Source organism: Brachyhypopomus gauderio, chromosome 5, assembly GCF_052324685.1.
Source record: "Brachyhypopomus gauderio isolate BG-103 chromosome 5, BGAUD_0.2, whole genome shotgun sequence".
Taxonomy (NCBI): Eukaryota; Metazoa; Chordata; class Actinopteri; order Gymnotiformes; family Hypopomidae; genus Brachyhypopomus; species Brachyhypopomus gauderio.
Window position 1 is genome coordinate 4,245,384 of NC_135215.1, and position 119,481 is coordinate 4,364,864.

General features: G+C 41.5%; 5 protein-coding genes and 14 long non-coding RNA genes across 21 annotated transcripts in view; 13 read left to right on the forward strand and 6 right to left on the reverse strand.

The window, feature by feature from the left end:
• LOC143514157 (beta-2-microglobulin-like) overlaps positions 1–2,335 on the forward strand; it is a 2,555-nt gene extending 220 nt beyond the window's left edge. The window contains exons 2-3 of the mRNA XM_077005033.1: positions 887–1,159; positions 1,283–2,335. Coding sequence (XP_076861148.1) covers positions 887–1,159; positions 1,283–1,296 — 287 coding nt within the window. The 3' untranslated portion in view covers positions 1,297–2,335. The remainder of the gene's footprint in view (positions 1–886; positions 1,160–1,282) is intronic.
• A 2,042-nt stretch (positions 2,336–4,377) lies between these two features.
• On the forward strand, positions 4,378–5,988 carry LOC143513776 (uncharacterized). The gene is made up of 4 exons (XR_013130651.1): positions 4,378–4,803; positions 4,884–4,961; positions 5,305–5,401; positions 5,527–5,988. It is a non-coding gene; the product is annotated as an uncharacterized LOC143513776 (long non-coding RNA).
• A 5,425-nt stretch (positions 5,989–11,413) lies between these two features.
• LOC143513777 (uncharacterized) lies at positions 11,414–12,311 on the forward strand. Its single transcript, XR_013130652.1, has 4 exons — positions 11,414–11,573; positions 11,654–11,731; positions 11,906–12,002; positions 12,116–12,311. It is a non-coding gene; the product is annotated as an uncharacterized LOC143513777 (long non-coding RNA).
• A 5,874-nt stretch (positions 12,312–18,185) lies between these two features.
• On the forward strand, positions 18,186–24,109 carry LOC143513778 (uncharacterized). The gene is made up of 4 exons (XR_013130653.1): positions 18,186–18,319; positions 23,445–23,522; positions 23,694–23,790; positions 23,914–24,109. It is a non-coding gene; the product is annotated as an uncharacterized LOC143513778 (long non-coding RNA).
• LOC143514158 (uncharacterized) lies at positions 20,658–22,731 on the reverse strand. The gene is made up of 2 exons (XR_013130773.1): positions 21,669–22,731; positions 20,658–21,584 (listed from the first exon to the last, which is right to left on the reverse strand). It is a non-coding gene; the product is annotated as an uncharacterized LOC143514158 (long non-coding RNA).
• A 5,143-nt stretch (positions 24,110–29,252) lies between the features above and the next one.
• Positions 29,253–30,263, forward strand: LOC143514159 (cartilage intermediate layer protein 1-like). 2 transcript variants are annotated; one of them, XM_077005034.1, is made up of 5 exons: positions 29,253–29,367; positions 29,548–29,581; positions 29,652–29,681; positions 29,830–30,001; positions 30,121–30,263. In XM_077005034.1, the coding sequence occupies exons 1-5, from the start codon at positions 29,356–29,358 to the stop codon at positions 30,245–30,247; spliced, it is 375 nt and encodes a 124-aa protein (XP_076861149.1). In that variant the 5' UTR covers positions 29,253–29,355; the 3' UTR covers positions 30,248–30,263. The 2 variants fall into 2 exon arrangements, with proteins under 2 accessions (XP_076861149.1, XP_076861150.1); XM_077005035.1 differs by having other exon boundaries at positions 29,278–29,367; positions 29,655–29,681.
• Positions 30,264–35,043: 4,780 nt separating this feature from the next.
• Positions 35,044–35,555, forward strand: LOC143514163 (uncharacterized). Its single transcript, XR_013130776.1, has 3 exons — positions 35,044–35,120; positions 35,201–35,278; positions 35,455–35,555. It is a non-coding gene; the product is annotated as an uncharacterized LOC143514163 (long non-coding RNA).
• Positions 35,556–36,706: 1,151 nt separating this feature from the next.
• On the forward strand, positions 36,707–37,580 carry LOC143514161 (uncharacterized). The gene is made up of 4 exons (XR_013130774.1): positions 36,707–36,848; positions 36,929–37,006; positions 37,179–37,275; positions 37,389–37,580. It is a non-coding gene; the product is annotated as an uncharacterized LOC143514161 (long non-coding RNA).
• Positions 37,581–43,863: 6,283 nt separating this feature from the next.
• On the forward strand, positions 43,864–44,753 carry LOC143514162 (uncharacterized). The gene is made up of 4 exons (XR_013130775.1): positions 43,864–44,021; positions 44,102–44,179; positions 44,352–44,448; positions 44,558–44,753. It is a non-coding gene; the product is annotated as an uncharacterized LOC143514162 (long non-coding RNA).
• A 6,856-nt stretch (positions 44,754–51,609) lies between these two features.
• On the forward strand, positions 51,610–52,620 carry LOC143514160 (cartilage intermediate layer protein 1-like). 2 transcript variants are annotated; one of them, XM_077005036.1, is made up of 5 exons: positions 51,610–51,724; positions 51,905–51,938; positions 52,009–52,038; positions 52,187–52,358; positions 52,478–52,620. In XM_077005036.1, exons 1-5 carry the CDS (start codon positions 51,713–51,715, stop codon positions 52,602–52,604), a joined length of 375 nt encoding a protein of 124 aa, XP_076861151.1. In that variant the 5' UTR covers positions 51,610–51,712; the 3' UTR covers positions 52,605–52,620. The 2 variants fall into 2 exon arrangements, with proteins under 2 accessions (XP_076861151.1, XP_076861152.1); XM_077005037.1 differs by having other exon boundaries at positions 51,635–51,724; positions 52,012–52,038.
• A 4,722-nt stretch (positions 52,621–57,342) lies between these two features.
• LOC143513779 (uncharacterized) lies at positions 57,343–58,175 on the forward strand. The gene is made up of 4 exons (XR_013130654.1): positions 57,343–57,439; positions 57,520–57,597; positions 57,775–57,871; positions 57,985–58,175. It is a non-coding gene; the product is annotated as an uncharacterized LOC143513779 (long non-coding RNA).
• Positions 58,176–59,885: 1,710 nt separating this feature from the next.
• Positions 59,886–60,772, forward strand: LOC143513780 (uncharacterized). The gene is made up of 4 exons (XR_013130655.1): positions 59,886–60,040; positions 60,121–60,198; positions 60,371–60,467; positions 60,577–60,772. It is a non-coding gene; the product is annotated as an uncharacterized LOC143513780 (long non-coding RNA).
• Positions 60,773–69,118: 8,346 nt separating this feature from the next.
• On the reverse strand, positions 69,119–69,992 carry LOC143513781 (uncharacterized). Its single transcript, XR_013130656.1, has 4 exons — positions 69,847–69,992; positions 69,689–69,766; positions 69,418–69,514; positions 69,119–69,304 (listed from the first exon to the last, which is right to left on the reverse strand). It is a non-coding gene; the product is annotated as an uncharacterized LOC143513781 (long non-coding RNA).
• A 1,745-nt stretch (positions 69,993–71,737) lies between these two features.
• On the reverse strand, positions 71,738–72,631 carry LOC143513782 (uncharacterized). Its single transcript, XR_013130657.1, has 4 exons — positions 72,478–72,631; positions 72,323–72,400; positions 72,047–72,143; positions 71,738–71,933 (listed from the first exon to the last, which is right to left on the reverse strand). It is a non-coding gene; the product is annotated as an uncharacterized LOC143513782 (long non-coding RNA).
• Positions 72,632–73,028: 397 nt separating this feature from the next.
• LOC143513784 (uncharacterized) lies at positions 73,029–75,488 on the forward strand. The gene is made up of 3 exons (XR_013130658.1): positions 73,029–73,349; positions 74,866–74,945; positions 75,030–75,488. It is a non-coding gene; the product is annotated as an uncharacterized LOC143513784 (long non-coding RNA).
• A 137-nt stretch (positions 75,489–75,625) lies between these two features.
• Positions 75,626–76,419, forward strand: LOC143513785 (uncharacterized). Its single transcript, XR_013130659.1, has 3 exons — positions 75,626–75,739; positions 76,093–76,185; positions 76,331–76,419. It is a non-coding gene; the product is annotated as an uncharacterized LOC143513785 (long non-coding RNA).
• A 223-nt stretch (positions 76,420–76,642) lies between these two features.
• Positions 76,643–83,585, reverse strand: LOC143514164 (uncharacterized). Its single transcript, XM_077005038.1, has 6 exons — positions 83,376–83,585; positions 82,752–82,892; positions 82,422–82,514; positions 81,397–81,468; positions 81,235–81,297; positions 76,643–80,977 (listed from the first exon to the last, which is right to left on the reverse strand). Exons 1-6 carry the CDS (start codon positions 83,461–83,463, stop codon positions 80,424–80,426), a joined length of 1,011 nt encoding a protein of 336 aa, XP_076861153.1. The 5' UTR covers positions 83,464–83,585; the 3' UTR covers positions 76,643–80,423.
• Positions 83,586–94,727: 11,142 nt separating this feature from the next.
• LOC143513786 (uncharacterized) lies at positions 94,728–95,623 on the reverse strand. The gene is made up of 4 exons (XR_013130660.1): positions 95,465–95,623; positions 95,307–95,384; positions 95,037–95,133; positions 94,728–94,923 (listed from the first exon to the last, which is right to left on the reverse strand). It is a non-coding gene; the product is annotated as an uncharacterized LOC143513786 (long non-coding RNA).
• A 4,724-nt stretch (positions 95,624–100,347) lies between these two features.
• On the reverse strand, positions 100,348–107,761 carry LOC143514165 (uncharacterized). The gene is made up of 6 exons (XM_077005039.1): positions 107,552–107,761; positions 106,928–107,068; positions 106,598–106,690; positions 105,597–105,668; positions 105,435–105,497; positions 100,348–105,177 (listed from the first exon to the last, which is right to left on the reverse strand). Exons 1-6 carry the CDS (start codon positions 107,637–107,639, stop codon positions 104,624–104,626), a joined length of 1,011 nt encoding a protein of 336 aa, XP_076861154.1. The 5' UTR covers positions 107,640–107,761; the 3' UTR covers positions 100,348–104,623.
• Positions 107,762–119,481: the final 11,720 nt, after the last annotated feature.

Sequence of the window (119,481 nt, forward strand, 5' to 3'; positions counted from 1 at the left end):
TCCTATACTTAAGGGCCAACCTGTAATGACTGATGGTTCGTAGTTGAATTCGAATTTAATTATTAATTTGTCAACAAAACATATCAAGTTAAACCGAATTATAATACTATGAACTACTACTATGAATATTTATATGATATAATTATATTGCTATAATTACAAGAAGTATGTTAAGTAGATTCTGATTTTGTTGTTTTGAACAATTACGTTTTTTTAATGGCTTGGCCTTTAAATATCCTGATCCTGATGACCTGCTCACAATTTATAGAAGACTGCATATAGGCCAAACAATCACATCACTAATTAACTACAAATATACATTTAAAAAATGTCACTTAAAAACATAACAGATAGTCTAGCAAAACATGCTAGGATAAATGAACTTGTCCAGGAGGCGTCAGTGTGCCAGTGTTTTTGTTTACAAACGAGACAGGAGAATGTTAACAGTACATTCATGTTCATGTCTGAAGCAGTTAATGTCTGAGATGTTGATAATGTTAAAACAGTAACTGTGAAACTAGACATGAATACAAACTCATATTTTCTTTAAAATAGAAATCTAAGAATCTATCTTTTCCACCACTCTCCCAGTGAGATTCAGCAGAGCACTTAGGTTTCACATTTGCAACACGGATATCACTTATCACTATTGTTTTTAAGAAGATGATCTGGCTAAATAATATAAATAGTTTCTGCTCACACACATGCACAGCATGTGTTTTTCATCTGCACTTAGATTCTGTTTTCTGTTCAGTCATATAAGACCACCTAATTAAATGCTATATACAGTAGGTCTAATGCCAAAATGCCAGTTCTAGAATTAGAGCAGAATCTTACCATGATGTACCATAACACAAGTTTATATTCTTCTTTGGGCTTTCTGTAGCTGAGCCCAAAGTCCAGGTGTACAGCTACAGCCCTGGTGAGTTCGAAAAAGACAACGTCCTGATCTGCCATGTCAGTGACTTCCACCCGCCAGACATCACCATTGAGCTTCTAAAGGATGGAATTCAGATCCCTGATGCCAAACAGACAGATCTGGCCTTCGAGCAGGGCTGGAAGTTTCACCTTACCAAGAGTGTGGCCTTTAAACCAAGGAAGGGCGATGAGTACACATGCAGAGTCAAACACATGAATAAGATCAAGCTCTTCTCATGGGGTAAGAACAGTGTGCATGTGCATTTTGTTTGATGCAGCTGTTGATAAATAAATAAATGAAGTTTATTTAATCATATCCCTCTTCAAGCATATCTAACATGACACTCCCTATTTTTTTTTACAGAACCAGACATGTAAACCATGAAGACACCTGGTTACATTATGTACACACACACACATACACACACATTATGATAATAAATGTTAAATTATTATTATTATAATAAATGATAATAATAATACATAAACGGGTTGCAAGATCATATATAGGACTCTTTTAAAGCCAATTCTTTTAGCTTTTGGTTGAATCATTCTAAAAACATGAAATAATTAAGGAGGAATGATGGAGGTTCATACCATTTGTCATGCATAAATAAAAAATGCTTCAGATTTAAACAGATACCAAATAATCTGACTAATGCCTTGAAAAAATCAGTTTGGACTTAAGTGAAAGTGATTTGGTCACACCGCAAAGTCTACAGTTAGTCTTTAGTAATTACGCTGAAGTGGAGCTTAAGCCCACGGAATGTCAGTAAATTAGTTTAGTTAGTTTCATACTTTCATGCATTCCTAACTGAATCCTGAAATATGTCCAAGGTCATTTAATAGATGGTGTAACCTTGATATATTAAGTAATTTTTATGAATGCACCAGGTATAATACCAGGTAATAGTACTTGGATATGTAAAAGTGCTTTTATGCACAATCAGCTAAAACACCATGATGACCTCTTCAGGTGTAAAATCTGAAGATGACATTTAAATCAGAGGATATTTATTATCATTGAAAATATATTTCAATATTATTTCAACCTTACTGATTTGCCAGATGTTTGAAATATGTTGCATGTTTCTTTTTGTGGTAACATTAACTACTGGATTTTATAAGTTCCTTTTAGTGTGTCTAGTTCCATCCAGTTCTGTTAAATGGTTTGTATCAGTTTGGAGTGGAATTCTTGGTTTTGATTGCTGAAATGGAGTTATGGGTCTTACTTGATGGCTTAAGCACTTTATAAAAGACACATCAAGTTTATCTGCTGCACTTCAAAAATAGAGTAGGGATTGTAATAAGGATCCATGTCATGTTCTCTTTCAAATATATTAATCTGCACTAAATATGTCATAACTCGTAATAGTGTATAAAAGTAATAGTGAATAAAAGTACCAAAACTGTTGAAGATGTGTGCGCTTTCTCATTCCAGTATACTCTACTTTTAATCATTTTAGGGGTGTTCTGTAGTAAAACATGTATGGAGGAGTTGGTATTAAAGACATCTGCATTTTAAGACTGTTGGGCATTGTAGCCCTGTAACTCTGCTGTTACAATTTAATGGTTTACATTGTAACAGCAGGGTTGGGAGGGTAACTAAAAATGTATTCGGTTAAAGATTACTGATTACCTGTGTGGGCATTAGCCATAGGCACAACTACAAGAGTAGAGGAAGAGACCAAACTGAAAGGATGACTGACTTCCACAAAGTGCTCCCACCAACCCAAAAAGCTCACCACTCCCTACTACGCCTACCATTGCTGGCTCTAGGGAGGCACTGCCTACCCCCCAGACTTCCTCTCTGACACAAACCCCCCCTCAAAATATGATGTGACCCCCCTCCCCGTAAACGCAGTCAAATACGATGGACCCACTACAGTGTGTCCACCAACATCCCAAATGTGAAATTTGAAAAAAGTTCCAAATGTTAACAATAAATCTGCACATCATGTACCAAAATATATTGAAGAAAGACATGGACCTTATTTTAACCACATACTAATAATATGTTAGGTCAATTGGATGCTCTAACAGTCCCTAAAGTGACTCCAGCTTGTCCAGAACGCTGCAGCTAGAGTCCTTTACATATGCAGCTTTAAGCCTGTCGGAGCCACATGCTAATCACGTGTGCTATATATGTCCTTGTTTAAATTGATGTTGACATACTTAACCTGTATTATACCCATGCTTCTACCAAAGACAATTTCGTACAAGCGCTTAGAAAATTGTATTAAACTTGCCAGTGGATGTGCCGATACCAACTCCTACCTGAGGCTCAACATCTACATTGGAGGGACCGTGACTGCTCGATCTGTAATTAGAACTATAACTGTAACTCTATAACTATATTAGAACTATAAATATGGACTTTTACTTGAGGGCTTCCCAATGGAGGATGGGTTTCCTTTTGAGTTTTAATCCTTCCAAGGTTTCTTCCTAAACCCTGCTGCTCATTGGTGGATCTGGACCCATGCGATTGTAAAGCTACTTTGCGACATGTGTTGTAAAAAGCGGTATATAAAGTCATGTGAATTTGACCTATAGTTCACATGACTAAACACGGTCGTGCATTTAGAGTACACGGGGGACATGGGTAAAAAAAAAATTAAACGAGGGAACGTTTTACCATTCGAGTGCACGTTTTCTGTAATTCGTGCTCACAGTTTATTAATTCGTTCACACGATTAACAATTCGTGCGCACGTTTTTATTAAACTTGTGGTAACGATTTATTAATTCGTTCACACGATTAACAATTCCATCTCATGTTTTCATTCATTCCTGTGCAAACACTACTGGCTTAAGTGTATACATTGCAGATACCGACGACGATATGCTAGAGGAAGTTATTGACTTTGTTGACCAGCTTCAAGGTTCTGGAAGACTTGATGGCATATCGTCGTTGGTAGAGATCACTGACTCTTAGAATTCACTTCAGATGCCGTTTACTGATTGTGATTCCCCGCTGTGCAAGGGAAGCTACAATGTCCTCATGACGCATAAGCAAATAAGACCTAATAAATGTATCTCTGTTCATTGTGGCATAAATCTAAACAATCAAAGTATATACAGTTTCAGGGAACTGTTACTGCCTCTCTCCTTGTATCTGCAATGTATGCGCTTAGGCCATAGGGTTTGCAAATGAATGCATGAAAACGTGAGAACGAATTGTAAATCATGTGAACGAATGAATAAATCGTGACCACGGGTTTAATAAAAACGTGCGCACAAATTGTTAATCGTGTGAACGAATTACTAAATCGTGACCACGAGTTTAATTAAAACGTGCGCACGATTAAAACAAAACGTGCGCACGAATTGTTAATCGTGTGAACGAATTAATATTCGCGAGCACGAATTACAGAAAACGTGCGCTCGAATGGTAAAACGTTCCCTCGTTTAATTTTTTTTTTACCCATGTCCCCTCCCGGGCTCCGTAAGTTTCTTACATCTGTGCATCACTACATAAGCAAATTATGTCGCGTCAAAGTGACAACTGACTGAATAAAGACGCGTCTCATTTAGTCGTTTCATCAGTTTGGCGTTAATTCTTCTTCCTCCTCTCCTCAGATAGGAGGAACTACGACGCAAGGAAAGCAAACTAGACCTATAACGATTAACCATGTAATATCTACGCATCGTCCTCTTGTTAGACCGCGTTTATTCGTCACTTCAAACGAGCTAAAGATAAATGAACGGTAATTGTTAATGAAGGCCAGGCGAGATGGACACCTGATCACGATTTGTACTCGGCTATTTAATGTCCGATCCAAGCAGCAAAGATGTGTTTCAATACGAGTTTGATATTTTAGTGTGTAGCCGTAATGGGTCTTCAGCGAGTCTTCATTTTTATGACTGATCGCTGTCGTTAGTCTCGGTAAGTTTATCTGTGTGGCTGTTGTATTTGTATTGTTTCAGTTATGGGGTTTCTGAGTTTGTCGTCCTCTCGTGTTGCAGCGTTCGGTTCGACGGGAGAGCGAGAACAACGACGTGAAACTGGCCTGCTGCTATCGCGAGTGATCAGAGACTACAAAGGTTTGAGTGTTGTCTGTATTGCGCTGTCTCCATGGACATAATTTGGGGGGGGGGGGGGAACCCCACTTTTTCAAAAGCCAGGTTTGGTCCCCCCCCCCCCCCCCCAGTTTTTATGGTTAAAACCAAATATTTAAATAGCGACGAATCCATGTCCCCCCCCCCCCACTTTTTATTACAAAATTACGTCCATGGCTGTCTCCCACCAGTTACTGGGACACAACTATCAGGTCTTGGATGCACTGTATTCATGGCTGCTAGTTTAATTTGATTAGTGTGGTGTTTTTTCTGTGGCTTGACCAAAACTTAGAGCTATCTGCATTATGGGTGCAATCTCTGTTTATAGATGCTCGTGGTGAACCAGGCCAGCTCAAGAAACTGCTGCTTGTAGAAGGGTCAGGGACTGAGTTGGACCTTGAGCAAGTGAAAGAATGACCTGGAAGGTAAAGTCTTACTACTTTTACTTTACTACTTGTGCTTTCCACATTTTGGAGACCTTGCATGGTTCCTGGCCTTCACCTTGTTTAGCTAACTTCCTTTTCATTGACTTCCCCCATGTTCCTCCCAGGCATTAATAAAGCAGCTGTAGTGGGACCATCTCTATGGGGTTGGGACCTCTGGCATTCTTTGCTGTGCCCTGAACGTCCTGCAGCACTCCAGACCACAACCTTCTGTGTACTTGTATACAGACGTGTGCATGATCAAAGGCTCCAGCAACTTCAAATCTGCTCTGCCTGTGGTTTGTGAATAAATGTTTTTGAGAACTTGCTGCTCAACCTGCCTTCTTTCAAAGACAAAGCTAGTCCACTAATGGTTCTGTAAGATAGTCCCTAGCTATTTCCTTATTCTGCTCTGGAGTAGAATTCAAGGTGGATTTTGAAATGATTTCTAGATGTGAACCCTGCTAACCATGATGCATGCCAATGTTAATTTGTTGAGCCCTCAGTCTATGTACCATAATGTACCAAACTCGTGCACCTTATTTCAACCATGTACTAATAACTAGTGAGGTCACCCTTGTCGCTGAAGCTTCGAAGCATGTCTTTAAAAAAATAAAAAATAAAAAAATCAATGCCTCGAACCACCAAGTCAGAGCTTGACTCATTCTGAAGCGATCATGTGACTGACATCCGAAGCTTCATTTTGGCTCACGTGACCATTTCAGAGGCTGGTTCAAAAGGTGTATATCTGCGCTTGCGCATTGATTGTGTGAGGAGGAGTGAAAGTCAGTGAGACATGGACAGCTATAAAGTGGGTTAGATGGACAGATGGCGATACAGAGAGAAATACAAATAGACTGCTTGCGGTTGTCCATCTGATCCAATGATATCCACTTCTGTATTCTAGTGGTGAAATTTCTGATTGCTGAACAGGCCAATCCTAGATCCACAAGTATTAGTGTGAGTGGCAACCATGGGTATGTCCCCGAGTCTTGTCTCCTGGCTGTCCTTTCCTCCTCCGGTGTTTGAGTCCCAACCAAGCACAGCTGCCTCCAGGTGTTTTCGTTCAGCAGCCATACTTTCCAAGTCTTCAGGTTTAATTTTGCACCTTTTTTAAGCGCTGTTCTCAGCTGGTCTTTAAATCTCCTTCTGTAATCCAGCAAGGCGCTGGCCATACAATACCCTGCACGGTAGCCGGGTGTAAGGCATCCTTATGTGTCCTAGCCACCGTAATTGGTGCTGAGTGATTGTAGTCTCAATGCTACTGCAGCCTGTTCTCCTCTGTATCTCAATGTGTGGCACTCGTTCACACCAAGTGATTCCTAGGATTCGCTGAAGGCAGCAGATGTGAATGTTCCAGGGTTTTAATGTGGCAGCTGTAAGTGACCCAGGCCTCACGGCTGTAGAGGAGGGTGGAAATGCAGACTGCTTGGTAGACGGATATTTTTGTGCTCAGGTGAAGATTCTTGTTCAGGAAAACCCAGCGACAAAGTCTCCCAAAAGAAGCTGATGCTTGGCTGACTATTCTGGACTTCATTGTCTGGTTATTGTCATCAGACAGAACACTCCCAAGGTATCTGAAAGATGAGACAACTGGCAATGGTTCTCCTGCAGCAGTAAATGTGGGTGGGATTTTGTCACTCCACTGGCAGACTATCTCTGTCTTTATGGTGTTAGTCAGTCCCATCCTGCTGTACGCCCTAACTGCTGCATTGAGGACAGATTGGAGATCTTGTGGAGTGTTAGACACGAGAGCACAGTCATCAGCGTACTGTAGCTCCAGTATCCTCACTCTGTACATCTTGGTGGTTGCTTGCAGTCTCCTGATGTTAGAAGTTGCCATCTAGCCTGTATGCCACTGTTACTCCACTATTGTCTTCAATCTCCTTATGGAGGAGCTTAGTGACACATGAAGATGTTACATAATACTGGTGCCAATACACACCCCTGCCTTACCCCAGTACGCACAGTGAAGAAATCTGACACTTGGCCTCCTATAGTTACCCTGGCCCTCATTTCATCAACTGTCGCAGGATCTTTACAGACTTGGTAGGACATCCAAACTGGAGGAGAATGCCCCACAAGAGTTCTCTCTGCACGGTGTCAAAGGCTTTGGAGAGGTCAACAAAAGCCATAAACAGGTCTTGATGATCCCTGCACTTTTCTTGGAGTTGTACGGCTGTGAAGATTATGTCGACGGTGCTCCTGTTCTTTCTAAATCCACGCTGTGATTCAGGTAGCATTGACTGCGATGTTGGTAATTACCCTCTTCGACATCACTTTGGCCAATACCTTCCCTGCAACAGTAAGGAGTGATATGCCCCTATGGTTGCCACAGATGGCCCTATCACCCTTGTTTTTATATATGGTGACAATTCTAGCATCTCTCCATTGCTGTGGGACATTTTCATTTGTCCAGACCTTGGTGATAAATCTATGTAATGTTCTTATACATAGATAACCGTCGACATAAAGTCCTCTGCACTTCCCGTCGAGCCTTCTGCCACTGCTGTCTAGCAGTGCAGGATGAGGGATTTCTCAAACTTTCCTGGTGTGCTTTATGCATGGTGCTTAACAAGTTTTTAATGGAGTTGGAGTTATCATCAAACCAGTCTTGATGATTTTTGCTCTTATAGCCAATTGTTTGAGCTGCTGCTTCATGGATGGCTGTACTAATAGAGGTCCACTGCTGTTCTGCAGCAATTTCACTACTCAAAAATGGTTCTAGCTCCCTTAGTTTACCAGCCAGGGAGCAATGAAACTCATTTCTTGATGTGATGTCTTTGAGACGGTCCCAGTTTAAGCGCCTTCCATTGGAACCCCGTTTTTGCATGGGGGGTGCACCTTCATAAGGACCTTGGTCATGATCAGACAATGGTCTGTCCAGCATTCTGCACCTCTCATGGCACCAGTTATGAGAACATCCCTAATGTCACAGCGTTTCATAATGACATAATCAAGTAAGTGCCAGTGTTTGGAACGTGGGTGCACCCATGATTTATACTTTGTCTTTTGCTGGAAGATGATGTTGGTTATTGTCAGGTCATGCTCAGAGCAGAGGGTAAGTAGCCTCATGCCATTTGAATTGATCTGACCAATCCCATGTCTCCCAAGCACTCCTTTCCATATGTCGGCATTTTGTCCCACGTGCGCATTAAAGTCCCCAAGAAGTAGGATCTTGTCAGTCTTGGGGATCTGACGGAGAGCCTCATCCAATAATTGATAAAAGGAGTCCTTTGCCTCAATATCTGATAGCATAGTAGGTGCAGTAAGAATTGTAGCAAAGCGGTTCTTCACCAGGGGAATACGAAGGGTCATCAATCTTTCACTAATGCCCACAGGAGCTTCAGTGAGTCTTGGCAGTAGCATATTCTTAATGGCCAACCCCACACCATGCAGATGATTTTGCCCACCTGTTTGGTAACCTTTCCAGTAAAAGATGTAGCCCATGCCCTCTTCTGTAAGAGAGATCAAGGAGCCTGGTATCACTCAGAGCAGCAATATCAGCGTTATAGCGACCTAACTCGGCCGCAATCAGGGCTGTTCTTCTATGAGGTCTCTCAGATCCACCACAAGAGTCCAGGAGGGGTCTTATATTCCATGTTGCCAGCTTAAAGTTAAAAGACTTATTTTTCCAGGTTTGACCGCAGATATGGAATAACCCGACAGGTGCGGTAGCCTGTCCAGGTATAAGTTAAGTGGGCATATTTTAGACCACCTTTTCCAGGCCCCGCCTCAAACTGAGGTGAGCAGAGCGGTCCCTAAATAGGGCTGCTCAGTCACACAGGGGTCTGCCGAGAAGAGCTGCCACTCAGCCCCAGCTGTTAGCTACCAATACCCTATGACGCTGACATGTAGGGCTCTGACTAGGAGTTCCCAGCCAATTCAAACCTGCCCCCGTCGCCAGACACCCCATCGCTGTCAGACTTCAACCAGATGTGGATTGGTAATATCACCATTGGTCAGAGGTGGATACCTGCGACAGGAGATTTTTAAGTGCTGTAGGGGCTGCGCTATCCCCATTTGCACTATCTTCACCATGATGAGGTAAGCCTGGTGGCAAGGATGGGCCCAAGATGACAAGTCTCCTTAATTCAGGTGAAGTGTCTAGTATGCTCACAGCAGTTTGCTTACAACAATACATCATCAATGCTAAGACATTTTTGGGCAAAACTTGACTCCATACATCCTAGAAGCCAGGCAACATTGTCATGTAGATATGACCAGCCTATATTGTTTTGTATTTAAAATTCAACCTTTATAATTTTTTTTGTTAATGCTGTTACTAACACTAATACATTAAATGTGTAAGTTTACCATTCGGTATTCATGTGCATAGGAAATGTTTTTTTTATGAATAGTATCATTAGATACAAAATGTGTCACATTAATTCTCAGGAACAAGACAACAAATGATTGACAAGGCATTGATGCAGGATTTAGGGAATTTGTAAGAATTTTATATCCTACTTAGAACATCCCATCTCAAAAGTCTTTAAAGGTGTGGTGGAATCTAAGTATAAAGAGCAAAAAGAAAAGGCCAAAGAAGTGCAGAAATCAACAGTTGTGAGCCTTACATCTGACACGTGGACAGATTGTCTACACAGGTTCACATGTCCACGTGAACCTAAAGCAATTACAAACAAAGGATGAAACATCATTAAAACATTGTTGCAACCTCCAAAAACTGTTAACAGAAAGGGTTTTGTCCTATGAGACAATGAGCATTACGACCCTCGCCACTCTCTTAGATCCACACTATAAAACTGGGATTCTGTAGCCACTCTAATGTACAGGCTGCAGTAAAAACAGCTCACAGCAGAATGTGCAACACTGATAAAACATCTAGAAGCACAAAACACTAGCAGCAGCCATCAACAGACAGAAGCAGCAGGAACCTCATCTGGACCAGCATCATCCTCAGGTACACTTAAGATTTGTGTGATTACTTCGTTTCCAATCTAATGAGAAGTAAAAGTTAATATGCTTTACAAAACCCCTTAACCCCTGTTTTTTTTTTTTTTACCGTCGTGTATGTGTTTTTTTTTTCAGCTGAGGGTCTGTGGGATTTATTGGACAGCCACATCGAACAAACAAGGCTAGACAGAAATGCCACTGCAGATGCTACTGCTGAGGTTCAAAGATACCTGACTGACCCAATTGTTCCACGATAAGACTGTTTATCCCCACCTCTATCAGCTTGTATGGGAATTTCTATGTACACCAGCCTCCTCAGTGCCATGTGAGTGTTTTCAAAGGCTGGAGAAATTGTGAATTAAAAAAGGAATCAATTAAGCCCCAGCACAGTGGAACAAATCCTCTTTTAAAATAAACACTAAAAACACAGATGCTAATGTCCACAATCACTAATATCACTAATAATTCAAACGTGTTCTTCCAGAAGCACTTTTGTTATATTTACATCAATACACATTCACATGATATACGTATACATATGTAAGGACATTCATACAGAAGCCGATATGAGCCTTGCCAATGAAAAACAGGCAATGGACTACGACTATGAAAAATGTCAAATTCTCATCTAACGTAATTTTGGGAAGATAAAGCATAATTAATCAAAAGAAATAATTAATTAAAGTGTGAAAATAAGAACCCAAACCAGCTAGAAAAATAAGAAACATCAAATCACAATTAACCAAACAGATTTTCTTTATTGACGTATTGACAAAATAGGAAAAAAACTTTAATGAAATGATATGGAGTTAAACGCTAAAAATGAATTAATAAAAGACGCTGCTTTCTCTGTCCACCAGATGGCGGTAATGTCCACTGATTCGTGAGGCTTCATGAAGTGAACCTATTTTCGGTACAATTGGATGGAAAGCTTCGAATTCCCATCACTAGACCTATAACGATTAACCATGTAATATCTACGCATCGTCCTCGTTAGACCGCGTTTATTCGTCACTTCAAACGAGCTCATAACAAACTGCGCGGATTAACTGTTTAGTTCCCAAAGATAAATGAACGGTAATTGTTAATGAAGGCCAGGCGAGATGGACACCTGATCACGATTTGTACTCGGCTATTTAATGTTCGATCCAAGCAGCAAAGATGTGGTTCAATACGAGTTTGATATTTTAGTGTGCCGCCGTAATGGGTCTTCAGCGAGTCTTTGTTTTTATGACTCTGATCGCTGTCGTTAGTCTCGGTAAGTTTATCTGCGTGGCTGTTGTATTTGTATTGTTTCAGTTATGGGGTTTCTGAGTTTGTCGTCCTCTCGTGTTGCAGCGTTCGGTTCGACGGGAGAGCGAGAACAACGACGTGAAACTGGCCTCCTGCTATCGCGAGTGATCAGAGACTACAAAGGTTTGAGTGTTGTCTGTATTGCGCTGTCTCCCAACAGTTACTGGGACACAACTATCAGGTCTTGGATGCACTGTATTCATGGCTGCTAGTTTAATTTGATTAGTGTGGCGTTTTTTCTGTGGCTTGACCAAAACTTACAGCTATCTGCATTATGAGTGCAATCTCTGTTTATAGATGCTCGTGGTGAACCAGGCCAGCTCAAGAAACTGCTGCTTGTAGAAGGGTCAGGGACTGAGTTGGACCTTGAGCAAGTGAAAGAATGACCTGGAAGGTAAAGTCTTACTACTGTTGTGCTTTCCCCATTTTGGAGACCTTGCATGGTTCCTGGCCTTCACCTTGTTTAGCTAACTTCCTTTTCACCGACTTCCCCCGTGTTCCTCCCAGGCATTAATAAAGCAGCTGTAGTGGGACCATCTCTATGGGGTTGGGACCTCTGGCATTCTTTGCTGTTCCCTGAACGTCCTGCAGCACTCCAGACCACAACCTTCTGTGTACTTGGATACAGACCTGTGCATGATCAAAGGCTCCAGCAACTTCAAATCTGCTCTGCCTGTGGTTTGTGAATAAATGTTTTTGAGAACTTGCTGCTCAACCTGCCTTCTTTCAAAGACAAAGCTAGTCCACTAATGGTTCTGTAAGATGGTCCCTAGCTATTTCCTTATTCTGCTCTGGAGTAGAATTCAAGGTGGATTTTGAAATGATTTCTAGATGTGAACCCTGCTAACCATGATGCATGCCAATGTTAATTTGTTGAGCCCTCAGTCTATGTACCATAATGTACCAAATCCGTGCACCTTATTTTAACCACGTACTAATAACTAGTGAGGTCACCCTTGTCGCTGAAGCTTCGAAGCATGTCTTAAAAAAAAAAAAAAAACATAATCAATGCCTCAAACCACCAAGTCAGAGCTTGACTCATTCTGAAGCGATCATGTGACTGACATCCGAAGCTTCATTTTGGCTCACGTGACCGTTTCAGAGGCTGGTTCAAAAGGTGTATATCTGCGCTTGCGCATTGATGGTTGTGTGAGGAGGAGTGAAAGTCAGTGAGACATGGACAGCTATAAAGTGGGTTAGATGGACAGATGGTGATACAGAGAGAAATACAAATAGACTGCTTGCGGTTGTCCATCTGATCCAATGATATCCACTTCTGTATTCTAGTGGTGAAATTTCTGATTGCTGAACAGGCCAATCCTAGATCCACAAGTATTAGTGTGACTGGCAACCATGGGTATGTCCCCGAGTCTTGTCTCCTGGCTGTCCTTTCCTCCTCCGGTGTTTGAGTCCCAACCAAGCACAGCTGCCTCCAGGTGTTTTCGTTCAGCAGCCATACTTTCCAAGTCTTCAGGTTTAATTTTGCACCTTTTTTAAGCGCTGTTTTCAGCTGGTCTTTAAATCTCCTTCTGTAATCCAGCAAGGCGCTGGCCATACAATACCCTGCACGGTAGCCGGGTGTAAGGCATCCTTATGTGCCCTAGCCACCGTAATTGGTGCTGAGTGATTGTAGTCTCAATGCTACTGCAGCCTGTTCTCCTCTGTATCTCAATGTGTGGCACTCATTCACACCAAGTGATTCCTAGGATTCGCTGAAGGCAGCAGATGTGACTGTTCCAGGGTTTTAATGTGGCAGCTGTAAGTGACCCAGGCCTCACGGCTGTAGAGGAGGGTGGAAATGCAGACTGCTTGGTAGACGGATATTTTTGTGCTCAGGTGAAGATTCTTGTTCAGGAAAACCCAGCGACAAAGTCTCCCAAAAGAAGCTGATGATTGGCTGACTCTATTCTGGACTTCATTGTCTGGTGATTGTCATCAGACAGAAAACTCCCAAGGTATCTGAAAGATGAGACAACTGGCAATGGTTCTCCTGCAGCAGTAAATGTGGGTGGGATTTTGTCACTCCACTGGCAGACTATCTCTGTCTTTATGGTGTTAGTCAGTCCCATCCTGCTGTACGCCCTGACTGCTGCATTGAGGACAGATTGGAGATCTTGTGGAGTGTTAGACACGAGAGCACAGTCATAAGCGTACTGTAGCTCCAGTATCCTCACTCTGTACATCTTGGTGGTTGCTTGCAGTCTCCTGATGTTAGAGGTTGCCATCTAGCCTGTATGCCACTGTTACTCCACTATTGTCTTCAATCTCCTTATGGAGGAGCTGGGTGAAGCATGAAGATGTTACATAATACTGGTGCCAATACACACCCCTGCCTTACCCCAGTACGCACAGTGAAGAAATCTGACACTTGGCCTCCTATAGTTACCCTGGCACTCATTTCATCAACTGTCGCAGGATCTTTACAAACTTGGTAGGACATCCAAACTGGAGGAGAATGCCCCACAACAGTTCTCTCTGCACGGTGTCAAAGGCTTTGGAGAGGTCAACAAAAGCCATAAACAGGTCTTGATGATGATCCCTGCACTTTTCTTGGAGTTGTCCGGCTGTGAAGATTATGTCGACGGTGCTCCTGTTCTTTCTAAACCCACGCTGTGATTCAGGTAGCATTGACTGCGATGTTGGTAATTACCCTCTGGAGCATCACTTTGGCTAATACCTTCCCTGCAACAGTAAGGAGTGATATGCCCCTATGGTTACCACAGATGGCCTTATCACCCTTGTTGTTTTTATATATGGTGACAATTCTAGCATTTCTCCATTGCTGTGGGACATTTTCATTTGTCCAGACCTTGGTGATAAATCTATGTAATGTTCTTATACATAGATAACCGTCGACATAAAGTCCTCTGCACTTCCCATCAAGCCTTCTGCCACTGCTGTCTAGCAGTGCTGGATGAGGGATTTCTCAAACTTTCCTGGTGTGCTTTATGCATGGTGCTTAACAAGTTTTTAATGGAGTTGGAGTTATCATCAAACCAGTCTTGATTTTTGCACTTATAGCCAATTGTTTGAGCCGCTGCTTCATGGATGGCTGTACTAATAGAGGTCCACTGCTGTTCTGCAGCAATTTCAAAAATGGTTCTAGCTCCCTTAGTTTACCAGCCAGGGAGCAATGAAACTCATTTCTTGATGTGATGTCTTTGAGACGGTCACAGTTTAAGCGCCTTCCATTGGAACCCCGTTTTTGCATGGGGGGTGCACCTTCATAAGGACCTTGGTCATGATCAGACAATGGTCTGTCCAGCATTCCGCACCTCTCATGGCACCAGTTATGAGAGCATCCCTAATGTCACAGCGTTTCATAATGACATAATCAAGTAAGTGCCAGTGTTTGGAACGTGGGTGCACCCATGATGTTTTATACTTTTGTCTTTTGCTGGAAGATGATGTTGGTTATTGTCAGGTCATGCTCAGAGCAGAGGGTAAGTAGCCTCATGCCATTTGAATTGATCTGACCAATCCCATGTCTCCCAAGCACTCCTTTCCATATGTCGGCATTTTGTCCCACGTGCGCATTAAAGTCCCCAAGAAGTAGGATCTTGTCAGTCTTGGGGATCTGACGGAGAGCCTCATCCAATAATTGATAAAAGGAATCCTTTGCCTCAATATCTGATAGCATAGTAGGTGCAGTAAGAATTGTAGCAAAGCGATTCTTCACCAGGGGAATACGAAGGGTCATCAATCTTTCACTAATGCCCACAGGAGCTTCAGTGAGTCTTGGCAGTAGCATATTCTTAATGGCCAACCCCACACCATGCAGATGATTTTGCCCACCTGTTTGGTAACCTTTCCAGTAAAAGGTGTAGCCCATGCCCTCTTCTGTAAGAGAGATCAAGGAGCCTGGTATCACTCAGAGCAGCAATATCAGTGTTATAGCAACCTAACTCAGCCGCAATCAGGGCTGTTCTTCTATGAGGTCTCTCAGATCCACCACAAGAGTCCAGGAGGGTTCTTATATTCCATGTTGCCAGCTTAAAGTTAAAAGACTTATTTTTCCCGGTTTGACCGCAGATATGGAATAACATGACAGGTGCGGTAGCCTCCAGGTATAAGTTAAGTGGGCATATTTTAGACCACCTTTTCCAGGCCCCGCCTCAAACTGAGGTGAGCAGTGCGGTCCCTAAATAGGGCTGCTCAGTCACACGGGGGTCTGCCGAGAAGAGCTGCCACTCAGCCCCAGCTGTTAGCTACCAATACCCTATGACGCTGACATGTAGGGCTCTGACTAGGAGCTCCCAGCCAATTCAAACCTGCCCCCGTCGCCAGACACCCCATCGCTGTCAGACTTCAACCAGATGTGGATCGGTAATATCACCATTGGTCAGAGGTGGATACCTGCGCCAGGAGATTTTTAAGTGCTGTAGGGGCTGCGCTATCCCCATTTGCACTATCTTCACCATGATGAGGTAAGCCTGGTGGCAAGGGTGGGCCCAAGATGACCAGTCCTCCATTCAGGTTGCAGGAGGCTGCCGGATCCTGTTTCTGTTCAGGTCCGTCTATTGCGCGCCACCAGCGCCTTACTTTTCTGTCAGGGTGTGCTCCCTTAGCCCTTGCCTGAAAAAAAGGCTACCCACAAGGCAGTGGGGCTATTTGCCCATAGTTGGGCAAATGGACACCTATGAACACGCATACAAGCACCATCATATCAAATGGCAAGGATGGAACCTGCCAGAAAAATAGGGCGTTCTGAAATTTGGGATCACTGAGCTTTTGCCATCTAATAAGGTTGAGAACTGTTTAAACCAATAACAATCCCTACATTTATTTTACATTTAAAATACTGCTGGAATACTTTAATTCAGGTGAAGTGTCTAGTATGCTCACAGCAGTTTGCTTACAACAATACGTCATCAATGCTAAGACATTTTTGGGCAAAACTTGACTCCATACAAAATGTGTCATTAATTCTCAGGAACAAGACAACAAATGATTGACAAGGCATTGATGCAGGATTTAGGGAATTTGTAAGAATTTTATATCCTACTTAGAACATCCCATCTCAAAAGTCTTTAAAGGTGTGGTGGAATCTAAGTATAAAGAGCAAAAAGAAAAGGCCAAAGAAGTGCAGAAATCAACAGTTGTGAGCCTTACATCTGACACGTGGACAGATTGTCTACACAGGTTCACATGTCCACGTGAACCTAAAGCAATTACAAACAAAGGATGAAACATCATTAAAACATTGTTGCAACCTCCAAAAACTGTTAACAGAAAGGGTTTTGTCCTATGAGACAATGAGCATTACGACCCTCGCCACTCTCTTAGATCCACACTATAAAACTGGGATTCTGTAGCCACTCTAATGTACAGGCTGCAGTAAAAACAGCTCACAGCAGAATGTGCAACACTGATAAAACATCTAGAAGCACAAAACACTAGCAGCAGCCATCAACAGACAGAAGCAGCAGGAACCTCATCTGGACCAGCATCATCCTCAGGTACACTTAAGATTTGTGTGATTACTTCGTTTCCAATCTAATGAGAAGTAAAAGTTAATATGCTTTACAAAACCCCTTAACCCCTGTTTTTTTTTTTTTTTACCGTCGTGTATGTGTTTTTTTTTTCAGCTGAGGGTCTGTGGGATTTATTGGACAGCCACATCGAACAAACAAGGCTAGACAGAAATGCCACTGCAGATGCTACTGCTGAGGTTCAAAGATACCTGACTGACCCAATTGTTCCACGATAAGACTGTTTATCCCCACCTCTATCAGCTTGTATGGGAATTTCTATGTACACCAGCCTCCTCAGTGCCATGTGAGTGTTTTCAAAGGCTGGAGAAATTGTGAATTAAAAAAGGAATCAATTAAGCCCCAGCACAGTGGAACAAATCCTCTTTTAAAATAAACACTAAAAACACAGATGCTAATGTCCACAATCACTAATATCACTAATAATTCAAACGTGTTCTTCCAGAAGCACTTTTGTTATATTTACATCAATACACATTCACATGATATACGTATACATATGTAAGGACATTCATACAGAAGCCGATATGAGCCTTGCCAATGAAAAACAGGCAATGGACTACGACTATGAAAAATGTCAAATTCTCATCTAACGTAATTTTGGGAAGATAAAGCATAATTAATCAAAAGAAATAATTAATTAAAGTGTGAAAATAAGAACCCAAACCAGCTAGAAAAATAAGAAACATCAAATCACAATTAACCAAACAGATTTTCTTTATTGACGTATTGACAAAATAGGAAAAAAACTTTAATGAAATGATATGGAGTTAAACGCTAAAAATGAATTAATAAAAGACGCTGCTTTCTCTGTCCACCAGATGGCGGTAATGTCCACTGATTCGTGAGGCTTCATGAAGTGAACCTATTTTCGGTACAATTGGATGGAAAGCTTCGAATTCCCATCACTAGACCTATAACGATTAACCATGTAATATCTACGCATCGTCCTCGTTAGACCGCGTTTATTCGTCACTTCAAACGAGCTCATAACAAACTGCGCGGATTAACTGTTTAGTTCCCAAAGATAAATGAACGGTAATTGTTAATGAAGGCCAGGCGAGATGGACACCTGATCACGATTTGTACTCGGCTATTTAATGTCCGATCCAAGCAGCAAAGATGTGGTTCAATACGAGTTTGATATTTTAGTGTGCCGCCGTAATGGGTCTTCAGCGAGTCTTTGTTTTTATGACTCTGATCGCTGTCGTTAGTCTCGGTAAGTTTATCTGCGTGGCTGTTGTATTTGTATTGTTTCTATGGAGCTATTATAGTGTCACCAGAACCTGAACCTGAAATCATTATTACTTGAAAAAACAGTCTGTAAAATCCTCGCAGGTATGCAAAAATTCGAGTTAAAATTCAGGTTCAGGTCGAAATTCAGGTTCGGGTCGCAATTCAGGTTCGGGTCGCAATTCAGGTTCGGGTCAAAATTCAGGTTCGGGTCGTAATTCAGGTTCGGGTCGAAATTCAGGTTCGGGTTGTAATTCAGGTTCAGGTCGAAATTCAGGTTCGGGTTGAAATTCAGGTTCAGGTTGAAATGCGGTTCATCCGGGATACGTAGGATGAGCAAACAAACTCAGAGCTAATCGAACTGCATCTGGCCAATCACAAAACATATCAGAGGTCATTAAGAGGCGCGTCTTTCTGCTAAATTTCCTGTAAGAGTGCGGTCCCTGTTTGGCGTGTAAGTAGCATGTAAGCAGCACGAAAGTGACCACTGTGCCACCCAGAAATGGCACCTTGTGGCAGCTGCCACATAATCGTGGCACTTAGTGTGACCAGTGCTGCGTGACTGTGGTCTCCGTTGTCCAGAAACGCAGCCTGCCTCTGCTGACAGACATCTAAAGACTCTTGGGTGACTCTGCGTATCGGCCACTCGCTTAAAATCATCCCGACGAGCTCCGAATCGCCATTTGTTGAAATGAAGATGGTTCATAACTTTTGTTTAAAAATTATGTTGAGTGAAATACTAGCCGACATCCAGCTAGACAGCTCTATATTACTAGTTCAGAATACTGTTTAGCGATAACGTCGAATTAAGATTATAGGAGGGTACGTGAATCTACAGTGGTAGACCGTTAACGACAGCACTAAATTTAAAGGGTTTATTATTATAGATGTATGGTTATCAGTGAATGTTCCTACACGCCATCAGCGTCATTTAAACCTCTGCGAGCGAATGGCATCGCATTTAGTATTTGTGCAATTTGTAGTATATTTTGTATATGCTTTGTATTGGTTTATATTGTTAGTCTAGATTACGTCTGTTACGACCCCACGATGTCATGGGTCTAGGTTTGGGGTGTGGGGTAGTAGCATGTGCGTAGTGGACAAGATGAAATTAAAGAAGAACGCGAAAACCAGACGGATACGTAAGAAAACGCTTTACTGCAGAGTGGTAATGGGTAGAAGAGCCTTTTCTACGCAGCAAAACACTGAACAGACACGTACGTACAAAAATACACGATTGACCATAAACCAACCAAGGAAAGGAGCAGTAGACGGCACCAAAGAAAAGAAACAAACTAAATATACTACACTAAGTTAACAAAGCAAGACTCACACCTTACTAACATAAATAAAGAAAATATATCTACGACGATAATCTCAAACAAATATACATACACGGTGCCTGCCTCTATACTGGTGTTTCTTATAAAATATCCCTGCATGGGTGTCTATATAATTGTGCACATGCTACTACGTTCTTACTCCATGGTGGCGATTTTTACAACGCTATTCATGACAAAAGCTATCGCACAAACCCTCACCTCTCACATGAGAATCATGAGCTACAGTTTCTCAAAAGTCACACACAACCGTAAAGGCAATAAATGCTCGCGTCGCCTCCCGGCAACTTCCAGCAACTCCGTCATGCAGATTATGAAGCCGAATATCCTCCCCCTCATCCAAATCACGATCTTCGATTGGCCGACATAATCCACCCGTACCGAGGCAATCCACCTGTTAAACCAAAATTAACCGAAAGAGAAAACAACCTCCCCAAAATCCACAGTTCACGTAACACCGCAGCATCAGCCATCAACCACCGAGCGGCTACTGCCACTCATTGTCTACCACTAATCTAAATTCGACATTATCGTTAAAGAGTATGTGTTCTGTATGAGAGTATGTGGTGTGTGCATGGGCAGTGGCGTGCACAGACATTTTGGGGGGCAAGTGCTGGGGGGAAGGGGGGGGGGGGCACTTTTTAGCGCACGTGGAACAATTCATTATAAAAAAATTACAAGCGCATGTTGAATGAAATTTGACTTTTATTAGTAACATTCTCTAAACGTGAGTTTTCAATGGAAAAAGTCACACCGCCAACTGATAAAATCCATATCCAATATTAACTATAGTCATTGTCCTTCAGTTAACTTCTGTTTACCCTCCACTGTCTGCAGGCATTGTTGCATATATTTTGCAATTAGTAAATCAATATAGGCTTACAATTAAGACAGTAAAAAGACCAAAAAGTACGAGAATGAGTTATAGGCTACTGACTGTTGTCATTACACGAATGCAGATGGACATTTTTCACAGGTAATGGGGAACTTCCCGTTTCTTCTTTCACAAACGAATGTGTTAATTTATGTTGCCTAACAAAACGTATACAACAGAAAACGTTCAGCTTAACACATAGATTTGCAAACTCTACCTTAATTATTTGTATGTGGTCGTCCTCACGTTATCTATCACTGATTTGGGCTAGTGCGACTAGTTTATCAGGTGACCATCGGCTAAAAATGCTTAGTAGTTTGGTGCTGTATGAGACATTTTACTGCACAACAAAATGATTTCACGTTGGGCTTAGAGGACAAACGGTACGATTTGACTTGATGTGTATGTGACCTGGCTGGTGGGGACGGGAGAAGAAGTCTATCTGTGAGCGTGTGTGCTGTGCTGAAGACGCTTCCTTCCACTCGCTGAACTGAACTGCTGCTGCAGCGCATCTGGTGTGACAAAGGAATAGAGAGGTCGGGTGTGTGCGAGGTGGTGGCGCATTTCAGGGCATTGTTTTTAATCGCTCAGGTTTTCAAAAGATCATTTCAAACCGACCTCAGTAAAATGATAATAATAAAAAACGAAGTTTCAAAAGGGCACTTTCGTTGATAAAGGGCAGAGTTGGGGTCTAATTGTGCACGCCACTGTGCATGGGTAAGTTTGAGTGTTTTCGTGTTTATCTGTACTCGTTCTCTGGTATGTTCGCTTTAGTCATCCGTGTAGCGGACCACTTGGATTAATCACACAAACAATGCTCGGAGCTTCGACTGGTGTATCTTTATTCTCTCCTTCTTTCGCCACCGACATTTGACACCGTGAAAACTACAAAATGTGGCAAAAAATAAAAAATAAACACAAATGCCCTAGCACCATACCTCATAGATAATGTGTAGAACAGGGTCCAAACTTTAAATGCGTCACTCCTAGCAAACTTGCACATGAACTCAACTTTATGTTATGAGCCGCAGCTCTTACTGAAAACAAAACAACAATCACATCTCCCTTCGTTTTAAATTAAATAAATCACTCTTTTGGATTAATACAATTTTTCTTCCTACCTCCTTCTGCTTCCAAGGGCGCTAAGTTTGAACTTTGTTTTACATTTGACATACAACAACACAAAAAAAACGAAGCCAACTACAGTAAAATATCTTCCACAAGTGTCAACAAGGAATATAACAAGTAATTCGTTTGTTCTTGTGTTTTTTCAAACTCTGGAGCAACGTACATCGAACGCGCACAGAAGAACTCGCGCTGAAGAGCTCGCGCTGAAAGTCTCGTGCCGAAAGTTTAGTTCAGCGATAACAGGAGGTAGCAGAATAATCAAATATTCAATAATAAACAAATAAATAAATATAAGGCTGTCATTTACAATCCGTGTTGTGTCGCTGTAGTGGTTTGTGGTGTCGTCTAGTTTAGTCATGCTTCATCATGATCGTGCTGTCCGTGTGTCTTCTATTATATTAACGTAGTTAATTTAATGTTAAATGTGAAACCCCTTATATAAAATGCTCTTCTCATCAAGTGTCCTCCCACTGATAACACTTCACCCCCACGTCACAACATAAAACAGATTTATTACAGATTGTTCATCAGTGAACGTTCATCACGCCATCAGCGTCATTTAAACCACTGCGAGCGAGTGGCATCGCATTTGTAGGATTCGTGGAAATGAAGATGGTTTATATTTTTTGTTTGTTAAATTATGTTGGGTGAACGATTCGGAGCTGACCGACAGCTCCAAACTACGAGTTCAGGATGCTGTTTAACGATTATGTCGGGAGCCGCTCGGCTGACAATCTAGACTAACAATATAAACCAATACAAAGCGAAATATACTACAAATTGCACAAATACTAAATGCGATGCCATTCGCTCGCAGAGGTTTAAATGACGCTGATGGCCATTCACTGATAACCATACATCTATAATAATAAACCCTTTAAATTTAGTGCTGTCGTTAACGGTCTACCACTGTAGATTCACGTACCCTCCTATAATCTTAATTCGACGTTATCGCTAAACAGTATTCTGAACTAGTAATATAGAGCTGTCTAGCTGGATGTCGGCTAGTATTTCACTCAACATAATTTTTAAACAAAAGTTATGAACCATCTTCATTTCAACAAATGGCGATTCGGAGCTCGTCGGGATGATTTTAAGCGAGTGGCCGATACGCAGAGTCACCCAAGAGTCTTTAGATGTCTGTCAGCAGAGGCAGGCGGCGTTTCTGGACAACGGAGACCACAGTCACGCAGCACTGGTCACACTAAGTGCCACGATTATGTGGCAGCTGCCACAAGGTGCCATTTCTGGGTGGCACAGTGGTCACTTTCGTGCTGCTTACATGCTACTTACACGCCAAACAGGGACCGCACTCTTACAGGAAATTTAGCAGAAAGACGCGCCTCTTAATGACCTCTGATATGTTTTGTGATTGGCCAGATGCAGTTCGATTAGCTCTGAGTTTGTTTGCTCATCCTACGTATCCCGGATGAACCGCATTTCAACCTGAACCTGAATTTCAACCCGAACCTGAATTTCGACCTGAACCTGAATTACAACCCGAACCTGAATTTCGACCCGAACCTGAATTTTGACCCGAACCTGAATTTTGACCCGAACCTGAATTGCGACCCGAACCTGAATTGCGACCCGAACCTGAATTTCGACCTGAACCTGAATTTTAACTCGAATTTTTGCATACCTGCGAGGATTTTACAGACTGTTTTTTCAAGTAATAATGATTTCAGGTTCAGGTTCTGGTGACACTATAATAGCTCCATATGTTTCAGTTATGGGGTTTCTGAGTTTGTCGTCCTCTCGTGTTGCAGCGTTCGGTTCGACGGGAGAGCGAGAACAACGACGTGAAACTGGCCTGCTGCTATCACGAGTGATCAGAGACTACAAAGGTTTGAGTGTTTTCTGTATTGCGCTGTCTCCCAACAGTTACTGGGACACAATCAGGTCTTGGATGCACTGCATTCATGGTTGCTAGTTTAATTTGGTTAGTGTGACGTTTTTTCTGTGGCTTAACCTAAACTTACAGCTATCTGCATTATGGGTGCAATCTCTGTTTATAGATGCTCGTGGTGAACCAGGCCAGCTCAAGAAACTGCTGCTTGTGGAAGGGTCAGGGACTGAGTTGGACCTTGAGCAAGTGAAAGAATGACCTGGAAGGTAGTCTTACTACTTTTACTTTACTACTTGTGCTTTCCCCATTTTGGAGACCTTGCATGGTTCCTGGCCTTCACCTTGTTTAGCTAACTTCCTTTTCATCGACTTCCCCCATGTTCCTCCCAGGCATTAATAAAGCAGATGTATTGGGACCATCTCTATGGGGTTGGGACCTCTGGCATTCTTTGCTGTGCCCTGAACGTCCTGCAGCACTCCAGACCACAACCTTCTGTGTACTTGGATACAGACCTGTGCATGATCAAAGGCTCCAGCAACTTCAAATCTGCTCTGCCTGTGGTTTGTGAATAAATGTTTTTGAGAACTTGCTGCTCAACCTGCCTTCTTTCAAATACAAAGCTAGTCCACTAATGGTTCTGTAAGATGGTCCCTAGCCATTTCCTTATTCTGCTCTGGAGTATAATTTAATGTGGTACTTTAATCTAAAATCTTGTGTAGGTCATAGCCATCAGGGTTCACATGGCAGTGTACATTTATTGAGCCGTCAGCGTTCATAACTGGCACCAGGAAAATGTAATCACGACACATGGGTGATGGGAAGAGTTCTGAAGTTCAGTAAGGAAGACTGCTAGTTGTATACAGAAGAAATGGGCTGTATCTTAAGCATGACTGAACTGTCCAGCTTCTATGGGATCCATCCTCCTCCTTGCATGGGTGCCCCTGCATTAATGGGCTGGTAAACTAGCATGGTGTATGTAGCCATTTATCAAGCCCTCTTATCAGTTCTGTTTCTCATGTTCATGTGAGAAACCCCAAGGCTCATAAACCAGGTTTGTTAAACCTTGTTTTTGCTTTTCATGCATTTTGAAGTGTGTTAAGACTGGGTCTGTGTACCTTCAGTAAGGAAAGGAATATGATGCACAGAACCACGTTCAAAAGTGGTGAAGTGCCTGTTTGCAAAATGGTCCTGTGGAAAGATTTTTCCATTACATTGGTTCTTGTTGACCTAGTAGTCATATTTGCCCATTAGACTAGTGTGAACAATTTCTTGATTTAAACAAATCGGTTTCCTTCATGTCCCAAGTATCTAAAAACCGCTTAATCTGATCCTGAATATTGGATACATTATACACTTGTTACTTGCAAGTACTTGCTTCAGAAATCCAGTTGATGGCACACTAGTATAATGGGCTCTTTGAATTTGCTAGATATTTTGGACATGTAAGTGTAAAACTATAGGCCTAGCATTTTTAGTGTATGGTTAAAGTAAGGTGTACCTCTTGAATAGTTTGGTTTATTGTTGCAGTTTTTCAGTCGATTTGGTATATTTCACGTGATTTACATTGGCATCACAAGTGCATTTCTTAAAGCCGTTGCACAGTACAGAATGCTGTTCATTCTATGGTATATCAAATGAAACATGTTACTCACAAACTTAGTTACACATGACTATGTGGGAGACTGATAAGAAATTGGACTGGCAAATTTGTACAACAATATTGTTTGGCTGAATTGTTTGCACTGCAAGTTGTTTACAAAAACATGTGATTGAAATTCAGAAAAGAGACAACTGAGTAGAAAAACTGCAAAATTAGAAACTTACTCTACACATTCAAAACAACCTGAGCACATACAGCCTCCTCTTTGTTGAGGTGTGAAAATGTAATCTCTGCCACCCCTATGAGCTAGTCTTGATATATGGTATAAAAATGCAAAACAAAAAATGTAATACAGTAACATGTCAGAATTTGTCAATGTGCAGTATTACAGCAAACAGCACATTTCTGAATTATATACATGTTTTCTCTATGAAATGTTTGAATGATTGAAGACACAGTTGTTCTTTCAATATTCGGCTGCACCCAGTGACCAGCTTCAGCCATTGTAAGACCATGACTTGTAAAACGTGGTCCACAATTGTTGCCCTTATTTCACTGTGTTGTCCCCGCCAGCTTTACACCACACAGTCTTATTCCTCCTCTTGGCTGTTCACCCTGTACATAGCCTTGTCTTTCCATTATGAGACTTTGTGATACTGATAATTACAGTAAAGGTTCATGAGACGCACCTCTGATCTATGGTTGAGACCAACTACAGTGTCTGAAGCTTACCTCGAAAGTCATGAATTTGCCTCAGCAGTATCCATTGTAAATGGCCTGACCTACGCATTCAGACGCACTTTTGAGGAGGATTTGTTTTTAACTTTAACTCATCCTTTCACTGCCACAGAACTGTACACATCTGAAGTGCAGCTGGTGTCAGAATGGCTCCTGAGGTCCACCCAGGGGAAACTTAAGGAAGCTTTTGTGACAAACCTCCTCGTGAGGGCTGATGCAGCTATGGCAGACCAATACAGTGCCAATCGGAGCTAAAACTACTGTTGAGCTCAAAAATCATCAAAGACCATTACTGGGGGTAGAGAAGAAATCTCGCCGACGGTTCAGGTTTCCAAGGTTTCTGAAGCTCAGATATCCATTTTATTCTTTAAAACGTCTTCCGTTTATTCCCAGTCATTCAGCTATTTTGAATAATCTTCAACTGTACATTTATACAGTATTGTCCGAATCATATTTTGAATTATTTTAATCACATCGTCTCCTCTTTGTAAAGAAACGGACAAACAAAGAGCGTGTTCACACAGAGGACCAGATGGGAGACAAACATGTTCCATATGGTATGTGTTCTAGTATTTCTATGGTGAATGTTCATTCATGACAGTATTGCGAATAAAGAAATGAGTGGTTCATGGTTTAGTTCTCATTGTTCTTTATGTCCTATTTCAGTTGTGCAGCGTGAAAAATAAAACCTTTATTTCATTACACACAACATCCCTCTTATACCGTCTGTGGCCTTTGACCTTTTCTTCTGCACATCTTTCCTCTTCTGCAGGTTTCCAGTCTCCCAGTGCTGTTCCACCATCCACCTCTGACGGCACCATCCCTAAGCCCAGGAGGAAGTCGTTGTGTACCAGAATGGCAACAGCTTTCGCAAAGATCTGCAAGAAATGATGGAAAATGTCTAATTAGATGATATTGCTGGAATGAGAAAATGTGTTATTCAATTAAAAACAAAAAAAGAAACACACTGCTTCTTTGTAACGCCGAGTGTGTTGTAGAGCGATTAGGATGCGGACGCAGGTGCTGAGATGAGCAAGGTGCAAAAGAAGAAGCGTTAAGACGGTCCAAGGTCATGTCAGTAGTGATGTTACCCTTGAACCTGAAGCTTCGAAGCTTGTGTCATAAAAGCGACACTCACTACTTCGAACCACTGTATCGATGCTTGATTTGTTCTACAATGATCATGTGACCGCTGACGTCTGAAGCTTCGGTTTCGGCACACAACCACGTGACTGCTTCAGGGACTGATTCAAAAGAGCAAATCTTCGCGGGCACTTCGAGGGTCATTCGAGGATTGGTAGAGAGCGTAGCAACAGCGATAGAGAAAGAGAGAGAGAGACAGAGAGAGAGATGCTTTCTCGTAATGCTTTGGCAATATTGTTGTAACTACAGTCATGCCAATAAAGCTTCTTTGAATCTTGAATCTTGAGAGAGAGATTAGCGGGTAGAATGGAACCATTACCAAAAAGGCCGTTCTGAAGTCTGGAAACACTTCGAACTTTTGCCATCAAATAAGGTTATTAAAAAAAATTATAAGAATAAAGACAATTACCTTATTAATAGCAATTAATGACACTTTGTAAGTCTCTTAGATAATAGGCTGTGCACCAATTATGAATTATATTTTACATGTATAAAATCCATCATATTTCTGTGTGTAGTGTTTCATCATAGCAGTCATCAAATCACTAAAACATTTTTAATTGTTTTGGATACTAAGATGTGCACCATTATAAAGTTTTTCTCTTTCATAATATTAAAATCACTGTGTGAATTTTAGGTTGTAAAATAAAAAAAAATGTTCTGTTTCAGGTGAAGTGCCTGGTCTGCTCTCAGCAGTTGGCTTATAACAACAACACCTCATCAATGCTAAGACCATGTTGATAAAAAAAATAAACCAACTTAGGCCCAGCACAGTAGAAAAACAGTAGAGTTATGCACAATCATTACCCATGTTCACAATCATGACCCAAGTTCACAATCATGACCATCCACCATAAAAATAAAATGCCCCACTGAAAAAGCACTGACTACTTCCACATCCATGATCATAAAATTGTTAACAACCTCATACAGCAAACCCACATGAGTGATAAATATAAATAAGTTATCAAAAGGCCTGCTCAAAAGTTTACAGTGATACATTGTGATGAAATGCATTTTATTATTCAGCCATCACTCCTTTTTCTCAGCATTCTGCTCAACCCAGCAGTGAGATTTGGAAAACATGTGCAACAAACAATGTAGTTTTATCAGTTGCCTTTATTGAAACAACAAATGTCAAAATTTTAATGCATTTAAACAGTTTATGCTGTAAAAAAAGAGTTCCCTTGTCTTCAAACCACAAGATACATGAATCACTTCATGGTTTTGGCCACCAGATGCCGGTACTGTGCACTGTGTCATGAAGCTTCGAGTAATGAACCTTTTTTCAACTCATTTCGGAGGAAAGCTTCGGTTTGCCATCACTACATGTCAGAAAATCCAGACAGTGAAACAAACCCAAAACAAACATTTCTTAGACATAAAACATAGACTAAACCAGAATACAGCCACAAACACCAACAACAGGGATGTATAACAAAGACCAGCAACATGAATGACAAAATATGGTGTATAAATACTCTAAAACCAACAAGGAACACATGAGACTAATAACGCATTGCAAATTGACAGGGGAGTGGCGGTGCGAGGCTAGGTGTGACATTAAGGGGCTTGACATCTTGCTCATGAATTCCATGAGTCATAATTTTGTCACTGGTGACTTGTTCAAAAACATATCAATGTACACATGCATGCATATTTGGAAGACAGACTCATTCACATTACATATATAACTCATCTGCAATTAAGCATGCAAACCAAAAAAAAAAAGATTTGATCTGAGCAATATATCAGAATTAAACCATATGTAGTATAATGCAAATATTGCACCAATTTCTTATAAACAGTAACAGACTTAACATTAATCAAAATTACCAGGTGCAAACCACACAAATCTTTCTTTTTTCCCCCATTTTTCTCATTTGTCTAAACTACTCGGTTTTTGAACCTTTAGCCACTCCCTCATTCTAAAAGGGATAAACCATTTATTCAAGATCGTCAGGTATACAGAGTTACCAATATGCAGCATCCTAAATACGTGTCACAATCACTGTTATATTCACATCTATTTATATCTATTTTAATCTCACTGCTAAGTATAGTTTTTTATCCTAACCTTATTTAATGAATGCCCTTCTACAAACAGGTACATTCAGCATGCTCCCCTGATCCCAGCCCCCAAAGGATTCCTCCAGTCCATACAAAAGAGCAGAATGAACCACACCATCATGACAGTTGACTTTGGGTAAGTGTAGGAGTTTTTCTTTATAGTCTAATATGAGTGATGGTTTGTTGTTGTTGATTCTTTGACTTTGGCCTACTGATATCATGTTTTGTTTGTGTAGCTGTGTATTGTGCCAATTGTGTGTGTGGATTTAAACCTGCCACAATGAAGGTGTTGGTGAGTAGGGTTTTTTGCTTATACTGATGCTGATTCTTGAACCTGTATCAGCATTTTTGTTCCACATTGCATTTGCAACAAGCTTTTTGGTTTATTCTTCTTGAGTGATCTTTGCTGGTGTAGAATGTGATCTGTACCTGTTCGGCTATAAAAACAATTTTTTTCTGGGTTTCTATTTAGATTCTCTGTATGATGCTGACCATTCCTAGTGCTGGTAAGTAACATCTCTTTTTTACAGAACTCATTGAAATACTTGCACTGAAATACTTTGCTTTATCTTTCAGCAGCTTTGCTGGACCGCATTGGTGTCAAGGGTAAGCTCCAATCTGATGTCTTGATTTGGGCTACATGTAGCTGGGCAGTCAAGTTGACTTGCATACTATGCAGTTTAAAGCTTTAAATTTAAAAGCTTGATGTGATCCTTGTGTCCTGTATCAGTTCTGCTCATCTTCCTCCATCTAGTGTGTTACACTCAGTGGTTTGACTGTGATGACCCTAGTGGGACTGGAGACTGGGAAACGGTAGAAAACCTTGAGATGAAATACCCGGGAAAGATTTGCAAAAATCCTTTGGCCATCGAGGCTCAAACCCTCTCTGGTGTACCTGCTCAACAGACAGGACAATTGTTTATACAGTGGGTGTACCTTTTTGAAGAAACTGAGTAATTGCCATTGTACAAATGCAAAGCATGTGGAGTAGATTCTAAATGCTGGCAAGGATATAATACCGTGTTTGTGTGTTGTGCTTTTTCAGCCAAGACCTGCTTGTGGGCTTTATTTGCTTGAATTCTCAGCAGAAGAAGGATAGACTCTGTCGCGATTATAAGGTGCGCTTTCGATGCCCATGTCCTTGGCCCTGGTATGAAATCCCTGCAAATTAAATCCCATTATCTCCAATTGAGTTGTCTTGGTTTTTCATCCATTAAGAAAATGGCATGTTTTCTGGGTTTGCTGTGCCCGTCACACAAGGACTCTCCCACCCAAAGTCTTGTTTCACTAACCTAGCACTTGGGAGGGTGTGTTCTCTGCCGTATGGTGTAACACATTTGTGAAATGTAAACTCTTGAAACCCAGTGGTCTGCAGCACAGCTGGTACCCACTCTGCTTACTTTAGATGTATGAGCAAACTTGCCTACCAACAGGAGTTGCTACTGAATTGAAGATGGGGAGGGTTTGTCAAAAAGGCCTTTCCGCAAAGGATGCTAAAGAGAAACTGTGTACATTCAAGTCCGTTGATGCTTGAATATGTTCATGTAGATGTTGAGATTGTGCTATCAAGATTTGTGCATCTAAATCATACCCTCAAGATTAGTGATGACACAAAAGAGCTAGATACTACCCTGCTCAAATTACACTTAAATCAGCACAGAATAAGTCAAACTTCAGGGATAAAATCCGAAGCATGAGCGTTCCATATCTGCTCTGACAGGGACAACTGCTTCAGCCTTTCCAGAGCAACACAACTGGTGGCCACAGATGACTACTCCACAGTGCTGTGGTTTCTCTTCACTGTTGGTATCGTGAGGCAGTACCTCCTACAGGTTTTCCAGGTCCTCTAGGGTGGTTCATCCACACGTGCTGTCTCAAGGGGGTTTGCTCGTCTCCCAGCACAATCTTGAGGAGAAATATCAGGATACAGGCCATTACGTGAGTGCTGGAGAAGGAAATGACCCTGAAAGCAGGAGCATTGCCAGGGCCCTACCAAACATCCTCCAGTGGACGTTGGACAAATTCCATACAGAATTTATGGGTCTGTTCTGGATTCTGTGAGGTCGGGATCGCTGTAAAAAGCACTCCTGTAACAGGCATCCCAAGTTGCAAAAGTTGATTTCAGGGAGGTTACCCCCCCCCCCCCCCCTCCCGGAGGTTAAGTTGTTGGGCGAGGGGAGTGGCGGCGAATGTAAGTTGTTGAGCGGAAAACAGGCCAATCAGAACCCCCTCTCTCTCCTTCCCACTCGCGATTAGAGAAAAAAAAGTCTGTCGCCTGTGTGTGCGTTTGTGTGGGGCACTCATTCTGAATTCCGGGAGATTATATGTGACTCTTGGGTATCAGGGAGACACTACCGAAATGCGGGAGACTCCCGCAGCTACCGGGGGACTTGGGATGTCTGCTGTAACGTGTACAAAATGTTCAGTTCTTCTTTGCATTAGAAAGTTACTATCTTCCAGTCATAAATTGGGATACTTATGACGACAGGGCAGGCTAATAACCCGGAAGTACTCCTCACCTTTAATGTTTCACCAGCAAGCTACAGACAAAATAATGACCATTCATAAAGACCAGAGGTGGAAAGAGTATGGAAAAATTGTAATTGAGTAAAAGTATCTTTACTTTGCCTAAAATCTACTCAGTAAAAGTAAAATTACCCATCTCAAAATTTACTCGAGTAAAAGTACAAAATTACTTCATTTAAAATGTAATTTGAGTTAAAGTTACTTAGTTACTTTCAGTTATTTAATGCATGGATGAATCATGAACCAAATTCAGCACAAGTTGTTTTAATCGATTTCAAAGTGTATTTAAGTGCACACCCATACTTGCAAAATCAGCTGGGCTCAGGAACATACTTCCTCACAGTACAAGGATAGTCACAACCTTTACCATAAAGTGCAAACAATTTTCAGTCCTATCGTCCAACGGACAACACCATGATGAGAATAAAGAAGTTTAAATTACAAAGTATTCAAAAAACAAAATGCACACAAAATTAAGTGCCCACAAGATACCACAAATCTAACTAAAATGCAACAGGATTCCACTACTCACAATAAAATGCCCACAGGATCCCACATAAAAAAAAAATGCTCATAGGATCCCACAATTTAAAAGTAAGTGCTCACAGGATCCAACTATTCAAAATACAGTGCACACCGGATCCCACTATTCACAATAAAATGCACACAGGATGCCACAGAACCTGATAGATAGAAGATAAATTTTTTAAAAAGTGCACCAGATTACGACCTGATTATGAGACAATGGACAGGGCGCGCGCAAGGCAAGGCCACGCAATTGGGCTTCAGTTCTGGGACTCTGGGAAGTTTAAATTTCCGCCCGCATTTAATTTTTCACCATCAATATTTTTTACTCAGTAACGTGAGGGCGTTCAAATGTAGTGAAGTAAAACTACTTAGGTCAAAATTTACTCAAGTAAAAGTGAAAATTACATATTTCAAAAACTACTCAGAAACTTACAAATTACTCATAAAAAGTACTCAAGTACAGTAATGTGAGTAAATGTAATTAGTTACTTTCCACCTCTGATAAAGACAGACCTATTTTGTTAAAGCTCAAGTCAAGAACGACTGAATTTATTTAAATTTGTCATTATGTACATTATTTCCAAGGGACAACTCTGTGATAAGCAATAAATAATTATTTCCAAACATGGAATAAAACTTAATTCACATCTTTTGAAGGCCATGGTATTTCCGTGTGAACACATTTCCATCACCAGCAGTGGTCAGTATAGCTGTCATTTTAATATGTTAATTTTCAAAGACTGACCAAAATATAATCAACTAGTGTCATGACTGGTTCAATTTCGTTACAATATTTAATATTACATGCCACTAGGAAAGCATATGATCTCCTCTAATAGCAAATGGCATCATTATATACTAAGCCAGGCTCAAAGTAATCAGAGCAAAATGAAGACATAAAGCCATGATGTCAAGATGCAAGTTCATATTGACATAGTACATGTGGTTTACTGTCTGTGACGCCCAGACAGTACACTCTGACATTTAGTTCACTCCCTTACCTGTGTGTCTGCTCCTCAGTTAGAACCTCTCTCTCTCTCTCTCTCTCTCTCTCTCTCTCTCTCTCTCTCTCTCTCTCTCTGTGTGTGTCTCCCTATACTTTTCCAATACTCATAGATCCAGTCTTCTGTGCCTCCTGTCCTGATAAGGAGAACACCAATCCTACATATGTTTTATTATTCTTACCCAATTGTGTTAAGACATATCTTCGTTCGGTATTTAACTACATGTATTACTATTAAACTTTGGAACTCTTTCCTGACACCCGTGTGTTATCAATCTGTTCTCCAGGGCCCGGCTATGGAACTCTGAGGGCTGTACAAATTATGAACCCTGATGGTTTTGGTCTATGTCTGAGATGACTCCAAAAGAAATAATCTTAACAATTTTGGGGCTCGCCTCTGGGATCTTTCTAGCTAAGCTGCACGTGGTCACTAAATTGGTTGAAGGTGTAGTGAATAGACTCATGGACCAATGTCTCAGAATGCTCCAAGGTTCCTCTCAAGGTTTCTTCCTAATGCTCTTGGGGAGTTTTTCCTTGCCACTGTCACCGTTGGCTTGCTCACTGGGGGCTTGGACTTGAACACTTGTAAAGCTGCTTTGTGACAACAACTGTTGTAAAAAGCGCTATATAAATAAATTTTTATTGATTTAACAAACCATTAGAACAGCTCTGATATCCATCTTTGTGTGAGATTCTCCCCAAGCGTAACAGGGAAAGAAAGGGAAAATCTGTGGATGAGTCTTTTTTCTTGTGAAAACACAGTTTGTAACTTCCATTGATGAGAAATCTTGCTAACTTCACATAAATGCACATGAAGTCTCTGTTAAAGTCCATTTCACAAATTCTAGTTCAATACCCACAATGGGGAGCAGAATGTTTCATGAACTGAATCAATCAAGTATAACCTAATATCAGTGTTGCGAATAACGGCGTTAGGTAACAGCGTCATTTTGTCAGTAACGGGATAATATAATGAATTACTTTTCCTGTCGTTACAACGCCGTTGACGTTACTGGTCATTAAAAGTGGTGCGTTACTATATATTGATATACTAACAGTAATGCGAGCGGACCGCTGCCCAGGCTAGTGAGGAGTAACAGATCTCGATAGGTCACAGTTCTCGGTGTAACACCTGTTGAACTTAACAGATTAACTTAAGCGATTGGCTAAGGCAGCGTTATGGTAGCCAATCAGAGCCAGTGTTGTTACATGCGTGCCGAAGCACACCAGTGACACATGACACAAACAGAGAAGAGGCAGAAATGGCGAGTCAGGAGCAAGTCGAAGAAAAATTTGCATTTTCAAGGTGGCGATATTAACATTATTTAAGAAAATACTTGAAGTTCCTGAATGTCTACCAGACTGGGTATTTGATTTATGTAATTAAGAATAAAGGTTTTATTGTTAAGCTTACTTCTGTTGTGAACAAACCAGTTGTCTCAGGTTGAGAGAATTTTATTTGATAGATGTAAATGCACTTTATATAGTGTAACTGTTTACTTTTTTTTTTTTTTTTACAAAGATTTGGGATTTAAAAGGATTTTATCCTGCACTGGTCTGTTGATGTGCAATAAATATCAAAAGTTAGACACCTTTCTGATCTACTTATTTCAACTGACTGTGAAAACTGCTTTTTCAAAAAATCCTTATTCATTGGCATAGGCCTATAGCTTTTTTTTACTGTAATGCAAATAGTTACTTTCCCTGGTTACAAGTTACTTTTATTATAGAGTAATTCAGTTACTAACACAGTTACTTTTTTGAACAAGTAGTGAGTAACTATAACTAATTACTTTTTTAAAGTAACGTTCCCAACACTGCCTAATACACAAGTGTAATGTAAAACAAGTTCTGCGGTCACAATTCTCCTTGCACAATTCTCCAATTGAAAATGTGTTTCAATACGAGTTTGATATTTTAGTGTGTATCCGTAATGGGTCTTCAGCGAGTCTTCATTTTTATGACTCTGATCGCTGTCGTTAGTCTCGGTAAGTTTATCTGTGTGGCTGTTGTATTTGTATTGTTTCAGTTATGGGGTTTCTGAGTTTGTCGTCCTCTCGTGTTGCAGCGTTCAGTTCGATGGGAGAGCGAGAACAACGACGTGAAACTGGCCTGCTGCTATCACGAGTGATCAGAGACTACAAAGGTTTGAGTGTTGTCTGTATTGCGCTGTCTCCCAACAGTTACTGGGACACAACTATCAGGTCTTGGATGCACTGTATTCATGGCTGCTAGTTTAATTTGGTTAGTGTGGCGTTTTTTTCCTGTGGCTTGACCTAAACTTACAGCTATCTGCATTATGGGTGCAATGTCTGTTTATAGATGCTCGTGGTGAACCAGTCCAGCTCAAGAAACTGCTGCTTGTGGAAGGGTCGGGGATTGGTCCAAATCCTGAGCCAGTGAAAGAATGACCTGGAAGGTAAAGTCTTACTACTGTTGTGCTTTCCCCATTCTGGAGACCTTTCATGGTTCCTGGCCTTCACCTTGTTTAGCTAACTTCCTTTTCACCGACTTCCCCCATGTTCCTCCCAGGCAGATGATGTGGGACCATCTCTATGGGGTTGGGACCTCTGGCATTCTTTGCTGTGCCATGAACATCCTGCAGCACTCCAGACCACAACCTTCTGTGTACTTTGATACAGACCTGTGCATGATCAAAGGCTCCAGCCTACAAGCACTGTCATATCTAATAGCAAAGATGGAACCTGCCAGAAAAAGAGGACGTTCTGAAGTTTGGGATCACTGAGCTTATGCCACCTAATAAGGTTGAGAACTGTTTAATAAGCTTTAGTATATTTAACCGGTAACAATCCCTACATTTATTTTACATTTAAAATACTGCAGGAATACTGTTTTAGTTCAGGTGAAGTGTCTAGTATGCTCACAGCAGTTGGCTTACAACAACAATACATCATCAGTGCTAAGACATTTTTGGGCAAAACATGAAACCATACATCCTCAAAGCCACATTGTCATGTAGGTATGAAGAGCCTATATTGTTTTACATTAACATATTCAAGCTTTATTCATACATTTTTTTGTTAATGCTGTTAACACTAATACATTTAAATGTGTAAGTTTTCCAATCGGTATTCATGTGCATAGGAAATGTTATACATTTTTATGAATAGTATATTAGATACAAAATGAGTCACATTAATTCTTAGGAACAAGACAAATTATTGACAAGGCATTGCTAAATATGATTTTGAAAGACTCACAGCCCTTTAGTATTGTTGACGACGCAGAATTTAGGGAATTTGTAAGAAGTTTATATCCTGCTTACAACATCCCATCTCAAAAGTCTTTAAACGCTAAAAATGAATTAATAAAAGACGCAGCTTTCTCTGTCCACCAGGCTTCATGAAGTGAACCTATTTTCAGTACAATTGGATAGAAAGCTTAGAATTCCCATCACTAGACCTAACGATATCTACGCATCGTCCTCTTGCTAGACCGCGTTTATTCGTCACTTCAAACGAGCTCATAACAAACTGCGCTGATTAACAGTTTAGTTCCCAAAGATAAATGAACGGTAATTGTTAATGAAGGCCAGGCGAGATGGACACCTGATCACGATTTGTACTCGGCTATTTAATGTCCGATCCAAGCAGCAAAGATGTGTTTCAATACGAGTTTGATATTTTAGTGTGTAGTCGTAATGGGTCTTCAGCGAGTCTTCATTTTTATGACTCTGATCGCTGTCGTTAGTCTCGGTAAGTTTATCTGTGTGGCTGTTGTATTTGTATTGTTTCCGTTATGGGGTTTCTGAGTTTGTCGTCCTCTCGTGTTGCAGCGTTCGGTTCGACGAGAGAGCGAGAACAACGACGTGAAACTGGCCTGCTGCTATCGCGAGTGATCAGAGACTACAAAGGTTTGAGTGTTGTCTGTATTGCGCTGTCTCCCAACAGTTACTGGGACACAACTATCAGGTCTTGGATGCACTGTATTTATGGCTGCTAGTTTAATTTGGTTAGTGTGGTGTTTTTTGTGGCTTGACCTAAACTTACAGCTACCTGCATTATGGGTGCAATGTCTGTTTATAGATGCTCGTGGTGAACCAGGCCAGCTCAAGAAACTGCTGCTTGTGGAAGGGTCAGGGATTGGTCCAAATCCTGAGCCAATGAAAGAATGACCTGCAAGGTAAAGTTTTACTACTGTTGTGCTTTCCCCATCCTGGAGAACTTTCGTGGTTCCTGGCCTTCACCTTGTTTAGCTAACTTCCTTTTCATCGACTTCCCCCGTGTTCCTCCCAGGCATTAATAAAGCAGATGTAGTGGGACAATATCTATGGGGTTGGGACCTCTGGCTTTGCTGTGCCCTGAACGTCCTGCAGCACTCCAGACCACAACCTTCTGTGTACTTGAATACAGACCTGTGCATGATCAAAGGCTCCAGCAACTTCAAATCTGCTCTGCCTGTGGTTTGTGAATAAATGTTTTTGAGAACTTGCTGCTCACCTTGCCTTCTTTCAAAGACAAAGCTAGTCCACTAATGGTTCTGTAAGATGGTCCCTAGCTACTTCCTTATTCTGCTCTGGAGTAGAATTCAAGGTGGATTTTGAAATGATCTCTAGATGTGAACCCTGCTAACCATGATGCATGCCAATGTTAATTTGTTGAGCCCTCAGTCTATGTACCATAATGTACCAAATCCGTGCACCTTATTTTAACCACGTACTAATAACTAGTGAGGTCACCCTTGTCGGTGAAGCTTCGAAGCATGTCTAAAAAAAAAAAAACATAATCAATGCCTCGAACCACCAAGTCAGAGCTTTACTCATTCTGAAGCGATCATCCTAGATCCAATCCTAGATCCACAAGTATTAGTGTGACTGGCAACCATGGGTATGTCCCTGAGTCTTGTCTCCTGGCTGTCCTTTCCTCCTCCGGTGTTTGAGTCCCAATCAAGCACAGCTGCCTCCAGGTGTTTTCGTTCAGCAGCCATACTTTCCAAGTCTTCATGTTTAATTTTGCTCCTTTTTTAAGCACTGTTTTCAGCTGGTCTTTAAATCTCCTCCTGTAATCCAGCAAGGCGCTGGCCATACAATACCCTGCACGGTTGCCGGGTGTAAGGCATCCTTATGTGCCCTAGCCACCGTAATTGGTGCTGAGTGATTGTAGTCTCAATGCTACTGCAGCCTGTTCTCCTCTGTATCTCAATGTGTGGCACTCGTTCACACCAAGTGATTCCTAGGATTCGCTGAAGGCAGCAGATGTGAGTGTTCCAGGGTTTTAATGTGGCAGCTGTAACTGTGCGTTCACACCGAGAGCGACACGTCGACCGGAAGTCATTCATTTTCAATGAGTGAGCGACACCCAGCGACACGAATTGAGCGATTCGAGCGACGCGAACAAGTTGAGCTTGGCTCAACTTTATGCAAATGAGCAGTGACGCGGGGCGGCGACTACCAATCAAAGTATGTTTGCACCCTCCTCCGAAACCGCACCTCTGACTTTGGTTCCTACTGATTATTTGTTCCGATTGCAAAATGGAGGAGAGGTTAATAGTGGCTGTCTCTGGATGTCCCGCACTTTAAGATGTGTCCCTGTTTATTTACAGTACAAAATGTTTATTTTTGGAGGGAATACTGTTCATTTATTAAAAAACATCTGCAATAAATTAGCGTATACCCTATTATTGGTTATGATTTTTTAAATTCCTGTTTGATCTTCAGGTCTGGGGTAAAAAGTAAAAAAAAATACATAAACATTTTAGGTTTATATACTATGTGTTTTATACACACACTATGTTTTATACACGCACTCATTTATAATCGTGTGTCCTGTAATCAATAGATTAAAATAAATACTGCGTCCTGCTTTAAAAACGTGATTTGCATATCTGTCACGTGCTGCATGCCGGCGTGATGTTGGACACGCCCCCACGCGACGTGATGCTGGCGACTCGGCGACGGAGAGCGATTTTATCGCTTTCGGTGTGAACGCACAGTAAGTGACCCAGGCCTCACGGCTGTAGAGGAGGGTGGAAATGCAGACTGCTTGGTAGATGGATATTTTTGTGCTCAGGTGAAGATTCTTGTTCAGGAAAACCCAGCGACAAAGTCTCCCAAAAGAAGCTGATGCTTGGCTGACTCTATTCTGGACTTCATTGTCTGGTGATTGTCATCAGACAGAACACTCCCAAGGTATCTGAAAGATGAGACACTGGCAATGGTTCTCCTGCAGCAGTAAATGTGGGTGGGATTTTGTCACTCCACTGGCAGACTATCTCTGTCTTTATGGTGTTAGTCAGTCCCATCCTGCTGTACGCCCTGACTGCTGGATTGAGGACAGATTGGAGATCTTGTGGAGTGTTAGACACGAGAGCACAGTCATCAGCGTACTGTAGCTCCAGTATCCTCACTCTGTACATCTTGGTGGTTGCTTGCAGTCTCCTGATGTTAGAAGTTGCCATCTAGCCTGTATGCAACTGTTACTCCACTCTTGTCTTCAATCTCCTTATGGAGGAGCTTAGTGACACATGAAGATGTTACATAATACTGGTGCCAATACACACCCCTGCCTTACCCCAGTACGCACAGTGAAGAAATCTGACACTTGGCCTCCTATAGTTACCCTGGCCCTCATTTCATCAACTGTCGCAGGATCTTTACAAACTTGGTAGGACATCCAAACTGGAGGAGAATGCCCCACAAGAGTTCTCTCTGCATGGTGTCAAAGGCTTTGGAGAGGTCAACAAAAGCCATAAACAGGTCTTGATGATGATCCCTGCACTTTCCTTGGAGTTGTACGGCTGTGAAGATTATGTCGACGGTGCTCCTGTTCTTTCTAAATCCACGCTGTGATTCAGGTAGCATTGACTGCGATGTTGGTAATTACCCTCTGGAGCATCACTTTGGCTAATACCTTCCCTGCAACAGTAAGGAGTGATATGCCCCTATGGTTGCCACAGATGGCCCTATCACCCTTGTTTTATATATGGTGACAATTCTAGCATCTCTCCATTGCTGTGGGACATTTTCATTTGTCCAGACCTTGGTGATAAATCTATGTAATGTTCTTATACATAAATAACCGTCGACATAAAGTCCTCTGCACTTCCCGTCGAGCCTTCTGCCACTGCTGTCTAGCAGTGCTGGATGAGGGATTTTTCACTACTCAAAAATGGTTCTAGCTCCCTTAGTTTACCAGCCAGGGAGCAATGAAACTCATTTCTTGATGTGATGTCTTTGAGACGGTCACAGTTTAAGCGCCTTCCATTGGAACCCCGTTTTTGCATGGGGGGTGCACCTTCATAAGGACCTTGGTCATGATCAGACAATGGTCTGTCCAGCATTCCGCACCTCTCATGGCACCAGTTATGAGAAAATCCCTAATGTCACAGCGTTTCATAATGACATAATCAAGTAAGTGCCAGTGTTTGGAACGTGGGTGCACCCATGATGTTTTATACTTTGTCTTTTGCTGGAAGATGATGTTGGTTATTGTCAGGTCATGCTCAGAGCAGAGGGTAAGTAGCCTCATGCCATTTGAATTGATCTGACCAATCCCATGTCTCCCAAGCACTCCTTTCCATATGTCGGCATTTTGTCCCACGTGCGCATTAAAGTCCCCAAGAAGTAGGATCTTGTCAGTCTTGGGGATCTGACGGAGAGCCTCATCCAATGATTGATAAAAGGAGTCCTTTGCCTCAATATCTGATAGCATAGTAGGTGCAGTAAGAATTGTAGCAAAGCGGTTCTTCACCAGGGGAATACGAAGGGTCATCAATCTTTCACTAATGCCCACAGGAGCTTCAGTGAGTCTTGGCAGTAGCATATTCTTAATGGCCAACCCCACACCATGCAGATGATTTTGCCCACCTGTTTGGTAACCTTTCCAGTAAAAGGTGTAGCCCATGCCCTCTTCTGTAAGAGAGATCAAGGAGCCTGGTATCACTCAGAGCAGCAATATCAGTGTTATAGCAACCTAACTCAGCCGCAATCAGGTTCTTATATTCTTATATTCCATGTTGCCAGCTTAAAGTTAAAAGACTTATTTTTCCAGGTTTGACCGCAGATATGGAATAACACGACAGGTGCGGTAGCCTCCAGGTATAAGTTAAGTGGGCATATTTTAGACCAACCACCTTTTCCAGGCCCGCCTCACACTGAGGTGAGCAGTGCGGTCCCTAAATAGGGCTGCTCAGTCACACAGGGGTCTGCCGAGAAGAGCTGCCACTCAGCCCCAGCTGTTAGCTACCAATACCCTATGACGCTGACATGTAGGCCTCTGACTAGGAGCTCCCAGCCAATTCAAACCTGCCCCCGTCGCCAGACACCCCATCGCTGTCAGACTTCAACCAGATGTGGATCGGTAATATCACCATTGGTCAGAGGTGGATACCTGCGCCAGGAGATTTTTAAGTGCTGTAGGGGCTGCGCTATCCCCATTTGCACTATCTTCACCATGATGAGGTAAGCCTGGTGGCAAGGGTGGGCCCAAGATGACCAGTCCTCCATTCAGGTTGCAGGAGGCTGCCGGATCCTGTTTCTGTTCAGGTCCGTCTATTGCGCGCCACCAGCGCCTTACTTTTCTGTCAGGGTGTGCTCCCTTAGTCCTTGACTGAAAAAAAGGCTACCCACAAGGCAGTGGGGCTATTTGCCCATAGTTGGGCAAATGGACACCTACGAACACGCATACAAGCACCATCATATCAAATGGCAAGGATGGAACCTGCCAGAAAAAGAGGGCGTTCTGAAATTTGGGATCACTGAGCTTATGCCATCTAATAAGGTTGAGAACTGTTTAAACCAATAACAATCCCTACATTTATTTTACATTTAAAATACTGCTGGAATACTGTAATTCAGGTGAAGTGTCTAGTATGCTCACAGCAGTTTGCTTACAACAATACGTCATCAATGCTAAGACATTTTTGGGCAAAACTTGACCCCATACATCCTAGAAGCCAGGCAACATTGTCATGTAGATATGACCAGCCTATATTGTTTTATATTTAAAATTCAACCTTTATAATTTTATTTGTTAATGCTGTTACTAACACTAATACATTAAATGTGTAAGTTTACCATTCGGTATTCATGTGCATAGGAAATGTTTTTTTATGAATAGTATCATTAGATACAAAATGTGTCACATTAATTCTCAGGAACAAGACAACAAATGATTGACAAGGCATTGATGCAGGATTTAGGGAATTTGTAAGAATTTTATATCCTACTTAGAACATCCCATCTCAAAAGTCTTTAAAGGTGTGGTGGAATCTAAGTATAAAGAGCAAAAAGAAAAGGCCAAAGAAGTGCAGAAATCAACAGTTGTGAGCCTTACATCTGACACGTGGACAGATTGTCTACACAGGTTCACATGCCCACGTGAACCTAAAGCAATTACAAACAAAGGATGAAACATCATTAAAACTTTGTTGCAACCTCCAAAAACTGTTAACAGAAAGGCTTTTGTCCTATGAGACAATGAGCATTACGACCCTCGCCACTCTCTTAGATCCACACTATAAAACTGGGATTCTGTAGCCACTCTAATGTACAGGCTGCAGTAAAAACAGATCACAGCAGAATGTGCAACACTGATAAAACATCTAGAAGCACAAAACACTAGCAGCAGCCATCAACAGACAGAAGCAGCAGGAACCTCATCTGGACCAGCATCATCCTCAGGTACACTTAAGATTTGTGTGATTATTTCATTTCCAATCTAATGAGAAGTAAAAGTTAATATGCTTTACAAAACCCCTTAACCTGTTTTTTTTTTTTACCATCGTGTATGTTTTTTTTTTTCAGCTGAGGGTCTGTGGGATTTATTGGACAGCCACATCGAACAAACAAGGCTAGACAGAAATGCCACTGCAGATGCTACTGCTGAGGTTCAAAGATACCTGACTGACCGAATTGTTCCACGATAAGACTGTTTATCCCCACCTCTATCAGCTTGTATGGGAATTTCTATGTACACCAGCCTCCTCAGTGCCATGTGAGTGTTTTCAAAGGCTGGAGAAATTGTGAATAAAAAAAGGAATCAACTAAGCCCCAGCACAGTGGAACAAATCCTCTTTTAAAATAAAAACTAAAAACACAGATGCTAATGTCCACAATCACTAATATCACTAATAATTCAAACGTGTTCTTCCAGAAGCACTTTTGTTATATTTACATCAATACACATTCACATGATATACGTATACATATGTAAGGACATTCATACAGAAGCCGATATGAGCCTTGCCAATGAAAAACAGGCAATGGACTACGACTATGAAAAATGTCAAATTCTCATCAAACGTAATTTTGGGAAGATAAAGCACAATTAATCAAAAGAAATAATTAATTAAAATGTGAAAATAAGAACCCAAACCAGCTAGATAAATAAGAAACATCAAATCACAATTAACCAAACAGATTTTCTTTATTGACGTATTGACAAAATAGGAAAAAAACTTTAATGAAATGATATGGAGTTAAACGCTAAAAATGAATTAATAAAAGACGCTGCTTTCTCTGTTCTCTGTCAGATGGCGGTAATGTCCACTGGTTCGTGAGGTTTCATGAAGTGAACCTATTTTCGGTACAATTGGATGGAAAGCTTCGAATTCCCATCACTAGACCTATAACGATTAACCATGTAATATCTACGCATCGTCCTCGTTAGACCGCGTTTATTCGTCACTTCAAACGAGCTCATAACAAACTGCGCGGATTAACTGTTTAGTTCCCAAAGATAAATGAACGGTAATTGTTAATGTAGGCCAGGCGAGATGGACACCTGATCACGATTTGTACTCGGCTATTTAATGTCCGATCCAAGCAGCAAAGATGTGGTTCAATACGAGTTTGATATTTTAGTGTGCCGCCGTAATGGGTCTTCAGCGAGTCTTCGTTTTTATGACTCTGATCGCTGTCGTTAGTCTCGGTAAGTTTATCTGCGTGGCTGTTGTATTTGTATTGTTTCAGTTATGGGGTTTCTGAGTTTGTCGTCCTCTCGTGTTGCAGCGTTCGGTTCGACGGGAGAGCGAGAACAACGACGTGAAACTGGCCTGCTGCTATCACGAGTGATCAGAGACTACAAAGGTTTGTGTTTTCTGTATAGCGCTGTCTCCCAACAGTTACTGGGACACAACTATCAGGTCTTGGATGCACTGCATTCATGGTTGCTAGTTTAATTTGGTTAGTGTGACGTTTTTTCTGTGGCTTAACCTAAACTTACAGCTATCTGCATTATGGGTGCAATCTCTGTTTATAGATGCTCGTGGTGAACCAGGCCAGCTCAAGAAACTGCTGCTTGTGGAAGGGTCAGGGACTGAGTTGGACCTTGAGCAAGTGAAAGAATGACCTGGAAGGTAGTCTTACTACTTGTGCTTTCCCCATTTTGGAGACCTTGCATGGTTCCTGGCCTTCACCTTGTTTAGCTGACTTCCTTTTCATTGACTTCCCCCATGTTCCTCCCAGGCATTAATAAAGCAGATGTAGTGGGACCATCTCTATGGGGTTGGGACCTCTGGCATTCTTTGCTGTGCCCTGAACATCCTGCAGCACTCCAGACCACAACCTTCTGTGTACTTGGATACAGACCTGTGCATGATCAAAGGCTCCAGCAACTTCAAATCTGCTCTGCCTGTGGTTTGTGAATAAATGTTTTTGAGAACTTGCTGCTCAACCTGCCTTCTTTCAAATACAAAGCTAGTCCACTAATGGCTCTGTAAGATGGTCCCTAGCCATTTCCTTATTCTGCTCTGGAGTATAATTTAATGTGGTACTTTAATCTAAAATCTTGTGTAGGTCATAGCCATCAGGGTTCACATGGCAGTGTACATTTATTGAGCCGTCAGCGTTCATAACTGGCACCAGGAAAATGTAATCACGACACATGGGTGATGGGAAGAGTTCTGAAGTTCAGTAAGGAAGACTGCTAGTTGTATACAGAAGAAATGGGCTGTATATTAAGCATGACTGAACTGTCCAGCTTCTATGGGATCCATCCTCCTCCTTGCATGGGTGCCCCTGCATTAATGGGCTGGTAAACTAGCATGGCGTATGTAGCCCTTTATCAAGCCCTCTTATCAGTTCCGTTTCTCATGTTCATGTGAGAAACCCCAAGGCTCATAAACCAGGTTTGTTAAACCATTTGTTTTTGCTTTTCATGCATTTTGAAGTGTGTTAAGACTGGGTCTGTGTACCTTCAGTAAGGAAAGGAATATGATGCACAGAACCACGTTCAAAAGTGGTGAAGTGCCTGTTTGCAAAATGGTCCTGTGGAAAGGTTTTTTTCCATTACATTGGTTCTTGTTGACCTAGTAGTCATATTTGCCCATTAGACTAGTGTGAACAATTTCTTGATTTAAACAAATCTGGGGTGGGTTTCCCGAAACGTTATTAGTGCTAAGTACTTCGTAACCTCGTATGAAACGTACGAGGTTAAGAAGTACTTAGCGCTAAGAACGTTTCGGGAAACTCACCCCTGTTTCCTTCATGTCCCAAGTATCTCAAAACCGCTTAATCTGATCCTGAATATTGGATACATTATACACTTGTTACTTGCAAGTACTTGCTTCAGAAATCCAGTTGATGGCACACTAGCATAATTTGAATTTGCTAGATATTTTGGACATGTAAGTGTAAAACTATAGGCCTAGCATTTTTTAGTGTATGGTTAAAGTAAGGTGTACCTCTTGAATAGTTTGGTTTATTGTTGCAGTTTTTCAGTCAATTTGGTATATTTCACGTGATTTACATTGGCATCACAAGTGCATTTCTTAAAGCCGTTGCACAGTACAGACTGTAAGTATATTCTGAGGCAACCTAGCTAAGCTTTTGATTTCAAGAATGCTGTTCATTCTATGGTATATCAAATGAAACATGTTACTCACAAACTTAGTTACACATGACTATGTGGGAGACTGATAAGAAATTGGACTGGCAAATTTGTACAACAATATTGTTTGGCTGAATTGTTTGCACTGCAATTTGTTTACAAAAACATGTGATTGAAATTCAGAAAAGAGACAACTGAGTAGAAAAACTGCAAAATTAGAAACTTACTCTACACATTCAAAACAACCTGAGCACATACAGCCTCCTCTTTGTTGAGGTGTGAAAATGTAATCTCTGCCACCCCTATGAGCTAGTCTTGATATCCTATATGGTATAAAAATGCAAAACAAAAAATGTAATACAGTAACATGTCAGAATTTGTCAATGTGCAGTATTACAGCAAACAGCACATTTCTGAATTATATACATGTTTTCTCTATGAAATGTTTGAATGATTGAAGACACAGTTGTTCTTTCAATATTCGGCTGCACCCAGTGACCAGCTTCAGCCATTGTAAGACCATGACTTGTAAAACGTGGTCCACAATTGTTGCCCTTATTTCACTTTGTTGTCCCCGCCAGCCTTACACCACACAGTCTTATTCCTCTTCTTGGCTGTTCACCTTGTACATAGCCTTGTCTTTCCATTATGAGACTTTGTGATACTGATAATTACAGTAAAGGTTCATGAGACGCACCTCTGATCTATGGTTGAGACCAACTACAGTGTCTGAAGCTTACCTCGAAAGTCATGAATTTGCCTCAGCAGTATCCGTTGTAAATGGCCTGACCTACGCATTCAGACGCACTTTTGAGGAGGATTTGTTTTTAACTTTAACTCATCCTTTCACTGCCACAGAACTGTACACATCTGAAGTGCAGCTGGTGTCAGAATGGCTCCTGAGGTCCACCCAGGGGAAACTTAAGGAAGCTTTTGTGACAAACCTCCTCGTGAGGGCTGATGCAGCTATGGCAGACCAATACAGTGCCAATCGGAGCTAAAACTACTGTTGAGCTCAAAAATCATCAAAGACCATTACTGGGGGTAGAGAAGAAATCTCGCCGACGGTTCAGGTTTCCAAGGTTTCTGAAGCTCAGATATCCATTTTATTCTTTAAAACGTCTTCCGTTTATTCCCAGTCATTCAGCTATTTTGAATAATCTTCAACTGTACATTTATACAGTATTGTCCGAATCATATTTTGAATTATTTTAATCAAATCGTCTCCTCTTTGTAAAGAAACGGACAAACAAAGAGCGTGTTCACACAGAGGACCAGATGGGAGACAAACATGTTCCATATGGTATGTGTTCTAGTATTTCTATGGTGAATGTTCATTCATGACAGTATTGCGAATAAAGAAATGAGTGGTTCATGGTTTAGTTCTCATTGTTCTTTATGTCCTATTTCAGTTGTGCAGCGTGAAAAATAAAACCTTTATTTCATTACACACAACATCCCTCTTATACCGTCTGTGGCCTTTGACCTTTTCTTCTGCACATCTTTCCTCTTCTGCAGGTTTCCAGTCTCCCAGTGCTGTTCCACCATCCACCTCTGACGGCACCATCCCTAAGCCCAGGAGGAAGTCGTTGTGTACCAGAATGGCAACAGCTTTCTCAAAGATCTGCAAGAAATGATGGAAAATGTCTAATTAGATGATATTGCTGGAATGAGAAAATGTGTTATTCAATTAAAAACAAAAAAAGAAACACACTGCTTCTTTGTAACGCAGAGTGTGTTGTAGAGCGATTAGGATGCGGACACAGGTGCTGAGATGAGCAAGGTGCAAAAGAAGAAGCGTTAAGACGGTCCAAGGTCATGTCAGTAGTGATGTTACCCTTGAACCTGAAGCTTCGAAGCTTGTGTCATAAAAGCGACCAGGCCCGTCGCGATGGGGCAGGCAAACCAGGCAATTGCTTGGGGCCCCAAGCTGGCCTGGGGCCCCCAGACAACAACAGGTTAAGAATTAAATGCAGCGACAAACTGTGTGAGCCCCCCTTTACATTCTCAAAGTCATGAGCAATGACACTGTTCTCAGAATCCTCCTCAAGGGGGCCCCTCCCACCAGCTGCTGAAGGCAGGCAGACACTGTCCTGGCAGACAGCCAAGTTTTAGACGCCGGCAAATATGAAACTTAACCATGAAGTGAATTTATCCATCAGGAAGCCAAAAGAGAAAACAAAAGAAGGAAGAGGAACACAAAAAAACTAGTGGTGGGCCGTTAACGGCGTTCGTTAATTTGATACTCTTATCGGGCGATATAAAAATTATCGCCGTTAATCTATCTACCAAATGGGTAAGCAAACTATGATGACTTTCAACTTGACAGTTTAGCTCGGCTGTAATCCTAACCAAATTGCACAGTAGGGGCAAGAACGAGTTTTCAAACCTGTGAATTAAAAATCGTACGTGTGTTTACATGGATGCAGCCACGAAGTCGCCAGGTTTGCTTCATGGAAAATTCATTTTTAGGAACGTAAAATATTACCGGAGCGGAGCTCGGAGCGGTCGTTTTCTGCATGGTCCTAGCGCTAGATTCGTCGCTATTTAAATATTTATTTTTAACCGTTAAAACTGCAGAGGACCAAACCGGCTTTTGAAAAAGTCCCCCCCAAATTATGTCCGTGAGGTTAAATGTACTAAATGTTGGCTTACATTTCAAATATCATGTTTAGCTGAATAAACATGTTATCAACCCCTTTTAATGTACAGTATGTAGGCTTACAAATTCATGTTTAACTGAATAAACCGTTGAACACGAGTAGCCTACATTTTATTGAGTATGTTTTTTTTCTTCAAGTATCAAAGTAGAACAGCTTCCTCAAGCAGTCATTGATGCATTTTGGAAACAGGAGATGAGCCCCTGGTCTAATGCACCCTCTGTATTAAGAAACCCTATCTCAAAAGCTGACTTTTAGTTATTACTTGGGTAGCACACATATGAGCCATTTTAATATAGATTAATCTAGATTAATTTCAAGATTTCAGTGAGATTAATCTAGATAAAAAAAAATTAATCTATGCCCACCCCTAAAAAAACACAAGACAGTGGTAAGTGATGATTTACACTGGATAAATTAGGCCTACCTGTACAAATGGTGTAATTTAGCAGCAGGTAGGCTAAAAACAATATATACTCCCGGGTAATCCCATACTTAAATCTGCTATGTTCAGCTACAAGTAGTAAATTTGTAAAGTAGTTAGTTTGAGGTGTATATGCTGTGGTTCTTGAAGGTGGACTGCGGCCAGATATGTTTTTTTTTTTTTGGCCGGAGGGGGGTTTGGGCATGAGATTTCTGGTGTGGAGGTTGGGGGGGCCCCGGTTGGTGTCTTTGCTTGGGGCCCCCAAATACCTTGAAACGGCACTGAAAGCGACACTCACTACTTCGAACCACTGTATCGATGCTTGATTTGTTCTACAATGATCATGTGACCGCTGACGTCTGAAGCTTCGGTTTCGGCACACAACCACGTGACCGCTTCAGGGACTGATTCAAAAGAGCAAATCTTCGCGGGCACTTCGAGGGTCATTCGAGCATTGGTAGAGAGCGTAGCAACAGCGATAGAGAAAGAGAGAGAGAGACAGAGAGAGAGATGCTTTCTCGTAATGCTTTGGCAATATTGTTGTAACTACAGTCATGCCAATAAAGCTTCTTTGAATCTTGAATCTTGAGAGAGAGAGAGAGAGAGAGAGAGAGAGAGAGAGAGAAATTAGCGAGTAGAATGGAACCATTACCAAAAAGAGGCCGTTCTGAAGTCTGGAAACACTTTGAACTTTTGCCATCAAATAAGGTTATAAAAAAAAAATTATAAGAATAAAGACAATTACCTTATTAATAGCAATTAATGACACTTTGTAAGTCTCTTAGATAATAGGCTGTGCACCAATTATGAATTATATTTTACATGTATAAAATCCATCATATTTCTGTGTGTAGTGTTTCATCATAGCAGTCATCAAATCACTAAAACATTTTAAATTGTTTTGGATACTAAGATGTGCACCATTATAAAATTTTTCTCTTTCATAATATTAAAATCACTGTGTGAATTTTAGGTTGTAAAATTAAAAAAATGTTCTGTTTCAGGTGAAGTGCCTGGTCTGCTCTCAGAAGTTGGCTTATAACAACAACACCTCATCAATGCTAAGACCATGTTGATAAAAAAAAATAAACCAACTTAGGCCCAGCACAGTAGAAAAACAGTAGAGTTATGCACAATCATTACCCATGTTCACAATCATGACCCAAGTTCACAATCATGACCATCCACTATAAAAATAAAATGCCCCACTGAAAAAGCACTGACTACTTCCACATCCATGATCATAAAATTGTTAACAACCTCATACAGCAAACCCACATGAGTGATAAATATAAATAAGTTATCAAAAGGCCTGCTCAAAAGTTTACAGTAATACATTGTGATGAAATGCATTTTATTATTCAGCCATCACTCCTTTTTCTCAGCATTCTGCTCAACCCAGCAGTGAGATTTGGAAAACATGTGCAACAAACAATGTAGTTTTATCAGTTGCCTTTATTGAAACAACAAATGTCAAAATTTTAATGCATTTAAACAGTTTATGCTGTAAAAAAAAAGAGTTCCCTTGTCTTCAAACCACATGATACATGAAGCACTTCATGGTTTTGGCCACCAGATGGCGGTACTGTGCACTGTGTCATGAAGCCTCGAGTAATTAACCTTTTTTCAACTCATTTCGGAGGAAAGCTTCAGTGCTTCACAAAGCTTCGGGTTGCCATCACTACATATCAGAAAATCCAGACAGTGAAACAAACCCAACAAAAACATTTCTTAGACATTATAAAACATAGACTAAACCAGAATACAGCCACAAACACCAACAACAGGGATGTATAACAAAGACCAGCAACATGAATGACAAAATATGGTGTATAAATACTCTAAAACCAACAAGGAACACATGAGACTAATAACGCATTGCAAATTGACAGGGGAGTGGCGGTGCGAGGCTAGGTGTGACATTAAGGGGCTTGACATCTTGCTCATGAATTCCATGAGTCATAATTTTGTCACTGGTGACTTGTTCAAAAACATATCAATGTACACATGCATGCATATTTGGAAGACAGACTCATTCACATTACATATATAACTCATCTGCAATTAAGCATGCAAACCAAAAAAAAAAAAGATTTCATCTGAGCAATATATCAGAATTAAACCATATGTAGTATAATGCAAATATTGCACCAATTTCTTATAAACAGTAACGGACTTAACATTAATCAAAATTACCAGGTGCAAACCACACAAATCTTTCTTTTTTCCCCCATTTTTCTCATTTGTCTAAACTACTCGGTTTTTGAACCTTTAGCCACTCCCTCATTCTAAAAGGGATAAACCATTTATTCAAGATCGTCAGGTATACAGTTACCAAAATGCAGCATCCTAAATACGTGTCACAATCACTGTTATATTCACATCTATTTATATCTATTTTAATCTCACTGCTAAGTATAGTTTTTTATCCTAACTTTATTTAATGAATGCCCTTCTACAAACAGGTACATTCAGCATGCTCCCCTGATCCCAGCCCCCAAAGGATTCCTCCAGTCCATACAAAAGAGCAGAATGAACCACACCGTCATGACAGTTGACTTTGGGTAAGTGTAGGAGTTTTTCTTTATAGTCTAATATGAGTGATGGTTTGTTGTTGTTGATTCTTTGACTTTGGCCTACTGATATCATGTTTTGTTTGTGTAGCTGTGTATTGTGCCAATTGTGTGTGTGGATTTAAACCTGCCACAATGAAGGTGTTGGTGAGTAGGGTTTTTTGCTTATACTGATGCTGATTCTTGAACCTGTATCAGCATTTTTGTTCCACATTGCATTTGCAACAAGCTTTTTGGTTTATTCTTCTTGAGTGATCTTTGCTGGTGTAGAATGTGATCTGTACCTGTTCAGCTATAAAAACAATTTTTTTCTGGGTTTCTATTTAGATTCTCTGTATGATGCTGACCATTCCTAGTGCTGGTAAGTAACATCTCTTTTTTACAGAACTCATTGAAATACTTGCACTGAAATACTTTGCTTTATCTTTCAGCAGCTTTGCTGGACCGCATTGGTGTCAAGGGTAAGCTCCAATCTGATGTCTTGATTTGGGCTACATGTAGCTGGGCAGTCAAGTTGACTTGCATACTATGCAGTTTAAAGCTTTAAATTTAAAAGCTTGATGTGATCCTTGTGTCCTGTATCAGTTCTGCTCATCTTCCTCCATCTAGTGTGTTACACTCAGTGGTTTGACTGTGATGACCCTAGTGGGACTGGAGACTGGGAAACGGTAGAAAACCTTGAGATGAAATACCCGGGAAAGATTTGCAAAAATCCTTTGGCCATCGAGGCTCAAACCCTCTCTGGTGTACCTGCTCAACAGACAGGACAATTGTTTATACAGTGGGTGTACCTTTTTGAAGAAACTGAGTAATTGCCATTGTACAAATGCAAAGCATGTGGAGTAGATTCTAAATGCTGGCAAGGATATAATACCGTGTTTGTGTGTTGTGCTTTTTCAGCCAAGACCTGCTTGTGGGCTTTATTTGCTTGAATTCTCAGCAGAAGAAGGATAGACTCTGTCGCGATTATAAGGTGCGCTTTCGATGCCCATGTCCTTGGCCCTGGTATGAAATCCCTGCAAATTAAATCCCATTATCTCCAATTGAGTTGTCTTGGTTTTTCATCCATTAAGAAAATGGCATGTTTTCTGGGTTTGCTGTGCCCGTCACACAAGGACTCTCCCACCCAAAGTCTTGTTTCACTAACCTAGCACTTGGGAGGGTGTGTTCTCTGCCGTATGGTGTAACACATTTGTGAAATGTAAACTCTTGAAACCCAGTGGTCTGCAGCACAGCTGGTACCCACTCTGCTTACTTTAGATGTATGAGCAAACTTGCCTACCAACAGGAGTTGCTACTGAATTGAAGATGGGGAGGGTTTGTCAAAAAGGCCTTTCCGCAAAGGATGCTAAAGAGAAACTGTGTACATTCAAGTCCGTTGATGCTTGAATATGTTCATGTAGATGTTGAGATTGTGCTATCAAGATTTGTGCATCTAAATCATACCCTCAAGATTAGTGATGACACAAAAGAGCTAGATACTACCCTGCTCAAATTACACTTAAATCAGCACAGAATAAGTCAAACTTCAGGGATAAAATCCGAAGCATGAGCGTTCCATATCTGCTCTGACAGGGACAACTGCTTCAGCCTTTCCAGAGCAACACAACTGGTGGCCACAGATGACTACTCCACAGTGCTGTGGTTTCTCTTCACTGTTGGTATCGTGAGGCAGTACCTCCTACAGGTTTTCCAGGTCCTCTAGGGTGGTTCATCCACACGTGCTGTCTCAAGGGGGTTTGCTCGTCTCCCAGCACAATCTTGAGGAGAAATATCAGGATACAGGCCATTACGTGAGTGCTGGAGAAGGAAATGACCCTGAAAGCAGGAGCATTGCCAGGGCCCTACCAAACATCCTCCAGTGGACGTTGGACAAATTCCATACAGAATTTATGGGTCTGTTCTGGATTCTGTGAGGTCGGGATCGCTGTAAAAAGCACTCCTGTAACAGGCATCCCAAGTTGCAAAAGTTGATTTCAGGGAGGTTACCCCCCCCCCCCCCCCTCCCGGAGGTTAAGTTGTTGGGCGAGGGGAGTGGCGGCGAATGTAAGTTGTTGAGCGGAAAACAGGCCAATCAGAACCCCCTCTCTCTCCTTCCCACTCGCGATTAGAGAAAAAAAAGTCTGTCGCCTGTGTGTGCGTTTGTGTGGGGCACTCATTCTGAATTCCGGGAGATTATATGTGACTCTTGGGTATCAGGGAGACACTACCGAAATGCGGGAGACTCCCGCAGCTACCGGGGGACTTGGGATGTCTGCTGTAACGTGTACAAAATGTTCAGTTCTTCTTTGCATTAGAAAGTTACTATCTTCCAGTCATAAATTGGGATACTTATGACGACAGGGCAGGCTAATAACCCGGAAGTACTCCTCACCTTTAATGTTTCACCAGCAAGCTACAGACAAAATAATGACCATTCATAAAGACCAGAGGTGGAAAGAGTATGGAAAAATTGTAATTGAGTAAAAGTATCTTTACTTTGCCTAAAATCTACTCAGTAAAAGTAAAATTACCCATCTCAAAATTTACTCGAGTAAAAGTACAAAATTACTTCATTTAAAATGTAATTTGAGTTAAAGTTACTTAGTTACTTTCAGTTATTTAATGCATGGATGAATCATGAACCAAATTCAGCACAAGTTGTTTTAATCGATTTCAAAGTGTATTTAAGTGCACACCCATACTTGCAAAATCAGCTGGGCTCAGGAACATACTTCCTCACAGTACAAGGATAGTCACAACCTTTACCATAAAGTGCAAACAATTTTCAGTCCTATCGTCCAACGGACAACACCATGATGAGAATAAAGAAGTTTAAATTACAAAGTATTCAAAAAACAAAATGCACACAAAATTAAGTGCCCACAAGATACCACAAATCTAACTAAAATGCAACAGGATTCCACTACTCACAATAAAATGCCCACAGGATCCCACATAAAAAAAAAATGCTCATAGGATCCCACAATTTAAAAGTAAGTGCTCACAGGATCCAACTATTCAAAATACAGTGCACACCGGATCCCACTATTCACAATAAAATGCACACAGGATGCCACAGAACCTGATAGATAGAAGATAAATTTTTTAAAAAGTGCACCAGATTACGACCTGATTATGAGACAATGGACAGGGCGCGCGCAAGGCAAGGCCACGCAATTGGGCTTCAGTTCTGGGAAGTTTAAATTTCCGCCCGCATTTAATTTTTCACCATCAATATTATTTACTCAGTAACGTGAGGGCGTTCAAATGTAGTGAAGTAAAACTACTTAGGTCAAAATTTACTCAAGTAAAAATTACATATTTCAAAAACTACTCAGAAAATTACAAATTACTCATAAAAAGTACTCAAGTACAGTAATGTGAGTAAATGTAATTAGTTACTTTCCACCTCTGATAAAGACAGACCTATTTTGTTAAAGCTCAAGTCAAGAACGACTGAATTTATTTAAATTTGTCATTATGTACATTATTTCCAAGGGACAACTCTGTGATAAGCAATAAATAATTATTTCCAAACATGGAATAAAACTTAATTCACATCTTTTGAAGGCCATGGTATTTCCGTGTGAACACATTTCAATCACCAGCAGTGGTCAGTATAGCTGTCATTTTAATATGTTAATTTTCAAAGACTGACCAAAATATAATCAACTAGTGTCATGACTGGTTCAATTTCGTTACAATATTTAATATTACATGCCACTAGGAAAGCATATGATCTCCTCTAATAGCAAATGGCATCATTATATACTAAGCCAGGCTCAAAGTAATCAGAGCAAAATGAAGACATAAAGCCATGATGTCAAGATGCAAGTTCATATTGACATAGTACATGTGGTTTACTGTCTGTGACGCCCAGACAGTACACTCTGACATTTAGTTCACTCCCTTACCTGTGTGTCTGCTCCTCAGTTAGAACCTCTCTCTCTCTCTCTCTCTCTCTCTCTCTCTCTGTGTGTCTCCCTATACTTTTCCAATACTCATAGATCCAGTCTTCTGTGCCTCCTGTCCTGATAAGGAGAACACCAATCCTACATATGTTTTATTATTCTTACCCAATTGTGTTAAGACATATCTTCGTTCGGTATTTAACTACATGTATTACTATTAAACTTTGGAACTCTTTCCTGACACCCGTGTGTTATCAATCTGTTCTCCAGGGCCCGGCTATGGAACTCTGAGGGCTGTACAAATTATGAACCCTGATGGTTTTGGTCTATGTCTGAGATGACTCCAAAAGAAATAATCTTAACAATTTTGGGGCTCGCCTCTGGGATCTTTCTAGCTAAGCTGCACGTGGTCACTAAATTGGTTGAAGGTGTAGTGAATAGACTCATGGACCAATGTCTCAGAATGCTCCAAGGTTCCTCTCAAGGTTTCTTCCTAATGCTCTTAGGGAGTTTTTCCTTGCCACTGTCACCGTTGGCTTGCTCACTGGGGGCTTGGACTTGAACACTTGTAAAGCTGCTTTGTGACAACAACTGTTGTAAAAAGCGCTATATAAATAAATTTTTATTGATTTAACAAACCATTAGAACACCTCTGATATCCATCTTTGTGTGAGATTCTCCCCAAGCGTAACAGGGAAAGAAAGGGAAAATGAGTCTTTTTTCTTGTGAAAACACAGTTTGTAACTTCCATTGATGAGAAATCTTGCTAACTTCACATAAATGCACATGAAGTCTCTGTTAAAGTCCATTTCACAAATTCTAGTTCAATACCCACAATGGGGAGCAGAATGTTTCATGAACTGAATCAATCAAGTATAACCTAATATCAGTGTTGCGAATAACGGCGTTAGGTAACAGCGTCATTTTGTCAGTAACGGGATAATATAATGAATTACTTTTCCTGTCGTTACAACGCCGTTGACGTTACTGGTCATTAAAAGCGGTGCATTACTATATATTGATATACTAACAGTAATGCGAGCGGACCACTGCCCAGGCTAGTGAGGAGTAACAGATCTCGATAGGTCACAGTTCTCGGTGTAACACCTGTTGAACTTAACAGATTAACTTAAGCGATTGGCTAAGGCAGCGTTATGGTAGCCAATCAGAGCCAGTGTTGTTACATGCGTGCCGAAGCACACCAGTGACACATGACACAAACAGAGAAGAGGCAGAAATGGCGAGTCAGGAGCAAGTCGAAGAAAAATTTGCATTTTCAAGGTGGCGATATTAACATTATTTAAGAAAATACTTGAAGTTCCTGAATGTCTACCAGACTGGGTATTTGATTTATGTAATTAAGAATAAAGGTTTTATTGTTAAGCTTACTTCTGTTGTGAACAAACCAGTTGTCTCAGGTTGAGAGAATTTTATTTGATAGATGTAAATGCACTTTATATAGTGTAACTGTTTACTTTTGCTTTTTTTTTTTTTTTTACAAAGATTTGGGATTTAAAAGGATTTTATCCTGCACTGGTCTGTTGATGTGCAATAAATATCAAAAGTTAGACACCTTTCTGATCTACTTATTTCAACTGACTGTGAAAACTGCTTTTTCAAAAAATCCTTATTCATTGGCATAGGCCTATAGCTTTTTTTTACTGTAATGCAAATAGTTACTTTCCCTGGTTACAAGTTACTTTTATTATAGAGTAATTCAGTTACTAACACAGTTACTTTTTTGAACAAGTAGTGAGTAACTATAACTAATTACTTTTTTAAAGTAACGTTCCCAACACTGCCTAATACACAAGTGTAATGTAAAACAAGTTCTGCGGTCACAATTCTCCTTGCACAATTCTCCAATTGAAAATGTGTTTCAATACGAGTTTGATATTTTAGTGCGTATCCGTAATGGGTCTTCAGCGAGTCTTCATTTTTATGACTCTGATCGCTGTCGTTAGTCTCGGTAAGTTTATCTGTGTGGTTGTTGTATTTGTATTGTTTCAGTTATGGGGTTTCTGAGTTTGTCGTCCTCTCGTGTTGCAGCGTTCGGTTCGACGGGAGAGCGAGAACAACGACGTGAAACTGGCCTGCTGCTATCACGAGTGATCAGAGACTACAAAGGTTTGAGTGTTGGCTGTATTGCGCTGTCTCCCAACAGTTACTGGGACACAACTATCAGGTCTTGGATGCACTGTATTCATGGCTGCTAGTTTAATTTGGTTAGTGTGGCGTTTTTTTCCTGTGGCTTGACCTAAACCTTACAGCTGTCTGCATTATGGCTACAATGTCTGTTTATAGATGCTCGTGGTGAACCAGGCCAGCTCATGAAACTGCTGCTTGTGGAAGGGTCAGGGACCGCTTCAGACCCTGAGCCAATGAAAGAATGACCTGCAAGGTAAAGTCTTACTACTGTTGTGCTTTCCCCATTCTGGAGACGTTGCATGGTTCCTGGCCTTCACCTTGTTTAGCTAACTTCCTTTTCACCGACTTCCCCCATGTTCCTCCCAGGCAGATGATGTGGGACCATCTCTATGGGGTTGGGACCTCTGGCATTCTTTGCTGTGCCCTGAACATCCTGCAGCACTCCAGACCACAACCTTCTGTGTACTTGGATACAGACCTGTGCATGATCAAAGGCTCCAGCAACTTCAAATCTGCTCTGCCTGTGGTTTGTGAATAAATGTTTTTGAGAACTTGCTGCTCACCTTGCCTTCTTTCAAAGACAAAGCTAGTCCACTAATGGTTCTGTAAGATGGTCCCTAGCTACTTCCTTATTCTGCTCTGGAGTAGAATTCAAGGAGGATTTTGAAGTGATTTCTAGATATGAACCCTACTGACCATGATACATGGCAATGTTAATTTGTTGAGCCCTCAGTGTATGTACCAAATTCATTTACTTTATTTTAACCACATACTAATAAGTAGTGAGGTCACAGCAGTGGTGCAAAAAGGGGTATGCAGTGTATGCAACGCATAAGGGCGCTGCACTAGAGGGGACGCCGAATCAATGCCAGAAAATTATTTCCTGAGTTGATCGGGGTGGAGTGTGGGGGGTGTCAATAGTATGTTTGCATACACCTCAAAGTATGTGGTTGCAACCCTGGGTCACAGCATGTCTCAAAAAATGATAATTTCTTGAACCACTGAGTCAAAGCTTGATTCATTCTGAAGTGATCACGTGACTATGATGTCCGAAGCTTCATTTTGGTTCACTTGACTGTTTCAGAGGCTGGTTCAAAAGGAGCAAATCTTCGCTCGCTCAATGGTTGTGTGAGGGAGAGAGAAATACAAATAGACTAGACACCTACAAACAGAGGTGGTCTTTCCATAGAGGCGTTGCTAGGCAATTGCCTTGGGCCCCTCCCACTGTAGGGCCCCTTTGTCTAGCTAACTTATTTCTCGCATATTAATGTTGATGGACCCCCTAGCTAAATTCGCCTTGAGCCCCCAAATTGCTAAGTCCGCCACTGCCTACAAACATACACATACAAGCACCGTCATATCTAATAGCAAAGATGGAACCTGCCAGAAAAAGAGGACGTTCTGAAGTTTGGGATCACTGAGCTTATGCCATCTAATAAGGTTGAGAACTGTTTAATAAGCTTTAGTATATTTAACCGGTAACAATCCCTACATTTATTTTACATTTAAAATACTGCAGGAATACTGTTTTAGTTCAGGTGAAGTGTCTAGTATGCTCACAGCAGTTGGCTTACAACAACAATACATCATCAGTGCTAAGACATTTTTGGGCAAAACATGAAGCCATACATCCTCAAAGCCACATTGTCATGTAGGTATGAAGAGCCTATATTGTTTTACATTTACATATTCAAGCTTTATTTATACATTTTTTTGTTAATGCTGTTAACACTAATACATTTAAATGTGTACGTTTTCCAATCGGTATTCATGTGCATAGGAAATGTTATACATTTTTATGAATAGTATATTAGATACAAAATGAGTCACATTAATTCTTAGGAACAAGACAAATTATTGACAAGGCATTGCTAAATATGATTTTGAAAGACTCACAGCCCTTTAGTATTGTTGACGACGCAGAATTTAGGGAATTTGTAAGAAGTTTATATCCTGCTTACAACATCCCATCTCAAAAGTCTAAAAATGAATTAATAAAAGACGCTGCTTTCTCTGTCCACCAGATGGCGGTAATGTCAACTGGTTCATGAGGCTTCATGAAGTGAACCTATTTTCAGTACAATTGGATAGAAAGCTTAGAATTCCCATCACTAGACCTAACGATTAAACATGTAATATCTACGCATCGTCCTCTTGCTAGACCGCGTTTATTCGTCACTTCAAACGAGCTCATAACAAACTGCGCTGATTAACTGTTTAGTTCCCAAAGATAAATGAACGGTAATTGTTAATGAAGGCCAGGCGAGATAGACACCTGATCACGATTTGTACTCGGCTATTTAATGTCCGATCCAAGCAGCAAAGATGTGTTTCAATACGAGTTTGATATTTTAGTGTGTAGCCGTAATGGGTCTTCAGCGAGTCTTCATTTTTATGACTCTGATCGCTGTCGTTAGTCTCGGTAAGTTTATTTGTGTGGTTGTTGTATTTGTATTGTTTCAGTTATGGGGTTTCTGAGTTTGTCGTCCTCTCGTGTTGCAGCGTTCGGTTCGACGGGAGAGCGAGAACAACGACGTGAAACTGGCCTGCTGCTATCGCGAGTGATCAGAGACTACAAAGGTTTGAGTGTTGTCTGTATTGCGCTGTCCCCCAACAGTTACTGGGACACAACTATCAGGTCTTGGATGCACTGTATTCATGGCTGCTAGTTTAATTTGGTTAGTGTGGTGTCTTTTGTGGCTTGACCTAAACTTACAGCTACCTGCATTATGGGTGCAATGTCTGTTTATAGATGCTCGTGGTGAACCAGGCCAGCTCAAGAAACTGCTGCTTGTGGAAGGGTCAGGGATTGGTCCAAATCCTGAGCCAATGAAAGAATGACCTGCAAGGTAAAGTTTTACTACTGTTGTGCTTTCCCCATTCTGGAGACCTTTCATGGTTCCTGGCCTTCACCTTGTTTAGCTGACTCTTCATCGACTTCCCCCGTGTTCCTCCCAGGCATTAATAAAGCAGATGTAGTGGGACAATCTCTATGGGGTTGGGACCTCTGGCATTCTTTGCTGTGCCCTGAACGTCCTGCAGCACTCCAGACCACAACCTTCTGTGTACTTGGATACAGACCTGTGCATGATCAAAGGCTCCAGCAACTTCAAATCTGCTCTGCCTGTGGTTTGTGAATAAATGTTTTTGAGAACTTGCTGCTCACCTTGCCTTCTTTCAAAGACAAAGCTAGTCCACTAATGGTTCTGTAAGATGGTCCCTAGCTACTTCCTTATTCTGCTCTGGAGTAGAATTCAAGGAGGATTTTGAAAGTATCTAGATGTGAACCCTGCTGCATGATCTACATGACAATGTTAATTTGTTGAGCCCTCAGTGTATGTACCAAACTTGTGCACCTTATTTTAACCACATACTAATAACTAGATGTCACCCTTGACACTGAAGCTTTGAAGCATGTTTCAAAAAAAGATAATCGGTGCCTCGAACCACCGAGTCGGTTGCATGACTCCTTCTCAAGTGATCATGTGACCATGACATCCGAAGCTTCATTTCGGCTCACACTCGTGTGACCGTTTCAGAGGCTGGTTCAAAAGGAGCAAATCTGCACTTGCGCATTGATGGTTGGGAGTTAGTGAGACAAAAACTGATCTATATAGACAGACATAGAGAGAGAAATATAGACAGACACCTACAAGCACAGTCATATCAAATAGCAAAGATGGAACCTGCCACAAAAAGAGGGCGTTCTGAAGTTTGGTATCACTGAGATTTGCAATCTAATAAGGTTGAGAACTGTTAAATAAGCTGTATTAAAATCCGTAACATTCTCCATTTATTTTACATTAAAATACTGCTGGAATACCGTTTTAATCCAGGTGAAGTATCTAGTATGCTCACAGCAGTTGGCTTACAACTTTTTGGGCAAAACATGAAACCATACATCCTCAAAGCCAGGCAACATTGTCATGTAGATTTGACCAGCCTATGTTTTATATTTACATAAACCTCTGTTTATACATTTTTTGTTAATGCTGTTACGAACACTAATACATTAAATGTGCAAGTTTACCGGGTGCCAGGTCCAAATTCTGTGACATAATGGCATGTTATTTCGAGGTAGTCGTCCTCGTTAATGGAGGTCCAGCTGACACATTTTTTATTTTATTTGCCTGTGGTGTATCTGGCATCCACTACTGCCCTAACAGCTTTGCAGCTTGGAATGGTGTAGGATGGGTCAATGACTTGTATAAAATACTTAATCCCTTCATGCTCAACCATTGAGAAAGGCTGGCCATCCTTCGATCATGTCCACCAAGGCCTCATCTAATCTGTTTTCTGAACACTGTGTAGGAAACATGAGAAAACATGAGAAGTTTCGTCATAGAGTATATAGCAACAAAGTCATTTTATATATTATATATACACATACTTAGCTGCTCACCATCAGGACTTCCAGCATTTGCAGTGGCATGTGTTTGCTCACCATCATGCCGAGCAGGCAAGTGCCTCAACATGGATGATGTGTTGTTGCACGACAACTCTTGTGTTCAGAGCAAACACCATACTTATAATAATAGTTAGTGATGGGCAAACGATACTGAGGCCATACGGACGTCATCACTGCTTTGGTCCGCGGTTCACTGTTCGATTGCGTTTTGAAGGGATTCAGTGCGTTTCATTGGCTCCGATTTGGACAGCAGGTGAGTAGTTTGACGCTAAACACAGTATTTAAGATGCCCCATTATAACTTAGCAATGTTGGGTTGTGAGAAGTTTTCATTTTTGCGAGTTTATAGAGTTTTGATTGCCATGCCTACTGCTGGCAAACGGAGATCCAATTTTGGGATCAATTTGATCTCATTCCACCAAATAAGGTAATTATATTTTCTGGCTTGTACTTATCAATGTACTGTATGTTTCAAATTTTGAATTGTACAATTAATGCAAGTGTCAGAAATATTACTACAACTACTACTAATGTTCTGAAAATGCATAAATAATGAAACAGTATGCATTGTCACATTATTTCTAATGTTAGGCCAATTGGATGCTCTAAACCAGGGGTGGCCAACCCGCGGCTCGCGAGCCGCATGCGGCTCTTTGCCTGGTTTCATTCGGCTCCCCAGCCGGTCCGCGGGCTCACCTGCACAAACGGGGCGACACACTGCTACATTTTCGTGGTGCGCGGTTAGTTTACAAGCCTAGCGAGCCGCTAATACTTTTAAAACCGGCGTAGTGGAAAACACGCATTTGACTGTCTTCACAGCTAGTAATTTACACTCGCCACCCCCCCCAACAGATTACACTCGCCCATGTACGATGTGGCTCTTTGCCGTAACACAGTAAGAAAAGTGGCTCTTGGTCTATGACGGGTTGGCCACCCCTGCTCTAAACAGTCCCTAAAGAAACTCCAGCTTGTACAGAATAATGTGCAGCGCGAGTCCTTTAGTTATGCTGCTATAGCTAAGCCTGCCAGGGCCACATGCTCTTCACTGGCACGTGTTCTCTCTCTATATATATACAGTTGTTTAAATTGATAACATACTTAACCTGTATTGTGTTCTGCTTACATGCTTCTAGCAAAGACAATTCTGTACAAGCACATAGAAAATGGTCTGGCTTTTCAGTGGATGGCTGTGCAGATACCGCCAGCAGATGCGCCGATGCCAACCTGAGGTTCAACATCTACATTGGAGGGACTGTGACTGCTCGGCCTGGAATTAAAACTATAACTGGAACTCTATATATCAGGACTATAAATATGGACTTTTACTTGCAGGCTGCCCAATGGAGGATGGGTTCCCTTTGGAGTCTTGATCCTTCCACAGTTTCTTCCTAATCCCTGCTGCTCATTGGGGATCTGGACCCATGCGATTGTAAAGTTGTTTGCGACGTGTAAAAAGTGCTATATAAATACATTTGACTATAGTATAGTTATTAGTATATGGTTAAAATAAGGTTTCTTTCTTCAATAGAGATTTGTACATAGTGTGCAGATTTAACATTTGGAAATAAAAAATTGTATTTGACTGCATTCATGGCAGGGGGGTTACATATTTTGAAAGCCTAGAGCAGTGTTTCTCAACCTTTTTTCAGTTGTGGCACCCTTCATATGCATGCAAAATTTTAAGGCACCCCAGTTTACAATGCGCTAAAAACACAGGCTTGGGGGGCAGGGGGGACGTAAGTTGTTGACGGGGTTTGGGGGGGGGGGGGTGGCGAACGTAAAATGGACACAAATTAAGTATTATATCGCGATCTATCGATCGCGGGTGGTTGGAGCCAGAGCGAACTAGTAACTCATTGAATCATAGATGTGGATCAGAGGTAAATAAACTAGTTTTTTTTTCGGCGTGAGATATTGGAAGTGTGGCGTGAGAGCGTGTGAAAACGGTCAAATGCGTGTGTCTCACGCTCAATGCGTGAGAGTTGAGCAGACCAAAACTCCAAGTACTGTTGGCGAGCTGAGAAGAATCCTTGGGCTCTTGAGCTACTACAGACAATATATAAAAGACTTCTCTCGCATCGCTAGTCCACTTTATGATTTGATTAAACAGCCTGTGATGGGCAAAGATTCAATTAATAAAGAGAAGGCATCGTCACGGAGGGAAAAGAGTAAAGTAGTGCCCTCCAGAAAACCAATTGACTGGACTGAAAGACACCAGCAAATATTGGAGCAATTCAGGGCCGGCGCCCCCCCGCTCAACAATTACGTTCATCCCCCCCCCCCCCCCCCCCCGAAATTTTCTGACGCCCCCTCACTGTATATGTTCTCGCACCGGCCCTGGAGCAACTGATAGGTTACCTCGTTTAGCCTCCTGTACTTGGATTTCCAGATTTCTCACAGCCCTTCGTCCTGCACACTGATGCTTCTGACAAAGGATTAGGTGCAGTACTATATCAGAAACAAAATGGGAAACTTCGTGTAATTTCATATGGGTCACGTACTCTATCAACAGCTGAGAGGAACTATCACTTGCACTCCGGCAAACTTGAATTCCTCGCTTTAAAGTGGTCGATCACTGAGAAATTTCGGGACTACTTGTATTATGCCCCTTCCTTCACGGTCTATAGTGATTGCAACCCACTAACTTGTGTTCTGTCTTCAGCCAAGTTGAACGCTACAACCAGTATGTGGGTGGCTGAATTGGCCGATTTCCATTTCTCCATAAAGTATCGTCCGGGGAGAGATAATGTTGATGCTGATAGTCTGTCAAGGATGCCCAAAGACTTGGAGACCTTGATGCAGGAATGCACAGAGGAAATGCCTTATGACGCAGTGGGAACAACGGCCCAGGTAGTTGAGTCACAGTCGGAACATAGTGCTGCGTGGTTCTGTTCTCTGCGTGGCGATCTCTGTTGAAGAATTATCCACAGTGCCTGATGTACCAATGATCCCAATATCATCAGCAACAATTATGCACGATCAGAATGATGACCCTGATATCGGAGCAGTTATGCAGAATAAGAAAACGGAAACAAAAACCAGTACGTCAAGAACTGAAAAATTTACGTTCAAGCAGTGTCGCCTTTTGCGTGAATGGGATAAGCTGGAGATAAATGTGGATGGGGTCTTGTACAGGAAAACAGCAAAACGAAGATAACTAGTTCTTCCTGAAAAATACAAACAGACTGTGTTAAAGGAGTTGCACAATAAAATGGGCCACCAAGGTATTGACAGGACGACAACACTGATTCAGGATCGCTTCTTCTGGCCGCACATGCGAAAAGAAATTGAGCATTATGTAATGAGCTGCACTTGCCTGAAACAAAAGACACCAGCAAAGGAAACCCGCGCTCCACTTACTAATATTATCACCACACAGCCATTCGAGTTGATTTCAGTTGACTTTCTCCACCTAGATAAATGTAAGGGGGGATATGAATATATACTCACAATCATTGATCATTATACTGGATTTGCCCAAGCGTACGCAACAACAAACAAATCTGGCAAAACGGTTGCAGACCGCATTTTCAATGATTACGCCCTTAAGTTTGGGTTTCCCTCCCGTATACATCATGAACAGGGTGGTGAGTTTAAAAACCAGTTGTTTTCACAACTGAGCAAGTACTGTGGAGTCACTGGATCCAGCACTACTCCCTACCACCCGCAGGGGAACGGAAAGGTTGAGCGCTTCAATCGCACATTGCTCCAAATGTTAAGGACTCTAACTGACAAAGAAAAGTCCAGTTGGAAGGATTCTTTGAATAAATTAATCTTTGCTTACAACTGCACTCGCTCAGAAGTAACAGGGTTCTCACCTTTTTTTTGTTGTACGGTCGCTCTCCAAGACTACCAATCGATGTGCTCTTCAACTTCCATTCAGGGCCAAGTGGTAGCAGTAGTCAAGAGGAATACTTGGAGAAATGGAAAAGGGGAATGCAAGAAGCATACGCAATAGCAAATGACAATATTCACAAAACTGCTTCACGGAACAAGAACTATGACAAAAAGGTCAGAAGCACACTTCTATGTGCAGGCGATCGTGTCCTAGTGCGCAATTTGACACCTCGTGGAGGCTCTGGTAAACTAAGAAATCACTGGGAGGACATTGTTCATGTAGTGGTACGACCAGTGAATGAGAATAGTCCCATTTACGAGCTGAGACCAGAAAGAGGAAAAGGGAAACTGCGAGTGCTGCATCGTAACATGCTCTTGCCCTGTGATCACCTGCCGCTGGAGGTTCCAGATCGATTGCCTGTCAGATCAAAATGTAAATCTGCAACGACAACCAGAATCGGTGAACAAGCCAATAAAAGTGATGAGGAAGAGGAGTACTACCCTGTGTGCCCACCTAACCAGTACCATCCTAAGTCACCAGAGAGGCTTCTGGAAAGTCATCAAAACTGTGAAGGAAATGAGACAAACCATCACTGCCGTCAGGCAGGCCAGGCAAATGCTGAGGAAGAGGATGATGGGGATGTTGAGAGATATGGGCACTGTCTGTCTGAAACTGAAAAGTGCGCAGCCGAAGGACCCAAAGACACGTCAGATAGAGACAGAGACAGGTTAGTGGACTCATCTGAAAATGTACCTGTAACACCAGAGAACTCACCAGATGACAGACACCCACGTCCCCGACGCCCTGAAAGAATCCACCGGCCACCTAAAATGTTGAGATACGACCAGATCGGAAATCCAACCTGTTATGGTGTCGTTACATCGCCGTCCTACTACAAGGACCCTCAGGAGTGTTGGACACGTCAAATACAGGACTGCTACTACAATCCTCCCCTTGATTTCAGACCCTAACAGTCCTTTGACTGTCACTGTCAGAACTCTCGTAGAGATTGAGGTCAGTTACTAAGAAAATGTACGGGTTGCAGATTTCAACATGTGACATAAGGAACTGACAGATGAACATGCACATGGGACATTATAAGCCTCCGATGGACACTGAGTACTGTTTATCCATTGCAGGGGTCGGTGGTAAGAAACGCATACATTCACATGCACACAAACCTATGGAACTGCACATGCTCGGGACAGGAGTAAAGACCTCACGGTAATATGACCCGACCACAGAGACTTGAGAGGACCTATTAGACGATTCTGAATGAACATTGAATGTTTGAAAAGCAATGTCAAAAGAGTTCCAGATTGTATTGTTATAATCTCATATCTGTGTGACTTTACACGATTGTTAGAAGTTAACTGATGTAATGTTGAGGACAACATCTATTTTGATGGGGAGTATGTAAGGGGCTCAGGATTCATGTCTGTATATAGTTTGGGTGGAAATATGGAGTGACGTACCGGGCATCGCCAGCAGGTGGAGTTCAGGACTTTGGGGAGAAAACCCGCGAGCCGCTTTTTCCTCACTCAATAAAATGTGCGCGAGGGAAGCGGTTGTGTGAACTAACTTCATCCGAACTTTCCCACATTTAGGTGAGGATAAATACTGCCAAAGGCGGATTGAGTCATACTTGTAACTTGCTTTGCATGTTTACATAAATGCCTGTCAAAATGCGCATAAATGTCATTCTGAATGTACTGGTTTCCATGTACAAATATGTTGGCTAGTTGCGTCTTAGCTATATAGCTAGCTATGCTGTTCTGTGTATCAATATGATAGCTAGTCATATTGTAGCTAAATAGCTAGGGATGTTAGCTAGACTTGCATACTGGAGAAGCGAACTATGCTCTATAATAACTGGTGTATAATTCTTGTTTAAGCCGGTAAAAATGGAGATGCTTGTATTTGCAATAATTAGATTGTAAGACTCAATAAAATGTGCGCGAGGGAAGCGGTTGTGTGAACTAACTTCATCCGAACTTTCCCACATTTAGAGCAATTATATTGGCAACCCTGAAAACACTCTCTCCAACCATCTCCAGGCCAACATAACACAAAAGTGATTATTAAGACGGAGAGCACAAATGTGACTTACAGTCAGTGGGAAACCTGCGTAATCACGTGCTGACCTTGGTAAGGGTCATATGCACGCTTTGAGCGTGAGACTCACGCATTTTAGCGATTTCACACTCACGCCACACATGGAATTTCTCATGCTTGAATATTAATTTTTTTAAATAATCTAATCGCCGCACACCGCAGCATATTCAGCCAATCCATCTGTTGTATATTATAACAGGTTGAACCAATCAGAATATAGATCGCGCTGTTGCTTGGTAGACTTTAGCCAGCCAGCTCCCCAACCACACACCCACAGCCGCTACACTAACCATCGCGACAGATTCCAATCCCCCCCGCCTGAAAAAAAGCTCACGCCCACCAAACTTGAGGTCTGGTCATATGAAATAAATTTTAATTTTTAAAGTGTATAAATAACTTCAATTTTTAAAACTATAGTTTTTTAATTTCACATCAGAATATTTTGACAGCACCCTGGTTGAGAAACGCTGGCCTATGGCCTAAAGCATTGTAGTTGGGCCTATGGCTAATGCACTCACAGGTAATCAGTAATCTTTAACCAAATACATTTCCCATCCCAACCCAGTTACATTTTAATGGTTTAAACCTCACTCCGTTTTCATTAGCTGCGACATCCATCATATAGGTCCTAAAATATTTGGCGTGCTTTTAGAGCAAGACAACAATGTAGTAGCCCAATTGTGTCCAAATACATTTTAGCATTGAAAATGCCCAAGTCTTTAAAAGCAGATGTCTTTTATACCAACTCCTCCATACATGTTTTAGTACAGAATACACACCTAAAAGGGTTAGAAATAGGCTATATTTGAACAGAACAGTTGTTACTTTATTCACCATTATATGCAAGAAGTCAGAACATGGACCCTTATTACAAACCCTCTTCAATTTTTAAGTGTAGCAGATAACTTGAATCTGATAACCATGAATTGTTCTCCTGGTGCCAGTTATGGAACACAGAGGGCTCAAATTTACACTGCCATGTGAACCCTGATGGCTATGACCTACACACGATTTCAGGGTCCAAAAAAGTACCACCTTGAACTCTACTCCAGAACAGAATAAGGAAGTAGCTAGGGGCGATCTTACAGAACCATTAGTGGACTAGCTTGGTCTTTGAAAGAAGGCAAGTTGAGCAGCAAGTTCTCAAAAAACATTTATTCACAAATCACAGGCAGAGCAGATTTGAAGTTGCTGGAGCCTTTGATCATGCACAGGTCTGTATCCAAGTACACAGAAGGTTGTGGTCTGTAGTGCTGCAGGATGTTCAGGGCACAGCAAAGAATGCCAGAGGTCCCAAGCCCATAGAGATGGTCCCACATCATCTGCCTGGGAGGAACATGGGGGAAGTCGGTGAAAAGGAAGTTAGCTAAACAAGGTGAAGGCCAGGAACCATGCAACGTCTCCAGAATGGGGAAAGCACAACAGTAGTAAGACTTTACCTTGCAGGTCATTCTTTCATTGGCTCAGGGTCTGAAGCGGTCCCTGACCCTTCCACAAGCAGCAGTTTCATGAGCCGGCCTGATTCACCACGAGCATCTATAAACAGACATTGTAGCCATAATGCAGACAGCTGTAAGGTTTAGGTCAAGCCACAGGAAAAAACCAAACTAACCAAATTAAACTAGCAGCCATGAATACAGTGCATCCAAGACCTGATAGTTGTGTCCCAGTAACTGTTGGGAGACAGCGCTATACAGACAACACTCAAACCTTTGTAGTCTCTGATCACTCGTGATAGCAGCAGGCCAGTTTCACGTCGTTGTTCTCGCTCTCCCGTCGAACCGAACGCTGCAACACGAGAGGACGACAAACTCAGAAACCCCATAACTGAAACAATACAAATACAACAGCCACACAGATAAACTTACCGAGACTAACGACAGCGATCAGAGTAATAAAAATGAAGACTCGCTGAAGACCCATTACGGCTACACACTAAAATATCAAACTCGTATTGAAACACATCTTTGCTGCTTGGATCGGACATTAAATAGCCGAGTACAAATCATGATCAGGTGTCCATCTCGCCTGGCCTTCATTAACAATTACCGTTCATTTATCTTTGGGAACTAAACAGTTAATCCGCGCAGTTTGTTATGAGCTCGTTTGAAGTGACGTAAACGTGGTCTAACAAGAGGACGATGCGTAGATATTACATGGTTAATCGTTATAGGTCTAGTGATGGGAATTCTAAGCTTTCTATCCAATTGTACTGAAAATAGGTTCACTTCATGAAGCCTCATGAACCAGTGGACAATACCGCCATCTGGTGGACAGAGAAAGCAGCGTATTTTATTAATTCATTTTAAGCGTTTAAAGACTTTTGAGATGGGATGTTATAAGTTGGATATAAAATTCTTACAAATTCCCTAAATTCTGCGTCGTAAACAATACTAAAGGGCTGTGAGTCTTTCAAAATCATATTTAGCAATGCCTTGTCAATAATTTGTCTTGTTCCTAAGAATTAATGTGACTCATTTTGTATCTAATATACTATTCATAAATATATACAAAATTTCCTATGCACATGAATACCGATTGGAAAACGTACACATTTAAATGTATTAGTGTTAACAGCATTAACAAAAAATGTATAAATAAAGCTTGAATATGTAAATGTAAAACAATATAGGCTCTTCATACCTACATGACAATGTGGCTTTGAGGATGTATGGTTTCATGTTTTGCCCAAAAATGTCTTAGCACTGATGATGTATTGTTGTTGTAAGCCAACTGCTGTGAGCATACTAGACACTTCACCTGAACTAAAACAGTATTCCTGCAGTATTTTAAATGTAAAATAAATGTAGGGATTGTTACCGGTTAAATATACTAAAGCTTATTAAACAGTTCTCAACCTTATTAGATGGCATAAGCTCAGTGATCCCAAACTTCAGAACGTCCTCTTTTTCTGGCAGGTTCCATCTTTGCTATTTGATATGACGGTGCTTGTATGTGTATGTTTGTAGGCAGTGGCGGACTTAGCAATTTGGGAGCTCAAGGCGAATTTAGCTAGGGGGCCCATCAACATTAATATGCGAGAAATAAGTTAGCTAGACAAGGGGGCCCTACAGTGGGAAGGGCCCAAGGCAATTGCCTAGCAACGCCTCTATGCAAAGACCGCCTCTGTTTGTGTCTAGTCTATTTGTATTTCTCTCTCCCTCACACAACCATCGATGCGCGAGCGAAGATTTGCTCCTTTTGAACCAGCCTCTGAAACAGTCAAGTGAACGTGAGCCAAAATGAAGCTTCGGACATCATAGTCACGTGATCACTTCAGAATGACTCAAGCTCCAACTCAGTGGTTTGAGGAATTATCGTTTTGAGACATGCTGTGACCCAGGGTTGCAACTACATACTTTCTGAGGTGTATGCAAACATACTAAACACCCCCCCGCACTCCACTCCCCACCCCCGATCAACTCTGCAAATAATTTTCTGGCATCAATTTGGCGCCCCCTCTAGTGCAGCGCCCCTATGCGTTGCATACACTGCATACCCCTTTTTGCACCACTGCTGTGACCTCACTAATTATTAGTATGTGGTTAAAATAAAGTTCATGAATTTGGTACATACACTGAGGGCTCAACAAATTAACATTGCCGTGCATCATGATCAGTAGGGTTCATATCTAGAAATCACTTCAAAATCCGGCTTGAATTCTACTCCAGAGCAGAATAAGGAAATAGCTAGGGACCATCTTACTGAACCATTAGTGGACTAGCTTTGTCTTTGAAAGAAGGCAAGTTGAGCAGCAAGTTCTCAAAAACATTTATTCACAAACCACAGGCAGAGCAGATTTGAATTTGCTGGAGCCTTTGATCATGCACAGGTCTGTATCCAAGTACACAGAAGGTTGTGGTCTGGAGTGCTGCAGGACGTTCAGGGCACAGCAAAGAATGCCAGAGGTCCCAACCCCATAGAGATGGTCCCACTACATCTGCTTTATTAATGCCTGGGAGGAACATGGGGGAAGTCGGTGAAAAGGAAGTTAGCTAAACAAGGTGAAGGCCAGGAACCATGCAACATCTCCAGAATGGGGAAAGCACAACAGTAGTAAGACTTTACCTTGCAGGTCATTCTTTCATTGGCTCAGGGTCTGAAGCGGTCCCTGACCCTTCCACAAGCAGCAGTTTCATGAGCTGGCCTGGTTCACCACGAGCATCTATAAACAGACATTGTAGCCATATTGCAGATAGCTGTAAGGTTTAGGTCAAGTCACAGAAAAAAAAAAAACCACACTAACCAAATTAAACTAGCAGCCATGAATACAGTACATCCAAGACCTGATAGTTGTGTCCCAGTAACTGTTGGGAGACAGGGCAATACAGACAACACTCAAACCTTTGTAGTCTCTGATCACTCGTGATAGCAGTAGGCCAGTTTCACGTCGTTGTTCTCGCTCTCCCGTCGAACTGAACGCTGCAACACGAGAGGACGACAAACTCACAAACATAACTGAAACAATACAAATACAACAGCCACACAGATAAACTTACCGAGACTAACGACAGCGATCAGAGTCATAAAAATGAAGACTCGCTGAAGACCCATTACGGCTACACACTAAAATATCAAACTCGTATTGAAACACATCTTTGCTGCTTGGATCGGACATTAAATAGCCGAGTACAAATCGTGATCAGGTGTCCATCTCGCCTGGCCTTCATTAACAATTACCGTTCATTTAGCTTTGGGAACTAAACAGTTAATCCGCGCAGTTTGTTATGAGCTCGTTTGAAGTGACGAATAAACGCGGTCTAACAAGAGGATGATGCGTAGATATTACATGGTTAATCGTTATAGGTCTAGTCAGGCCCGTTGACAGTCTTGCTGGGGCCCGGGACAAGAAAGATTCATGTACCCCCCACCCCCCCCCCCCCCACCCCCAGCGCGGGTTCGCGCAAAAATGACGTAATCGCAGTGGCTCCGCCCGTGCGCGAGGGCCTCGCGCGCTGTCGGTTCGCGAGGTCGTGCACCTCTCGAATTTTGTAACTTCGCGCGCGCCGCGCTTCAGCGCAACGAACAAAATCATGTTTGTAGAGTTCATACACCTTTATAAGGTGGAATTAAAGCACGTGTACATCACTTTAAAGGTCCATTTCAATATTTTCCAGCACGTTAAACTTAATTAAGTTAAATATTTATACATATACTCGAAATAATTCGAAATAATTCGCTTTTTATCACATTATTTAATGGTTGTTTATTTTCAAAACGCCCAATCTTAACGTCTTCACGAGAACTGTTCAGTCAGACAGCTATTTGTTGTGAAACGAAGTAGTTACAATTTCAAGCATTTTCAAGTACTTTACCCTAAATTCCAGCACTTTTCAAACCTGGAACACAATGCAACTTTAAAATTCGTCAGGTAAATGTTTTCCTTTCTTTTCTGCGCTCCAGATTTCTGTATTTACTTTAACTATCCACCACTGTATTTCCCGCTGTTGGGCGGATACCGGCCGGCTACAGTCGGTGCTGGATCAAACCATTTTCCAGTGGGAGGCGGGGATGTATGCACTTAATGGAAAATATGCAGATAGGTAAAAAACATATATATTTGAGCCATTGAGCTTATTATGAGTACATAATTTTATATTAATGAAAGATTTCAAGATTATTTAAAAATGATAGACTTTAAATAAAAAATAAATTGCTGGGCTCTTTGATGGGCCCCCCTGGCCCTAGGGCCCGGGACAACAGACCCGGTTGTCCCCCCCTGTCGACGGGGCTGGGTCTAGTGATGGGAATTAGAATCTTTCTGAAGCACTGAAGCTTTCCATCCAATTGTACTGAAAATAGGTTCACTTCACGAAGATTCATGAACCAGTGGACATTAGCGCCATCTAGTGGACAGAGAAAGCGGCGTCTTTTATTCATTCATTTTTAGCGTGAACAGCTCCATATCTTTTCATTAACGTTTTTCATATTTTGTCTATACGTCAATAAAGGAAATCTGTTTGGTTAGTTGTGATCAGGGCTGGACTGGTAATCTGGCATACCTGGGCCGACGGTCCTCAGGGGCCGATGGATTTTTTTGAGTCTAATGACTTTAACCAGTAATTTAAAAAATATTCCATGTCATACCCCACATACATAAATTACAAGTCAGTTGTGCTCCCCTAATTATGAGGGGCCGGTCTAAACCAAAAATGCCAGGGCTGATTTTTTGTCCCAGTCCAGCCCTGATCATACACGACCCATTACTTGTCTGTATTCTGCATAACAGGATTGCAGCGTGAGTTTTTATGATTTCTTAGGTTTTTGGGTACTATAGCACCCTCGACAGGCCAAGTTGAGGCACTAAAGACCCACTAAAAGTTTAAAATAAATTGTACTGGCAAAATGATTTAGATCATAGAACTAAATCACATGCTGAGATCAGCTTTGTGTGAGTTTGCGTGGTATTTCTTGTGAGAAATAGTTTTCAGTAAGTTCCAAAATTTGGCCACTAGATGGAGCCCAAGTACTACCATACAAATATTATAGTGACAAAAAAGACATTTTAGTGAATTAAAAGGTTCATTTCTGGTCAGGCAGTGCACTTTTTGTTATGAGATGTCATTTCAAAGTTAATTATCTCATTGTTCTGAGTCATACTAAGTAGATAAGTTTAACATCTAGTTTACTGAGGGGAGGGACCATTACTGTCATCATAAACAGTGCTCAAAACAAAGGCATGTAGCAACATCAAGGGCATGCACTCAAATCACAAACTTCCAAAGCCAGGTTAGAGAAAAATATTTACAGTGTGAAAGGGATTAGCTGATAAAGTATGTAAATACAAAGGCAAACTGAAAACTTCACATCAAAATTACACACATCAGAATGTTGACACATTTAAGATTACATAACAGCATGTTATTGCATTGTGGGCATGTTAACAGGACATTCTGAAAAATCGACAACATGAGTGTATGGCAGCTGATATGAACGTCTGTGTCTTCCAAAAGCTGGGGACAGGAAGGTTGGTACTTTATAAAACATTCTTCTCTATAGGAATACTTGCAGTAGATTTTGGGCTTTTATAATATGTTTTCTCCACATCCAGGTCACTCTACCCTGAGGTAACACATCTCAAATGGGTGCAGTGTGAATCCTGCAAGGAATGGCTACACACAGATTGTGCTGACGTGAGTGACGACGAGGCCATGGACGTAATTTTGATTTCAAAAGTGGGGGGGACATGAATTCGTCGCTATTTAAATATTTGGTTTTAACCGTAAAAACTGGGGGGGACCAAAACCGGCTTTTGAAAAAGTGGGGGGGACATGTCCCCCCTGTCCCCCCCCAAAATTACGTCCGTGGACGAGGCTACCAAGGATCCTTTCATGTGTGGCTACAGAAAAAAAAATGCCACTAAATGTTGATAGGTATGTGGTTACTTTGGTTTGGTTTTCTCTTGTTTCCAGTTTAAATGTCTCAGTCTCCTATTCATTTTAGGCTTTTATGAATGTTTGACTGACGACTTATTGTTTGTAGGACTCTTATGATACTGCATGAAGATGGAATGGAGGGTCCCACTGGCACTGAGGAAATAAAGGCAAGTCTAGCTCACTAAGCAAATATGGAAAATACACACCATCAAAACTGTTTTGTATGTCTAATACTCTGCATACAACCTCTCGGCAGAAAGTCCATCGAGAACTCCATTCAGATGAGCTAAAGTCAAGTCGGATGTATCTTTGGAAACATCCTGCAACATCATTACGACTCAAGCAGCTTTTAAAGCCAAAGTTCTGCCATTTCAGTGAAGAGAATGTATGTTTACATACACTTAATTAGTTAAGATATACTGCCCACAAGCACCCTGAATGATTTCTGCTTTCATATGTTCATTGCATTTCTGCATACAAAACATGCATGCATGTCTATACATTTAATGTGCATCTTGTCAAACATATGGCCAAATAATGAATGTGGGAAAACAGAATTGGTAATGTTATTTCATGTGAAACATTGCACCTTTATTTGGTGCTGGTAGTCACCGACAATGGTCAGTACCACATTTTTGAGAGTTCATTTAGTCTCTTATCCACTTTGGTGTGTCACACATACAAAAATATATGTGCAAAATAATTACTATGCAAGATTCCTTGTATATGCACCATTAGGCCATCAAACTGACTGAAATGATCAGGGCAGCTTTGAAAATGGGAAATGACCTTCAGGAACTGGATTTATTCTTTGATGTCGTGATGCCTGAAGTAAGGAAAAATCAACCCAAGTTACATCACAACATTACATTCCTTTATTAATCACAACTATTTCCTGTATTTGGTTTTGACATCTCTGATGCTATTATGTTTGATGTAATCTATAAATCAAGTTTTCATTATTGTTTTTCATAAGGTGACCATCAACATCCTCATGAAACATGAAAGGTTCTCAAGGGACATGGCTGAGTTATTTATTGCATCAGGTTCTACACTTGAATAATGACTAGAAATGTAAGTATTCCGCATCAAACTAAATTCTGGTGATTCTTTAAAAATCTCTTTTGAATCTCTTATCTAAGTTTTTTAACCTTTTTTTGAACCGTATATATTTATTTATTTATTTATTATCTAATTTTATTTATATTTAATAAGAGAAATAACATTCTATTTTATTTTTAACAATATTTTGTCACTGTAAAATAATTTTATTTTATTTTTTGTTTAGTTTGGGGGGGGGCGGGCGACATACGAGAGCAGCGTGATACGCGCACGGACGGGGATAACCGGGCTGCACGATTGTACTGGGCTCGAACAGGAAGCTGCTGTCATTCCGCCAGCCTTGGGTAAGGGCATCGAGGGGCTGCATGACGGCAGTCTCAGCACCGCCACGAGAGAGTCACGCAGACCGAGAGGCCGAGGATGCTAGGATCCGAAGCAGACGCTGCTAATCCAACCAGGCTTGAATCGCTTACCCTGGGAGTTGGTGGTATCTGCTCCCGGGTCAATTGTGAGTATTGTTCATTGATTTGGGGTGGAAGCTAGACATCTAAGCTTTGAATCAAACGGCGAGTTGTGTTGGTCGGAGTACTGCTCTTGGTGTTTGTCATCACAGTGGGCGGTTGCTGGGTCGGACGAAGTGGAGATCGCGCTGGCCGAAGAATCGCCCTGTACTACGGTTACCCCTCCGTCCGCTCGGATTGACTGTGTTCTGGTGACGGCCGTTCTTGTCCTCGTGATGTTTTTATTATTGTGTTTGAGTCATAACTACTGCATCTTAGTCGTACATTAAGCTGTCTGCCGTGTAGCCTGACGTTGGGTAAAGTTGTTCTTTTTATGATTTAAGTTAATGGGTTGCTGCAGCATTTCCAGTTTCTGATTTTTGAGTTTCCATTTGTTATTGTGTCTTTTAAATAAATTGTTATTTCTTACATAATTTATGTTGGTGTCTGGAATTGCTCACCCCCAGATTTAAAGAACCTGCGAGTGGTAAACTTGAACACCTTGACGGTTTAAACTTAATTTAGAGTTCCTAGGCTCTTAAAACCCTAGGTGGCGTAGTTGGCTACATTGATTTATTGTAGTGACCCAGCGTGCGGCCCTACATATGCTGTATTTTCATTTGAAAACATTCAAGAAATGTATAACATGCAGGCGTGTACCCTAACGATATCCCACGGAATTGTTCGATCGAATATTTGTAGTTCCCATATTTTATCTACCGAAAATTACTACCAAAAGTATTTTCTGCTTTTTTGTTTACAAAAAGTGCGGGGCGCATGCGCAGCAAATACACTTGTTTAGAGGACACCGAACGCAAGCCAACAGAACTTTCGCGAGCCACTGCTCCATAACTGACGCGAGACAACGCTGTGAGCCACCAGGCAACTGTTGCGCGGCACTGAGCAATACCTGTTCGCGGCACAGGTATTGCTCTTGGTTAGTGGTGCGCGACAGCAGCAACAGTACAGTACAGTTTTTGCACTAACCGGTTCTCCAAATTTGGCGGCCTTAGTCCACCATTGGTCCACCATGACCAGTATGGCAGTATTATCACGAAAAAAAAATCCACGGACACAAATGGGTCCGCATGGGTCACATGGGCACACAAGACACACGACCCTACAAAATCCCTGACCTCCTGATCCATACCAGGCCACCAAAACCATCTCTGAAGGAGCTCGAGGGTGTACCGGGAGCCAGGATGGGCAGCAAAGGGCGAGTCATGTCCCCATTCCATGACTCGCTTACGTAGGTGTGGGTGGACAAACAATCACCCTGCAGGTTCACCACCCGGGCTAGGAGTAATGGCTAGGGACTGCTTAACAGCAGCCTCAACATCCCACTGGATAGGAGCGGCAATCTTGGCCACACGGATGACGGTGCTGGGGCCTGACTGTTCCGGAGATGATGCGAATTGATGGGAGAGTGTATCTGGTTTAGCGTTCTTAGTCCAAGGGCGATAGGAGAGGATAAAATTAAATCGCCCAAAAAACATGGACCATCTAGCCTGCCTAGGGTTCAGGCATTTGGCTTGTTGGAGGTAAGCCAGATTTTTATGGTCAGTCCAGGCCATGAACTGGTGTTTGGCCCCCTCCAACCAGTGCCTCCATTCCTCAAGAGCCAACTTAACGGCTAGTAGCTCTATCTCCCACGTCATAGTTGTGCTCAGCAGGTGTAAGACGGTGGGAGTAATAGGCGCAAGGGTGTAACATAGGAGGGGTGCCCAAACGTTGGGACAAAATAGCCCCGACACCCTGGTCAGAGGCGTCAACCTCAACAACAAAGGGGAGATCCAGATCAGGCAAACATAACACTGGGGCAGAAGTAAAGTGCTCACTGAGGGCATCGAAAGCCCATTGAACCTCCTCAGTCCATCTGAACGGACCCGGCGTCTTCCTAGTAAGAGCTATGAGAGGCCCAGCCACATCACTGTAACCTTTAATAAACTGCTGGTAGAAGTTGGCAAAACCCAGAAACCTCTGAATCAGATGGAGTGACTTGAGGACTGGCCACTGAGTGACGGCCTTAACTTTAGCAGGATCCATGGCTACGGTGTTCCTAGCCACAGTAAAACCCAAGAAATGTACTACTTGGGTATGGAACAGGGACTTCTCCAGCTTAACAAAGAGGTGATGTTCCATGAGGACCTGGAGAACCCTATGTACATGCTTAACATGTTCCTCTTTGGTTTTACTATAGATCGGGCCCGGTACAGCGACAGCGCAGCCAGAGCTGACCTGAGAAGAGGTATCAGCGAGGCCAAGACGGTGTACAAAAGGAAGATAGAGGACCACTTCGCTGGAAATGACCATAGAATGATATGGCAGGGCAGAAATCACATCACTAACTACAGATGCAGGAAACCGGACAATGCTAGTACCGACTCCTCGCTGACAGAGGAGCTGAACCACTTCTTTGCCTGCTTCAATACAGTCAGACCAGCGACAACAACTACACATTCACCACTCTCAATTAGCACTAGCATGTTAACTCTTCAGGAACATGAAGTGAGACGAGTACTGAAGGCGGTGAATCCCAGGAAGGCGGCTGGCCCCGACGGCGTACCTGGAAAGGTGCTAAAAGCGTGTGCCGACCAACTGGCGGGGGTTTTCACCTGCATATTCAACATGTCCCTGTCACAAGCCAACATTCCACCTTGCCTCAAGTCCTCCATCATCATACCAGTTCCGAAAAAAGTCCGTGGTGGAGAGCATAAATGACTACAGGCCTGTTGCACTTACACCAGTAGTCATGAAGTGCTTTGAAAGACTGGTCTCTAAACACCTCAGAGTCTGTCTATCTCCCAACCTGGACCCCCATCAGTTCGCCTACTACACCGTAGGCATGCACCGACTACACCTCCAGATGAGGGGTGATAAAAGGCATTTCGCATAGCCTTGGAGAACTGTTCACAGGTAGTGACAGTCTCTGATTGTTGTTCCCATACTGGCGTTGCCCAGTTTAACGCCTTCCCTGAGAGCAGAGTCATGACATAGGCTATCTTAGCCTTTTCTGTGGGAAACCGAGATGGTTGTTAAAAAATGAATGAACATTGTAGCAAGAATCCTCATTCTATAATGCAGTGACTCACTGAAACAGTAAGCACTGAAATTAAGTGGACGCGCTAAAGAGAAAATCACCTAAAGACGCCAGGGGAAGTATCCGGCTGGCAGGCGAACGCCACAACAAACAAAAAACCCTTCCTAAACTAAAGCAAAAACACACAGGAAGAGAAACAGCAGGGGAAAAACTTAAGAAAGGCCAGGGAGCGTCGCAGGAGGTAAGTACTCGAGCAGGAGACAGAACAACAAACATGAGATAAACTGGTGACAAAACACCAACGACCACAACCGGGAACCAAACTACATAAAAGGGCTGAGTGACGTGAGACATAGAGAACAAAACAAATCAGCAGCACTACTGATTGCGGAGACCCCGCCTGGAACTGGCTTGTGGACTCCTCCTAGTGGTGGTCCGGGGAGTCGCATCCGAGCCAGCCCTGACACTCAGATAGAGAAGCCCATCTCTGCAGCTACATCCAGAATGTTCGGAATCCCCTCCAGCAGGTCTAGGATGTGCTCGGAGAAGATCACTTCTCCTTCCTTTGTAATGATGGCATCAAATATGTCCCGCTCCTCACTGAGAAGGTTTACGTGAGGTCTCTTGCTGGGTCTCTTGCTGGGAAAGGTCTCCCTCTTTCTCTTCCTCCTCATAGGTGGTTGAGTTGTCCTTTTTTGCCTGACAGCTTTCTCCATGCGGATTTGGTGGAAGGCCGCACGATATGACTCCATGTAGGACAGGTAGGAGGTGTGGCTGTGTTCATGCCAGTCCCTGTAGAGAGGCAGACACTGAGGATGCTGCTGGCAGAGCTGCTGCCAGTAGAGCTGCAGTCTGTAGTACTCTTTCAAGTACGGGTCCTGCAAGTAGAGCTGCTGCAGGTACAGCTCCTGGTCTGCATGAGGATCTTCTAGGCTGCCAGGCATCTGAGGACACTCGGTGACATAACCACCATCCCCAGTAAAGACAGGCACGGGGTGAGCTGAGAGCCAGGGTTTTGCACCTGTTATGGACACACATGGCATGATTCCAAAGACTGGTTGCTTTCATTACAGTACACAATGAATGACAATGTTTTGATTTTTGAGAATTTCAGTAAGTCAGTTCTAGCCCATTTGTACAGAATTAACAATATCTTATCAATGTTGATGATGTCATATTTTCTTTTCCATTTTTAAATTGTACACCATTGGATGATAATGTTTTGATTACAATGTTCCCAGCTACAAAGATTGTGAAAAACCTGAAAGCATTTCTTACCTACTGATGTTTTCCTGGTCAGGTCATGTGCAGGAAGCTGGTGGTTCTGCACCTCTGCCAGACCTTACAAACAAATGTAATAAATGTTTTTGTTTTTTACTTTATCATGGATGGTTATTTGGTTTGTTGAATACGCATGTAATCTTCAGTGTTACACAGTACCAGTGTGGAGTGGACCTGTGGGAGGGTGGATGACCCATACAGATGGTCCTTCTTCAGGTGCCAGTCTGGGGTCTAATCAAGGCAAGATCAGGCAGGTGCGTCAAACTTACTATTACATGTTACAAGTTTTGTAAAGTTTATTATGTCCCAGTACATATCACCTAAGGATTGTTTTTGCCAAAAGTTACAGATAAAAGCTAACAAAAATAATTCAAGTTAAATACAATTGATTTAAATAGAACAAAAATTAAATAACGAAATGTTAGAAACAAGGAAAATATATGATTAAAATAAAAATAAAATGTAGACATTTAAAAAACAAATTTGACATAAAAGATATAAAGTGCATCAAATCAAAGCTACAGAATAGCTATGCAAAACTTCACCTGAGAGCTAAAACAGCCGAATTAATCTGTAAGGCATGGGAGCACATGTTTTCTGTTTCTGAAAGTGGCTATAGTCTGTGCACATCTCATGACTTCAGGAAGCTTATTCCTCCTGACTGCAATGTAATGTAGGAGCAGTCATGGGCTGGTGTTAGGGAACTGGTCTTGTGACCGGAGGGTCATGGGTTCGATTCCCAGACCTGAGGCCATGATTGAGGTACCTTTGAGCAAGGCACCTAACCCAAACTGCTCCCCAGGTGCCGGGCTAGGGATGCCCAACGCTCTGGGCATGTGTGTGCCACAGCCCCCTAGTAATCACTAGTGTGTGTGTGTGTGTGTGTGTGTGTTCTAACTGCAAAGATGGGTAAGAAGTAGAGGACAAATTTCGATTGCGGTGAAAAAAATCACAATTAAAAAAATATATAAATATTTTTAAAAATAATAATAATGGCCGAAGGCCACGTCACCATATGTAGTCCTTATTTAGGGTCCGTTAATAAGTCAGACTCCACTGAGCCGAGGTGTGTGTATCGTTCCAGCATATCAGTAATGTAAGTCAGTTCTAGCCCATTTGTACAGAAGTAACAATATCTTATCAATGTTTATATGAAAGAAGACAGTCATCAATGAAGAACCCACCAGCAGGCTGGAGGTAGACTGGCTGCATCTGCCTCAGAACCTCCCCTTGAACATGGGGTTGAGGAAGGTGTCTCTGCCTCTCCATGTCAGGGTCTAAATGCAAAACACCAACCAAGGGCACAGAGAAAGTATGAGTGTGTACTGTTAAGAACTTCAGGTCTATAAGAAGGGCTACAGTGCCATGTGTATGCATGGGTCTGCACCTCTGATGGTTCTGCACCTCTGCCAGACCTTACAAATAAATGTAATAAATGTTTTTTTTTTTTACTTTATCATGGACGGTTATTTGGTTTGTTGAATACGCATGTAATCTTCAGTGTTACACAGTACCAGTGTGGAGTGGACCTGTGGGCTGGTGGATGACCCATACAGACGGTCCTTCAGGCATGTTAATATGGCCGACATTTGATGGTCCCGCCGTACTTCTGTGAGGGAAGGGTGCCGGTCCACCTTGGGAGTTGTAGGGCACACCTGAAAATCCCACAGCAGGTAAAGTAAAACCCAGCACAACGCACAGTGAGGCTCATATGCCTTGTAAGTGTTTCCCAATGAACAAGTGATTATAAGAAGGGCCATGGTGCCAAGTGATGTCATTAGAATGTGGGGAGAATGCTCTAGAATTTGTGATGTCATGTTTCCTAGAAACCTGTTTCTTTTTAAAAATGTTTATTTTTATTTGCTTTTTCCATGGCTGTGGGATTTATGAAAATTGTGCTGAGTCAAAGAAATAACCCATGATCCATTAATTATATTGTGCTGTACACAGGAAATAAATAGCTTGACAGTCATTAGTAGAATAAATAGACATAGGTTATTTTTCTAAACCTTAGAAACCTACTACATATATTCAATTTTTATTATGAATAAGGAAATCCATACTCATAAGAACTAAATCTACTGTCTTATATAGAAATATAATATTATGTACAGTATATGAAAATATATTTTTCTCACCATGAGTGGTAAACCCTGGTGTGTCTGTGAAGTAGTTCTGTTCTTCTCCAGGCCTTGGCAGGTGAGTTCTCTGGGGGTAAAAACTCATTCTCAAAATTAAAAGTAGAAAGAATAGAAAGATAGAAAGATTCAGAAAAAATAGAAAGATCTGGGATTGTAAATCAAAACTTATTTGTAAGATTTGTAAGATTTGTAAAGCTTGTAAATCACAGAGCAAATTCTCATATAACCGGTTCTGAGCTTTTCAGCATCAAAACTGAAATCCAAACATTCCACCTTCCCAACCAAACATTCTAAACCAAACATTCCAAAGTTGCTCGTGATATCACAGTTTCCAATTTTTTTAAGGGAACCCCGGCTGATAACATATGTAAGCCTTAATATCGTGTGATTACTCTAAATTATTAAGACACGTTGTAAAAAATCACAAAAAGTAGCAGATTTATTAGATTTTCGGTAAATTCCCGCTGCACGTAGGTCGCCATTTTTATAACTGCTGACGGGCGCAGCAGTTAGTGACGTCAAATGGTTGCAGTGACTGGCCGTAACTTTTGTCTTACCGGTTTTTCTATGCTGATAACGTGTAATAGCGAGCTCTTATTGAAGACTGACGTCGCATATAAGGTCAAAGGGCTTTCTTTTATACATGTCTAGTAGTGACTAAATTCCAATAGTAAGACTGAGTGACAGGCTAATATGTTGTGATTCACATTTAATTAACCCTAATCTTTTTGGCCGCTGCATCTGATGTAAACGTCATGTCCGAGTTGCGTTATCCGTCTTGGATGGAGAACACTACAGCTACGGACTCCTCGACTATCTGTAATTGATTCGTATCTAGCAGATTGTCAGATTTATCAATGACCGCTAATTATATTAAACTATATTAAATTTTGAAAGGTTTAAACGTTAGCGGTAAACGTTGTTGCCGGGACGCCAGTAGAGAATCCAGCAGAGGTGGGACCAAGTCAGTGTTTTGCAAGTCTCAAGTAAGTCCAAGTCTTTATACCTCAAGTCCCGAGTCAAGTCTCAAGCAAAGACACTCAAGTCAAGTCAAGTCTCGAGTCAAGACAGGCAATAGTCAAGTCAAGTCCCAAGTCTGAAACTTGGAATTTCAAGTCCTTTCGAGTCTTTTTTTTTTTTTTTTTTACCAATGTTGCAGGTATATTTTAAATGTAAATAATAGACATGCATTCTTTTTTAAATCTGTATTCTCCTCAAATCTTGATAAAACATGTGCAACTGAAAACACGAAGTATAAAAAAAATTAAAATTACACCTCTTGTGACGGGCGGGGGTGAGCAACAAAAAGGAAGCGATCACGCCAAGTCTCAGGGAAAAAAGATGGTTTAATATAAAGTGTGCAAACCTAAAACCCGTGCAATAGATCCAAATTAAGGATATAATGACCAGCAGTCAACTGGTACAAAGACAAGACATATATAGGCAAACAAACGACCCTCAGGTGAGACGGATCACGGGCTCCGCCCACCTGAGGGACGCACATGACGTCACCAAACAACGACAACAACAGCCGCTGTGGACAGAGGTGGCCGGTAGGGGTGCTGATATTTTCACAGTACAATACAAAGAACCATAACAGCATTTTCCCTCTCTTCTCTTATCTGGTTTCTTGGAGAACATGTGTGAGTGACACAAGACAAACAAATATAAGAACTGAACAATTAACAGGAATCTGCAACTTTAGACATTTCAGTAAACTATTCTGCATTGCATTTGCTGGCCAAAAGTCTGTATGTCATTTGTGCACGATGAATGATGTCCCCATAGCTGAAAACTCGCTCCACTTTTGTCAATATATTTTTTTCTCGACGTAGATGTCTTCAAATACACAATCCATGCTGAGATATAACTGGATATTATGATGGTGACAGAGAGAGGCTCTCTTCCCCGAGTTCAGATACAGAACCCAGGGTTGCCAACTCTCACGCATTTGACCGTCTTCACACGCTCTCACGCCACACATCCGATTTCTCACGCCGGAAAAAAATCTAGTTTATTTACATCTGATCCACATCTATGATTCAATGAGTTACTAGTTCGCTCTGGCACCAACCACTGGCGATCGATCGATCGCGATATAATACTTAATTTGTGTCCATTTTACACCCCGCCCTGTAAAAATTTACGTTCGCCAACCCCCCATTTGATTGGTTGTGCTGCAGCTCATGCACACACAGAGCTGTACAGAGTGTGGAAAAGCAGAGGACTGGTCTGCGTCAGAAGGACGGAAATGAAATTAATGGGGCGCACTTTATAAATATTAATATGCGTTTTAAAATTTAGATTTGAGGTAAAAAAAATCAAGTCTTTGCAAGTAAACAGGTTCAAGTCCAATTCAAGTCCCAAGTTATTGGTGTAAAAGTCCAAGTCAAGTCTAAGTCTCTGAATATTTTTTCAAGTCAAGTCAAAAGTCTTAATATTAATGACTCGAGTCTGACTCGAGTCCAAGTCATGTGACTCGAGTCCCCACCTCTGGAATCCAGCGCATGTTTATGTTCACGTTTCTTCGTGCGGCTCTCACTCCACATTCTGGGGCTTTTGGACTTTCTGTGTAGGAAAACTGTGGGCACTGCATTGTGTTTTAGTCTACGTTTAAAACCAACAGCACCCGTCAACTCTCTCACCAGTCGAGCTCTACTGAATGACTCAAACGCATCGGGACTGATGTGAGCAGAGCCGCGGGTCTTTTGGTAGCTGTATTCGTCCAGTCAAGTTTAGCGCGCTGCAACCCGTTTGACGTCATCTACCCAGCAGGCATTGCGCGTCAGAAAACATGACTGCGCCCATATGTCAAATATTTCGAATAAAAGCGTTGATTTGTAAATAAATCTGCTGCTTTTGTGATTTTTTTACAACATGTCTTAATAATTTAGATTAATTACAGCATATTAAAGCTTACAAGTGTTACCAGCCGGGGTTCCCTTTAAACCAAAACACCAAATCAGCCAGACTGCTACAATAACCTGGTTGTTGGTTCATACACATGGTTCATACACCTTTTCCCTGGTCAAATTCAAGCACTTTCAATGTCTATTTTCAATATTTTCCAGTACCTTCCAGCTTTAGTAAATTACAAATCAGTGATTCTTGAGACAAGGGACAAAACAAGTCTGCCAGATGAAACTCAGATTTGGGGTTACAAATATACATAAAATTGTTTTTACATTCAACCAAAAGACAGACCAGGGCAATGTTGGCACAACTTATGATTTTATGTAGTTGTATAAATATTTTTTTCATTTTACAGTTTTTCTCAGTCGATTTGGATCATTTCTGAGATCAGAATTGAAATTCTCAAAACTGTTAATTCAATCTCCACATCTCCTTGTCACTTGTGCACATCATAATTGCATTTCTCATTGTGTTTCACATTTTGCAAATGCTTTTGTACATTTTGCAAATGAACATGGACAATTGTCTGTTGTTTTTTACATTATCAATTTCTTATATCATGTTTATCAAAATGTGTTGTACAGAATGTTTGTTGAATTGTCTTACCCTCCAAAACATTTAGTCTTTAGGTCACCGCCTGGGTCATTGTATGCAAAAGTGCTGAACATGTCGTCATAATCTCTAAGTCATCATTTTATATTTAGTTATTTAGTTTATTTATTTGTTATATTTTGGTCATTTATCATAATTTGATTAAATTGTTTGCAGGTGAACATTCAGTTACAGTAAGAAAGGGAATTGGTGAAGGTTTAGATCAACCAATGGTTTCAACCACAGGTCAGAGGTGCATCTCACCCTGGTTTAGCATTTTCCTCTTGGGTTGATTACTGCCAGTTGGGTTGATTATAAACCAGTTTGTGATGACATGAGAATGACAGAACGCTACATTGTCCCATCACAAATGTCCTAGTGCAGTGGTTCCCAAAGTGGGGGGCGCGCCCCCTAGGTGGGGCGCGGAGCTATTGCAGGGGGGGCGCGGAGCTTGAAAGTAAAACGTGCACATGTGTCAATATTAGGGATGCACCGATTCCGATATTAATATCTGAAAAAATTCTAGATCGGGTATCGGGGACAATGTGACCGATCCATAAAAACAGATCTATTCAGTCTAATTCTATGCTTGTATTGCTTGCTTTTCGGAGTTAGTTCAACCTAATACTCGCGCTGGTGGTATTCCACTTATTCCGTTGATTTGCTGGTTGACCAAAATAAACCTGGGCTCCAGCAATACTTCACTGTTCATACATGAACTGGTGAGTTGTCCAAAGCTCATTTAATGCGTTACTTACAGAAATAAAATAAAGAGCAGTGGTCTGACTCGGTCTACGACAGAAAGCTAAAAAAACAATATTCCATACGCGCGCTCAACTCGCTCCCTTAAAGAGACAGTACACATATTTCTGGCTGTTACATGCTTTGTGCTCTGCGTGATGTCTGCGCTTGCAAACTAGCCGCATATGTATTGCTGTTTCTCTTATTTCATCTCCTTATTTATTTTAAATTATATTTAGAATTCTTGAACCATTTAAAAGGTTTCTTGCAGTTTATTTTTTCACGTTTGACCAAAGTTGTGAACCTATTGTTTTTGTAAGTTTCAGGTTCTTTGGTATTATTTATTTTACATTCAATGTTATATTCATAATTGCACTGACTGAACAAATGCAAGTTGTGTTGTTTTTACATGTTTTATGTGTGTTTAAGTGTGCTATACTGGTGCAGAGTTTTCAATAAACTTGTAATTCAGTATGTCTGTGTTTTAAAAAAAATGCTTTAAGTCGATTCAGCACAGTTTTACTCTATCAGATCGGTATCGGCAGAGGCGGTCTTTGCATAGAGGCATGGCTAGGCAACTGCCTTGGGCCCCTCCCACTGCAGCCCACTGTAGGGGCCCCCTGATTAGCTGACTTATTTTTCGCATATTAATGTTGATGGGCCCCCTACCTAATTTCGCCTTGAGCCCCCAAATTGCTAAGTCCGCCACTGGGTATCGGATCAGTATCGGCCGATACGAAGCCTCAGATATCTGAATCGGTATCAGAAGTGAAAAACGTGAATCGGTGCATCCCTAGTCAATATGAGGGGGGGGGGGGTGTAGGGGGGGCACAAAAATATTCTCATCTACTAAAGGGGGGCACGGCAGAAAAAGTTTGGGAACCACTGTCCTAGTGTTTCCTCCCACCTGTTGACCAGTTGTTGGTAGAGTTCATTCAAAAACGAAAGAAGGAGGTCACTGTTATAGGGACCAATCTGGCTTTTGTGAAGGACCAAACCAGCACTTGAGATTGCAGAACAAATAGTTATATTTGCTTCTCTCTTGACCAGGTACATTACTGTATTTTATTTAAATGCTTAATTGATCTATATGTACAAAAAAATATGTATTACAGTAATAGCTTTTCAGCTGCCTTTGTTTTTGGAGAACTTTGCATTTTATACAATATTTAAGGTTTTGAACCTTAGGTTTTCATTTTTGACATGCTGTGTGCAAGCATTTGTAAATAAGACAAAAATGATCCAGAATTTTGTTATTGGATATTGTGTGTATAGAAAATGTAAGCATTATGGAAACATGTAAAATGACTGGATTTTGTGCAAAAACAACATGAATTGTACTAATTGCATAGCCACTGAAGACTGATGTTGTGTTCACTGTGTTTAGAGTTTTGAAAATGTGACTACAGATTGGACAAACGCATGTTAGCAGTCATAAAAAACTGTAACAATATTAAAACATTTGTCAGTGCTCACTGATTAAGTAATGCATAACAAACAATATAGCTAAAAAAAAACAGCAAATGTTTTCTTCCCTTTGACAATAATGTATGTTGCACTGTTATGTTGCACTGCATTTACTTGACTTCTTGTTAATCACTGAGGACCAATCACTGGTTTTCCGTGTTTCCCTGCGTACACCAGCCTGTGGAGAATCTTCCTTTCCAGTGCCGTGGCCTCCTGTCCTTGACCCAGCCTCCAGAGGTCAGGGGAGCCTGGGGTGCTGATGTCTCAGTAACCCCCAATGCCCTGCCTGACAATTACAATTACCCACTATCAACTTTTATTGTGGACTTAAGATGTCCAGTGAAATGTACCTGACACTTGACAACAGGTTTTAGGTGTTTTCTTGTTTTAAAAAATTCCCCCAGAGTTTACTTTTTTAAAATCATTTTTTTAAATTGTTTGATGGTTTTAGAGTAGAGAGCAATATGACTCAGCTGACAAATAGTTATCCCATCTATAAACACAAGTCACATGCAAAATTCAGAAAATGCTGTTGCTACCCCAAAACCGCTTCACCAGAATACAACCATGCTTCTGTTCATTCTTCACAGCAACCAAGAAGAAGATTTCTGCATGATATTTCTGCATGATATAACACAGTACACTGAGTGAAAACATTAGTGAAAGTGGTAAGCAATTCAGTAACAGTTTGTACAGCCCCAGAATACATTAACAGACAAACAAGAATGTAGAACAGTTTAATTTGCTAGATTTCATGCAAGTTCGGACAGTGTCAGGTTACAGAAACATTTGCTGGATGTTAGGGTAATGTCATCAGGCAATAGTGATATTTGAAGCAAAACAGGAGACTAAAGCTTTTCTGAAACACCTGGCTGCAGTTTTGTGGCGTGAGGGGAGAGCTGAAAAACAGCAATGCAATGGTTACAGCAGCTCGATTATGCTTGACTGACAAGAACACAATCAGTTAGATACCAGAATAATGCCTTCCCTTTACTGTATGCATGTGGAAGCGTAATTCATCTGGAAGAGAACAGACCAGGAGCAGAGCAGGAGCTAGCTTAATCCACCTGCTGAGCAATGGAAGATACACTCATGTGTATTTTTGAAAATCCGGCAGCAGTTTTTTTTTTTTTTATGAGAAAGGATCCAAATAGCCTTTTTTGCCAGTGATGCCTCATATACTAAAAGGGATTGTCTTCATTGGTTACTAAAGTGGATGTTCTTTGCGTGCCCATACACTCCAGTGACACTCTTGCATGCACCCACCAGGGTGTGCTGTTGGAACACAACGGTGGTTGGAGGCTGCCGGTATCCTCTCTCTATTAGACATCTGTCTCGTTAAACCTTCCAGACAGTGGGTTTTCTCTGGCTCCAATGATCAGCATGTCAGCATTATCTATCAGACAGAAGGGGGGAAGGGAACCTAACACATGAAAGACCAACTGTTGCAGATGCTTAAGTGAAAGTCAGAAACGGAGCGAACCTACTGCTGTTAAATATCAAGCTCCATTCTTACTGTCATGTCATGTCCCTTGAAGTGTTGTTTTACCTTTTAAAACGTGTTATTGGCTTGTGTGCTTCACGAGTTCAAATCGTGTGTTTATACACGTGTGTTTATACACGTGTTGACACATTCGTTGTTTTCTTGCTGTCCTCTTTGTGACAATTTGTCATTCCCTATTTTTATCCTAAACACAACCTTTTCGAAGAGCCTAAATGGTTTTAACACACAGGAATTTACAAACGTCCCCAGAACTATTCACACTTGAAGTAACTCCCAGTCAGAGTTTCTAAGGTAAAACAGGACAGGCCTCCACAGTCTCCTCCATTTTACTCCAGTCTTGACATCGCAAGGGAAACTAAATCTGTCATCCACATTGACAGCAGTTGATATTTTGACTACTTAAAATGGAATCTATGAAAACTCTGTAAATACTGTAAAATGTCATGAAATCAGGGAGAGACAAACACAGATCATAGTTGAAATGTGTGGAAGAGTCCACCCAGCACTCTACAGTCATGGCCAAAAGTTTTGAGGCCTCAGGTTTTTATGGTGGCAATTTGTATTAACTCTAGATTGTGAAGAGTGATTAGATGAATTACAATTAATAGCAAAGTCATTCCCTGTCATGAAAATGACCGTATCACAAAAAATACTGCATTCCAGCCACAGCATTCAGCAGACTGGTTGCTTTTAAAGAGAGTAAGTTACAGGGTGATCTGTGTAAAGTTAGAGATAGATGGGGTGATGATGAATGTCATCAGTGCTTATGCTCCTCAGGTAGGTTGTGACTTGGAGGAGAAAGAGGAATTCTGGAGAGAGTTAGATGAAGTTGTTTTGAAGGTTCCTAAAGAAGAGAGAGTGGTTATTGGAGCAGATTTAATGGGCATGTTGGTGAAGGAAACAGTGGTGATGAGGAGGTGTTGGGTAGATATGGTGTTAATGAAAGGAATACAGAAGGACAAATGGTGGTAGATTTTGCTAAAAGGATAAAGATGGCTATAGTTAACACTTAATTTACGAAAAAGGAAGAGCACATGGGCACATGGGCACATGGGCAACACGGTGGCTTGGTGGTTAGCACGTTTGCCTCTCAGCACTGGGGTCTTGGGTTCAAGTCCCTATCTGAGTGGAGTTTCCATGTTCTCCCTGTGTTTGTGTGGGTTTCCTCTGGGATCTCCGGTTTCCTCCCACAGTCCAAAAACATGGAGGTTAGGTAAATTGGCAGTCAACAAAAAAAAAATTCTCCCTGAGTGTGTGTCTGTGAATGTTCGATTTATATAGCACCTTTCCAAATTCCCAAGGCGCTTTACAATTTAACACAGGTACAAGTCACAGACAACCAATCACACACACACCGGCGAGAAGCGGCAGCCAATTGCGCACAGCGTACTCTCCACCAGAAGCCACAGTCCCCTGGGGGACTGAATGGGGTGCAGGAAGGGGAGAGAGGACAGACCCTAGTGGCAGAGCACCATCTACCACTGGGCATACAAGCACACACACACACACACTCAGACACTACTTTTTATTGAACATAGAGACACAGACACACACTCAGGGAGAATTTGTTGACTGCCAATTTACCCAATTTAGGATCTGTACAGATTGGCCAGACAGAGAAACCGTGATGGGCAGAATGTGCAGCAGGTTAGGATGATAAAGGATAAAGGTGGTAATGTGTTGTCTGATGAGGAGAGTGTCTTGGTGGAAGGAGTATTTTGAGGAACTGTTGAATCAAGAGAATGAAAGAGAAAGAAGGTTAGAAGAGGTAGAGGTTGTGAATCAGGAAGTGCCCCAGGTGAGTAAGGAGGAAGTAAGGGCTGCAATTCAGAGAATGAAGTGTGGTAAGGTAGTTGGACCGGATGATATTCCAGTGGAGGCATGGAAATGTTTGGGAGAGACAGCAGTGGAGTTTTTGACTGTCCTCCTGACTGTGGCAACCTCTAAACGGGAATATCCCAAAGAAGAAGTCTTGTATTTTATAAGTGCATGAATAAGTGAGATCTGGACACAGAGAGCTTTAGCCGCTGCACCAGTTTCACGTGCGACAAGACCTGCATAGGACACCACCTCAGTATAGCAGTGCTCACTGTACCTGAGGGCAGGGAGCAGCTATATAACCACTGACACAACAGTAGCCGTATCAGAATTCGTAGGAGGTAAAAGGAACTTTGCGTTATCATTTCGGAACGGTTTAAGCCTGGCTACAGAGTGCAACAAAAGTTACATAAGAACGTAGCTACATTTTGGTTGGCGTTAAGATTCTGGTAGGGGGAGTAGACATCCAGTTATAGGCCAGACAGTCTGTTTATTCAGCTCCAGTCCTTTGCCTGAAAAGACATTTATTTCTTATTTTTCTAGAGTGAACCCCACTGTGCTGGGTCACCCCCATGCCAATGCACATACCTTGTCAGATCACCCGTTGTTCTTCACCTACTGCCTAAAAGCAGAATGTCTGCTGTTAAATGCAGCTGTGCTGTAAAGTCAGTTAGGATGTGTGTGATGCTGTGAGAATAGGAAAGGGTGTAATGCATTCTATAGACTTCTATAGGCTTTTATAGACTTCTATAGGACATGCAAGACTTAATTCTGCAAGGAGATGTCAACTCTGTTGAGTAAAATATTTATATTACAGACTTCCAGATAAAATAGGTGAGGTTTTTGTTGTTTTAATTTTGGAAGTTGTATTGTCCTTTTGGGGATGTGACATCCTACATTAAGGGTTATTAAAGTCTGCATAGATGCTGATGTTTTCTATAGGCCTTTTCTATATTCTATGTATAAATAACTTGATTATACTGAGTATCCTGATTAATGAAATGGTCTAAATGATGGAGATAAGTTAAGACTGAATGTTTGTGTTCATTTAATGGAAGCTTAAATGAGATTTTACACGTCACGTTTAGCAAAATTATAAATGCTCAGTCTCTTTGACAGCTAGTATCAGGCTAAGATAAACATCAAAACTCAAAAGGAATGAAGAAAAGGATGAAAATGTACAATTCTTCGATGGCTCTCCAAAGACGTATCCTACATGTTTTGCACTGCTAGAATACTGTTCCAACAACCGCTGGCCAAAAACTTTTGTTAAATTGTTGTTGTATGTTCTTTCAATCCTAACATTTGGTTATAGACGGTGTCTTGAAACAAATCAGAGTCTATGACTCTCTAAGCCTCCATCTTTCTCCAAAAGACTGGGAAATGGATATACTAAGGTAACTAAAATATACTAGTTTTGTTAAGAAAGCAATTATAGACAGGGGTTTCAGGAGACCTGGAACCTTGCTGAATGGAGCATACAGTATCCACAACAGTGGCTCCAAAGAGATTGCCAAAACTGTGGTGTTTTCATATGCACAGTAAGTAAACAAGTGTTGCTTTTTCTCCCCCTCTATACCTTAGAGTATTCTTTATTCCTCCATGTTTTCTGCATAGATGGCTGAAATGGAGGTGCGGGGATAAAACTTAGAGAAGGTATTGTAGTTGGGCCTATGGCTAATGCCCTCACAGGTAATCAGTAATCTTTAACCAAATACATTTACCATCCCAACCTCGTTACATTTTAATGGTTTAAACCTCACTCCGTTTTCATTAGCTGTGACATCCATCATATAGGTCCTAAAATAATATTTGGAGTGCTTTTAGAGCAAGACATGTAGTAGCCCAATTGTGTCCAAATACATTTTAGCATTGAAAATGCCCAAGTCTTTAAAAGCAGATGTCTTTTATACCAACTCCTCCAAACATGTTTTGGTACATAATACACACCTAAAAGGGTTAGAAATAGGCTACATTTGAACATAACATGTAAGAAGTCAGCACTTAGTGCAGATAAAAACTGCAAGAGAACATGGACCCTTATTACAAACCCTCTTCACTTTTTAAGTGTAGCAGATAACTTGAATCTGATAACCATGAATTGTTCTCCTGGTGCCAGTTATGGAACACAGAGGGCTCAAATTTACACTGCCATGTGAACCCTGACGGCTATGACCTACACACAATCTCAGGGTCTAAAAATGTACCACCTTGAATTCTACTCCAGAGCAGAATAAGGAAGTAGCTAGGGGCCATCTTACAGAACCATTAGTGGACTAGCTTTGTCTTTGAAAAAAGGCAAGTTGAGCAGCAAGTTCTCAAAAGCATTTATTCACAAACCACAGGCAGAGCAGATTTGAAGTTGCTGGAGCCTTTGATCATGCACAGGTCTGTATCCAAGTACACAGAAGGTTGTGGTCTGGAGTGCTGCAGGACGTTCAGGGCACAGCAAAGAATGCCAGAGGTCCCAACCCCATAGAGATGGTCCCACTACATCTGCTTTATTAATGCCTGGGAGGAACATGGGGGAAGTCGGTGAAAAGGAAGTCAGCTAAACAAGGTGAAGGCCAGGAACCATGCAAGGTCTCCAAAATGGGGAAAGCACAACAGTAGTAAAACTTTACCTTCCAGGTCATTCTTTCACTGGCTCAGGATTTGGACCAATCCCCGACCCTTCCACAAGCAGCAGTTTCTTGAGCTGGCCTGGTTCACCACGAGCATCTATAAACAGAGATTGCACCCATAATGCAGATAGCTGTAAGGTTTAGGTCAAGCCACAAAAAACGCCACACTAACCAAATTAAACTAGCAGCCATGAATACAGTGCATCCAAGACCTGATAGTTGTGTCCCAGTAACTGTTGGGAGACAGCGCAATACAGACAACACTCAAACCTTTGTAGTCTCTGATCACTCGTGATAGCAGCAGGCCAGTTTCACGTCGTTGTTCTCGCTCTCCCGTCGAACCGAACGCTGCAACACGAGAGGACGACAAACTCAGAAACCCAATAACTGAACCAATACAAATACAACAACCACACAGATAAACTTACCGAGACTAACGACAGCGATCAGAGTCATAAAAATGAAGACTCGCTGAAGACCCATTACGACTACACACTAAAATATCAAACTCGTTTTGAAACACATCTTTGCTGCTTGGATCGGACATTAAATAGCCGAGTACAAGTCGTGATCAGGTGTCCATCTCGCCTGGCCTTCATTAACAATTACCGTTTATTTATCTTTGGGAACTAAACAGTTAATCCGCGCAGTTTGTTATGAGCTCGTTTGAAGTGACGAATAAACGCGGTCTAACAAGAGGATGATGCGTAGATATTACATGGTTAATCGTTATAGGTCTAGTGATGGGAATTCTAAGCTTTCTATCCAATTGTACTGAAAATAGGTTCACTTCATGAAGCCTCATGAACCAGTGGACAATACCGCCATCTGGTGGACAGAGAAAGCAGCGTATTTTATTAATTCATTTTTAGCGTTTAATTAAAGACTTTTGAGATGGGATGTTGTAAGTAGGATATAAAATTTTTACAAATTCCCTAAATTCTGTGTCGTAAACAATACTAAAGGGATGTGAGTCTTTCAAAATCATATTTAGCAATGCCTTGTCAATAATTTGTCTTGTTCCTAAGAATTAATGTGACTCATTTTGTATCTAATATACTCTTCATAAAAATATATAACATTTCCTATGCACATGAATACCGATTGGAAAACGTACACATTTAAATGTATTAGTGTTAACAGCATTAACAAAAAATGTATAAATAAAGCTTGAATATGTAAATGTAAAACAATATAGGCTCTTCATACCTACATGACAATGTGGCTTTGAGGATGTATGGTTTCATGTTTTGCCCAAAAATGTCTTAGCACTGATGATGTATTGTTGTTGTAAGCCAACTGCTGTGAGCATACTAGACACTTCACCTGAACTAAAACAGTATTCCTGCAGTATTTTAAATGTAAAATAAATGTAGGGATTGTTACCGGTTAAATATACTAAAGCTTATTAAACAGTTCTCAACCTTATTAGATGGCATAAGCTCAGTGATCCCAAACTTCAGAACGTCCTCTTTTTCTGGCAGGTTCCATCTTTGCTATTAGATATGACAGTGCTTGTATGTGTATGTTTGTAGGCAGTGGCGGACTTAGCAATTTGGGGGCTCAAGGCGAATTTAGCTAGGGGGCCCATCAACATTAATATGCGAGAAATAAGTTAGCTAGACAAGGGGGCCCTACAGTGGGAGGGGCCCAAGGCAATTGCCTAGCAACGCCTCTATGCAAAGACCGCCTCTGTTTGTAGGTGTCTAGTCTATTTGTATTTCTCTCTCCCTCGCTCAACCATCGATGCACGAGCGAAGATTTGCTCCTTTTGAACCAGCCTCTGAAACAGTCAAGTGAACGTGAGCCAAAATGAAGCTTCGGACATCATAGTCACGTGATCACTTCAGAATGAATCAAGCTCCAACTCAGTGGTTTGAGGAATTATCGTTTTTTGAGACATGCTGTGACCCAGGGTTGCAACTACATACTTTCTGAGGTGTATGCAAACATACTAGACACCCCCCGCACTCCACTCCCCACCCCCGATCAACTCGGCAAATAATTTTCTGGCATCGATTTGGCGCCCCCTCTAGTGCAGCGCCCCTATGCGTTGCATACGCTGCATACCCCCTTTTTGCACCACTGCTGTGACCTCACTAATTATTAGTATGTGGTTAAAATAAAGTTCATGAATTTGGTACATACACTGAGGGCTCAACAAATTAACATTGCCATGTATCATGGTCAGTAGGGTTCATATCTAGAAATCACTTCAAAATCCTGCTTGGATTCTACACCAGAGCAGAATAAGGAAGTAGCTAGGGACCATCTTACAAAGCCATTAGTGGACTAGCTTTGTCTTTGAAAGAAGGCAAGTTGAGCAGCAAGTTCTCAAAAACATTTATTCACAAACCACAGGCAGAGCAGATTTGAAGTTGCTGGAGCCTTTGATCATGCACAGGTCTGTATCCAAGTACACAGAAGGTTGTGTTTACAAGTCAGTTGTGCTCCGCTAATTATGAGGGGCCGGTCTAAACCAAAAATGCCAGCCCTGATCATACACGACCCATTACTTGTCTGTATTCTGCATAACAGGATTGCAGCGTGAGTTTTTATGTTTTCTTAGGTTTTTGGGTACTGTAGCACCCTCGACAGGCCAAGTTGAGGCACTAAAGACCCACTAAAGGTTTAAAATAAATTGTACTGGCAAAATGATTTAGATCATAGAACTAAATCACATGCTGAGATCAGCTTTGTGTGAGTTTGCGTGGTATTTCTTGTGAGAAATAGTTTTCAGTAAGTTCCAAAATTTGGCCACTAGATGGAGCCCAAGTACTACCATACAGATATTTATAGTGACAAAAAAGACATTTTAGTGAATTAAAAGGTTTATTTCTGGTCAGGCAGTGCACTTTTTGTTATGAGATGTCATTTCAAAGTTAATTATCTCATTGTTCTGAGTCATACTAAGTAGATAAGTTTAACATCTAGTTTACTGAGGGGAGGGACCATTACTGTCATCATAAACAGTGCTCAAAACAAAGGCATGTAGCAACATCAAGGGCATGCACTCAAATCACAAACTTCCAAAGCCAGGTTAGAGAAAAATATTTACAGTGTGAAAGGGATTAGCTGATAAAGTATGTAAATACAAAGGCAAACTGAAAACTTCACATCAAAATTACACACATCAGAATGTTGACACATTTAAGATTACATAACAGCATGTTATGTCATTGTCGGCATGTTAACAGGACATTCTGAAAAATCGACAACATGAGTGTATGGCAGCTGATATGAACGTCTGTGTCTTCCAAAAGCTGGGGACAGGAAGGTTGGTACTTTATAAAACATTCTTCTCTATAGGAATACTTGCAGTAGATTTTGGGCTTTTATAATATGTTTTCTCCACATCCAGGTCACTCTACCCTGAGGTAACACATCTCAAATGGGTGCAGTGTGAATCCTGCAAGGAATGGCTACACACAGATTGTGCTGGCGTGAGTGACGAGGCCATGGACGTCATTTTGATTTCAAAAGTGGGGGGGACATGGATTCGTTGCTATTTAAATATTTGGTTTTAACCGTAAAAACTGGGGGGGACCAAAACCGGCTTTTGAAAAAGTGGGGGGGACATGTCCCCCCTGTCCCCCCCCAAAATTACGTCCGTGGACGAGGCTACCAAGGATCCTTTCATTCTCTTCCTGAAGAGCTCAGAGGCATTTCATCCCTGCATAGTTTTAAGAGCAGTCTCAAAACATTCCTGTTTAGATCCGCTTTTAGTTAAGAAACTCTGTCTTAATAGTTTTATCTTATTTACTTTACTTTTTATTATCTTACTTCACTTTTTACTTTTTATGTTATTTTAATATTTTTATCTTTAATTTCTTTTAACATTTTCTTTTTGTCTTTTTGTCTTTGTCTTATCTCCTTTTAATGTTTATTTTATTTATACTGTAAAGCACTTTGAGTTACATGTATGTATGAAAGGTGCTATACAAATAAAGATTATTATTATTATTATTATTATTTCATGTGTGGCTGCAGAAAAAAAATGCCACTAAATGTTGATAGGTATGTGGTTACTTTGGTTTGGTTTTCTCTTGTTTCCAGTTTAAATGTCTCAGTCTCCTATTCATTTTAGGCTTTTATGAATGTTTGACTGACGACTCTTATTGTTTGTAGGACTCTTATGATACTGCATGAAGATGGAATGGAGGGTCCCACTGGCACTGAGGAAATAAAGGCAAGTCTAGCTCACTAAGCAAATATGGAAAATACACACCATCAAAACTGTTTTGTATGTCTAATACTCTGCATACAACCTCTCGGCAGAAAGTCCATCGTGAACTCCATTCAGATGAGCTAAAGTCAAGTCGGATGTATCTTTGGAAACATCCTGCAACATCATTACGACTCAAGCAGCTTTTAAAGCCAAAGTTCTGCCATTTCAGTGAAGAGAATGTATGTTTACATACACTTAATTAGTTAAGATATACTGCCCACAAGCACCCTGAATGATTTCTGCTTTCATATGTTCATTGCATTTCTGCATACAAAACATGCATGCATGTCTATACATTTAATGTGCATCTTGTCAAACATATGGCCAAATAATGAATGTGGTAAAACAGAATTGGTAATGTTATTTCATGTGAAACATTGCACCTTTATTTGGTGCTGGTAGTCACCGACAATGGTCAGTACCACATTTTTGAGAGTTCATTTAGTCTCTTATCCACTTTGGTGTGTCACATACAAATATATGTGCAAAATAATTACTATGCAAGATTCCTTGTATATGCCCCATTAGGCCATCAAACCGACTGAAATGATCAGGGCAGCTTTGAAAATGGGAAATGACCTTCAGGAACTGGATTTATTCTTTGATGTCGTGATGCCTGAAGTAAGGAAAAATCAACCCAAGGTACATCACAACATTACATTCCTTTATTAATCACAACTATTTCCTGTATTTGGTTTTGACATCTCTGATGCTATTATGTTTGATGTAATCTATAAATCAAGTTTTCATTATTGTTTTTCATAAGATGACCATCAACATCCTCATGAAACATGAAGGGTTCTCAAGGTACATGGCTGAGTTATTTATTGCATCAGGTTCTACACTTGAATAATGACTAGAAATGTAAGTATTCCGCATCAAACTAAATTCTGGTGATTCTTTAAAAATCTCTTTTGAATCTCTTATCTAAGTTTTTTAACCTTTTTTTGAACCGTATATATTTATTTATTTATTTATTATCAATTTTTTTATTTATATTTAATAAGAGAAATAACATTCTATTTTATTTTTAACAATATTTTGTCACTGTAAAATAATTTTATTTTTTTTTGTTTAGTTTGTTTCCTCTTTGGTTATGTGAAATAAAGACTGTGGTATCCAACACTGGACAATTCAGTCTCAGTCTCTCTTTCTTATATATGGTACAAACAATTGCATACCGAAAATAGCCAAATAGGCTGTAGGAACTATGACAGTATCTCTGTTTAGGTACACTAGCAATATGTAATAATAGCGTATGTGTCAGACATGAGGAAATTGGGTGTATTTTTGGGTTATTTTGATGTGTGGATTTTTGTTGTGGATTTATTTGGATTATGTTTTTTTTGGTGTTTGTTTGCAGTGTGTTTCCACCTGGTGTACTATTGTCTGCGCTCATAGGACAATTCTTCCCCATTAGAAGGTTCCTATTTAATTGGCTTGATGGACAACTCGGTAGCGATTCATAGGACTCCTGGATAAAACTGACAACCAATGGCATTGCCGTAGGGTGGAGCATGCACTCGGTTGTTGGATAAAATACGCGGGTGAAACATTGGCAAAAGAGGGGCGGGCGACATACGAGAGCAGCGTGATACGCGCACGGACGGGGATAACCGGGCTGCACGATTGTACTGGGCTCGAACAGGAAGCTGCTGTCATTCCGCCAGCCTTGGGTAAGGGCATTGGGGGGCTGAATGACGGCAGTCTCAGCACCGCCATGAGAGAGTCACGCGGACCGAGACGCCGAGGCTGCTAGGAGCCGAAGCAGACGCTGCTAATCCAACCAGGCTTGAATCGCTCACCCTGGGAGTTGGTGGTATCCGCTCCCGGGTCAATTGTGAGTATTGTTCATTGATTTGGGGTGGAAGCTAGACATCTAAGCTTTGAATCAAACGGCGAGTTGTGTTGGAGTACTGCTCTTGGTGTTTGTCATCACAGTGGGCGGTTGCTGTGTCCTGTGGGACCGTCGGTCGGACGAAGTGGAGATCGCGCTGGCCGAAGAATCGCCCTGTACTACGGTTACCCCTCCGTCCGCTCGGATTGACTGTGTTCTGGCGACGGCCGTTCTTGTCCTCGTGATGTTTTTATTATTGTGTTTGAGTCATAACTACTGCATCTTAGTCGTACATTAAGCTGTCTGCCGTGTAGCCTGACGTTGGGTAAAGTTGTTCTTTTTATGATTTAAGTTAATGGGTTGCTGCAGCATTTCCAATTTCTGATTTTTGAGTTTCCATTTGTTATTGTGTCTTTTAAATAAATTGTTATTTCTTACATAATTTATGTTGGTGTCTGGAATTGCTCACCCCCAGATTTAAAGAACCTGCGAGTGGTAAACTTGAACACCTTGACGGTTTAAACTTAATGTAGAGTTCCTAGGCTCTTAAAACCCTAGGTGGCGTAGTTGGCTACATTGATTTATTGTAGTGACCCAGCGTGCGGCCCTACATATGCTGTATTTTCATTTGAAAACATTCAAGAAATTTATAACATGCAGGCGTGTACCCTAACGATATCCCACGGAATTGTTCGATCGAATATTTGTAGTTCCCATATTTTATCTACCGAAAATTACTACCAAAAGTATTTTTTGCTTTTTTGTTTACAAAAAGTGCGGGGCGCATGCGCAGCAAATACACTTGTTTAGAGGACACCGAACGCAAGCCAACAGAACTTTCGCGAGCCACCGCTCCATAACTGACGCGAGACAACGCTGTGAGCCACCAGGCAACTGTTGCGCGGCACTGAGCAATACCTGTTCGCGGCACAGGTATTGCTCTTGGTTAGTGGTGCGCGACAGCAGCAACAGTACAGTACAGTTTTTGCACTAACCGGTTCTCCAAATTTGGCGGCCTTAGTCCACCATTGGTCCACCATGACCAGTATGGAAGTATTATCACGAAAAAAAAATCCACAGACACAAACGGGTCCGCATGGGTCACATGGGCACACAAGACACACGACCCTACAAAATCCCTGACCTCCTGATCCATACTAGGCCACCAAAACCATCTCTGAAGGAGCTCGAGGGTGTACCGGAAGCCAGGATGGGCAGCAAAGGGCGAGTCATGTCCCCATTCCATGACTCGCTTACGTAGGTGTGGGTGGACAAACAATCACCCTGCAGGTTCACCACCCGGGCTAGGAGTAGTGGCTAGGGACTGCTTAACAGCAGCCTCAACATCCCACTGGATAGGAGCGGCAATCTTGGCCACACGGATGACGGTGCTGGGGCCTGACTGTTCCGGAGATGATGCGAATTGATGGGAGAGTGTATCTGGTTTAGCGTTCTTAGTCCAAGGGCGATAGGAGAGGATAAAATTAAATCGCCCAAAAAACATGGACCATCTAGCCTGCCTAGGGTTCAGGCGTTTGGCTTGTTGGAGGTAAGCCAGATTTTTATGGTCAGTCCAGGCCATGAACTGGTGTTTGGCCGCCTCCAACCAGTGCCTCCATTCCTCAAGAGCCAACTTAACGGCTAGTAGCTCTATCTCCCACGTCATAATTGTGCTCAGCAGGTGTAAGACGGTGGGAGTAATAGGCGCAAGTGTGTAACATAGGAGGGGTGCCCAAACGTTGGGACAAAATAGCCCCGACACCCTGGTCAGAGGCGTCAACCTCAACAACAAAGGGGAGATCCAGATCAGGCAAACAACACTGGGGCAGAAGTAAAGTGCTCATTGAGGGCATCGAAAGCCCATTGAGCCTCCTCAGTCCATCTGAACGGACCCGGCGTCTTCCTAGTAAGAGCTATGAGAGGCCCAGCCACATCACTGTAACCTTTAATAAACTGCTGGTAGAAGTTGGCAAAACCCAGAAACCTCTGAATCAGATGGAGTGACTTGAGGACTGGCCACTGTGAGACGGCCTTAACTTTAGCAGGATCCATGGCTAGGGTGTTCCTAGCCACAGTAAAACCCAAGAAATGTACTACTTGGGTATGGAACAGGGACTTCTCCAGCTTAACAAAGAGGTGATGTTCCATGAGGACCTGGAGAACCCTATGTACATGCTTAACATGTTCCTCTTTGGTTTTACTATAGATCGGGGCCCGGTACAGCGACAGCGCAGCCAGAGCTGACCTGAGAAGAGGTATCAGCGAGGCCAAGACGGTGTACAAAAGGAAGATAGAGGACCACTTCGCTGGAAATGACCATAGAATGATATGGCAGGGCAGAAATCACATCACTAACTACAGATGCAGGAAACCGGACAACGCTAGTACTGACTCCTCGCTGACAGAGGAGCTGAACCACTTCTTTGCCTGCTTCAATACAGTCAGACCAGCAACAACAACTACACATTCACCACTCTCAATTAGCACTAGCATGTTAACTCTTCAGGAACATGAAGTGAGACGAGTACTGAAGGCGGTGAATCCCAGGAAGGCGGCTGGCCCCGACGGCGTACCTGGAAAGGTGCTAAAAGCGTGTGCCGACCAACTGGCGGGGGTTTTCACCTGCATATTCAACATGTCCCTGTCACAAGCCAACATTTCCACCTTGCCTCAAGTCCTCCATCATCATACCAGTTCCGAAAAAAGTCCGTGGTGGAGAGCATAAATGAGGCCTGTTTACAGGCCTGTTGCACTTACACCAGTAGTCATGAAGTGCTTTGAAAGACTGGTCTCTAAACACCTCAGAGTCTGTCTATCTCCCAACCTGGACCCCCATCAGTTCGCCTACTACACCGTAGGCATGCACCGACTACACCTCCAGATGAGGGGTGATAAAAGGCATTTCGCATAGCCTTGGAGAACTGTTCACAGGTAGTGACAGTCTCTGATTGTTGTTCCCATACTGGCGTTGCCCAGTTTAACGCCTTCCCTGAGAGCAGAGTCATGACATAGGCTATCTTAGCCTTTTCTGTGGGAAACCGAGATGGTTGTTAAAAAATGAATGAACATTGTAGCAAGAATCCTCATTCTATAATGCAGTGACTCACTGAAACAGTAAGCACTGAAATTAAGTGGACGCGCTAAAGAGAAAATCACCTAAAGACGCCAGGGGAAGTATCCGGCTGGCAGGCGAACGCCACAACAAACAAAAAACCCTTCCTAAACTAAAGCAAAAACACACAGGAAGAGAAACAGCAGGGGAAAAACTTAAGAAAGGCCAGGGAGCGTCGCAGGAGGTAAGTACTCGAGCAGGAGACAGAACAACAAACATGAGATAAACTGGTGACAAAACACCAACGACCACAACCGGGAACCAAACTACATAAAAGGGCTGAGTGACGTGAGACATAGAGAACAAAACAAATCAGCAGCACTACTGATTGCGGAGACCCCGCCTGGAACTGGCTTGTGGACTCCTCCTAGTGGTGGTCCGGGGAGTCGCATCCGAGCCAGCCCTGACACTCAGATAGAGAAGCCCATCTCTGCAGCTACATCCAGAATGTTCGGAATCCCCTCCAGCAGGTCTAGGATGTGCTCGGAGAAGATCACTTCTCCTTCCTTTGTAATGATGGCATCAAATATGTCCCGCTCCTCACTGAGAAGGTTTACGTGAGGTCTCTTGCTGGGTCTCTTGCTGGGAAAGGTCTCCCTCTTTCTCTTCCTCCTCATAGGTGGTTGAGTTGTCCTCTTTTGCCTGACAGCTTTCTCCATGCGGATTTGGTGGAAGGCCGCACGATATGACTCCATGTAGGACAGGTAGGAGGTGTGGCTGTGTTCATGCCAGTCCCTGTAGAGAGGCAGACACTGAGGATGCTGCTGGCAGAGCTGCTGCCAGTAGAGCTGCAGTCTGTAGTACTCTTTCAAGTACGGGTCCTGCAAGTAGAGCTGCTGCAGGTACAGCTCCTGGTCTGCATGAGGATCTTCTAGGCTGCCAGGCATCTGAGGACACTCGGTGACATAACCACCATCCCCAGTAAAGACAGGCACGGGGTGAGCTGAGAGCCAGGGTTTTGCACCTGTTATGGACACACATGGCATGATTCCAAAGACTGGTTGCTTTCATTACAGTACACAATGAATGACAATGTTTTGATTTTTGAGAATTTCAGTAAGTCAGTTCTAGCCCATTTGTACAGAATTAACAATATCTTATCAATGTTGATGATGTCATATTTTCTTTTCCATTTTTAAATTGTACACCATTGGATGATAATGTTTTGATTACAATGTTCCCAGCTACAAAGATTGTGAAAAACCTGAAAGCATTTCTTACCTACTGATGTTTTCCTGGTCAGGTCATGTGCAGGAAGCTGGTGGTTCTGCACCTCTGCCAGACCTTACAAACAAATGTAATAAATGTTTTTGTTTTTTACTTTATCATGGATGGTTATTTGGTTTGTTGAATACGCATGTAATCTTCAGTGTTACACAGTACCAGTGTGGAGTGGACCTGTGGGAGGGTGGATGACCCATACAGATGGTCCTTCTTCAGGTGCCAGTCTGGGGTCTAATCAAGGCAAGATCAGGCAGGTGCGTCAAACTTACTATTACATGTTACAAGTTTTGTAAAGTTTATTATGTCCCAGTACATATCACCTAAGGATTGTTTTTGCCAAGTTAAATACAATTGATTTAAATAGAACAAAAATTAAATAACGAAATGTTAGAAACAAGGAAAATATATGATTAAAATAAAAATAAAATGTAGACATTTAAAAAACAAATTTGACATAAAAGATATAAAGTGCATCAAATCAAAGCTACAGAATAGCTATGCAAAACTTCACCTGAGAGCTAAAACAGCCGAATTAATCTGTAAGGCATGGGAGCACATGTTTTCTGTTTCTGAAAGTGGCTATAGTCTGTGCACATCTCATGACTTCAGGAAGCTTATTCCTCCTGACTGCAATGTAATGTAGGAGCAGTCATGGGCTGGTGTTAGGGAACTGGTCTTGTGACCGGAGGGTCATGGGTTCGATTCCCAGACCTGAGGCCATGATTGAGGTACCTTTGAGCAAGGCACCTAACCCAAACTGCTCCCCAGGTGCCGGGCTAGGGATGCCCAACGCTCTGGGCATGTGTGTGCCACAGCCCCCTAGTAATCACTAGTGTGTGTGTGTGTGTGTGTGTGTGTGTGTGTGTGTTCTAACTGCAAAGATGGGTAAGAAGTAGAGGACAAATTTCGATTGCGGTGAAAAAAATCACAATTAAAAAAATATATAAATATTTTTAAAAATAATAATAATGGCCGAAGGCCACGTCACCATATGTAGTCCTTATTTAGGGTCCGTTAATAAGTCAGACTCCACTGAGCCGAGGTGTGTGTATCGTTCCAGCATATCAGTAATGTAAGTCAGTTCTAGCCCATTTGTACAGAAGTAACAATATCTTATCAATGTTTATATGAAAGAAGACAGTCATCAATGAAGAACCCACCAGCAGGCTGGAGGTAGACTGGCTGCATCTGCCTCAGAACCTCCCCTTGAACATGGGGTTGAGGAAGGTGTCTCTGCCTCTCCATGTCAGGGTCTAAATGCAAAACACCAACCAAGGGCACAGAGAAAGTATGAGTGTGTACTGTTAAGAACTTCAGGTCTATAAGAAGGGCTACAGTGCCATGTGTATGCATGGGTCTGCACCTCTGATGGTTCTGCACCTCTGCCAGACCTTACAAATAAATGTAATAAATGTTTTTTTTTTTTACTTTATCATGGACGGTTATTTGGTTTGTTGAATACGCATGTAATCTTCAGTGTTACACAGTACCAGTGTGGAGTGGACCTGTGGGCTGGTGGATGACCCATACAGACGGTCCTTCAGGCATGTTAATATGGCCGACATTTGATGGTCCCGCCGTACTTCTGTGAGGGAAGGGTGCCGGTCCACCTTGGGAGTTGTAGGGCACACCTGAAAATCCCACAGCAGGTAAAGTAAAACCCAGCACAACGCACAGTGAGGCTCATATGCCTTGTAAGTGTTTCCCAATGAACAAGTGATTATAAGAAGGGCCATGGTGCCAAGTGATGTCATTAGAATGTGGGGAGAATGCTCTAGAATTTGTGATGTCATGTTTCCTAGAAACCTGTTTCTTTTTAAAAATGTTTATTTTTATTTGCTTTTTCCATGGCTGTGGGATTTATGAAAATTGTGCTGAGTCAAAGAAATAACCCATGATCCATTAATTATATTGTGCTGTACACAGGAAATAAATAGCTTGACAGTCATTAGTAGAATAAATAGACATAGGTTATTTTTCTAAACCTTAGAAACCTACTACATATATTCAATTTTTATTATGAATAAGGAAATCCATACTCATAAGAACTAAATCTACTGTCTTATATAGAAATATAATATTATGTACAGTATATGAAAATATATTTTTCTCACCATGAGTGGTAAACCCTGGTGTGTCTGTGAAGTAGTTCTGTTCTTCTCCAGGCCTTGGCAGGTGAGTTCTCTGGGGGTAAAAACTCATTCTCAAAATTAAAAGTAGAAAGAATAGAAAGATAGAAAGATTCAGAAAAAATAGAAAGATCTGGGATTGTAAATCAAAACTTATTTGTAAGATTTGTAAGATTTGTAAAGCTTGTAAATCACAGAGCAAATTCTCATATAACCGGTTCTGAGCTTTTCAGCATCAAAACTGAAATCCAAACATTCCACCTTCCCAACCAAACATTCTAAACCAAACATTCCAAAGTTGCTCGTGATATCACAGTTTCCAATTTTTTTAAGGGAACCCCGGCTGATAACATATGTAAGCCTTAATATCGTGTGATTACTCTAAATTATTAAGACACGTTGTAAAAAATCACAAAAAGTAGCAGATTTATTAGATTTTCGGTAAATTCCCGCTGCACGTAGGTCGCCATTTTTATAACTGCTGACGGGCGCAGCAGTTAGTGACGTCAAATGGTTGCAGTGACTGGCCGTAACTTTTGTCTTACCGGTTTTTCTATGCTGATAACGTGTAATAGCGAGCTCTTATTGAAGACTGACGTCGCATATAAGGTCAAAGGGCTTTCTTTTATACATGTCTAGTAGTGACTAAATTCCAATAGTAAGACTGAGTGACAGGCTAATATGTTGTGATTCACATTTAATTAACCCTAATCTTTTTGGCCGCTGCATCTGATGTAAACGTCATGTCCGAGTTGCGTTATCCGTCTTGGATGGAGAACACTACAGCTACGGACTCCTCGACTATCTGTAATTGATTCGTATCTAGCAGATTGTCAGATTTATCAATGACCGCTAATTATATTAAACTATATTAAATTTTGAAAGGTTTAAACGTTAGCGGTAAACGTTGTTGCCGGGACGCCAGTAGAGAATCCAGCAGAGGTGGGACCAAGTCAGTGTTTTGCAAGTCTCAAGTAAGTCCAAGTCTTTATACCTCAAGTCCCGAGTCAAGTCTCAAGCAAAGACACTCAAGTCAAGTCAAGTCTCGAGTCAAGACAGGCAATAGTCAAGTCAAGTCCCAAGTCTGAAACTTGGAATTTCAAGTCCTTTCGAGTCTTTTTTTTTTTTTTTTTTACCAATGTTGCAGGTATATTTTAAATGTAAATAATAGACATGCATTCTTTTTTAAATCTGTATTCTCCTCAAATCTTGATAAAACATGTGCAACTGAAAACACGAAGTATAAAAAAAATTAAAATTACACCTCTTGTGACGGGCGGGGGTGAGCAACAAAAAGGAAGCGATCACGCCAAGTCTCAGGGAAAAAAGATGGTTTAATATAAAGTGTGCAAACCTAAAACCCGTGCAATAGATCCAAATTAAGGATATAATGACCAGCAGTCAACTGGTACAAAGACAAGACATATATAGGCAAACAAACGACCCTCAGGTGAGACGGATCACGGGCTCCGCCCACCTGAGGGACGCACATGACGTCACCAAACAACGACAACAACAGCCGCTGTGGACAGAGGTGGCCGGTAGGGGTGCTGATATTTTCACAGTACAATACAAAGAACCATAACAGCATTTTCCCTCTCTTCTCTTATCTGGTTTCTTGGAGAACATGTGTGAGTGACACAAGACAAACAAATATAAGAACTGAACAATTAACAGGAATCTGCAACTTTAGACATTTCAGTAAACTATTCTGCATTGCATTTGCTGGCCAAAAGTCTGTATGTCATTTGTGCACGATGAATGATGTCCCCATAGCTGAAAACTCGCTCCACTTTTGTCAATATATTTTTTTCTCGACGTAGATGTCTTCAAATACACAATCCATGCTGAGATATAACTGGATATTATGATGGTGACAGAGAGAGGCTCTCTTCCCCGAGTTCAGATACAGAACCCAGGGTTGCCAACTCTCACGCATTTGACCGTCTTCACACGCTCTCACGCCACACATCCGATTTCTCACGCCGGAAAAAAATCTAGTTTATTTACATCTGATCCACATCTATGATTCAATGAGTTACTAGTTCGCTCTGGCACCAACCACTGGCGATCGATCGATCGCGATATAATACTTAATTTGTGTCCATTTTACACCCCGCCCTGTAAAAATTTACGTTCGCCAACCCCCCATTTGATTGGTTGTGCTGCAGCTCATGCACACACAGAGCTGTACAGAGTGTGGAAAAGCAGAGGACTGGTCTGCGTCAGAAGGACGGAAATGAAATTAATGGGGCGCACTTTATAAATATTAATATGTGTTTTAAAATTTAGATTTGAGGTAAAAAAAATCAAGTCTTTGCAAGTAAACAGGTTCAAGTCCAATTCAAGTCCCAAGTTATTGGTGTAAAAGTCCAAGTCAAGTCTAAGTCTCTGAATATTTTTTCAAGTCAAGTCAAAAGTCTTAATATTAATGACTCGAGTCTGACTCGAGTCCAAGTCATGTGACTCGAGTCCCCACCTCTGGAATCCAGCGCATGTTTATGTTCACGTTTCTTCGTGCGGCTCTCACTCCACATTCTGGGGCTTTTGGACTTTCTGTGTAGGAAAACTGTGGGCACTGCATTGTGTTTTAGTCTACGTTTAAAACCAACAGCACCCGTCAACTCTCTCACCAGTCGAGCTCTACTGAATGACTCAAACGCATCGGGACTGATGTGAGCAGAGCCGCGGGTCTTTTGGTAGCTGTATTCGTCCAGTCAAGTTTAGCGCGCTGCAACCCGTTTGACGTCATCTACCCAGCAGGCATTGCGCGTCAGAAAACATGACTGCGCCCATATGTCAAATATTTCGAATAAAAGCGTTGATTTGTAAATAAATCTGCTGCTTTTGTGATTTTTTTACAACATGTCTTAATAATTTAGATTAATTACAGCATATTAAAGCTTACAAGTGTTACCAGCCGGGGTTCCCTTTAAACCAAAACACCAAATCAGCCAGACTGCTACAATAACCTGGTTGTTGGTTCATACACATGGTTCATACACCTTTTCCCTGGTCAAATTCAAGCACTTTCAATGTCTATTTTCAATATTTTCCAGTACCTTCCAGCTTTAGTGAATTACAAATCAGTGATTCTTGAGACAAGGGACAAAACAAGTCTGCCAGATGAAACTCAGATTTGGGGTTACAAATATACATAAAATTGTTTTTACATTCAACCAAAAGACAGACCAGGGCAATGTTGGCACAACTTATGATTTTATGTAGTTGTATAAATATTTTTTTCATTTTACAGTTTTTCTCAGTCGATTTGGATCATTTCTGAGATCAGAATTGAAATTCTCAAAACTGTTAATTCAATCTCCACATCTCCTTGTCACTTGTGCACATCATAATTGCATTTCTCATTGTGTTTCACATTTTGCAAATGCTTTTGTACATTTTGCAAATGAACATGGACAATTGTCTGTTGTTTTTTACATTATCAATTTCTTATATCATGTTTATCAAAATGTGTTGTACAGAATGTTTGTTGAATTGTCTTACCCTCCAAAACATTTAGTCTTTAGGTCACCGCCTGGGTCATTGTATGCAAAAGTGCTGAACATGTCGTCATAATCTCTAAGTCATCATTTTATATTTAGTTATTTAGTTTATTTATTTGTTATATTTTGGTCATTTATCATAATTTGATTAAATTGTTTGCAGGTGAACATTCAGTTACAGTAAGAAAGGGAATTGGTGAAGGTTTAGATCAACCAATGGTTTCAACCACAGGTCAGAGGTGCATCTCACCCTGGTTTAGCATTTTCCTCTTGGGTTGATTACTGCCAGTTGGGTTGATTATAAACCAGTTTGTGATGACATGAGAATGACAGAACGCTACATTGTCCCATCACAAATGTCCTAGTGCAGTGGTTCCCAAAGTGGGGGGCGCGCCCCCTAGGTGGGGCGCGGAGCTATTGCAGGGGGGGCGCGGAGCTTGAAAGTAAAACGTGCACATGTGTCAATATTAGGGATGCACCGATTCCGATATTAATATCTGAAAAAATTCTAGATCGGGTATCGGGGACAATGTGACCGATCCATAAAAACAGATCTATTCAGTCTAATTCTATGCTTGTATTGCTTGCTTTTCGGAGTTAGTTCAACCTAATACTCGCGCTGGTGGTATTCCACTTATTCCGTTGATTTGCTGGTTGACCAAAATAAACCTGGGCTCCAGCAATACTTCACTGTTCATACATGAACTGGTGAGTTGTCCAAAGCTCATTTAATGCGTTACTTACAGAAATAAAATAAAGAGCAGTGGTCTGACTCGGTCTACGACAGAAAGCTAAAAAAACAATATTCCATACGCGCGCTCAACTCGCTCCCTTAAAGAGACAGTACACATATTTCTGGCCGTTACATGCTTTGTGCTCTGCGTGATGTCTGCGCTTGCAAACTAGCCGCATATGTATTGCTGTTTCTCTTATTTCATCTCCTTATTTATTTTAAATTATATTTAGAATTCTTGAACCATTTAAAAGGTTTCTTGCAGTTTATTTTTTCACGTTTGACCAAAGTTGTGAACCTATTGTTTTTGTAAGTTTCAGGTTCTTTGGTATTATTTATTTTACATTCAATGTTATATTCATAATTGCACTGACTGAACAAATGCAAGTTGTGTTGTTTTTACATGTTTTATGTGTGTTTAAGTGTGCTATACTGGTGCAGAGTTTTCAATAAACTTGTAATTCAGTATGTCTGTGTTTTAAAAAAAATGCTTTAAGTCGATTCAGCACAGTTTTACTCTATCAGATCGGTATCGGCAGAGGCGGTCTTTGCATAGAGGCATGGCTAGGCAACTGCCTTGGGCCCCTCCCACTGCAGCCCACTGTAGGGGCCCCCTGATTAGCTGACTTATTTTTCGCATATTAATGTTGATGGGCCCCCTACCTAATTTCGCCTTGAGCCCCCAAATTGCTAAGTCCGCCACTGGGTATCGGATCAGTATCGGCCGATACGAAGCCTCAGATATCTGAATCGGTATCAGAAGTGAAAAACGTGAATCGGTGCATCCCTAGTCAATATGAGGGGGGGGGGGGGGGTGTAGGGGGGGCACAAAAATATTCTCATCTACTAAAGGGGGGCACGGCAGAAAAAGTTTGGGAACCACTGTCCTAGTGTTTCCTCCCACCTGTTGACCAGTTGTTGGTAGAGTTCATTCAAAAACGAAAGAAGGAGGTCACTGTTATAGGGACCAATCTGGCATTTGTGAAGGACCAAACCAGCACTTGAGATTGCAGAACAAATAGTTATATTTGCTTCTCTCTTGACCAGGTACATTACTGTACTTCATTTTATTTAAATGCTTAATTGATCTATATGTACAAAAAAATATGTATTACAGTAATAGCTTTTCAGCTGCCTTTGTTTTTGAAGAACTTTGCATTTTATACAATATTTAAGGTTTTGAACCTTAGGTTTTCATTTTTGACATGCTGTGTGCAAGCATTTGTAAATAAGACAAAAATGATCCAGAATTTTGTTATTGGATATTGTGTGTATAGAAAATGTAAGCATTATGGAAACATGTAAAATGACTGGATTTTGTGCAAAAACAACATGAATTGTACTAATTGCATAGCCACTGAAGACTGATGTTGTGTTCACTGTGTTTAGAGTTTTGAAAATGTGACTACAGATTGGACAAACGCATGTTAGCAGTCATAAAAAACTGTAACAATATTAAAACATTTGTCAGTGCTCACTGATTAAGTAATGCATAACAAACAATATAGCTAAAAAAAAACAGCAAATGTTTTCTTCCCTTTGACAATAATGTATGTTGCACTGTTATGTTGCACTGCATTTACTTGACTTCTTGTTAATCACTGAGGACCAATCACTGGTTTTCCGTGTTTCCCTGCGTACACCAGCCTGTGGAGAATCTTCCTTTCCAGTGCCGTGGCCTCCTGTCCTTGACCCAGCCTCCAGAGGTCAGGGGAGCCTGGGGTGCTGATGTCTCAGTAACCCCCAATGCCCTGCCTGACAATTACAATTACCCACTATCAACTTTTATTGTGGACTTAAGATGTCCAGTGAAATGTACCTGACACTTGACAACAGGTTTTAGGTGTTTTCTTGTTTTAAAAAATTCCCCCAGAGTTTACTTTTTTAAAATCATTTTTTTAAATTGTTTGATGGTTTTAGAGTAGAGAGCAATATGACTCAGCTGACAAATAGTTATCCCATCTATAAACACAAGTCACATGCAAAATTCAGAAAATGCTGTTGCTACCCCAAAACCGCTTCACCAGAATACAACCATGCTTCTGTTCATTCTTCACAGCAACCAAGAAGAAGATTTCTGCATGATATTTCTGCATGATATAACACAGTACACTGAGTGAAAACATTAGTGAAAGTGGTAAGCAATTCAGTAACAGTTTGTACAGCCCCAGAATACATTAACAGACAAACAAGAATGTAGAACAGTTTAATTTGCTAGATTTCATGCAAGTTCGGACAGTGTCAGGTTACAGAAACATTTGCTGGATGTTAGGGTAATGTCATCAGGCAATAGTGATATTTGAAGCAAAACAGGAGACTAAAGCTGTTCTGAAACACCTGGCTGCAGTTTTGTGGCGTGAGGGGAGAGCTGAAAAACAGCAATGCAATGGTTACAGCAGCTCGATTATGCTTGACTGACAAGAACACAATCAGTTAGATACCAGAATAATGCCTTCCCTTTACTGTATGCATGTGGAAGCGTAATTCATCTGGAAGAGAACAGACCAGGAGCAGAGCAGGAGCTAGCTTAATCCACCTGCTGAGCAATGGAAGATACACTCATGTGTATTTTTGAAAATCCGGCAGCAGTTTTTTTTTTTTTTATGAGAAAGGATCCAAATAGCCTTTTTTGCCCGTGATGCCTCATATACTAAAAGGGATTGTCTTCATTGGTTACTAAAGTGGATGTTCTTTGCGTGCCCATACACTCCAGTGACACTCTTGCATGCACCCACCAGGGTGTGCTGTTGGAACACAACGGTGGTTGGAGGCTGCCGGTATCCTCTCTCTATTAGACATCTGTCTCGTTAAACCTTCCAGACAGTGGGTTTTCTCTGGCTCCAATGATCAGCATGTCAGCATTATCTATCAGACAGAAGGGGGGAAGGGAACCTAACACATGAAAGACCAACTGTTGCAGATGCTTAAGTGAAAGTCAGAAACGGAGCGAACCTACTGCTGTTAAATATCAAGCTCCATTCTTACTGTCATGTCATGTCCCTTGAAGTGTTGTTTTACCTTTTAAAACGTGTTATTGGCTTGTGTGCTTCACGAGTTCAAATCGTGTGTTTATACACGTGTGTTTATACACGTGTTGACACATTCGTTGTTTTCTTGCTGTCCTCTTTGTGACAATTTGTCATTCCCTATTTTTATCCTAAACACAACCTTTTCGAAGAGCCTAAATGGTTTTAACACACAGGAATTTACAAACGTCCCCAGAACTATTCACACTTGAAGTAACTCCCAGTCAGAGTTTCTAAGGTAAAACAGGACAGGCCTCCACAGTCTCCTCCATTTTACTCCAGTCTTGACATCGCAAGGGAAACTAAATCTGTCATCCACATTGACAGCAGTTGATATTTTGACTACTTAAAATGGAATCTATGAAAACTCTGTAAATACTGTAAAATGTCATGAAATCAGGGAGAGACAAACACAGATCATAGTTGAAATGTGTGGAAGAGTCCACCCAGCACTCTACAGTCATGGCCAAAAGTTTTGAGGCCTCAGGTTTTTATGGTGGCAATTTGTATTAACTCTAGATTGTGAAGAGTGATTAGATGAATTACAATTAATAGCAAAGTCATTCCCTGTCATGAAAATGACCGTATCACAAAAAATACTGCATTCCAGCCACAGCATTCAGCAGACTGGTTGCTTTTAAAGAGAGTAAGTTACAGGGTGATCTGTGTAAAGTTAGAGATAGATGGGGTGATGATGAATGTCATCAGTGCTTATGCTCCTCAGGTAGGTTGTGACTTGGAGGAGAAAGAGGAATTCTGGAGAGAGTTAGATGAAGTTGTTTTGAAGGTTCCTAAAGAAGAGAGAGTGGTTATTGGAGCAGATTTAATGGGCATGTTGGTGAAGGAAACAGTGGTGATGAGGAGGTGTTGGGTAGATATGGTGTTAATGAAAGGAATACAGAAGGACAAATGGTGGTAGATTTTGCTAAAAGGATAAAGATGGCTATAGTTAACACTTAATTTACGAAAAAGGAAGAGCACATGGGCACATGGGCAACACGGTGGCTTGGTGGTTAGCACGTTTGCCTCTCAGCACTGGGGTCTTGGGTTCAAGTCCCTATCTGAGTGGAGTTTCCATGTTCTCCCTGTGTTTGTGTGGGTTTCCTCTGGGATCTCCGGTTTCCTCCCACAGTCCAAAAACATGGAGGTTAGGTAAATTGGCAGTCAACAAAAAAAAAATTCTCCCTGAGTGTGTGTCTGTGTCTCTATGTTCAATAAAAAAAAGTAGTGTCTGTGTCTGTGTGTGTGCTTGTATGCCCAGTGGTGGATGGTGCTCTGCCACTAGGGTCTGTCCTCTCTCCCCTTCCTGCACCCCATTCAGTCCCCCAGGGGACTGTGGCTTCTGGTGGAGAGTACGCTGTGCGCAATTGGCTGCCGCTTCTCGCCGGTGTGTGTGTGATTGATTGTCTGTGACTTGTACCTGTGTTAAATTGTAAAGCGCCTTGGGAATCTGGAAAGGCGCTATATAAATCGAACATTCATTCACAGGGTAAGGTATAAGAGTGGTGTTTACCAGGGGAGAGTGTAGCTAAACAGAATAGGATGGTGATGTGTAGGATGTAGATGGTGATGTGTAGGATGTAGATGGTGATATGTAGGATGTAGATGGTGATATGTAGGATGGTTTTGGAGGTGAAGAAGAGGAAGAGAGTGAGAGCGGAACCTAAGATCAGGTGGTGGAAGTTAAAGGATGAGGACTGTGGTGTAAAATTCAGGGATGAGGTGAGGCAGGTACTGGGTAATGGTGGTGGTGTTCTGGATACCTGGGATGAGACTTCAAATGCAGTGAGGGATGTGGCTAGGAAGGTACTTGGTGTGACCTCAGGACAGAGGAAGATAGACAAGGCGTCGTGGTGGTGGAATGAGGAAGTTCAGGAAAGTTTGAGAGGAAAGCGGTTGGCTAAAAAGAATTGGGATTTTCAGTGAGATGAAGAAAGTAGACAGAGGTACAAGGAGATGTGTCGTAAGGCAAAGAGAGCAGTGGCAGAAGCTAAAGAGAAGGCATATAGCAATCTCTATGAGAAGTTGGACACTAAGAAAGGGAAAGGATCTGAATGAATGAATGAATGTTCGATTTATATAGCACCTTTCCAAATTCCCAAGGCGCTTTACAATTTAACACAGGTACAAGTCACAGACAACCAATCACACACACACCGGCGAGAAGCGGCAGCCAATTGCGCACAGCGTACTCTCCACCAGAAGCCACAGTCCCCTGGGGGACTGAATGGGGTGCAGGAAGGGGAGAGAGGACAGACCCTAGTGGCAGAGCACCATCTACCACTGGGCATACAAGCACACACACACACACACTCAGACACTACTTTTTATTGAACATAGAGACACAGACACACACTCAGGGAGAATTTGTTGACTGCCAATTTACCCAATTTAGGATCTGTACAGATTGGCCAGACAGAGAAACCGTGATGGGCAGAATGTGCAGCAGGTTAGGATGATAAAGGATAAAGGTGGTAATGTGTTGTCTGATGAGGAGAGTGTCTTGGTGGAAGGAGTATTTTGAGGAACTGTTGAATCAAGAGAATGAAAGAGAAAGAAGGTTAGAAGAGGTAGAGGTTGTGAATCAGGAAGTGCCCCAGGTGAGTAAGGAGGAAGTAAGGGCTGCAATTCAGAGAATGAAGTGTGGTAAGGTAGTTGGACCGGATGATATTCCAGTGGAGGCATGGAAATGTTTGGGAGAGACAGCAGTGGAGTTTTTGACTGTCCTCCTGACTGTGGCAACCTCTAAACGGGAATATCCCAAAGAAGAAGTCTTGTATTTTATAAGTGCATGAATAAGTGAGATCTGGACACAGAGAGCTTTAGCCGCTGCACCAGTTTCACGTGCGACAAGACCTGCATAGGACACCACCTCAGTATAGCAGTGCTCACTGTACCTGAGGGCAGGGAGCAGCTATATAACCACTGACACAACAGTAGCCGTATCAGAATTCGTAGGAGGTAAAAGGAACTTTGCGTTATCATTTCGGAACGGTTTAAGCCTGGCTACAGAGTGCAACAAAAGTTACATAAGAACGTAGCTACATTTTGGTTGGCGTTAAGATTCTGGTAGGGGGAGTAGACATCCAGTTATAGGCCAGACAGTCTGTTTATTCAGCTCCAGTCCTTTGCCTGAAAAGACATTTATTTCTTATTTTTCTAGAGTGAACCCCACTGTGCTGGGTCACCCCCATGCCAATGCACATACCTTGTCAGATCACCCGTTGTTCTTCACCTACTGCCTAAAAGCAGAATGTCTGCTGTTAAATGCAGCTGTGCTGTAAAGTCAGTTAGGATGTGTGTGATGCTGTGAGAATAGGAAAGGGTGTAATGCATTCTATAGACTTCTATAGGCTTTTATAGACTTCTATAGGACATGCAAGACTTAATTCTGCAAGGAGATGTCAACTCTGTTGAGTAAAATATTTATATTACAGACTTCCAGATAAAATAGGTGAGGTTTTTGTTGTTTTAATTTTGGAAGTTGTATTGTCCTTTTGGGGATGTGACATCCTACATTAAGGGTTATTAAAGTCTGCATAGATGCTGATGTTTTCTATAGGCCTTTTCTATATTCTATGTATAAATAACTTGATTATACTGAGTATCCTGATTAATGAAATGGTCTAAATGATGGAGATAAGTTAAGACTGAATGTTTGTGTTCATTTAATGGAAGCTTAAATGAGATTTTACACGTCACGTTTAGCAAAATTATAAATGCTCAGTCTCTTTGACAGCTAGTATCAGGCTAAGATAAACATCAAAACTCAAAAGGAATGAAGAAAAGGATGAAAATGTACAATTCTTCGATGGCTCTCCAAAGACGTATCCTACATGTTTTGCACTGCTAGAATACTGTTCCAACAACCGCTGGCCAAAAACTTTTGTTAAATTGTTGTTGTATGTTCTTTCAATCCTAACATTTGGTTATAGACGGTGTCTTGAAACAAATCAGAGTCTATGACTCTCTAAGCCTCCATCTTTCTCCAAAAGACTGGGAAATGGATATACTAAGGTAACTAAAATATACTAGTTTTGTTAAGAAAGCAATTATAGACAGGGGTTTCAGGAGACCTGGAACCTTGCTGAATGGAGCATACAGTATCCACAACAGTGGCTCCAAAGAGATTGCCAAAACTGTGGTGTTTTCGTATGCACAGTAAGTAAACAAGTGTTGCTTTTTCTCCCCCTCTATACCTTAGAGTATTCTTTATTCCTCCATGTTTTCTGCATAGATGGCTGAAATGGAGGTGCGGGGATAAAACTTAGAGAAGGTATTGTAGTTGGGCCTATGGCTAATGCCCTCACAGGTAATCAGTAATCTTTAACCAAATACATTTACCATCCCAACCTCGTTACATTTTAATGGTTTAAACCTCACTCCGTTTTCATTAGCTGTGACATCCATCATATAGGTCCTAAAATAATATTTGGAGTGCTTTTAGAGCAAGACATGTAGTAGCCCAATTGTGTCCAAATACATTTTAGCATTGAAAATGCCCAAGTCTTTAAAAGCAGATGTCTTTTATACCAACTCCTCCAAACATGTTTTGGTACATAATACACACCTAAAAGGGTTAGAAATAGGCTACATTTGAACATAACATGTAAGAAGTCAGCACTTAGTGCAGATAAAAACTGCAAGAGA

Coding starts and splice junctions, on each gene's coding strand:
- LOC143514159 (XM_077005034.1), top strand. Junction 29,682..29,829: donor GGACCGCATTGGTGTCAAGG/GTAAGCTCCAAT, acceptor TCCTCCATCTAG/TGTGTTACACTCAGTGGTTT. Junction 30,002..30,120: donor ACAGGACAATTGTTTATACA/GTGGGTGTACCT, acceptor GTGCTTTTTCAG/CCAAGACCTGCTTGTGGGCT.
- LOC143514160 (XM_077005036.1), top strand. Junction 52,039..52,186: donor GGACCGCATTGGTGTCAAGG/GTAAGCTCCAAT, acceptor TCCTCCATCTAG/TGTGTTACACTCAGTGGTTT. Junction 52,359..52,477: donor ACAGGACAATTGTTTATACA/GTGGGTGTACCT, acceptor GTGCTTTTTCAG/CCAAGACCTGCTTGTGGGCT.
- LOC143514164 (XM_077005038.1), bottom strand. CDS start 83,463: ATGAGTTTTTACCCCCAGAGAACTCACCTGCCAAGGCCTGGAGAAGAA. Junction 81,298..81,396: donor CACAGGTCCACTCCACACTG/GTACTGTGTAAC, acceptor TTTGTTTGTAAG/GTCTGGCAGAGGTGCAGAAC. Junction 80,978..81,234: donor GACCAGGAAAACATCAGTAG/GTAAGAAATGCT, acceptor TGTCCATAACAG/GTGCAAAACCCTGGCTCTCA.
- LOC143514165 (XM_077005039.1), bottom strand. CDS start 107,639: ATGAGTTTTTACCCCCAGAGAACTCACCTGCCAAGGCCTGGAGAAGAA. Junction 107,069..107,551: donor ACCAGGGTTTACCACTCATG/GTGAGAAAAATA, acceptor TGGGATTTTCAG/GTGTGCCCTACAACTCCCAA. Junction 105,178..105,434: donor GACCAGGAAAACATCAGTAG/GTAAGAAATGCT, acceptor TGTCCATAACAG/GTGCAAAACCCTGGCTCTCA.